The 111797-nt window shown below is 36.3% G+C and overlaps 4 protein-coding genes and 1 pseudogene across 5 annotated transcripts in view; 2 read left to right on the top strand and 3 right to left on the bottom strand.

Moving 5' to 3' along the window:
• Window positions 1-3734: 3734 nt before the first annotated feature.
• LOC132562663 (VWFA and cache domain-containing protein 1-like) lies at window positions 3735-26336 on the bottom strand. The gene is made up of 25 exons (XM_060227418.1): window positions 25815-26336; window positions 22624-22751; window positions 21948-22113; window positions 21563-21689; window positions 20824-20894; window positions 18683-18793; window positions 18251-18358; window positions 17308-17482; window positions 16939-17091; window positions 16463-16620; window positions 15770-15934; window positions 15188-15319; window positions 14791-14911; window positions 12316-12403; window positions 11615-11698; window positions 11254-11364; window positions 11052-11148; window positions 9922-9974; window positions 9627-9726; window positions 9137-9331; window positions 8634-8778; window positions 8049-8142; window positions 7229-7624; window positions 6413-6531; window positions 3735-3844 (listed from the first exon to the last, which is right to left on the bottom strand). Exons 1-25 carry the CDS (start codon window positions 26334-26336, stop codon window positions 3735-3737), a joined length of 3729 nt encoding a protein of 1242 aa, XP_060083401.1.
• Window positions 26337-37007: 10671 nt separating this feature from the next.
• On the bottom strand, window positions 37008-57761 carry LOC132562672 (muskelin-like). Of its 2 annotated transcripts, none has more exons than XM_060227427.1 (21): window positions 57682-57761; window positions 57354-57423; window positions 56025-56167; window positions 54706-54794; window positions 54407-54516; window positions 53623-53760; window positions 52801-52855; window positions 52476-52550; window positions 51330-51401; window positions 50969-51081; window positions 50694-50807; window positions 49756-49913; window positions 49137-49281; window positions 47757-47985; window positions 46078-46148; window positions 45833-45909; window positions 43797-43908; window positions 43161-43238; window positions 42720-42884; window positions 41402-41459; window positions 37008-40853 (listed from the first exon to the last, which is right to left on the bottom strand). In XM_060227427.1, exons 1-21 carry the CDS (start codon window positions 57759-57761, stop codon window positions 40723-40725), a joined length of 2283 nt encoding a protein of 760 aa, XP_060083410.1. In that variant the 3' UTR covers window positions 37008-40722. The 2 variants fall into 2 exon arrangements, with proteins under 2 accessions (XP_060083410.1, XP_060083411.1); XM_060227428.1 differs by having other exon boundaries at window positions 47850-47985.
• Window positions 57762-66701: 8940 nt separating this feature from the next.
• LOC132562662 (uncharacterized) lies at window positions 66702-68320 on the bottom strand (annotated as a pseudogene).
• A 4596-nt stretch (window positions 68321-72916) lies between these two features.
• On the top strand, window positions 72917-98883 carry LOC132562668 (carnitine O-palmitoyltransferase 2, mitochondrial-like). The gene is made up of 15 exons (XM_060227422.1): window positions 72917-73060; window positions 74870-74913; window positions 75488-75693; window positions 84546-84605; window positions 85066-85169; window positions 85530-85663; window positions 86228-86341; window positions 88957-89054; window positions 89174-89320; window positions 89629-89749; window positions 90149-90345; window positions 92119-92288; window positions 93873-94101; window positions 96049-96240; window positions 97521-98883. Exons 1-15 carry the CDS (start codon window positions 72998-73000, stop codon window positions 97667-97669), a joined length of 2028 nt encoding a protein of 675 aa, XP_060083405.1. The 5' UTR covers window positions 72917-72997; the 3' UTR covers window positions 97670-98883.
• Window positions 98884-101397: 2514 nt separating this feature from the next.
• LOC132562669 (proton myo-inositol cotransporter-like) overlaps window positions 101398-111797 on the top strand; it is a 17287-nt gene continuing 6887 nt past the window's right edge. Inside the window, exons 1-4 of the mRNA XM_060227424.1 lie at window positions 101398-101917; window positions 106790-106949; window positions 110928-111139; window positions 111498-111609. Coding sequence (XP_060083407.1) covers window positions 101398-101917; window positions 106790-106949; window positions 110928-111139; window positions 111498-111609 — 1004 coding nt within the window. The remainder of the gene's footprint in view (window positions 101918-106789; window positions 106950-110927; window positions 111140-111497; window positions 111610-111797) is intronic.

Raw genomic sequence — 111797 nt, 5'->3', positions numbered from 1 at the left:
CAATTCATTATCGAAATACTAAGGAAGCTCTTTTGTTATCTACACCAGAAAAAAGACCCTACTTGATGTAAGTGAAGGCGTCTCTATATCTTATGTTGAATTCCTTTACGAAGGCCCTTTTTGTTTTGAGAACTCGTACAAACTGCTCAGGAACATAGCATATATTTAGCTTAGAGGATATCTACAATAATCTTTAACGAAAGGATTGTCTTGAGTGTCCAACATGTCTGTCTAGTACTTGCTGTAATGTTCCGTTAGCTAAGCACAACACACAGAAAATCATAGGTAAGATATCATCCCTGCAGAAAAGAAAAGACTAAAGGGGCCAGGATGGTACGAGACAAGTGAAAAGGACCGAGGTATCAGCAGAGCCATACATGTCTTTCAAGGACTCTCCAATGATCCTGGGATCTAATGAGACTTAAAAGACGCTTCAGAAAAATCGAAGCGAACAATCCATCAAATAGGTACATAAAATTTATCGATGGCGGGTCGATATCGGAATTCGGAATAGGTGACCCTTTTTTCTGACCGACCCAAGAAAAACGAGAGAGAATAATTCTCGGAATAAGTATTGGCTGTTTAACCTCAGTCCCTTAGACGGTTATGATCTCTCTGACACAATTAAAAGGAATCGTGGTGCACCAGAGCAGGATTGAGTAGTTTAGTGGGGTTGTCGCTCCTATTTTTGTCAGAATCAAAGAAAGTTTACTAGTGATTTAGCGGTTGAGTCTGTATTTTAGAAACCCTATGTTAAGGCCATCTTAACCATTTATAGATATTTTCTTTTAAATACATTAATGATGATTTAGATGAGACTCAGTTTTAAACAAAATGTATCCTGTGTTCTGGATGCCTACTCATCAACAAAACTTTCGCTTGTCAAAGTTGACAATACATTTTCCCCAAAATGTAAAAAATAAAAACATTATGCTACCGGAGAATAGAGCTAATGCCATGATTATTAGTAAAAGTGTATTGAGTTCCCGACACCTTCACCGGTATGCAGGGCGAATGAAGGATAGGATCAAACAACGAGATTTATCAGTCACACTATTTATCTAAAACCAGACGGCAGTCTGGGTAGCAGGATATTCTCCCACCAACGCTTTCCGTCACCTACACTATCAGAGTTGTCACCCGAAACATTAAAAAAACAGTATCCAGTACTCACAGGCATTACATATTAAACGTATATGTAGCGATTTTATGTTATTAGGCGAAAAATGATGTAATAATAATCATATTTCGCTGTTTGTGAACAGATATAAAGGAGATGAGAAATCAAGATGTGTACAAGAAACAATAGCTTCAATATAACCAGAGACGTATATATGTCTTGATTTAACTAATCCGTGTCACCGTTTTGGTAACAATTTAGAAGGCTTACTTCTTACCATCTAATTTAAGCGTCTTAGACTATTCTCTGCAATATTTGTCTATGGATTGTGAGACTGATAGGATAATTATATAATACCGATGGTAATACTACCAGCAATCAGGCAAATAAGCCGTTTGTACAAAATTTTCGAGATCAAATCTAATGCACAAGGGGTCTTATTGTGGGAAGAAACCAGAAAACCAGGGAAACAAACTCACGTGGTCAGGAAGGTGATTCCCGGAGAATCGAAGGTCTTTATGAAAGACAATAGCATTATCACCTCGCAAAGTGACCACTCATGTTTGGTTTTTGTTTCTTCTCCTATCTTTGGATGAAATCTATATAGTTCTATAAATTTGGTGCAATTCAATGGTCCAAACATTTACATTCGGTCTGTTTGTTGTGTAGTTATGATGAGTTCTATGAAATCCTTTTTTGGGGGTACATCAATTTTTCCTTTTAATGTTAAGGGTACGGACCTCCTCCGATTAGATTTGATTCCTAAACTTCACAAAAATCTATATAAACAGCATATTTTGCTGGCTCGTCTAGCTGATCACCCAAGCCTTTGTCCATACTTCTTACTACCATTCACGGTGCTATGTAATCTTGGTTACAGTCTCGTTGTAATACCTTTTGCTCAAGAAGTGGAATTAATGTTATGTGGATCTTGAAGGACTCCAAAGTGTTTGTGACCGATCTTCAATGCACTATTCTATAAAATCATTTCTTCTGTAGAAACATTTGAATTTTCGATGCTGTGCACCCCCGTACCATATTCTTCACTGAAAGAAAGCCTTCAGTCTTCTTGTTTTTAGGACTTTCTTTTCCAAGAAAGGTGAACGGCGGTACAAATATATGGTTGTGAATATACTGCAACACGTCCAAATCAAAGAAATATATGGAGTACCACATCATAAAAATTATCAAATTTCTAGTTGACAATCTTCCAAAAGATTATTGGTATACCTATTGGAACTGACTGTACCCCTCATACAAGGCTGAATCTTCTGAAAGGCTTATCAAAACAGGTAATTTCCCTTCAAGTTATATTGCTGACGTCTTGCCTTTAAATGACAAGAAATGTATTGACCACGTCGTATATAACCACCAAATTTTGAAATCAAAGATACGACAGCTGACGGAGGACTCGTTGTAAGGTCATCTGCATTCAGTTGCTGACGCGTTTGTTTGTATTTTAAAAGTTAGGAAGCAAGGGGCTTGAAGTAACTGTAGGTAATTACGGTGGAATGTTAGTTTGAACAAACTTCTGGCGTAAAATATTGCTGATGTTAAGGAATCCAATCCCTTTAGTTGCTGACTCAATTTTCGTAAATTGGCGATATTGCTGGAGGATCATGGCTATCTGTGCGGATAGATTTAAAAATAATAAAAAAAACCCTGATTTGTGCCACATCATCAATAATTTTATGAAGTCGCTTGCTAGCTTCTACATGCCATCAGAATCAATATTAGGAGAATCCATCTGAAGTTTTCGTAAAACAGAGAAGCGAGTATAACGTTGTTCGAATATGGTGGACACTTGGTGGTTCTTATGTAAATTTTCCAGTAGATTTTCAAACGTGACAGTACATCCGCTAGATTTATTTAATGCGTCTGTCCATGTCTATGATTAGTCTAGTTTGAGGCGTGAATAAAACCATAACATAACATAAATCTGCCACAAAGCGGATCAATACAGCCATATTGCGCAGCAGTGCCAAGGAGTCTAATATAGTGTTCCTCACTTTGTCTACGGTAGGGTGGTACAAATATGAAATAAAAGACTCACGATACAATGTAGCATTTTTATTGGTATAAGAAATAACATCGTACTTTTCTTTTAATACTTATGCGTTATACAGAACGTTAAAATAATAAAGCTAGCTATTAACAAATAGATGAACGAGAGCGGATGGCTCGAAATTTTCATAATATCACTGTTGCCAAGCGAATCTTAGCGGGTCAAAATAACACTTCTTTACATTCATATACTTTTACACTTGTAACGATTCATGTCATCAAGCCTTCAATTGATATTTTTATATCTGAATTGTACACATCCTTTTACTCAACTTCTCCATTTTTCATTATCTGTCTCTCTGTCTGGTATTTAGGCAATACCTTGAAAGTTAGTTATGTGCAATTCTATTCTACTTCTACTTATCCTGCGTTTCCGCTTTCCCTCTTTGTTATGTTAATGTATATCCTTCATGGTCTTTGTGTTATTAAATCATAACATTAATAAAACAAAATTACTATATATGTGTACACCATCTTTAATACCTGACAATGTCACTTTTAAATTTCAAAGCTATGATTCTCTCTAATGATATGTAAGAAAGAAAACATTTCACATTATGTGTTGGTAGGGCCGTGACGATTGTGTGAGCTCTGCTCGCTCCGATGTTCTCTTGAAAAAAACTCCGTCAAATATACTTCCCTTTCTGGTGTTATTGGCGTCTAAAACAATGTAGAGCAGAATTTGATATAAAATAATTTTGTTTATTATTACAGCTAGATATTTATCGTGTATAACTACAATAAGGTATTTCCAGTGGTGCCTCAGATATTTAGTTTATATCTAAGAATCAACAATGCCCTTTATTGCGCAAAAACACATCACTGCATATTGCAAAACAAGAGGCCCATGGGCCTTAACGGTCATCTGACAAAAAGCAAGCCAAACCTTTAGGTCAATTTGAACAAACTTGGTATCTCTCTCTTACAGGCCCATATCAGCACTCATGGACTTTTGCTTGTTGAGAAGAAGTCGTTTGTATATTTTAACATATTACCCCTGTGTTGAAAGTGGGTTGAGGTCATTCATTTGAATAAACTTGTGTAGCCTTTCCTCCCAGCATGCTACAGACCCAATATCGGCACTCATAGACTTTTGCTTATTGAGATGAAGTCCTTTGTATATTTTAACATATTTGACCCCTGTGACCTTGAAAGTGGGCCAAGGTCATTCATTTGAACAAACTTTGTAGGGCTCCATGCCAGCATTTATATAAAAGTAATTTCTAGTTTTGATTATTTAAAGATTTTGATATTTATCCTTGAAAGTTGTTCAAGGTCATTCATTTAATAAACTTGGTAGCCTTTCCTCCTAGCATGCTACAGACCCAATATTGGCACTCATAGACTTTTGCTTATTGAGATGAAGTCCTTTGTATATTTTAACATATTTGACCCCTGTGACCTTGAAAGTGGGCCAAGGTCATTCATTTGAACAAACTTTGTAGGGCTCCATGCCAGCATATATGGGCCAAGTATAGCAGGCCTTCTAGTATTTGAGAAGAAGTTATTTAAAGATTTTGACATATTTGACCTCTGTGACCTTGAAAGTTGTTCAAGGTCATTCATTTAAACAAACTTGATAGCCCTTCATCCCAGCATGCCACAGGCACAATATCAGCAATCTGAGCCTTTTGGTTATTGAGAAGAAGTTGTTTAAAGATTTTAACATATTTGACCCCTGTGACCTTTAAAGTGGGTCAAGGTCATTCATTTGAACAAACTTGGTAGTCCTTCATCCCAGCATGTCACAGGCCCAATATCTACACTCTGAGCCTTTTGGTTAATGAGAAGAAGTTGTTTAAAGATTTTAACATATTTGACCCCTGTGACCTTTAAAGTGGGTCAAGGTCATTCATTTGAACAAACTTGGTAGAACAGTATCCTCTGTGCCAAGTATTAGCCCCCTAGACCTTCTAGTATTTGAGAAGAAATCGTTTGAATGAAAAATTTACGGACAGCGCATGGCTACGCACGGCGCACGGCGGACGATATCGAAGCATGATGACTATAGGTCATTTTGGTTATTGAGAAAAATTGATAGGCACCCTTACAAATACATTTACAATATAGCAAAAAGATAATTCAAAATAAGAACAAGAGGCCCATGGGCCTTAACGGTCATCTGACAAAAAGCAAACCAAACTCTAACAACAGTGAGTCTGCCGTTAAAACAGTGGGCTTTATTCATTTGAATAAACTTGGTAGCCCTTCCTCCCAGCATCCTATATGCAAAATATCAGCACTCTGAGCCTTTTGGTTACTGAGAAGAAGTCGTTTACAGATTTTAACATATTTGAACCCTGTGATCTTGAAAGTGGGTCAAGGTCATTCACTTGAACACATTTGGTAACACTTCCTCAAAGCATCCTACAGGCCCAATATCAGCACTCTAATCATTTTGGTTATTGAGAAGTCATTTGCATATTTTAACATATTTAACCCCTGTGACCTTGAAAGTGGGTCAAGGTCATTCATTTGAACAATTTGGTAGCATGTCATTCATGCATCCTATAGGTCCATTATCAGCACTCTTGGACTTTTGCTTATTGAGAAGTCGTTTGTATATTTTAACATATTTGACCCCTGTGACCTTGAAAATGGGTCAAGGTCATTCATTTGAACAAACTTTGTAGGGCTCCATGCCAGCATGCTATGGGCCAAGTATTAGCCCCCTAGGCCTTCTAGTATTTGATAAGTTTTTTTAATGAAAAGTTTACGGACGACGCACGGCGGACGGTGCACGGCGGACGGTGCACGGCGGACAACGACGGACGAAGCACGATGGCTATAGGTCATCTCGACCCTTCGGGTCAGATGACCTAACAAGCTAATATGACCTGCCACAATTAACGTTACATGGTACATTCAAGTTGGGCTATTTCCATTATATATTCATTTTCCAGTATGTTCATCGGTTGATGAGAATTATGGCTCACATCCATGTTCGTTTACCTGACAAATTAAGTTCCTCATATCACAGTCAAGCGAGGATGAGCTATTCAAGTGGGGATGTGACATTACTTTATATTCATTCTCTGGTACGCTCATCCGCTAATGATAAGTGGAATACAATTTAATATCGATCCTCCTGTGTTCCCTGTTATAGGGGAACATACACACATGTGGTTCCCTGGGATTGAAAAGGATTGTCGGTATATCGTGTCATTTGTCATATACTCATGCTAATTTCAGTTGGCATCGGACTTCAATTAAAGTCATATAACTTACCCGATTGATATTTAAATCTCTTTCTTATTTTGTAAATGACAAGTCCAGCTATCAATATCACCACGATAGCGGTTATGATAAGTCCAATAACTAGTCCAGTTCTGTCATCAGTGCTCTCCCTTTGTTAAAAACAAAAGTCACAATTATTCACCAAGTATTGACAATTGTATTTATCAAACATGGAACGGTCTTAAAATTTTTCGAAACTCATTCGTGCAAAGTATATCATCACTGAAATATCAAGATAAAACGATGAATAAAGACACTTCACGTGTATGGTTGTCATGATGATATACCTCCCTTGACATTCGTTATATATTACTACTTGTCAATGACAACTGAATTAGAGTACATTGAAAATGACCACTGGAGTAACCTTTTGTCAACTTTAATGATATACTCACTCCAATGATATATTTAAGCATCACTGATGAGTCTTAAAAGGACGAAACTGCTACATCATGCATATTGGCTCTATGTAAATTACTCTAAATTATCTGAAAACGTGTCTTTTCTTGGTCAAAGCCCGCCAAATTTTGAGGAAAAAAAGAAATGACTTTTACCTATAATCCAGGTAATTACTGTCCCTATTCAGATGCTACGTGTTGTGGAAATTGGTTAAAACTGATTAGATGTACCCACTTTGAATGCCAATGATGTACGTGATAATGTATTTGTGATAAACAGGGATTTTAACTTTGCTTAACAATTTTGCTGGTGAGTGAAGCAGGCTCTTTTGGCCTCTTGTTTTAAATGATGTATTTAATGTTAATGGCATACTCATATTAACAATACATCCATTAATGAAAAACGTACGTCTTGCGATTCCTTTCAGGCATGTTTCCTCTGGACGGTGTGGCTTGGTGTGCTGGATCAATCGTTGATGTGGCTGGAAGTGGTTCGCTGGTGACGATTTCGGAGAGTGTGGAGCTGTGAGAAACAGCGGGGCGTTTGGTTGTTACTGAACCACTGCTTAAAGGATTATATGTTGTTTTCTTCGGCGGAGGAGAATTAACAGGCACAGTTTGTGGACTATTAGGACCTGAAAGAGACGCGGTAGTCTGCTTTGTACCGGGTTTCCGTGGCGGTTCTGGCACTCCTGTCGTAGTCGATGCGGGGAGGACAATGTCGGAATTGTTTTTCCAGATGCAAGTTGGATAGTCTCCTTGCCACTGACAGTGTGGAAATCTTAGGCATTCGTCTTTATCCTCTCTAATACATAAAACAGTGAAATTAACCTTAATGGCTGTTTTTACTAATATAGTTTACACGTTAAATAAATATGATTGGCTGAACAAATTAAAGATGTGAGTGTAAGATTTACACTGTGTTTGCAAGTTTACACTCAGCTGGTTGCATATTGACCGAACAACTTTGTAACTTCTATTTTCGTTGGTTTGACTTGGTAAGTGATATGATTATTATGTTACAGTGTTTAAAACTCATGTGCATGTGCACTGTTTAGTGAACTGAGCAGTGCACTTGACTTAAAAGTTGGCCTTTTACAATCTAAGATTTTACTGAATGTAAGTGATGACAATTCATCAGCAACATATTTTGAATTATTTATACCAGATTTCAGAAAACAAAAAGATTTTAATATCTCTTTCCAAGAAAATACCGCCATGATGCCTACAGAGAAACACAAGGCACTGAACAGTTTTTAACATTATTCCCAGGTGGCGTTGGTAGAAACGATGGTGGCAAATGATCGTCTATAAGGGGGTCATCTGTAAATCAAATCAGTGTCTCCGGTCATTAACATCTCATAAAAAGCATAGCTTTCAACACAACATATATCGAATCAGAAATTAGGAACAAATATACCAGAATCTCAATGTTATCCATAGATACATTGTTAAGTGATCTACAGGACAACTTTAATGAGATAGAGTAATGTAAGAAGAGTCACATGCCTTAACGATAATCTATGACCCAACATTTTTGGAACAGCAACAATACAAAAGGAAAATGCCGACATGTCATCAAACTCTTAATTAAACTGCAGTTCGATACCACAAGAGTAAAATATGAACATCATAAGTATTTACACGTAAACACATGAAAACATATAATGAGACCAAAACCTGGTGTTCAGGAAGGGTAAGCGTCTTCTATTTCTTCGACACCTGCCATGTAAATCTTCTTCAATTCAAGCAATTGATGCCTACTCGAATAAAAAAATATAGGTAACAAACGTAAGAAAATATAGGGTACATACTATAACAGGCTGTGGTATGTAGACCGTGGAGGCTGTAATGATTGGAACATTGGTCAAAGTCCGCCAAACACTGACATGGGCTCTCACAGGCCAGGTCGCTGTTCAAACACTTATTACACAGGATATTTCCTCTTACAACACATGTCTACAAAAGAGAATGTCAAATGGTAGAGTAAAGGCAAAGATATGGACAATGTAAACCTTTAATACTTCCAAACTTCAAAAATAATGAAATTTCCACGATTAAAAGATACCACTCTATTGATCAACATAGCATAAGAAAAATGTCATGTAAAAGGTACTACAAATTACCATATCTTAACATAGTATGACATTCTCCAACGCCTTGCTTTGAATTCCAATCCGACAGTACACCAAGTATAAATACTTATTATCTGTGTTATCTAGAAACATATCGCATTGACGGCTATGCTAGCATAGGTGTGCAATAAAATATTTTATACAAATCTTGTCTAGTATACCAAACACAGGTCAGAACTTACATTTGTATCATTAAAATTTCCCTCACACACAAACTTGGTCCTGTTATAAAGGACTAACAAAAATAAGTTAGTTCCTGTGATCGAGCCAATAACATAACTCTCGCACTTGTTCGGATGTGTCCTCTGGTCAAACGTCAGGGTCACCGAGTATGAGAGCCTGTGCTGGCCCTCCGACAGACTAGTACACCAAAATGGCTAGAAAATCAAAGAATTTAGTGGAATAATCTGATGAACGACGGTTATGTATAGTGTTTGTTTGATTTGTTTTCGATATTACAATGAAGAGAAAAAACATACATGACAGGAAATAATGAAAATAACACCAGTCTTACTTATTTCACTTTCTGAAGGCTAGATCACAACTAATATGAAATCCGAAAAACGATAGATCCCTTAGGTTTATACTGTTATACTTATATTTCCCATAATAATAAAAACAAACATTGTATCTAATTACACTGTTTATGTTCCTTTTCAATGAGCTTATTACCTGCATTTTCCCTGTGTGTATGAGGTGATCGGCAAGCCATGGAAACTGTTGTATTATGTGACGAGATGTCCTGACGCTTCCAGCAGAGGTCATCAAAAACCTGCCGGTAGGTAATTTATTTCAAAATGCCATTTTTTTCAATAAAACAAATGATTCCAAGAATAAACCACCAATGTGTACAGAGAGGATAAATACTCTTTTTCATCATATCATACGTGTAATTGAAGATTAAGTTCAATGGCAAATTATCATTAAAAATATAAAAACACAATTCCATGATATCCCTTATATTTACCCATTATTGTCCAGCAGGTGACATTCCACGTCAGGTCCACCACAGCCTGATGTCTGTCAATCAAAAACCCGCTGAGGCATGAAAATTTTCATACATGATGATGCTAGGAATTGTAATAATACGTGATTACTTGAAATTGACAACATCGAATCACCAGTTCAAAAATTCAATTTCTTGATATCTTGTCAAATTGCAAAATTGATCACGGAGAGTTACTTACATCAGCATTAATTAACCAATTGGACAATTTAACCTGGACACCAAGATGATCATCACAGATTAATATGCTTAAAGTAGTATGATCAAGAACTGTACGAAAATAGCAATAGCAGCCCTGTTTGTTTCTGTACCAACCACAGCCCTGTTTGTTTCTATGCCAGCCACAGCCCTGTTTGGTTCTGTACCAACCACAGCCCTGTTTGTTTCTGTACCAACCACAGCCCTGTTTGGTTCTGTACCAACCACAGCCCTGTTTGTTTCTGTACCAGCCACAGCCCTGTTTGTTTCTATACCAGCCACAGCCCGCCCTATTTGGTTCTGTACCAACCACAACCCTGTTTGTTTCTGTACCAACCACAGTCCTGTTTGTTTCTATACCAGCCACAGCCCGCCCTGTTTGGTTCTGTACCATCCACAACCCTGTTTGTTTCTATACCAGCCACAGCCCGCCCTGTTTGGTTCTGTACCAACCACAACCCTGTTTGTTTCTATACCAGCCACAGCCCGCCCTGTTTGGTTCTGTACCAACCACAGACCTGTTTGGTTCTGTACCAACCACAACCCTGTTTGTTTCTGTACCAACCAGAACCCTGTTTGGTTCTGTACCAACCACAGCCCTGTTTGTTTCTGTACCAACCACAACCCTGTTTGTTTCTGTACCAACCACAACCCTGTTTGTTTCTGTACCAACCACAGCCCTGTTTGTTTCTGTACCAACCACAACCCTGTTTGGTTCTGTACCAACCACAACCCTGTTTGTTTCTGTACCAACCACAGCCCTGTTCTGTTCTGTACCAGCCACAACCCTGTTTGTTTCTGTACCAACCACAGCCCTGTTTGGTTCTGTACCAAACCCACAGCCCTGTTTGGTTCTGTACCAACCACAGCCCTGTTTGTTTTTCAAGACGTACCTGGTATAGCATGGCAGTAAGTTGTCTGTGTGAAATTACCACTCCTGCCACGCCCTGTAACTGCTTGACCAACGGTGACCTCTTGCCATCAGATTCTCTGTGAAGGTAACAGCAAGAATTAGTAAAGTATAAATTTCTCCAAACATGGCGCTTCACTTTTGTATACAAATACAACTATTATATCTTTTATGTTTTTACTCACATATTTTCAGATACCGCCTTAGTAATAAGTACCATCTTGTTTTTACTGAAGTGACTGAACAATCCTGATGTAAACACAAACTGGTGTGAGAGGGCAACACTTCTTCTGAACCTGGGAAACGGATTCAGAACATTGATTACAAATACGTTTGCTATTTCTAAAGCAATGATTAGTTACTAAGAAAACAAATAAACCTGAAAACTATATGTTTTACACGCGAAAAAACCGGATGTCCACAATTTTGTATCATATGTCTATAATAATTTGTTTTATCTTGTATTCGGTGCATGTCTATCATTATGATATTTAAAATACATTTGTGTTACATGTGAAGAACTTAAGAGCATATCTTAAAACCTACCAGAATTGCCGGAGGTGGTCGTATGTATTCGGAAAGGGCATCCCTGGAAATATTCTCAGAACTCCAGTGGGTGTTCCGAAAAATCTTTAGTAGAAACAGGAAAAATATATACCATTGACAGACAATACTGTACCTAGTCTATATATATATATATATATATATATATATATATATATATATATTATAATATATATTATATATTATATATTACAGCCACAGAAAACAATTGAAAGAATTGAGTCAAATTGAAATAAATCCTGACTAAAGATTAAAAGTCCAGTTGTATATACTCAAAAGATGTATTATACATGTAAAACACAATGTATTTTACAACATAATTCTATTTTGGAATGTTAGACATGTATTCACCTAAACATGTCAACACTTTCCTTCCAACACCACTTTAATTGAATATGTAAACACTTATTCATACTAATAATCACCATATATCAGAATATACACATATGTATATAAATAATTATCTTATTTTTATCTTTGGACGAGTCCTTGAAGGACGAATCAATTGTATGATGCAAGTTAATTCATTGTTTGTCTCTATGGATTGATCACAGTTTGATTTATCGCCTTATTGTAGTGTTAGCAGATCTTCACTGTAAATAGGTGCAATATTAATATTCTTCTGTTCCTCGCATCTTAATTAGCAGTAAATGTTTTGATTCTAAATATCTCAATAAAATCACCTTTCTAAGACTTGTTTGGCCGTGGGCCTCCATAAATTGTCTATTTCGTTGGTAGATTTCAAAATGTGCTCAATCTCTTCTTTTATCTCTGAAAGGTGAAGGAGACAAACTATTTATTAGTTTTCGTATATTTTTTTTTTAGTTATGTGTTAAAAGTAAAATTTTGGAGCAATTTGAAATTTGTTCAGATCCGATTTTCAATTAAGACCTATACTGATATAAAAAGTAGTTGTAGTTACTCACAATACCGTCTTTGAAGTTCAATAAACAGTTGAGTGATACAGTTTAATCCATTAATATATATACAATGCTAGATTTGTATTATGTTTCTTGCACTCTCCTTTCAGTCCCAAAACACTGTCTTTGAATGTTTGTATTTCCGAGTAGGAAGTATTTTGTCAAATATCCTTGAAATATCAATCACTATTGGTACTTTCATCCCATTTGAGGACATTAACAATAACTTAATGGATTAACCATGTTATCTGTCTCAGACATGTAAAGAAAATTTGCTGATCAGCAGAATTTGTCAATAATTAAACTTGCATCAGAGATATCCCAATATGCTTCCTTTTTGGCATTCTCATGTTTCCTCATATGTGAAACACGTTGCATAGGATACAAAAATTTAAAAGATCAAGAAAATATAGTAACTTCACGATTTGTTTAAAACAGAAAGCCAAACGTTGTTTTGTATCTTGTGATACCCATAACATATTGATAAGATTTCTATCCATTCGATTTGCATTGTTCCAATAATATTTTAAAATATATAGCTTTTGGTAAACCACAAAGAATTTTGTAGAAAATTATTTCACAATCTTGAAAACTAAACTTTTAGATCAGTTGAATGGGACTCTCACTATCCCTAGATATAACCCATTCCTAGCTGTTACATAGAGACTCTCACTATTCCTAGATATAAGCCATTCCTAGCTGTTACATAGAGACTCTCACTATCCCTAGATATAACCCATTCCTAGCTGTTACATAGAGACTCTCACTATCCCTAGATATAACCACTATCCCTAGATATAACCAATTCCTAGCTGTTACATAGAGACTCTCACTATCCCTAGATATAACCCATTCCTAGCTGTTACATAGAGACTCTCACTATCCCTAGATATAACCCATTCCTAGCTGTTACATAGAAACTCTCAATATCCCTAGATATAACCCATTCCTTAGCTGTTACATAGAGACTCTCACTATCCCTAGATATAAGCCATCCTTAGCTGTTACATAGAGATTCTCACCATCCCTAGATATAACCCATCCTTAGCTGTGACATAGAGACTCTCACTATCCCTAGATATAACCCATTCTTAGCTGTTACATAGAAACTCTCACTATCCCTAGATATAACCCATTCTTAGCTGTTACATAGAGACTCTCAATATCCCTAGATATAACCCATTCCTAGCTGTTACATAGAGACTCTCACTATCCCTAGATATAACCCATTCCTAGCTGTTACATAGAGACTCTCACTATCCCTAGATATAAGCCATTCCTAGCTGTTACATAGAGACTCACTATTCCTAGATATAACCCATTCCTAGCTGTTACATAGAGACTCTCACTATCCCTAGATATAAGCCATCCTTAGCTGTTACATAGAGATTCTCACTATCCCTAGATATAACCCATCTTTAGCTGTTACATAGAGACTCTCAGTATCCCTAGATATAACCCATTCCTAGCTGTTACATAGAGACTCTCACTATCCCTAGATATAACCCATCCTTAGCTGTTACATAGAGACTCTCACTATCCCTAGATATAACCCATTCCTAGCTGTTACATAGAGACTCTCACTATCCCTAGATATAACCCATTCCTAGCTGTTACATAGAGACTCTCACTATCCCTAGATATAACCCATTCCTAGCTCTCACTATTCCTAGATATAACCCATTCCTAGCTGTTACATAGAGACTCTCACTATCCCTAGATATAACCCATCCTTAGCTGTTACATAGAGACTCTCACCATCCCTAGATATATCCCATTCCTAGCTGTTACATAGAGACTCTCAGTATCCCTAGATATAAGCCATTCCTAGCTGTTACAAAGAGACAATCACTAGTTAGACCATATACCTGAACAAGAAAATATATTTTGTATATCAAAATAATCAAAATCAAACTCAATAAAACTATGGACAAAGAAAGATTGACATGGACACTTAAGAAAAAGCAAAAGAAAATAAGATTTAGGAAGAGTGAGTATCTTTGTCTTCTTTGATGTCACCGGTCACGTGGCCAATTGTAAGATGGTCAATCCATGTAAAAATGGTCATGGTTTCAGATAAGAACTAGGTATACAAAAACGGAACAAACAGGCAAACTAATGAGCATTAAATGCATCCAACTTCATATCGCACAAAGAATAAAAAAAATCTCCATGAGATCACAATGAATATGCTACTAAAATCAAAACTTTCATAGACTAGCAAAAGGTATAGCATACCGAGTCTTATCTTTGAAGTATCTTTAGAATGTTCCAAGAAACTGTTCACTTCCAGTATCTGCATCACGTTTTCTTTAGAGTACTTATATTGCTCGGGATTCACAAACACGGCTGGTGATAGCTATATTTTAAAAACAAAAAGACCAGTATTGAATAAATCTAAGGTTTTATACGTAACAAATGCTTTCTACTTTTCAAATATTTTGAATACTTTTGGCAACATAATAATACCAATCAATAATGTAAAACCCTGTGCTCTTCAAATAATGACGAAGAAATGCTTTGCTGACATTTATATGTAAAGTATATTCCTGAAAAGTGATATCATTGGATGATAAAGTGATGCTCTTTTCCTTTCCGTGTTTTCCTGCTCATTGAATAACACATCAGTTCTTACCTTAATGACAGATTCTTGAGTGGCAATGAAACTATCTTCATAAGAACACACATAATCGTCTTGGGGCTTGTTATGAACCGGTGATTGAGCTATCATATCGAGACGATGGTAAGGCGCGTGCAGCTTTAAATCCTTATTAAAGAAATACAATGTAAACCACTAAAACACGGTGTTTGCTTCCAATATGTGATTTTTGTCTGCTAATTTCTTGTTTAGAATACGAGAGAAATTATATAAACACATAATTAGATAATGTGTAAACGTACTTAGTTTGATAATGTTAAATTTTAACCCTTCATATCTTTTTGATAAATCAAAGCATTAATGAATGAGCATATTCATGATAATATACTATGTATTTAACATAAAGAAATACTATGAGCGCAATTAGGTTTTAGCGTAGCAGCTTCAGAATGAAAGGCACCAAGATAAGATTTCCGCTAAAATATGAACATTTACAGTAAGTAGTGTAAGGAGATGAAAACAATGGTACCATATTTGTAATAAAGATGAAATTCAAATTCTATAATGCATCAACTCAAAGACAAGGTGTATTTCATATTAAAAAAAAAAAATACGAACCTGAGCTAGGTGTTGAGGAACAAGGATGTCGCTGTCCAAGTCAAACTTAACAAGGACCAGAACGAACCGTGTTCCATGTATCTTTGAGTATACCAGCGTGACATTCTGTGGTGTTGAATTGTCTTGTAATATCCCAGATTTATACGAGCTTCTTCCCATTGTCACCTGCTCTCAAACACACACACGAACGAGTTTATCTACATGACGGTATTTTACTCCAAAAGATTTACTCAATTTCAAAACAGAAAGGTAAACTGAACTAAAGCTACGACCCCGGTTGCAACAAAACTCTGAAGTAGGACATTAAAAGTGTACTGTGTAAGGCATGTGCTGATTGCATGCACAATTTTTCAAACATAGGTCAAAGGTCTCAGTCAAGGTCTTATATCACCTGAAAGGTATTCTCACAAGGAGAATATAAACGTCCTACCTCTTACGGTGCAATAGTTTTGGACAAAGTTAAAGTTGACAACAGACAGCATGAAACTTCATCAATTAGGGATGGGCAAATACATTAACAATTGACATTGTCTTGAAGATTTTTTCATAAATTGTTTTACAGTAATAAAATAACTATGATTAATATAGTAAGTAATACTGTTAGAAATGCAGATATATGATATAGTGATAGACAAGGAAGGCGACACCTGGCGGTTTATATATCACTATCAAAACTTAATTCTCAACAGATACCTGAGCTCTAAGCTGTCGTTTCTCTTGGGCTGCGTGTGTAAGATTAAATATTTGAACATTATTTAATGTCGGCTCCACCACGGAAAGGTGTGGAAACACTGGGCTTTCCTGCTGTACTTCATCTGGAGGACGGAGTTTTGGATGCAGTAGGACTTGACCTTAATTACAGAACAAAAGCCGATTTTACCTTACTTGACTTATTAGATATCGGAAAGAAAAACATTTTAAATAAGATTTTTATCTCCAATGTTTATTGTTTCCTAACTACATTTTATCATTTATTTTATAATTCAAAACACCCCCTTCATAATTATTTTGATCATAAATTATAACTGATGTATTTTGTCAGGCATTTTTCTGCCTCTAAATTAGAATGATAATAATTATTTGCATGTCCAACTTTTGTGAGCATTAGGTCATTGTAACCTTAATACACGACCTTCCTAATTCAATACGTCTTAAATTGGCATACTTACCATGCTGCTTTTCCATAAGAAATGCATAACTGTGAACGCCAATATCGAAATTAAGAATTTCAGCAAAAATGGTTGATAGGGAAGTATCAACAGCTGCCACACCATAAACTGTGTTATTGTGGAAGACTGGAATTGTTGACGTCATTATCAGACCTACCAATCAAGTGACAAGTCTTACTTAAGTGTGAAAACTACAGAGTTAATGACACGAGACAGTTTAGACAAAGAACTCTATAGAAAAGCTTGATTGTAAAATCAGAAAGTAGATAACGCCAGAAGACTTAAAACTAAAAACGAAAAATAAGTAAACCAATTAAATAACCAGTAACAAATATATTAACGTAACAATGTTTTCAATATTTCGTTTACCAGAATGAGGATCGGGTTTTGGTCCTAATACGGTCACGCTGGATACTGGTTTGGTGACGGGCCGTGACCCTATCTGTCGATAAAAGGTGGCGGCGCCTTGGACAAAACTGGTCGCGTTATACTTATGGTAATCCCCACGTGGGCCAACAGGAGGCATAAAGGTGAGATTATTGATCTGAAAAAAAAGACAATGATGAGATACAACTGGGACATCGTAACAAGGACGACATGGTGAAAAGCCGATTATATTTAATGTAGAAAAATGAACTTGTAATATGAAATGAAAATTGAAAAGTCTAACCATAAACATTTGTTAGTGCAACTTCTCTGATGTAGTTTCACATCAAATCATATTTGTAGCATCTATCGTGCTTTACATATGTGGATGACAGGCTCATCCACGGATTGAACCTGATTTAGTCTTGTTGTAAAATCACCAGTTAACACATGTGTTCCATTACACTCAACAACTTCATTGACTTCCAAATACTGAAGAGTTCAACAATTCATATAGAGAGTTATGTCCCTTTACCAAACTGGTATTCTCAATGACAGATACCACAATATTCTTCAAACTTTCTATCAGAATATGTTCATTGCAGCATCTCAACATGACTTACGATTCAGAACTAGATAGTGAAGTGAAAATAAATAGGTTTTCACATATGTTTAAGAACGATCGGACAATGTTTGGTGTGGAGTATTGCTGACAATTGAAATCATTGTTAAACGAAGATCTGATATTGGATCAAACAAAGATGAAGTTATTCGGGCTGAGAATAGCTGGGAAAACCAGTTATCTAAATAGACATACTTATTATTAACACTTTATTTATTAATAAATGATAAGATATTCTATTAACATAGCATAAAATCTCAAAACAATACCTATTTCAGACATACATAGTAGGACATCAGCGGTTTCTATGATGACTATACAAACCCCTGGCCAGCCTGGTACATCCTGATGTGCTATACTGGACAGGATTTTATTGGCACTATCGTCCAGACTGTCATCAAATGTGTAGACGAAATGAAAAACCTTCCTGTCCTATTAAAGGTATGATGAATTGTACGTGTTGTTAAGTATAAATTTTTATATATTCTGATCGATTGCATTGATCTTTAATTGGCGATTCACAAATGTTTCATACAATATCGGAAGACACTGTACACTTTATTTTTTCTGAGAGGGGTGAGGGAGAGCAATTTTCTATATATTATGCCCTTTTAATATAGATGTTCTCTTCAATTCGGTATACATTAGTTTCAAATTTGGATCTATATAAGTTCTGAATAATCCAGGATTTGTTATGCGTAATTTGGAGGAAGCTTGTCATAGAACTTTGGGAAATGAGAAAACTAACAGACTTACTAGTTCCTTTTGTTTATTAGATATGGTGGTGAACAGCTTCTCAGTGCCGCTGTTGGTCGGTTTTCCTGGAGTAAGTAATATTAGTTGACTCGATCGCTCCTCAAATTTTTCCTACGTTAAACAAACCAATATTTAAGGATGTTCATAAAGACAAATCACGAAATTTTCAGGAGGGTTTACTTGTAATTGATATGGAAATTACAAAAATTGTGAAGCAACTGAGATAAATGATCAAAATTGTAAAGTCAACATTCACATGTAGCTAATACAGATAGTAATCTTCGAAATCAGAAACATTTTTTTTCGGAGATTCCCGCACACCCGTACTAACAGGAGAATAGCGTTTCTCGTACTACCGCACACTTACATGAGAATTCTGTTTCTCGTACTACCGCACACTTACAGGAGAATAGTGTTTCTCGTACTACCACACACTTACAGGAGAATAGTGTTTCTCGTACTACCGCACACTTACAGGAGAATAGTGTTTCTCGTACTACCGCACACTTACAGGAGAATAGTGTTTCTCGTACTACCGCACACTTACAGGAGAATAGTGTTTCTCGTGCTACCACACACTTACAGGAGAATAGTGTTTCTCGTGCTACCACACACTTACAGAAGAATTCTGTTCCTCGTACTACCGCACACTTACAGGAGAATTCTGTTTCTCGTGCTACCACACACTTACAGGAGAATAGTGTTTCTCGTACTACCACACACTTACAGGAGAATAGTGTTTCTCGTACTACCACACACTTACAGGAGAATAGTGTTTCTCGTACTACCACACACTTATAGGAGAATTCTGTTTCTCGTACTACCGCACACTTACAGAAGAATTCTGTTCCTCGTACTTCCACACACTTACAGGAGAACAGTGTTTCTCGTACTACCGCACACTTACAGGAGAACTGTGTTTCTCGTACTACCGCACACTTACAGGAGAATTCTGTTTCTCGCACTACCGCACACTTACAGGAGAATTCTGTTCTTCGTACTACCACACACTTACAGGAGAATTCCGTTTCTCGTACTACCGCACACTTACAGAAGAATTCTGTTCTTCGTACTACCACACACTTACAGGAGAATTCCGTTTCTCGTACTACCACACACTTACAGCACACTTACAGGAGAATTCTGTTCCTCGAGAATTCTGTTCCTCGTACTACCGCACACTTACAGGAGAACTGTGTTACTTGTACTACCACACACTTACAGGAGAATTCTGTTTCTCGTACTACCGCACACTTACAGGAGAATTCTGTTCCTCGTACTACCACATACAGGAGAATTCCGTTTCTCGTACTACCGCACACATACAGGAGAATTCCGTATCTCGTACTACCGCACACTTACAGGAGAATTCTGTTTCTCGTACTACCACACACTTACAGGAGAATTCTGTTTCTCGTACTACCGCACACTTACAGGAGAATTCTGTTCTTCGTACTACCACACACTTACAGGAGAATTCCGTTTCTCGTACTACCACACACTTACAGGAGAATTCTGTTTCTCGTACTACCGCACACTTACAGGAGAATTCTGTTTCTCGTACTACCGCACACTTACAGGAGAATTCCGTTTCTCGTACTACCGCACACTTACAGGAGAATTCCGTTTCTCGTACTACCGCACACTTACAGGAGAACAGTGTTTCTCGTACTACCGCACACTTACAGGAGAATTCTGTTTCTCGTACTACCGCACACTTACAGGAGAATTCTGTTCCTCGTTACAGGAGAATTCTGTTTCTCGTACTACCGCACACTTACAGGAGAATTCTGTTTCTCGTACTACCGCACACTTACAGGGGAATTCCGTTTCTCGTACTACCGCACACTTACAGGAGAATTCTGTTTCTCGTACTACCGCACACTTACAGGAGAAGTCTGTTCCTCGTACTACCGTACACTTACAGGAGAATTCTGTTTCTCGTACTACCGCACACTTACAGGAGAACAGTGTTTCTCGTACTACCGCATACTTACAGGAGAACAGTGTTTCTCGTACTACCACACACTTAAAGGGGAATTCTGTTTCTCGTACTACCGCACACTTACAGGAGAATTCTGTTTCTCGTACTACCGCACACTTACAGGAGAATTCTGTTTCTCGTACTACCGCACACTTACAGGAGAATTCTGTTTCTCGGTTATCAATAATTCGTAAGCCTTTAGAAGTCCACTGGTATAATCGGAACCTCCTGTAACATACAAATTTTAAATCAATTTCATAGTGATTTCTATGTGATTTTTTTTTCGGATTCTGCCTTTTTAGAACATACAAAGAATCATTTTATGTTTTAAGAACACACACACACACACACATATAGATATATTAAGTTTTCCTATGAAGAGCAAATGTGTCATGGTTAATTGTGTGTGTAGATTGTTATTGGGTTATGTGTAATTTAAATATCACAGTAAATCTATTCTACATATTTCATCTAATCAAAACATAAAAAAACAATAGAATATCAAAACTTTCGACAATTACAGTGAAAAGAGGCAATCGTACAACAAAGATCAATCGTTTACACAGATAACATTTCTTCTTTATCTTTTGGGGAAAGGAGGAGTGAAATCGCAAAAGTAAAAATATAATACATTTGCATTGAAAAAGGAAATCACATTTAAAGACAGATTCTTGCCAAAAAGGCACTTTTGTTATTTCAAAGAGAAATATTTGATGGAATGTCGTTTTAAACACAAATACAAAAATGTAGATAGCATTCCGGGTTTCTTTCACATATTGTGAAAACAAGGAAGCTATATTTGCCTGGTAAATATTTCGCATGCCGACATTTAAATAAATATAATCCTGGTAACTTCCCCTTGTTGATAAACAATATCTATTCATTAACACAATTACCTGCGGGAACTTTTGTGGTGCTGAGGAACCGACGTATCTTGTCACAATTGACCTGATTGGCTACGAATAACCTAACGTCACACTGTGCAGGTACGTAAGCTGTGCTATTGAAGGCCACCACATTCACCTTTTTATGGGGATGAAGACATAAAATTAACAGGCGGAATTAAAACATGTACGTTAGTTTCCACCACCGATCAACAGTACTGTAGTTCAATCGATATAGTTCTGTAGTTCGAATCCAAAGGCGGGTAACATTTGCATTGTAATATTGCCGTTGGTTACGTATGAGAAAACTGACCAATCGCCAGGCTCATAGAACGATGCTAGCGAAAGCATGCATATAAGGCACTTACTTTTGATAACTTTTTTAAAATGTACATACATGATCATCCGGTGACAATGTGTCCAGGATACGCAGTACGGCTTCTTGGATATACATATTCAAGGTCATGTTCCCAGGACCAACGATTACGTCAGCACTAGCCCCAACATCATACACAATCACAAGGTTCTTCATTTCCATGAACAGTTTATCCACAAACCATTCCCTTTAAATCAAATATAGATAGATCAGCAATAACGAAATCGTTAGAATTAACAACATATTTACTTCAAATGTTTCTAAAACAGCTAATTTACAAAACAGCAAAGTGTTTCTCAAAATCCAAAAAATATTTTCAACAAAAACACAACATTTACCGAATAATTTTATCCAGAATATTTGCCTCCATAAATAAACTTTTTGAAGGCAATGGATTAGTCATATCGATTGCCTTTAGTGGAAAATAAACATTATGTCATACTTTGGTGTGCTTTCTATGTAAGAGATCAATGAAGTTTGTCTAGACATCACAAGGACAGTCACTGAAGGAAACGTTATGTCATACTTTGATGTGCTTTCTATGTAAGAGATCAATGAATTTTGTCTAGACATCACAGTGACTGTCACTGGAGGAAATTGTGTGTCATACTTTGGTGTACTTACTGTGTGAGAGGGCTGATGAGGTTTGTCTGGACGTCACTGAAGGAAATTGTGTGTCATACTTTGGTGTACTTACTGTGTAAGAGGACTGATCAGGCGTCCCTGATCGTCACAGTGACGATTGCTTGTTGGATACTGTATAAAATTGCCGTTCACGGTAGAGAAATATTGCCAAAGAACTGTAGGCGTGTCCACATAATTGTGCTATAAATTAAAGCAGAATAAATGTTATTTCATTAAATTTATCATCGTGAAAAATTGGTATATGTTGACACCAATATCAACCCGCCGCCACACCCTCCTTCAATTACTGGAGCCAGTCTGTGGTTACGTAATAAACACTAAAATCTTGAATGGAGACGTACATAAGTAAAGATCAGAACAGCATAAACTAAAATGATTTGAATAATACAAAGTATATAAACGGCTGGTCATTGTTTTAAAAGAAACTACAGTGGTAACAGGGAAATGTAGAAAAAAAAAGAGCCAAGGAAATTTTTATCAAAGCAATGAAAACACACATTCACCCATAGTCTACTGTTGCGTAGCATGCAGTTTTCACGTCTGTTGAATCACATTCGATATTTTGCTTTATTCACATCCATGGTCAATCTCGCATTTAGATCAATTGTCACATTCTAACTGACGTTAGGTCAATGACATTTGATGGGTAAAGCAAGACATCTACTTTAAAGTCAGAGTTTAGTCGAGTAGTTACAGAGTTGCCTCCCCTTTATTCTTACTATCATGAAGCGGTGTTATCAATAACAGAAAACATGGAGTGTGTCGCGAATGATTGTACTTCTTTTCAAGTTTTTCCGAGTTTAAGGTTATTTTCTTTTTCATAGGTCAAATTGTCTGTTTCAGGTTGAAAGTCTGTGCTGCCAAGTGTATGGAAAAATCGTTGGTGTGGTGACTTCTTAATCCATCTGCGATGACTTTTTTGTTCAAACTATTTTGAAAAGGTTTTATATCTTTCTGTTCCCATAACGATATTGAATTCAGGTTGTGTCACTCTTTTTTTTTTAATTCTTTTATTTTTTGACAAGTTTTTACACATTGCACAATACACAATATACAAGAGAATTCACACAAAAAAACATACACCCACACTCTCACACTTGTGTGCTCTTACTTGAATATGTCTTACACATATACATGCATTATCATCATCATCAGCAGCATCTTTATCATCATGCACATGTATCTACTACTTACTGCACACAAACTCACTCATCAACATTCACACCCACTTATACTCACATAGTAAAGTTACATGAACTTAACAAAATACTCACACACACACACACACACACACACACACACACACACACACACACACACACACACACACACACAATATCATATCACTTACACTTATCAAAGATATTTTCTCAAAAACACTTACTCACTCATGAATACATTTATATATATATATATATAAAATATCCTAAACAAAAAGAGAGAGAGAGAGAGAGAGAGAGAGAGAGAGAGAGAGAGAGAGAGAGAGAGAGAGAGAGAGAGAGAGAGAGGGGGGGGGAAGAGATAGAGAATTGGGAGGGTTATACTCATTATTAAATAAGAAGTAGCACTAATTTTGTGGAAATTCAATAAATTTAAAGTCAGTTTGGTAAAGTCAAGGCCATGGCCATTGGGAACCGACTTGTTAGCATACATATTGTAGTTCCAAAATAGACATCCATTTTTTCAAAAATTTGTTTTCATAATAGTGTTTTTGCTGGAAATGTTGTACTTTTGAACATGGAAATGATCCTTGATATTATTTATAAGAGCATTTAAATTAAGAGATTTTTGTAGACATCTTGACATATAAACATAGTGTTTAATGAGAATTAAAATTTCGTTATCTACAGTGTTAGCATTAGGATGGATAATTCCAAATAAATATGTTTCTTTGTTTATCCAAAAAGGAACCAGAAGAATATCAAGAAGAGATTCAAATCCCTCCAATAGAGTCTGTACCTCTATACACTCCCATAGACAGTGAACGATTGTTTCTCTTTCCATATTACATAGTGTACTTAAAGGGCTAGGTATTAAATTAATATTGAAAAGAAAGGAGTTCGTAACCAGAAATTGATGTATAATCCTTACTTGATCTGTAGCTTAGAACTTTCTGTAATTGTAAACGCAATTATTAATATGTTTTTCCACTTCTGATCATCAAAGTCAAACTCATCACTCCATTTTCGAATACCAGTAGGGGTTGGTGCTGGTTTAATAATAGCATTGTAGAAGTCTTTGGCACCTTTTTGACTTTTATAAAAAAAATCCCATGGAAGTGGTATAAAGGCTGAAATAGTCCTAATAGATGGAAGTCATGTTTTCTCAAGAAACACTTGACGGCTGTAATCAAGCCATAATACTGTAAATAGTTGGTTTTGATTAAAAATTTATGACGAAACTCATCAAAGGAGAAAAATGTCGAATGATCAGAATTTTTAATTAGGTCATTGATGGTATATATACCAGCATTAAACCATACTGGATAGAAGACATATCTATTGCCCACTTGAATGTCATTATTGTACCATAAAGGGGTTGTGTCACTCTAGTGGCTAAGTCCAACACAGGGTTTCAAGAAATTTCACGTTGATGAAGATTATAGGTGAGATTTACGAAAATCATAATTACCTAAACGAGAAATATATTTCTTTGTGCTTATATGAGGCTGGCAGAAGACGCTTACTCTTCCGGAATACCTGGTTTCATTATCCTTGTACTTTTTTTTCAGGAGTCTCCGCGCAAGTCAATAGAAAAGTGGCCAGTGAGATTATGTGAGCAACCTCCTGTGTTCTAACTCAATCGATATATCTGCCTGCTGTCGACATATTTCACAGAGATACTGAGAACAAACCAATGGAGATCAAAGGCTCTCTAATATACAAACATAGAAAAGGTTGTGAAAGCTGGAAATTGAATTTTTAAAAAATGGAATCTTAATCAACACGTTACAGATTGGTGCAAAGCTGTCCCTAATGGTGTCGTTGTAGGGAAATATCGAGTTCTTCCTATCAGTCCTGGTTAACGAGCAACAGAGATCGAACAGTCCATCTTCCTTACCATTGAAAGATTTGGCACAAGTGAATAGCATCGCACAATACAAACTTATAGTATAGTTCAAACTAAGGTTTGTGAACCGGATGCCTTTTATCAGTATATATATAGCATGGTGTACAGATGAATATCCTACCTGAGAATTTTGCAGAGATGAACAACCACATGTAAAAGTTGTAAATATCATACCTGTAAACGTTGCAGAGAAGCCCAGACATCGGTACGGAAAAGATCCCCTGTCCTTGTACCTACGCAAGGTCGAGTGATATCCACTTTTTGTCGAAGTCTGCCTTCGTACTGTCCTTGATTGATATCACAGCACACAGGCAGAGGGACCAATGCTTTGGACGGCGTTCCGTGTTCCTGATCATCAAGTTCTTTTTCGATCACAGACTTTAGATTTAACACTACACTATGAACGGTGGACAAACGAAGTAAAACTCTGGAATAAATACGATCGAACTCTGCCATTTCGTCTATTAATTTCACCTCATCATTTTTTCTATTGTTGTTTAACTGCTTCTTAATTTCAGTTATATTCAAAACTTTTTCAGCGAAGGTTTCGACTCTCGATTTAAAATCCACAATCCATTTGTTTTTAATTTCATCCGGTTCCATCTTTACAGGGTCGCTTTTAACATTTTGAAATATTGATGGGTCAAACAACAAAATAATCGTCACCAGAGAGCAAACATTCGAACAACGATTCATAGCGATATTATCAGAGTATTAATTACAATCACAAAAAGGTGCACTCCAGCTTATTACGCAGCAGAAAAAAAACACGTATTCTCCAGACCGACACATTACGAAGCTCTGTGTGGCAGAGAAGTGGTAGACTATACACATCGATATTACTTATCGTCTAGATAGCACAAATAATTGCTCAGTGAACGAATACAGCCCGTTGATACTGCTATTGATAAAGTTATATTTCTTGGTAGCGAGATCAAAGCTCCAGAACAGTGATTACACTACTGACAACTCTGGATTTACACACATATTAGTGTTATGTTAGACCGGAAGACGCTTACACTACTGGCAACTCTGGATTTACACACATATTAGTGTTATGTTAGACCGGAAGACGCTTACACTACCGACGACTCTGGATTTACACACAAATTACTGTGATGTTAGACCGGAAGACGCTTACACTACCGACAACTCTGGATTTACACACATATCAGTATTATGTTAGACCGGAAGACACTTACACTACGGACAACTCTGGATTTACACACATATCAGTGTTATGTTAGACCGGAAGACGCTTACACTGCTGACAACTCTGGATTTACACACATATCAGTGTTATGTTAGACCGGAAGACGCTTACACTACTGGCAACTCTGGATTTACACACATATCAGTGTTATGTTAGACCGGAAGACGCTTACACTACTGACAACTCTGGATTTACACACATATCAGTGTTATGTTAGACCGGAAGACGCTTACACTACCGACAACTCTGGGTTTACACACATATCAGTGTTATGTTAGACCGGAAGACGCTTACACTACCGACAACTCTGGATTTACACACATATCAGTGTTATGTTAGACCGGAAGACGTTTACACTACCGACAACTCTGGATTTACACACATATCAGTGTTATGTTAGACCGGAAGACGCTTACACTACCGACAACTCTGGATTTACACACATATCAGTGTTATGTTAGACCGGAAGACGCTTACACTACCGACAACTCTGGATTTACACACATATCAGTGTTATGTTAGACCGGAAGACGCTTACACTACCGACAACTCTGGATTTACACACATATTAGTGTTATGTTAGACCGGAAGACGCTAACACTACTGACTTGTTGGCCGTCGATACCTATTTGCGAGCTAGTGACGATGATGGTGATTTTGATGACATTGAATGTCTAGACTTTCAAGATGAAATGATGAACTTTGAGAGTATTATGACATGTCTAAGGGAATAGGGATCTACTAAAATATGATCTATATCACTACGCAAGTAGAAATGTATCTTTGTATGATTGTGTTGCATGAATAAAGTTAAATATTTTTTTTATTTTTTTTTTAGAGAATATTGGTGTTTCTTTTTTTTCGGTCTGACAGATTTTTTTCCGGTCTGGCAGAAAAATATCTTCACCAGTCCGGATGACTGGCAATTTTTCATCCTTTTCGCGAAGACTGGGTCCCAATTTCGAGACCAATATATATATATATGTCATATTTCCCAAAACGTTTTGAATAATATAAAAAGAAACGGAATAGTACAGTTTAAAACAATGTTGAAAAAAATATTTTTACATTTAAAGAATAATGTAAATGTAAATTGTAGGTCCTACCCTAATTAATCTGATTTCAACCAATGTTTATCTCCCAAATATACAATAAAAACAATTGAATTGGCGTCATGAGTGTACCAATTTCTATGTTTTGGCCTAATTAGATTAAACGAATGCCAAATCTTTTTCATTACAACGGAACAAGCACTAACGGTTCGATATAAGTACTAGTATATCGTTCTACGACTAAATGAACATGGATGAAAAAACAATTTTGCTACCAACAAAGAATACACATGCTGTAATGTAAGATCAGAAACACATATTGTAAGCATTTGTGCATAGTTAATAAATAAGATTCGATTATGTAAAGTATTGGCTAGGTATGATACTGATATGTTTAAATAAAAAGCATTTGCGATAATGTAGAGAATTTTGGCTAATTTTTGATACTGTGATGAAATGGCGGTTTCAGAACTAATCAGTCGAATGTTGTACTGTAGATTGACGTGGACATCATTGTCGAGAGTAAGTGGTGGCCGCCAGATATCTAAGTGGCGGCAGCCGGATAAAATATTTTTCAGTAGTGGCACTCCAGGGCTTCCGTACATTGCGCTCCCTACACGGAATTTTTGCATTATTTTATTACTTCTTCTGCAAAAATGTATCGATTTACAGAAATTATATAGAAGCTTATTTGTGTTAAGAACATCTTTCTTTCATTTATCATTTTCTTTCTTTTATTTTTAGGAAAACTATAAAATATTTTATTTATAAATTTGATTTAATATACCACGTGAGTAAACTTTGACATATGAGATCTTCAATCTTTAAGGCGACCTGCATTCCAGTTCAGACAAACATTATGGCCGACAAAAGACAGTATCAACGGTAACCATGTACCTGTATAGTCGTTATCTGTCCACGACTTGTATTAACTGTCCCTAATCAATCTCGCGTTCAAATCTCACCACACGCCAAGACAGGGTCAGGGTAGAATCAACGCCACTATAAATATATCCAGCGCAGATCCGTTTTATCTGATTTAGAAGAAACAGAGTTGGTCCAACACAATAGAGCTGACCGTCTTGTTGACTTTAAACGGAATTAAATCTTGATGAAATTTCTAAAATAACAAAACATGTTTAAGATATATGTCTGTTATCTTTTCGACGTGTTAAGAAACACATACAACAGAGACGATACTTAAGATAAGTGTTACTCTCAAACCAGTCCCTGATTATTGGAAATGCGTTGTACTTGTTGTCCCAAATACAAGTATTGTATAGGACTTTAACTTTTCCTTCGTCCCTCCCTAATGCCTCACCGACTTTTCGAAATCTACACTTCGGTAAGCGAGGAAAGATATGTTCTGTCCAGTAATTGAGACAGGCTAAATTCTTTTAAAACATGGTACTTCCTGTCCCCTGTTTGGCGTTCAGTTTAACATTAATTTGCAGTAAACGAGGGTTGGTTAGCCTGTTGTCAGTATAATCTTATTGAATTGAGTTTCATCTTGCTGGGTCTAGGTTATAGCATTTCAGTGTGATGGCACTATAAAAACACTTATCAGCATCCCAAACATGCACGCCGACAAAACACCGACTGTCGATGAGACAAAACTAAACAAACGAAAATAGACGAAGGTATATAGGTGAAAAGACATGACCAACCAACCAACCATGAGTGGTGATCTGTTTCGTATGAACACGGCTGTTGTAAAATCGTTAACCTATAAACAACATATCAAAACAATAAACAATAAACAATAAGAAAATACCAACAAGTCAACACAATCATAATTCAAACTCAAATTTAATAAAACAAGGGCAAAATATGAACAAAAGACAGATTTACAGCGAGACTCCTGAAAAAGTACAAGAAGAAGACCAGGGCCCGTGTTCATGAAACCATTCTCATGCTCCAGCATAGATTTTGTGTTCAAGCAAACTTTTTTATATATCATATAAAATTATACAAATATCAAATACAAATATTGAATATAGCTTTGACTTGAAGTCCTTTCAAAATTGGTTTTAAGTCTTCGGCAAAATCAGCCTTATTTATCAAATTTTAACTTAAACAAGACATAAGACTTAAGCACAAAATACATGCTTCAGCATGAGAACGGTTTCATGAATACGGGCCCAGGTGTTCCGTTAGAGTAAACGTCTTTTGCTTCATCGACGATATCTTCTTTTGAAACCCTTTGTTACGAGTTTGTCCGTCAGTTGATGAACGTAGATTCTGAAGAATTTTGAAGAGCTTAAGACCAGTCCTGAAATTCCAGTCCTGACAGATGTCTTTCAGGTTATTGATTTTCATTATCTGTGCCTGACACCATTCTAAACTATGGAATCATCTTTATATTTGTTTAACAACAGATTACTTTTGTAAGGTTATTGACATATCAAAGGGAACAAACTCATCCGTGGCTGACTTTTGCAAAGAGATAGCGACAACTTTATCAACTCCATTTATTTCTCTATTACAGATTTTTTGTAGTGATAAGTAATATTCTTTCTGTCTTCAAATTACAAGACGTTTACAATTTACTCTACTTTTCGCCGGTTACCTAGATCCTACACATATGAAACATCAAAGAAATCACCGGTGTGTTAACAATACTGATGAAACGAGGACAAAATATGAACAAAAGACATATTTAACATGGAAACTTCTGGAAAAATACAAGGAGAAAAAGACCAGGTGTTCCCGAAGTATAAGCGAACTCTACTTCATCGACGACACCCGACATGTAAACCTTGGTCAATCCAAGAAAGTAATGTCACATTCTCAAATTAGAGCTCAGTAAGCAACAACTGAACCACTAAGCACACAAAGCACTAGAGACACTTAACGAAGAAGAGGAATAAACAATATGAGAGTCTACTATCAAGGGTACTAAACAATAGACAGTTTACCACGAATAGCAATTTACAGGGACAGTTAACGAGGAAGAGCACTACACAATAGGGACAGTTAACGAGGAAGAGCACTAAACAATAGGGACAACATACAACAAAGAGCACTAGACAATAGGGACAGTTAACGAGGAAGAGCACTACACAATAGGGACAGTTAACGAGGAAGAGCACTTAACGAGGAAGAGCACTATACAATAGGGACAGTTAACGAGGAAGAGCACTACACAATAGGGACAGTTAACGAGGAAGAGCACTACACAATAGGGACAGTTAACGAGGAAGAGCACTACACAATAGGGACAGTTAACGAGGAAGAGCACTACACAATAGGGACAGTTAACGAGGAAGAGCACTACACAATAGGGACAGTTAACGAGGAAGAGCACTACACAATAGGGACAGATCACAATACAATAGGGACAGTTCATCACGAAGGGACAGTTAACGAGGAAGAGCAATAGACAATAGGGACAGTTAACGAGGAAGAGCACTAGACAATAGGGACAGTTAACGAGGAAGAGCACTACACAATAGGGACAGTTAACGAGGAAGAGCTCTACACAATAGGGACAGATCACAATACAATATGGACAGTTCATCACGAAGGGACAGTTAAAGAGGAAGAGCAATAGACAATAGGGACAGTTAACGAGGAAGAGCACTACACAATAGGGACAGTTAACGAGAAAGCATTACACAATAGGGACAGTTAACGAGGAAGAGCACTAAACAATAAGGACAGTTAACGAGGAAGAGCACTAGACAATAGGGACAGTTAATGAGGAAGAGCACTAGACAATAGGGACAGTTAACGAGGAAGAGCACTACACAATAGGGACAGTTAATGAGGAAGAGCACTAGACAATAGGGACAGTTTACCACGAAGAGCAACAGAAAATAGGCACAGCTTACCACGAAGAGCTATAGACGATAGGGACAGTTTACCATGAAGATCATTACACAATAGGAACAGTTTACCACGAAGAGCAACAGACAATATGAACAGTTTACCACGAAGATCATTACACAATAGGAACAGTTTACCACGAAGAGCAATAGACAATATGAACAGTTTACCACGAAGATCATTACACAATAGGAACAGTTTACCATGAAGATCATTACACAATAGGAACAGTTTACCACGAAGAGCAACAGACAATATGAACAGTTTACCACGAAGATCATTACACAATAGGAACAGTTTACCATGAAGATCATTACACAATAGGAACAGTTTACCACGAAGATTACACAATAGGAACAGTTTACCACGAAGAGCAATAGACAATAGGAACAGTTTACCATGAAGATCATTACACAATAGGAACAGTTTACCGTGAAGATCATTACACAATAGGAACAGTTTACCATGAAGATCATTACACAATAGGAACAGCTTACCACGAAGAGCAACAGACAATATGAACAGTTTCCCACGAAGATCATTACACAATAGGAACAGTTTAACACGAAGAGCAATAGACAATAGGAACAGTTTACCACGAAGATCATTACACAATAGGAACAGTTTACCACGAAGAGCAACAGACAATAGGAACAGTTTACCATGAAGATCATTACACAATAGGAACAGTTTACCATGAAGATCATTACACAATAGGAACAGTTTACCACGAAGAGCAATAGACAACAGGAACAGTTTACCATGAAGATCATTACACAATAGGAACAGTTTACCATGAAGATCATTACACAATAGGAACAGCTTACCACGAAGAGCAACAGACAATATGAACAGTTTACCACGAAGATCATTACACAATAGGAACAGTTTACCACGAAGATCAATAGACAATAGGAACAGTTTACCATGAAGATCATTACACAATAGGAACAGTTTACCATGAAGATCATTACACAATAGGAACAGTTTACCATGAAGATCATTACACAATAGGAACAGTTTACCACGAAGAGCAATAGACAATAGGAACAGTTTACCATGAAGATCATTACACAATAGGAACAGTTTACCATGAAGATCATTACACAATAGGAACAGTTTACCATGAAGATCATTACACAATAGGAACAGTTTACCATGAAGATCATTACACAACAGGAACAGTTTACCATGAAGATCATTACACAATAGGAACAGTTTACCATGAAGATCATTACACAATAGGAACAGTTTACCACGAAGAGCAATAGACAACAGGAACAGTTTACCATGAAGATCATTACACAATAGGAACAGTTTACCATGAAGATCATTACACAATAGGAACAGTTTACCACGAAGAGCAATAGACAATAGGAACAGTTTACCATGAAGATCATTACACAATAGGAACAGTTTACCACGAAGAGCAATAGACAATAGGAACAGTTTACCATGAAGATCATTACACAATAGGAACAGTTTACCATGAAGATCATTACACAATAGAAACAGTTTACCGTGAAGATCATTACACAATAGGAACAGTTTACCGTGAAGATCATTACACAATAGGAACAGTTTACCGTGAAGATCATTACACAATAGGAACAGTTTACCGTGAAGATCATTACACAATAACGACAGTTTACCACGAAGAGCAACAGACAATATGAACAGTTTACCACGAAGATCATTACACAATAGGAACAGTTTACCATGAAGATCATTACACAATAGGAACAGTTTACCACGAAGAGCAATAGACAACAGGAACAGTTTACCATGAAGATCATTACACAATAGAAACAGTTTACTATGAAGATCATTACACAATAGGAACAGTTTACCACGAAGAGCAACAGACAATATGAACAGTTTACCACGAAGATCATTACACAATAGGAACAGTTTACCATGAAGATCATTACACAATAGGAAGTTTACCACGAAGAGCAACAGACAATAGGAACAGTTTACCATGAAGATCATTACACAATAAGTACAGTTTAACACGAAGAGCAACAGACAATAGGAACAGTTTACCATGAAGATCATTACACAATAGGAACAGTTTACCATGAAGATCATTACACAATAATGACAGTTTACCACGAAGATCACTGAACAATAGTGAGTCTATCAGAAGAGCATTAGACAATTGAAACAATTTGCCAATAGATCAATAGAAAATAAGGACAGCTTACAACGAAGAGCACTAGACATTAAGAACAGCTTGCCACAAAGAGTAATAGGTAATAGCAACCACGAAGCAAATTTGAATAACATTATAAGTGATTGTAACATTACATTCCTACCAACCAATGAAGATGCTTAATACTTAATATAACTGTTACGTACAATCCTCTATTTGAAAGCACATTATTTCACAAACCCCATGTTCATATGAAGTGAAACAAAGACATTTCTCATTCTTTATATCATCCTCTAAACCCACCATCAGCAGGACCTACCCCTCTAACTTCTGGGGAAATCATTAAATAAATACCCAAGCTCAATATATCAGATTCACATGACGGTAGAACTCTGGCTCGCATGTATTTAAGTACTTTCAAAGATTATCAAATTTTATCATTGGGTACAGCCGGGAACTCTTCATCTATGACATTTTGTCCCTTTGGGTGTAGAGCGTTCTCATCCCACATCGGCTATCAAGCTTATTGCTATACCACCCCAGTGAAACAAAGGAGATCAGAATGGCCTAGGGATGCTACAAACCAAAATATTTGGTAAAATCCTATCAAAAGTTCCATAGTTATTCGTCTTTCAGTATATGGAGTTTGATTGGCAATGAAAACTAATGTAAGAGTATCACTATACACTGTAGTTTTATAAATAATAATAACACTTGTTTAAAATGGTACATTTATTTCATTCAAAATAACATCACATACTTCCATCAATACACTTTCACATACTATGTATGACCTTAAAAAATTGAAAGTACAACTGGCCTTGTCCACTCATCATTACTGTAGAAATATTGCTGGATTTAATTTAGCCCTATATGTAAACATGGTCTTACAGCACTCATTTCCTTTTAACATCAAATAATAATCAATTTGTGACCTTGTAATCTCCAGTGTATTTCCCCATGAATTTGGATGATAAATGCAGCCAAAATTTTAGATCTTTTGGTCTCTGATGAAACTGTCAGAATGAGCTGACATTTTACCAAATCAAAAGATTTAACAAGCGATGAAGTAAAGTTCATAGAAGCTAACTTTGAAAGAAGCACCAATCTGCCGATTTAATAACATGACTGTGGTATCTGTCTATTAATGATACCAATAAGATAAAGGGACATAACTCGTCCTTACATAGCTGTAATGAAACGTTGAACTCTTCAATGTGAAGGCATTAAAAGTTGTTATCTGTTATGGAACACATGGTGTTGAATTGTGTGTTTAGAGATAGCCATCCATCCACAGAAAGTATGATAGATGTTACGATGACATGAATTTTTATAGGAAAATTCTAACTGATTAAAGGTTCCTTTACAAAACAATGAACATTTCTTAGGAGAATAAGGTAAATATTTACCCTAATTCTTTTCTTAGAATTCTTGACAATTCTAATCTCGGGTGGGAAATCCATTCATAAATGTTTGGAAAGAATCAAGGTTATAATGTTTTATTGACCTCTGAGTGTTTTAACACACATGGTGTGGCCAAATGTACCAATGATATCCCTTGGAGTTCTTATCAGATACTTTCAGTAAGGCACAGCCTCTGGTTAAACTGGTCCAGCTCACTGACCAATCAAATCTTAAGTCTTCTTAAGCTGTACTTGCCAGTAAACAATTCTGTTTGATTTCTGGGGTCTTCAATTTTAAAATGAACAGTTTAAGGATGATTTTGGCGACAGATACCACACCTTACTATGTGGTTACCAACACTTTATACCTGGTAAACAGAAAACTGTCATTACTTTTTGTGGGTTTTTGTTTCCCTTAAATTGATGGTTACTCTTAATCCATGAATTTCAATGTCCACAAATTTAAAAGAGAGAAAACATATACAATTTTATATGACATAACATCACGTGATACAAAGTATTACTGTACTTTGAAGTCCCCAAGGTGACGAAGCATCAAAACTGATTGCCCATCTGCCCAAATCACTGGTGCTGCCTTCTAGGACAACGAAGGGGATTAACTCCAATTACCATAGTCTGATTCACACTGTGCTTTTTCTTATGCAAAATAAAGCTTACTTATTATGTTAAAGTAAAGAATGCTCCGCTGAATGCCTAAAAATATGGAAATTTATTCTATTTTTTATCGATCATGTAGTCACAAGTACATACACACACAACCAATGTGATATCAAAACCAATACCTGAAGAGTTTAAAAATTCTTCTTTAAACATAGATCATATCTACTATCAATGATTGAAGTACATGCAAATATTCACCTCAGAATAAACTCTGAAAACTTGTCAAGACACAGCTTTAACACAGGTGACTAAATATATACCAAAGGTACATCACATCCATTAACCAGTAAATACTACAGACCAATCATCAGACACAATTCTATATAGAACAGCCTATATATTTGGCAATGAGATTTTTCATTTACTTTCCACCTAAATACCGGTCTACATTTCATCATCTTTAGATGTTCCAGTTATTTTAACAACTATTACATCAATCAATGAGAAAAAAAATTATTTTCAGTTATCTTTATTATTCTGGAATTAAATTCTATATTTTGAAATCAATTTTGAATATTTACGCATGGAGGTAAAGCCCGCATCAATAAAAAATATCTCTAAGCTGATTTTCACAAAACAGCAAGGTACAGATTTATAATATCATTTTATCTTAGCTGTACAACAGCTAATCTTACCATGGCATTTAATTTCAATGTATATTACATCTGTGCAAATAATTTTTTCAAAAAATAAAATAAATAACGAAATGAAAATAATTTACTAAACAAATGAGTTATGTTATGAAATAACTTAGTATGTAAAGCTTGTTTTCCATTAAGTGAGCATATGTAACCATAAGCACAGTTGTGGGATTGTAAAATATTATTGCATGATAAGCAATGTGTGCACGATGTATCTGGATGAAATTTGCTATTGCACATCCAAGTGCACTATGTTTGGCTGTATCAAGCAGATGTGCTATTCTATCCTGATTCATATAAATTTAGAAATGACTGATATAGATAAGTGTGGTACAGGGTTTGTTTTTTTTTAAATATGTGTGGTTCTATTGCACAGATAAGCTGGGTTTAGATAAGAGTACAGCAAAGTATATTTCCCAATTAAGCCACATATCAACAACAAGAGGCCCAAGGGGCCTGAACGGTCACCTGAGGAATATTTGTCAATAATCTGGGGATTTTAAAATGTTGCAAAAATGTAACAACACTTGTGCAGGACCATGTGTAAAACATCTATACAAAGTTAGAACATGACCCACCCAATGGTTCTTGAGAGGAAGTCCATAATGTCTTAGCCAAACAGAGGCCAGGGTGGCCATCTTGGATTTTGAATCGCCCCAAAAAGTTAAAACACTTGCCAGGACCTTGTGTAGAACATTCGTATCAAGTTTCCCCTTCCCCCCCTCCTGGGGCCCCCATTGGGGCCACACTCTTTCTCTTCGCAAACTTGAAGAAGCTTTCCATTGGGATGCTTTGTGCCAAGTTTGGTCAAAATCCATCCAATGGTTCTTGAGAAGAAGTCATTTAAAGAAGTTTTTACATATGGCCCCTTTTACACCCCTTATGGGCACCAAATGGGACATTATCACTTTTTTCAACATAATTTCATATGTCCTTCACTAAGGAATGCTTTCTACCACATTTGGTTGAAATTGGTCAAAGTTGACTTTTTGACCCTTTTGAGTGCCCCCTAGTGGGGCCGTTTTAGACCCGATTTTTTTTCATTCGCAAACTTTGTAGACCATGCCATAAGGACCCTAAATATCAAGTAGGAACTTAATCTGACTGTTGGTTCATGAGAAGAAGATTTTTAAAGATTTACCTAATTTTACCCCCTTTTCCCCCCTCCTGGGGCCCCTTTTGGGGCCGTACCCTTTTTCTTCGCAAACTTGAAGCGGCTTCCCATGGGGATGCTTTGTGCCAAGTTTGGTCAAAATCCAAACAGTGGTTCTTGAGAAGAAGTCAAATATGTGAAAAGTTAACGTCGCACGACGACAGACAAATCATGATGGCAATAGGTCACCATGAGCCTTTGGCTCAGGCGACCTAAAAATTATAAGAGCAACTTGTCTGACCTCCACATATACTTTGCAAAAACTGAATAGGTGCTCCATAACCAATAAGAAGCTCCGATCTATTGCTGTGATTTATTTTCTATTTTAGGCCATGCTATTTTTGTCAAAGTTTAAAGGCTTGTGTTGCCGACTGTGAAAAGTAAATTGTATCTCAAGGAAGAAAAAAAAGAAAAATTTGTATCTTGTATCAGCACAACTTCTTCGGTATAAGTGTCAACTTTGTTATTGCTAAGAGAAACCAAAACTAAGGTCAGAAAACATTTTGGTTAAATACTGTAAATTTGTGGGTATAGTGCGCACTCGGGTATAGTGCGCACTCGGGTATAGTGCGCAGGTACTTTTTTGGGGTCAGAACCCCCTCCACAAAACAAAAGATTTTCTACAGAAAGATTAATTGATTACTGGTACCGCGATGAAACAGTTGATGTGGTTTGATCCATTGATAATGAGGAAACCACAGTCATCGTGACCCTAACATATTTAATTACCTTATGTAAACAAATTCACACAGGTACCTGACTTAACAAGCATGAAAGGCTTGGCTAATTGGATAATTAACGGTTCTTAACAGGTAACAAACACGTTGAGTATGAGGAGATTGATGACACCCGGCTTCGGCTGAACGTGTACTATTGCTCAGAAAACGATGTTGTTTTAACTGTCTGAAAAGTTTCAATCATACCTTGTCCCCATATCTGTACCTACCGCGGTATCCGAAGGTACTTAGTTATAGATTGTTTACACCGACTTCGACATGGGGAAACAGCGAACACCATGGACTACACCGAGAGACTTGAGTTTCGTGCCGCCAGTCGCCACTTCGACATTCCAGAGTGAAATATCAAGGCACGAAAGAAAAAAAAAAACGTCTAAAGTCCCAACCACTGACCAGAAGGGCTGACATAGATGCGACAGCAGAACACCCAGAGATGGAGTGAGAGCTGTTCAACTTTGTATGCGATCACAGAGATGCCGGTATCGCTGCCAGTACAACAGAACTGCGCGTGCAGGCCATGTATATCAAAATGAGGCAGAAATTCACTATTCAACGAAACGAAACGAAAAAAAAAATTAGATTCACCGTAATGCTAGCGTGAATGGCCGTTGATTAAAACATTCAAAATTTATTTTATTTTACTTGTTTTGTTGCTGTTGTTTTTATCTCCAAACTATCATATAAGACCGATGACTTTTACATATAACTATGTGAAGGGTGGTAATCCAATATGGCGGACGCAGAACTCGGAAATAATAACCCCAAGAATGGCATGTTCCTGCGTATAATGCGCACACCCTTTTTGACACGACAGTTTTAGCTTGAAAAAGTGTGCACTATACGCGGAAATTTACGGTAACCTTTCTGACATAAAATCTCAAAATATATTTATGCAGTGAACAACGTTTCTTTAACAACCATTTATAATCATTAATGTTTTCTAAAAAAAAAAAAAAAAAAAATCTCACATAACTGTCTTTTCTTTGTAATATATACAAAAACAATCTTCTCATCTGCAGAACACTCAAAAAAAAACTTTTCGCATCTCTACTGAAATGCCTGGCCTTTTTACAGATAATTTCAAACAATGCCTAATTGAAGTTAATTTACTAGTTATTCAGTAAGCAACAGAAATAATGAAATACTACACTCGCACAACATAGACTCTTAATGGAATACTCATTAAACAATAGGCATGAGGTAACACTACTCTCGCATCACATACACCCTTAAATGAAATTTTCAACTCTGTTATAATATTTCAATAATACTGTAGGTTTCAGGAATTAACATCCAGTATGTGATAATAAAACTTTTTGTAGGTGGCATTCATTCTAAACAGTATTTCGTTAACCTACCTTGTACAGATTCTCATATTACATCATTTAGAAAGGTACCAGAATTAAACCTCCTCTTTTTTGATGAGTGAAAATCTTCATTGCTTGCTTCAATATTTGAATGATATGTGTTCAGAGTGAAATAAACATCAACCTTTGAAATCGCTTCAGTGACCGGTTTCGGCTCTGAACTTCTCTCAGCTATTACTGTTAACAATATGCAGCCAACATAGATCATTTGAATAGAAACTTGTCTTATATTCTTACAGATATCATAACAATTTTTGTCATATACCAAAGCAACAAGTATGGATTAGGAATACTGCCAATCTAGATTTTTTATCATTCTAAAAAAATGTTGCTCTCATGAATGCTTGTAAGATTAACAAAATTTTACACTTGTTTGCATTGTCAAAACAATTTTCATCAACAGTTGTTGTCAGCAACAATGTCATAAAAGCTGTCAGCAACAACATCTTAACAGTTGTCATCAACAATGTCTTAACATTTGTCAGCAACAATGTCTTAACAGTTGTCCTCAACAATGTCTTAACATTTGTCAGCAACAATGTCACAATATTTGTTAGCAACAATGTCTTAACAGTTGTCAGCAACAATGTCTTAACATTTGTCAGCAACAATGTCATAACATTTGTCAGCAACAATGTCTTAACATTTGTCAGCAACAATGTCATAATATTTGTTAGCAACAATGTCTTAACAGTTTTCAGGTACACATGGAAAGAGTTAATAAATCACATCATTAAAAGATTTAACCAATCACATTAAGGACGATACTTTTGAAATATCAATGCTTATATCAGATTAACTCTCTTTAACATTTGGCTCAAACTCCACACAAGACGGTAAACAATTCTGTAATCACATCATTGGGATAAGGTCCACAAGGTTGCCTTTGGGTTGGGTCATCTGTTCTGGGAAAAACGACACCAACTTGTCAAAAAGTTCTGTTCTTGATTGATAATGTTCACTGGTGTCCACACCAGCTATCTCTGTGAAATGAAATTAATAAAGAAGTTTCAAAATTAAAACACTCCAAATAGTTTCATAAAATTTGAAAATATTTTACTCAAAATCTTATCTATTTTAATCAAGTACAATACACTTGTTTGTTTAGAATCCTGTTCTAGTAAAATCCTTCAATATCTAGATCTCTATAGGCAATTCAGGTAGATCACAACCACTGACTGAAGCTAATTATCACCAGTATGTAGCCTGTCTGTTTTGTTGTCAGATCCTACAGAACAATGTACAGGTTACAGGAGGACCTGCCTCACCCAAAGGTTTGCTTCTGACATTCTCTTGTTTCCTCCAGTAGCAAGACAACCCATGTGCTGCTTCCAACAGGGCCAACATGAATGTTTACTGGAAGTTTTTCCACACTAGTAGTCAAACAGGTATCAAGTTTACAGTGGAGTTACACCAGTTTTGGAATATGATTGCATTACCCAACTGAATGGAACATTTTCCCAAGATAACAGAAAATAACTACAGATATTCTCATCACAATTCTTCAGAAGATATGAAAAACCTGACTTACCATTGAAAACATCCTCTTCCTCTTCTGTCTTGAACAATGTTGATGCCAGTAATTGAAACTAAGGTGAAAAAGAGAAGACGATTATTAAACTCCATGCACTTCACATAAAATCCCAGCGAGAGCTTGGCACCCACAACTGTTTCATAATAATTTGTTCTTTAAAAGTTGGATATTTTCCCATCTTTTCTCTTCTTTCCACTTATTTCCTATCAACGATATAAAATTTGAAAAATCCTCTGCAGACATAACAATGATAATCTTGATTTGTTACATGGAGACTGTCAGTATTTTGTTTTTTCTAACAGTCACAAAATCAAAAGTGAATAACATGTGACCAAGGGAAATTTTCCTATAAAATTTCAGACAGATTCATCCAGTACTTCCTAAGAAAAAGGGATAACTTTCATTGCCAAAATCCAAGATGGCCACCTGTCAACCATTATATTTTTTCTAGCAAAATCAAAATTGAAAGGGCATGACTAGGTACCAAGTGGATTTTACTTGTAAAATTTCAGAATGATCTAGAGAAAGCATAGTGAAAACAAATTATTACTATCAAAATTGAAGACGGCAACCTGTCGGCCATGATGTTTTTTCAATGGTCCGAAAATGGACTAATGGACAACTAGGGTCAAAATTCAATATGGCCACCTGTCTGCCATTTCGTTTTTTCCAGCAGACTCAAAATTGAAAGGGCACTAATAGGGAATATGAAATTTGAGATAGATCCATCCAGGTCTTCCAATGAAATATAACAAGCATTCATAGTCAATCCAAGATGGCCGGCTGTCACCCATTTTATTTTTCTGATCAGTCCCTAAAGATGGCCGGCTGTCACCCATTTTATTTTTCTGATCAGTCCCTAAAGATGGCCGGCTGTCACCCATTTTATTTTCTGATCAGTCACTAACTCAAAAGGCCACAACTAGGAACCAAGGGAAATCAACCATGAAACTTGAAAATGATCCATGGAGTACTTCTCCAGAAATAATGATAACAAACTATTACCATCAAAATCCATGATGGCTGCCTGTCAGCCTTGTTGTTTTACCAATCAATGCACAACCAGAGACCAAAGAAAGCCTACATATGAATTTGAGAAAGATTCATCAAGTACTTCTTCACAAATGACAATAACAAACTATTACTATTCAATTCCAAGAAGGCATCCTGCCAGCCATATGTTGTTTCTTGTATCAGATTGAAAATTAGATGGGCTACTGGTCTACTGAGAGACACATTAACTCCTACATATAAGACTGCTCTTTTTCTTTCAGATTGAGCATCTCACAGAAATTTTTCTATGCTATAAATCTACCTCACTGCGTTCCTCTGGGTTGTTGTGATCTACGATTTCAGCTAAACTGGCTTGAAGATATAACATTGCAGCTCTGGAATCAGATCCTGACATTTCTTGGAATTTAAACTTCCGGATCAGATATTTGCATCGCCGTAATAAATTTTCAGCAGTAGGTCGGCATAGCTGAAACAAAAAGATATTATATAAAAACACATATCTCAAGAAATTTTAGAATTATTTTGTGGATTAAGCATTATTCAAATTTTAAAATCCTGATTTGCGGTCTCGTTGACCTGTTGGGGGGGGGGGGGGGGGGGGAACATGGGTCACACTTACATGACGCCTTATAAAAACTGCACATTACAGTCTGAAAAAAAGGTTCGGGATATAAAAATTTGAAGGCAGCTACAAAACAGAAAAATACTACAGTGATACAGGTTATCATCAGATAGAACATACCTTTAATGCCCAGAAATCGTCCAATCTCATTTTAGGTAAGCTTTCCTTTCCAGGGTTCCCACCAAACAAGTAGTGTACCTACAACATATAGTAATGTACCTAGATTACATTTTAATTACACAATTCCCTTACTTCTAGTGTAATAACATCCATCACATAACTACCCTGTTGTCAGTGTACTTAACACTAATCATATACCCCATTAATTAAACTCTGCTAGCGTTATAATTCACATATTTGCACCCAGAATTCATTTGCAATTAACAATTTTTTTCATAATCTGAATCACAGGTTGAATTTTCCTTGTCAACTAAAATTGATCCTCATAAAAGCTTTTTTATTGTTGTAAAACAGGTCACACATCTATAAGCTTGTGTTTGAGGTCACTTAACCAAGGGTAGAACATATCGTAGGAAGATAAGATAGGACTTTACCGACATGCAATGGACAAGAGTCAAGTTCTTTGGCTAAAAGCTAGATAAATAAGGTATATAATGATCACAGACTTTACTGTCGAAGAAATCCTTTTAAAAAATCTCTACATCAAACATCCTATCAGAAGGTTCAACAGATCCCTATTAAGACTTGTGATATTTCTGTTTATTGTTATACAGTAGTGATTGTACTGATAACTACCTTGTGAACATGATCATAGACTAACTGGTGAGCAAACCGTGGCACTGGTTCAACGTGCTGCATCTTTGTCCAGTACTGTTGTCCAGAATTCTCATTCTTGTAAACACAGGACCTGCAATTCATAAAAACTTCCATTAATTATCAAACATAAATTTCCTTGAGCAACCAAACCTTAGAAGCATCTGTTTCTTTCACTCTTAAAATCTAGGCCTAGATTTCTTCAGAGCAACTACAGCATAGAAATTTCTGTTTCTTTCTCTTAAAGTCTTCTGACTGACCTAGACTTCTTCAGAGTAACAAAAGCTTAGAAACATCTGGTTCTTTCCTCAAACCAACTACAGTTCAGAAAAAAAAGTTGTTTACTTTTAAAAGCTTCTATTTTGTCTAGTTTAACTCAAAATATAATTCAAGAAGAATATATTGTTTAATGTGGTGATGCCTGACTTAAACCTCATTTTCAGAAACAATGGGAGGCAACAGTTGAAGATAGGCCTATCATTTTCTTTCTAGTTGGCAAAAGGCATATCAATATGTGCATAAAACAGTTCAGAATTCTCACAGATAAAATATGTTATATTTTTTTCTTTTTAATTTGGTGATCTTTTACAGGTGTACATCTATTTCCCACAATAATGACATTAAATAGTTCACAATATAATTTCAAAGTAAATTGAATTCCTTTTGAGGAGGTAGAGGTGTATTGTTGGGATTTTAAGTGAAGATATTTTGTGAGTTTTAGGTTAGTCAAGTGATGAGCATAGATGCTGTTTAATTACACACCTACTGATTACATTTCCGTGATAAATTACACATATTAATTACGATTCCCTGATAAACTAAATCTATTAATTACGATTCCCTGATCAATTACACCTACTGATTACATTTCCGTGATAAATTACACATATTAATTACAATTCCCTGATCAATTACACCTACTAATTACAATTCCCTGATCAATTACACCTACTAATTACATTTCCGTGATAAATTACACATATTAATTACAATTCCCTGATAAACTACATCTATTAATTACGATTCCCTGATCAATTACACCTACTAATTACGATTCCCTGATCAATTACACCTACTAATTACATTTCCGTGATCAATTACACCTACTAATTACGATTCCCTGATCAATTACACCTACTAATTACGATTCCCTGATCAATTACACCTACTAATTACATTTCCCTGATAAATTACACATATTAATTATGATTCCCTGATAAACTACATCTATTAATTACGATTCCCTGATCAATTACACCTACTAATTACGATTCCCTGATCAATTACACCTACTAATTACATTTCCGTGATAAATTACACATATTAATTACAATTCCCTGATAAACTACACCTATTAATTATGATTCCCTGATCAATTACACCTACTAATTACGATTCCCTGATCAATTACACCTATAATTACATTTCCTGATAAATTACACATATTAATTACGATTCCCTGATCAATTACACCTATTAATTACGATTCCCTGATCAATTACACCTATTAATTACGATTCCCTGAAAAATTACACCTACTGATTACATTTCCGTGATCAATTACACCTACTAATTACGATTCCCTGATCAATTACACCTATTAATTACGATTCCCTGATAAATTACACATATTAATTACGATTCCCTGATCAATTACACCTATTAATTACGATTCCCTGATCAATTACACCTACTAATTACGATTCCCTGATAAATTACACATATTAATTACAATTCCATAAACTACATATTAATTACGATTCCCTGATAAATTACACATATTAATTACGATTCCCTGATCAATTACACCTATTAATTACGATTCCCTGATCAATTACACCTACTAATTACGATTCCCTGATAAATTACACCTATTAATTTCATTTTTCTGATAAATTATTCCTATATCATTGTAATAATACCAAACTTTATTCTTAGTGGATTTGCATCCAAGCAACAGCTTCAAGCACATAAAGATAAACTCGTATCTTAATGAATGTTCCACACTAAATCCTTACCATTTATTTTTACCAATATCATACACCCAGAAGGAGTTTTTAACATTGTCTCGTTTGTCCTTGTCTTTACTAAGTCCCTGTAAATAATCAAAACATCAATGTAATTATTGGAGGTAAACAAAGGTACAATTGATATTATAATATTTTTCTCCAAACAATCTCAAGGTTTAGCAGTAAGAACAATTAAATGTAATCTGCAAATGTTGAATAATTTGTGTGACAATCTATCCCTTAACCATACTCACTGAAAGTACATGTATTTCATCTGAGTCTGGGTCAATCGTGGCACGTTGCGTAAATCCAGCCGCTGGTATCGCTGTCAAACCAAAACACAAAAATCACATCATTTCACATAAATAAATGCAGAGGCACTACAAGTGAATGTTCTCCGAGTTCATTACTGTTGTAGAATAACAATTATCGGCCCATTTCACAAGTATAGATGCATACATTAAAACACATGGCCTATATCTCATTACAATGTAATCAAACAAGTTTTGAAAAATGCTTACTTGTAAGGTAATGAGCTGTATTTTATATCAATTAAAAGCGACTATTTACAGGAATACAACATCCTTTTCATCAGAATGGATTTTGAAAACTTTTTAAATGATAATTGATAAAATTTTCCAGTAAAGTCGAACACAAGGAAAACATAACTGACATTTTGAAGCTATAAAGTAACATGTAACTCAACACTGTATATAACAAGTAACATATAGGAATAAAAGAGTGAATTGTCTTTTCAAGGGCAATGCTATTCACTAGTCTGGAGGAAGCATGCAAACATAAGTAAGATATTTCAATATAATCAAAGTGTTAGTGACAGGTCTTAGAGATTTTACAGTGCAACAGATAGCTTTTAGACATGAGGAAATTCTTATTTATGGGTGGAGGAGACCTTGTGTTAAAGAGCAAGAAAACTTTAACATTAACAATTTAACTATTGACATTTAAATTCAACCATGCATATAATCCTAATTCTTTGTTCAAAATATCACAGATCTAACGATATTGCTATCAGCATTCCCAAAAAATTGTTTTATATATATCTAAATCGCAATTCATACTGTGAAAGTGTGTTTGTGTTCACACCTGTACCAGTAAATGTATGTCTTTGACAATTTTAAAAAAAATTTAAATCTATTTTCAATTTGTAACAACCAAAATTGACCTATGAACCAATGAAAACACTGGCAAATGTAAGCAGACACCATCAAACAACTCACAAATTTAATTACGGGTCGGTTGGGGAAATAGGGTACCAGTTTTGTAGAATCAACTCCTCCTAGAGTTTTTGACGTAGAAGCTTGAAACTTTGTAGGATGTTTATATGTTGAAGATGTGCACCTATTATTATGGATTCATTCTGGACATTTTTTTTTTTTTGATTTTCCGAGCTTTGGAACTTAGTGATTTTCTGAAGTTCCACATGTAAATCACCTTGGGGCCCTAGATGTCCATTTTCTACTTTTTGAACATCTCTGCATCAAAAATGGCTGCAACTTCTTTCTTCAAATGCCCTTCTTCTGCACCAATTCATAAGATAAAACCAAACTTTCTCTCTTATAACAAATATTCTACATACTCTACAAATGAAACACCCTTAACTGTCTTATGAATACCATCTAATATTGTACTCATCCCGCAATCCCGCCAATTGTGGCTTTGCCCCATTTTTATTGTCCAACTACTTTTTGTGACACCAAAACAGGAGATATCATGCAAAGCAAGACCGCATCTACAACTGTAGGATGTCTTATAAAAATATAAAGAGTATAAAGATTTTAAACCGATGAAGAATGTTAAAAAATAAATTTGTAACTCCAATTTCAAAGGTGGAGATAAGTCAAAACATTTGTTAAGCAAACAACAACCTCCAAATACCAACTGATCATCAAGCAACAATGTTGCTGCATCTCACCACTTTTTTTGATGAACTCTTTCAGCACAGGATGATAATGAGCAGACATTTCATCCCAGAGATTATTGAGGGGGTTAGGATAAGTAAGCATACCCCCTAAAGAGTTAGCCTCCTTCTTACTTCCATCTGCTATGATCTCAATCTGTCCTGTATCAACATTATATGAGAAAAAGTCATTTAGGTATTCCTTTGCCCTCTGACCAGCGAACACATACAACACTCTCCTTTTCTGGAAATGAAACAAAATAGAACTAAGTTATAGTTACAGTCTTGAATAAACCTGAGTATTACAAGTAAGCAATATTTTCCTAAATTCAACAAAACTTCTACACAAAACAAGAGTATCAGTGAAACTGATGAATGCTCCCCGAAAAAAACTGCATTGGACACAAAATTTAATCAAAGGGCAATAATTCTGTAATTAAGTTGTTGAAGGCACTGAATTTAAGATACTGCACATTCTTTTAATATGATCAATGTATATACCAAGTTTCAAAAACTCCAAAATTATGCAAAAGAGAGTTGTGGTTCTTGTACACTGCACTATTCCTTATCGAGATCTATCTACCTATGAAGTTTCATGTTGATACCACTTACTGTTTTTGTGTTGTACTTCAGACAAAATTATGATGGATAGACAGACAAAGCAGCAAATATATGCTCTTACTTCGGGGAGCATAAAAGTTAATAAAGGGTTGTAACTCTATATATTATACAGTAGGCCTAAATCTGGACAAATTTATCTTTCATAAACACAATTAAAGAAAAAAGTACATTTAGATAGAGTTCAGGTAAATATCTGCAACAGATGCTAATTAATATACTGATGGTCACTAAGTTTAGATCCAGTGACTGACTGAAACAGACACTAATTAATAAACTGATGGTCACTAAGTTTAGATCCAGTGACTGACTGAAACAGACACTAATTAATACACTGATGGTCACTAAGTTTAGATCCAGCGACTGACTGAAACACACAATAATTAATAAACTGATGGTCACTAAGTTTAGATCCAGTGACTGACTGAAACACACACTAATTAATATACTGATGGTCACTAAGTTTAGATCCAGTGACTGACTGAAACAGACACTAATTAATACACTGATAGTCACTAAGTTTAGATCCAGTGACTGACTGAAACAGACACTAATTAATATACTGATGGTCACTAAGTTTAGATCCAGTGACTGACTGAAACAGACACTAATTAATATACTGATGGTCATTAAGTTTAGATCCAGTGACTGACTGAAACAGACCATATAACATGTACAATTTCATTCATAACTAACCAATAGTGATATTTGTTTTATCAATTTGTTTAGGCTCTCAAAATTTACAAATATAACCTTACATGAAAAAAGAAAACTCACAGGATGAAAAAGCATTGAGTGTCCAATACGTGAACGGAGCTCCGTACAATCTGTCATCACTTGTTTCCAGGTGTTAGTGGGAACGTGGTATGCATATAATCCACTAAACTCCGACTCACTACTCCGCTCGCCTCCTTCAGCAACACTGAAAATGTTATCATATCAGGGACAAATTATGGCCCAACATCATGTCAATGAAAAAATCAGTCAAACATGAAAACAGTTATGAAGTTTAGCATCAGGGTTACAAAAATGCTTAAACTAACATGATTTCAACATTGATTAGATATTAAAGTCAGAGTCACAATAATGTTTGAAATAACTAATATTAGTTTAATGCCAGATAGAAATTAACTCAGTCAGATTAGTGCTTAACTGACATTTTTTCAACATAAGAATTGAATCAGAGTCAGAATAATGCATAAACTAACATGAATTAAATATTATTCCAACATGAAATACAAATTAATAAAGGGTCATTTTGAGTATGTATTCAAACTTGAACAAGCACATTTTGAAGTTTGAATATGGGTCATTAAAAAAACTGTAAGACTTCTGACAACCATTTTTACAAATACATCATCATTTGTCTTTACAAAAGTTTAGAAGGAAATTGAACCTTGTGAGCACTCGACCCCCGAACACAAAGAGTGTGCGTCTCTCAATATCCATGACCATCTGGTGATCAAAGATTAATTTGGGTCCTCCCATTGCATGAGTATCCTCTGTAATTATTGTCCATTTGGCTGACCCTATGTCATACATGTAGAAATCACTCTGAAATTAACAAAAAATGTTAACCATACCTACTCAAAAGTACAGGTACCCTTCATTAACCTGGTGATTTTTAATTAAATCACGTTTGTTAAAGTATACTGCTTTCAAGAAGACTGAGCAAAAAGATATGGATATTTGTTTTCTCCAAAAAGCTATATAGTGTTAATTCAACAGCACCATTGAGAAGGAAAAAATCAATACCGATTCCCATGCAGTTCCCAAATACACATAGCAAACAATGATTTTACCTTTAGATTGTCTGACGTGCCCACTGACAAGTCTTGGTAATGCCGAGAATAAATATGCTTTCTGAGATTCACTTATATTGTTTTAGTATCATTAATACTCATATTTCAACCAAAATACTACTCTTCGGTGACAACGGGCTGACAGATGATGACAATTTGTTTATTTTTACATGTGTTCAAAACTTCATTATTAGCTCCAAGAGATTTGAATGAATGCTTTTTTGGCCCAATACACAGTTGTTAAAGTCCTCATATGACTAGACAAAGGCAACTTTCCTTTCTTATTCCTTCAGTATCACCCTTTCATTTTCTCTCCATATTTTCGTCTCTATTCTTTGTTTTTCACATAAACATATACATATTCACTTTCCTACTTGTTGTCATGTAACATTAATTCTTGTGCTTCAGAAATGAAGACAGATCTATATAAGTTGAAGAATTCCAATCCAATTCAGATGTAATTGTTCTTATATAATCATTATATATATGTACATATCAATGACTGAAATAAAATCTATATTAATGATCTTACCTTTAGGTTATCTGACGTGCGCACCGACGAGTCTAGGTAACGCCCAAGAATAAATATCTGTTTTCGTTCATGATCAAGGCACATCTTGTGGCATGACCTTGCTGAGGGACCACCCTATAACATTGCAGAGGACAAGGTTACTAAAGCCTGATTAAAGTTTCACTCTCAGCAGGCTGTCTATGCCAAAGAAAGATTTATAAACTACACTAGGACTTTGAGACAAGTGAGTGTAAAACAAGACATTTGAGGTGAAATTTGGTTTCAGCAGTACCTACCTCCTCCTCTGTACTTTTACAGATGCAAGACCATGTCCTTGCGGGAATATTGTATGCCCACAGATCTGCCAAATCTTGACTTCCATCCCATCCCCCAAACAGATATAGAGTCTCTGTAGCAGATACAAAGCAGAGTAATTCACAAATAAGTTTAGTGAGACATTCTTAGCCGAAACTTTGATGGCTGAGGTTTTAAATGTAGTCAAAATACTTTTAGATAAAAAGGTAGGAGAGATAGATTTTCAAATAGTTTGTCTATTATTTGAGATTATCAATCAAATGTATCTTTCATCACTTGTATTATAATGATTTTACAGTTAAGTTAAATTATCTCCCTTGAATGCCATAGCATTTTGTATACCTGCAAGGATGTCCACACACATCTGGTGTCCACCTCTCATTCCTGGTCGGTTTTCTGTCATCAATTCCCCAACTGTTTCAAAACACAAAACAACAATGACGTTCTATTACAGAATCTGCATAATTAAAAGGATCTATTGCCACATAACGCTAGATCATAATTTCCCCCTCATACCCGTATACAATGATCTATTTCTTCTTTCATCTACTATTGATTAATATTTTACTAAAAAATGCAGATTAACATTTCCTTGTTCAAAATTTTGTTTTTTATTTAATCAGCAAGCTATGCATTAAACAAGCCTTAAGTTTGTTTTCACGTCTCATAAATATTGAACAAAACATTGTTTAAATCAGCCTTAACACCTAACATCAGAATACCAATGACTCCACTGAACAGCACTAGTTGGACATAGTTAACTTTTTTATCTCTCCAATATCAAATCAGATTAACAGTTATTTGTCTATAAAACGAGGAGTCTAGGATTGGTGCTGCTGAGGTAGTTTCTATGAAAATGTAAGGAGACAAGGGTCAATCACATCAAGTTTCACTTTATACACGGCAATGTCTATCGTTTTCTCATAAACTAAGACTGCTATCTTTTCTGAGATCTTTTTGTATATCAGAACATTATCACAGCATTTCAACAAAAAATTTCTTCATAGTATCCAACTGTAACTGTATGCCTTAAAGGCAAAAGAATTTTTTTTCTTCCTCAAATATTAAGTGACTTGTTGACTAATCAAATGTTCAATAACAGATAAAACTAGGAAAAACAAACCACAAAGACTTATTATGATAAAAGACAACTATACAGGCGTATATAATCCTGTAGCCATGTGTCAGGTCAAAATGGAGGATATTTATCTATATTATAGACTTCAAAATGATTGTATATATTTTGGTTCGTTGTTTTATGTTTGACGGGAAATTCAGAAACTGCATTCTGAGCTTTACAAATTATATAAATTCCAATATCCATTACAGATATGTTAATTTATCAGGGAATAGTTCTTCACCACATGGAACCGTTTCTACCAGGTTACACAAAAGTGGCCTTGGAAATACATATGGGGCTGTGAGCCATTAATTTCATTGCGCTGTGAGTATACATGTGATTATATAACCTTGACATCACAGACTTACCCTTCGTCATTGGCTCTATCGGCGTCCATTTTGGTTTATAGTCCAGTAAACCTATGTACTGGTCAAACAGTCTCTCTGTAAAAACAGAAGTCAGATTTCATGAACTGAAATTATGTTTGAATGAAATGTAACTCTCCTTATAGGGAAATAGTTGGACATACTATAATGAATAACTAAATTAAAGCCATGTTTTATGATAAATGAAAGTGTATTTACATTCAACTACTTTTATTTAGTTTAAAAATTTTTATTTGCAAACAATTCGCATGGATTTGGCACAAGACATTGTAACTTACAGCTGCAACAAGAGGTATTCAGTTTTTACCTTGACAGGCTCGCCATACTAAAGACTCACACCCATCAAAGTCTCCCTGTTTCACCTATGGATACAATATATATATCATTTTATTATGTATTCATTTACCATTACAATATCTACTTAACATTTTCGTATATTCATACAATAAGGATCTCAACTCTTTTTTTTATTAATCAATTATCGAGATCCAGACTCTCTCAGACAAGAAATAGTTATGACAATCTTTCACTGTCAAAATTCAAGATGGCCACCTTGCAGCCATTTTATATTTGATCAGTGATTTATGAAATCAGAGAAAAATTCACACAATACTCATTAAAAAACAGAGCTGGGAAATTTTTGTTGTCAAAATCAAAGATTGCCAACTGGCAATTCAAATCACTGTATAAGACAAGATATCACAGAGGGATATTGGTGTGCCCATCATTGAATGATCTTGGGTGATTTATAAGTTGACAGCACTGGGTGAATGAACAGCCCACCATCTGATGACAGTTCATCATTTACTTGGCTAATACAGCTCTATAAATGAAATATCACAATCTTCCACAATCTTAATCACACTACCAAAAACAATCCATTTATCAAAAACACAAGTCCAAATTATTCTGACATTCTATCCACATGTAATATTCATGTGAAAATGAGGTTTTCTTTCCACAATAAATGTTTGAATGCCAACCAAGACATGGGTCACTTATTTCCTTGACTTTTTGTAGGGAGGGAGTTCCGGCATTCATCGCCTCAAGGCCCATATAAAAAAAAAAAAAGTTGACCAAATGTCAGAATGATATGGATCAAAAACTTGTTTTACACATTAAACCTTACCAACTTGTCATGGAGCTCTGTCAGTATAGGATGTTCTAGTTCCACTTTTGTCTTTTTCTGTAAGGCATCGTAAGCTTCAATAAACTGTCGCTGTCGGAAATGTTTCAGACACAAACGAATGGCCTCCTTTTCTCTATACTGAAACATACAAAACGGAAATCACTGACAAGCTACATATGTTCATATCATATGTAATTGTAACTTTAAATGTGAGGTATAAAGCTAAATTTGAACTTTTGTAATCAGATAATTTGTGTTAAATGTATCCCTGGTAAAACTCACCAAAACAATCTCAAGTTCCAAAACAAGAGATTTCTACTAGCAGTGGTATTGGGCCGAGAACAATATAAAACTTTAGAACAGATTACGAAGGGTTTATTTAGTTACAATACAGTGCATGATGACACAAAAGTTCAGGTCAAGGAACTGTAAATTACATTTTTCTTGTTCCTTGTCCCACATTATCTTTTTTTGCTTTAAGTACATGTGATGCATGTGAAATGTATGTTAAAGTTTTAACACCTATGAAATTTTTAGTTTTTGTAGTATAGATTTTTGATATGAATATCAAATTAACAATTTATCGAGTGGATGCCAAGGTATATAGTGTATAATGCATAAAGGAGCAGTGATAAACACTGGAGTAACCAAGGTATGAACTCACAATTAATACAACGCGTTTGGATGCAGCACAATCTCTGTTCCTTTTGTTCATTACAAAGTTTCACTAGAACATAAAACAGCTGATATCAGCAATATCAGTGACAGTTTATGTTGCACTTACTGAATTAAACCAGTTTATACAAGGTTTTACTACATCCCACTTGTCTGTGCCTCGTAACTCTATGTACCAGATACTAAAGTTGAAATTGGGGCCCCATGCTTGTATTGGCACTGTAAAAGAAACAGACATTTCTTTAATAATACAAAATTTGAAACATTTTTATGTTATATTTCATGACACGAAAAAAATTCCAAGTAAGTTATTTATGCTGAAAGTTATCTCCCTTGATGACAAGGTTCGTGAATGATTTATTTCTGTTTGCAGTTACAGTACATGACAAATATGTATGAAATAATTACCAATTTTGATATATCGACAGGGAAAATAATGCTCTTCAATTTCACATTTCAGCACAAACTGCTCCGACAAATGATCATTCTTCAAGCCACTGCAAAGATAAATGTCTTTCTGAATCAAGAGGTTTGATGGGCCTGTCTGGTTCATCGTTCCAGCAGGTCAGAACATCGAAACATTTGTTGAAAGACATAATTCATGCAACTTAATTCCAAACCTTCCTTTCCAGCATTGTACTGGTCATGAACCAGAGCTCCTTGGTTACTGAAATGTTACTGTTGTTGAGATTTTTTACATACATACATGACACTGATCTCTGTAACATAATAATATCAAGTGTTTGCATTTGAACAAATTTGAAACGACATCAGTCAGAATGCAAAATCTATTGACAAACAAGAGATCCCCAACAGACATCTTGGCACCCATCAACTGTCTATCTTCATTTGTTTTTTCTTTCTCTTCTTTCCTCTTATTTGTTCTTAATTTAATGAAATTTGAGAATACTATTAAGAAATTTTCTTTGTGAAAATCCAAGATGGTGACCTGGCCCACAGCTTTAACCATTTTGTATCTTTAAAAGGGAAATATACATGTAAAATATAGGAAAGACCTATCCAGTCTCTTTCAGAGCAGAAATTGTGATAAGCTTTCAGTCAAAACCCAAGATGGCCACCTTGCAGTCATTTTATTTGTGATCAGTCCCAAAATTAAAAGAGCAAAACTAAGGACAAAGGAAAACCTACTGATGAAATTTGAGAAAAATCCATCCAGTCCTTAAGAAACAAGAGAAATTTTCATAGTCCAAATCCAAAATGGCACCTTAATTTTCTGATCAGTCCCAAAATTGTAAAGGCACCACAAGGGACCAAGGGAAACCTATACATCAAATTTGAGTAATACCCATCTAATACTTCTCAAGAACTAGCAAAAGCAAAACTTGTTTAAAGATCAATAATGGCCAACTCACAACACTGACACAGGGCAATTTGAAAATTTCATCATCTGATGTAATGGGATCAAAAGTATGGTAAAGTAAGAGCTTCTTGTTTGTTCTATCACATTTGAAATTTTTTACCTCAAAATTATGTCATTAACTTCAAATAATTTATAACTGATTCATCCAAACATGATACTTAATGTCAAATATTATAACCCTAAAATTTCTTAGTTGTTTTAACATGGGACCCTTTTGACTTTGTAAGTAGGGCAAGATCATCCATCTAAGCATATTACTGGTCAACTTTTTATCTTAATACTTTAAAGTTCAGCTTCACATAATTGATGACTTTGCATATATACACAACTCTCATTTGATACTTACCTTTCTAAAAGCTCCACAACATGATCTTCAGACAGGCCACCAAATACTTTGAATTTCTTCAAATTGCACACATGTGTTTTTTCGTATTTACCAAAGGTTATGGACTTGACAACAGAAGGTCTTTCTAGCTTTAAAAGCAAGAACTAGGAAAATATAAACACAAAGTATTACAAATGTAGCATTAATTGCAAATTTCTGTTTGACTTCAAAATTTTAAATGTAACAAAGATAGTATATTAAAATGATCAAGACCCTGTCAAAATCTGTTTATAATAACCAATCAAAAAGGTAAAAAAACTGAGTGCACTCAATGTCTGATAAAATAACATCTAGCAAAATATTGATTGTCACAACTTTCTTTGTGATGAATTGATTAACCTACTTCAGACTGACTAGGTTGATGCTAATGGAGAACATTTGTTAATTATCTTTCAAAGGTTATCATGGATTATGAGCCTTCTGTAAAAAATACGACTTTTAAATAAATATTTAATTTGAAAAAAGAGAACGAAAAACAAAATGGAAATTGTTTTAAGAAATATATATTGTAGCAACTCAAAGAGGTGCAAATATACAAAATTCCAACAATAGTTGTTTCAAAGTGCACAATCAATCAAACGATACCAAGTTTTACAAAACTGAGACAACCTTGACTTTCCAAGATTGTTCCAAACCAGTAAATTGAGTACATATGGCAATACTTTTCAAGAGACTTGAAAAACATCTCTGAATTTTCCTCAATTTTGTGAAAATAACATTAACACAGTTTTGCTGAGGAAAATAATACTTTTTTAACGTAAAATGGCAAAATATTTAAAACCTTGATTTATTTATATTTCTTAAGTAAGCACACCTGAAAAGTTTGAGATACTTAAACAAATCTATTGTCTAATGGGGCTGTGATAGCTCAAACAGTTGAAACATTGTCCTAAGTAAAATCACGTAAAACCTTGATTTATTTATATTTCTTAAGTAAGCCCTAAATCTATTGTAAAATCACGTGAAGGTCTGAAGTTTTTGGCTTGACGCTCCCTTCCTGTGATGGTTTCTGTTTCTCAGGAAGCTGAGAAATAGACCATTTTGACATTGTTGTGTCCTCAGACAAGACACTTTATTGTAACTGCTCTGGACAGTATGCGACAGGTTTAATGCTAATATGCAATTTCGTAGTCAGATTTAACACTTCCATGCATGACCTGGAGAACTTTAGTAACATTATGGATTTGAGTTTAATATATTTTTTTAACGGGATTGACGTCTGCTTTAGCGGTCTGTCATTCTTCAGCAAAGGAGTTGTTGTGGATTAATGTTTTCATGTTTCAGATTTACCTGAGGAGGGTGGTTAGAATCGGATGACCACCGTGACGACTGATCACTGGGATTGTCTACATACACGTTTCTGAAAATAGCGAAGACAAAATTACTTTCATGGCATGAATAAAAACGATTACTTTCACAGCTATATATAACATTTAAAGAAACGGGCCACTAGTAAATGACAGGTTTGTGTAATGTCAAAATGACGCAGAAAGACTTTTTTTGTGAAAGTTAACATGTATTAAGGAATTTCTTTCAATATGAATATCGTTCAGCCTAGTGTCATTGTGTAGTAGGAAGACAAAATCTCCAACAACAGCTTATTGCATCAAATTCTTACTCTGGTACATAGTTGTATGAGAAACTCGACCATTTGTGTACAGTGTATTTCAAAATTTGTGTTCCCGCACTCGCGGCCATAGTCTTCTTTACTGCGGGACTGCGAACCGGAAATATTCAACTTTAACTTTTATTTTGGCTGTTTTATCATTAACATTTAATTGAAAATTCCTCAACCTGTCAATTAATTTCAACCGCAATAATAATCCCTTATCACAATTTTTAATAACAAGTAAAATTACCCGAAAACAAATTACAAAACGAAAACCGTTAGGTATATCCGGAATTTCCTTTAAAGAGCCTACCGGGATTTGAGAGTAATGAGAGAAAGATAACTCTCCGTCGGCATAGTACTGATCACATTGAGAAATAACGTATGTCTTTGTGTGATATGAAGCTGATACATGATTATATATGCCTATATCTTTGTCTTTCATCATCTGAGAACGCAACATTTCTTACTTAGATTGACCAAGATTTACATGGCAGGTGTCGTCGATGAAGTAGAAGACGCTTACTATTCCGAAACAACTGGTCTTATTATCCTTGTACTTTTTTTCAGGAGTCTCCGTTCCTAGGCAAATTTCAGATATTTAGCCTTACCTGCATCTACATAATATATAGATTTGTTTAAACTTTCAGGTGTAATTTGATTGTCGATTTTATTAGAAAATTGTTTATTTTTATTTTTTTAATCAGAAAGGAACTTAGAAAATACATAATCTAAGTGAGAAGTGTGAATTTATGTAAACTGGCCGATGTTTTGATTCACATGACGAACATTTAGAATATCTATCACTTTTGAGTTCATATTCAAAACTGTCATGTCAATTAAATTACATTCCAGTATCATCCCAAGGTTTACAATTTATCAATAGGATACGAACGTAACAGGGATTTAATATAAACTCGATTCGTGTTGTGTCACACCAGGTACACGTAAACATGTACCAATCCTTACAAACAACTGATAAATAATCTAACATTTAAACCAACATTTAAAAAAATAAGACACTGATTGAAACAGCACTAAATTGCGTTTGTCTTTTACATGGCCAAGCTTTTATTCAGCCTCTGCATCCAGTCAACCCAGTCAGCCTCGCTGTTGTCGTTTTGAGTATAGATTTGCACATATCTAGAAATAATACATACAAGTGTTGGAGTTGTACCAATGGCGATAGAATATTAATTTTTCGCGGGTAAACTCCTCAAAACTGAAGAGATTAGTGTAAGAAAGTAAGACAACATCGTATATCATAACTGCGTTTGTATGTCTAGCAGTTTTCTATTTAAACAAAATTTTTCGAGAGATGAGGTCAATATATGTAAATGCTTTATGAATGCATAAAAGATTTTAATACAAAAGGCTACACCAACAGGTACGACATACGAATTAAATGATACACTACCAAATTAGTTCAAGCAGCCGTTTTCTTTTCAACAAACAAAAGAATAGTTCCTTTTAGTCTTATTACATGACAAATAAGTTTATCCCACTACCGATTGTTGTTTTTTGTCTGAAGAAGAATTACATTAATTTTCTATTCTGACTTATTCTGGGTTAATTTGAAACCCTTAAAATCGGTATATGAAATTTTAGTAAATTTGAGTGAGTTGTCTCTTGGGTCAGGAAGCCGTGTCTTTTTACAATAACCTTATTGAATTTGACATAAAAAGCATGTCTCGTAAATCATATCATTTTCATGATGAAAGAAATAAAAAGCAAAAAAAATAATCCAATGAAACTTTGAATATCACTAAACACTTCATTGATATAAACTGTATTTCAGGGGTGTTAAAAGGGAGTGTACCAAAGTGCTGATATCTCTACGATTTTGCAAAATTTTGATTTTTTTTTTATTTCCGCGTAATTTTTAAGGTTTGTTTATATTTCACGTAACATTTGCTTTTCTGTTATACTTATACTATTATATATTGGTATTATTGTTATTAAAATTGTCATTTTTTAAACAATTGATTACAATTGTTCAAGTACCCCTTTGAAGCCCCAGTTGAATTTAGATTACGTCATGCGCCATAAACTTAATGTCAGGCTGAACAACCAAAGGTGAATGTCAGTATGCTTGTTAGGAACTGCAGGCTATGGGGAGGGGGTAGTGGGGTCATACCTGAATAGATATTTTTTCTTCCAAAAAGGAAATCGAACTGCGATATCGAATTGAATGTATGCTGATATACTGGCATACTTGTACTGTGTTGTAAGTTTTCAGATCACAAAGCACAACAAGGGGATTGTGGGATACAACAAATTACTTTAGAAATAATAATGTTTAATAGTTTATTCATAAGTAAACATATATATTTATTTACAAAGAAACATTTATATAATATAATAACTTAACAGTTCTTACAACAAAATATAAGGTGAGAAGAAAGAAAATGGCGAAGAAAGAGAAATAAAATTTTTGCGAAAAAACTAGAATGTTATGTTGTATGTCAGACAGTTTTATAGTATATAGATTTGTTTACAGAGAAAAAAATCACAAAATTTTCGTGCAGTAAACGGCACAAACTAACAATTCCTGAAAACAATGAACAATTTCTTACTATGTAGCTTTCCAACTCGAAAATTAACAATCTCCGAAAAAGTATCACTATGCATTATAGTATAATATATCGTTCCTGTACACTCCCGACCTATTCAACACCCTTTGGATGATGGATCCTATTTGAAAGGAATAGGAAACAAATCAAGTACATGTTCCTTTAATTTACAGTTAAAGTCTTTCTCTAAAATTTCATTAATATACATATTTGTCGAATTTTATTCTGTGATCGTTGGGGTTCAAAGACTCCGCACGTGTCTTACACGTCTGCAAAGGGGTACATGTATTTGTACTCAGATGTGGATACCCCGCTTTGGTTTCGTGAACTGCAATAAAACGAGAAAAAATATATCAATGTTTATTTTTGAACACCATCCTTCGCGCATCTGTATATAATTATAAAATCGTAACAAGAAATATTAAAATTTTCATTTTTCAACAAGATATATAGGTCTATTTTGAGCATCATTTTACCTGCATTTATCGTCTCCAGGCCTCTGGCATGTTATTTCCAAATCCCCAATATTCGCAGTCGGTATACAACCTAATGTAGGGATTGTCATCCACTTCCTCCTGGTATACCACATCTTCTTCTTCTTCATTCCCTTCATTCTGATCCAAACTGCTGGTCAACATCTGCTGCTTTTTGACATTTGCGTCGTTACGCTTGATCTAAATAATACATGTAAATCACTTATAGAAAATGAAAACATATCTATAGATATACCGATAGCTTGAAGCCTTTAACTTTTACCCACAATATTAGCGGAATTGACATCGGATTGTAGATTTAAAAACATTGGAAACTTATCATGGTAATTTAACAATATACGATTTTCTTAGAATTTCTGAATATACAATAATACCTTGTTCTCCAACAAGAAAGTAACCCACAGGTTCAAGCCACTTGATCGTTTCCCCCTAAGAAATCCATATACATCGTCCGGCCATCCATCTACCCCAATAATCTGATATATAAAACAAAAACGAAGTGAACATTATATAATTCAATGTTGTCATAATCTGCATAATCAGTCAGAAATTTTACAACATGAAAGCGGAAATAAATAAAGAAAAAGTTGTGCTTCAGGCGAATTTTTACGAGACAATTATGTTTTATCATTTACGTCGATTTTGTTTAACTATTAAACTTTATGTAAACATTCATATATATAACGTACACCTTACCTGGTTGTTATTGTTGTTATCCATGTCGTACTTTTTCAGTTGTCGAGTCAAAACTGATTTGTTGTTTTATCCTGCGAAAATTCGTGTCGTTGCTTTAGCTAGCCGCCTCTGTTGTGAAGGAAATGTGGAACAAAGGACGTTACGTCATAGCATTGTAGCGTTGAGTTATCTCCCTTTATAAATATTACTTGCAGTAATCTGACCATTTATGATTCCAACATTATACGTATTGATGTTTTTATCGAATTAAGCCGAGATTACGTCATTTCATTAATAAAGAATGTGCCAACCTTGGATTTTTAGGCCAGATTCCACATTTCTCTTCTTCGTAAATGTTGTACCAATCTTCTTCCTTTCAACAGCTGAAGCGTTTGGACGCTCAACTTCAAACAATTATGAGCTAAACAGCCTGCATTTTATCAGAGCACAAGTCAGAAGTTATTAAGAAATATGATATTAGTATGAGCTTATGAAATATTCAGCCTATCCACTCTTGAGTTTTTCAGGTAAAATAGTAATTTTATTGGGGAATAATGCGACAGGTAAAATTCACATCATGTCAGTCTTAGGTCTCACTCAGAATCTTGGTCCTTTTCTAAGTCAGTCAGGAGGTATATATAGTGGTAAGTACGATGCGGTGAACACCAACATATACACCACTGACAGGTTGAGGCACCATTCACACCAGGAAACGTCTTCTACATATCATTTAATAGCCAGATATCAGTACTAAGAACAGAACGAGTTACGAAGAGGGAAACCCTGTTACATTGTACCAACTAACCCACCAACAAACCAACCAACTAACTAACACTTTAACCTACTTACTCATCAACCGACTGATCCACTAACATACCAACCAACCAACCAACCAACCAACCCACTCACCCACCTACTAACCTACCATCCTACTAAGTTACCAACCAACCCACTCATCCACCCTACCATCCTACTAACCTACCAACCCACTCATCCACCCCACTAACCTACCACCCTACTAACCTACCAACTCACTCATCCACCCTACTAACCAACCAACCAACCCACTCATCCACCCAACAATCCTACTAACCAACCAACCCACTCATCCACCCTACCATCCTACTAACCTACCAACCCACTCATCCACCCTACCATCCTACTAACCAACCAACCCACTCACCCACCTACTAACCTACCATCCTACTAACCTACCACCCTACTAACCTACCATCCTACTAACCTACCAACCAACCCACTCGTCCACCCTATTAACCTACCATCCTACTAACCTACCACCCTACTAACCTACCAACCAACAAACTCATCCACCCTACTAACCTACCATCCTACTAACCTACCAACCCACTCATCCACCTTACTAACCTACCATCCTACTAACCTACCAACCAAACCACTCATCCACCCTACCATCCTACTAACCTACCAACCCACTCATCCACCCCACTAACCTACCACCCTACTAACCAACCAACCAACCAACCAACCCACTCACCCACCTACTAACCTACCATCCTACTAAGCTACCAACCAACCAACCCACTCATCCACCCTACTAAGCTACCACCCTACTAACCAACCAACCCACTCACCCACCTACTAACCTACCTTCCTACTAACCTACCACCCTACTAACCTACCATCCTACTAACCTACAAACCAACCCACTCACCCACCCTATTAACCTACCATCCTACCACCCTACCAACCTACCATCCTACTAACCTACCAACCCACTCATCCACCCTACTAACCTACCACCATACTAACCTACCAACCTACTAACCTCCAAACCCACTCATCCACCCTACTAACCTACCACCCTACTTACCTACCTACCAACCCACTCATCCACTCTACTAACCTACCACCCTACTAACCTACCAACCAACCCACTCACCCATCTATTAACCTACCACCCTACTAACCAACCAACCCACTCATCCACCCTACTAACCTACCAACCAACCATCCCACTCATCCACCCTACTAACCTAACAACCGACCCACTCATCCACCCTACTAACCTACCATCCTACTAACCTACCACCATACTAACCTACCAACTAACCCACTCATCCATCCTACTAACCTACCACCATACTAACCTACCAACTAACCCACTCATCCACCCTACTAACCTACCACCCTACTAACCTACCAACCAACCCACTCACCCACCTACTAACCTACCATCCTACTAAGCTACCAACCAACCAACCCACTCATCCACTCTACTAACCTACCACACTACTAACCAACCAACCGACTCATCAACCCTACTAACCTACCATCCTACTAACCTACCACCCTACTAACCTACCATCCTACTAACCTACAAACCAACCCACTCACCCACCCTATTAACCTACCACCCTACTAACCAACCAACCCACTCACCCACCTACTAACCTACCATCCTACTAAGTTACCAACCACCCACTCACCCACCTACTAACCTACCATCCTACTAACCTACCATCCTATTAACCTACCACCCTACTAACCAACCAACCCACTCACCCACCTACTAACCTACCATCCTACTAAGTTACCAACCAACCCACTCACCCACCTACTAACCTACCATCCTACTAACCTACCATCCTACTAACCTACCATCCTACTAACCTACCATCCTACTAACCTACCATCCTACTAACCTACCATCCTACTAACCTACCATCCTACTAACCTACCAACCCACCTTCCAACAAATCAACCAACCAGTCTACCAACCAATCTGCAAACCAACCAGCCCACCAAAGAGCCCATCAACCAACCAGCCCACCAAAGAGCCCATCAACCAACCAGCCCACCAAAGAGCCCATCAACCAACCAGCCCACCAAAGAGCCCATCAACCAACCAGCCCACCAAAGAGCCCATCAACCAACCAGCCCACCAAAGAGCCCATCAACCAACCAGCCCACCAAAGAGCCCATCAACCAACTAACCCACCAACTAACCTATATATAACAGGTTATCTACAGAAGAAAATATAAGAAATGTTAGCTCACTCAGAAGTTATAGACTCAAATATATAACTCCCTCCCTTCTCCCCCCCCCCCCCCCCCTCTCTCTCTCTCTCTCTCTCTCCACATTAAAATCTACGAGTCTACTACATCACAGTAATATCGCAATGTATCTGTATTCAATACTTTGTAATAGTGTAGAGGATAAAAGCAAAGCATAGCTTCCGCCTTGAAATTTATCTAACTTTGGATTTCTTGAATGTTGGGGAATTCTCGCCCTAGAAAGTTTGCCCTGAGCCCCTAAATGATAAAGCAACGAACTGCTTTTAGAGGCACGCTGCGCCCTTGCAATCCGGGTTCTGCTAATTGGGACGGTGCTATTGAACATAATTTGTATTACCGATCCACAACTATTTCTATGTTTAATAAAAAAAAGTCATGATATTCAATTCCAGTACTACCACACAAGCAAAAGTTTAACTTTATACGGCGAAAGAATTGAGCTCCAAAGAAGAATTATGGGTTATCTCCCTTCCTTACCGACATCAACACGAAAGTTCGCCTGGAACGCCGTCAATAATCACTTCAATATCGGATTGCAACTCAAATACATACTGAGTGTACCAGTTCCCTTCAGGATGACTAAAACAATTATCAAGCTTTATCATAAATCCTTCAAGATGAACAGCTCATTAAAAAAAGTATCGTCGTTTTTCAAGTTTCGAAGCGTGGTCGAAGCATAAAACTATCAAAATACAGCCATTTTCGTATGTCCCTGCGCTTTGAATACCCTCTATTTTTAAAACGAAATCGCCAATCAACTAGTTCGTGTTCAGGAATCACCATGATATATCTAAGAACAGACACTGGGTATTTGCAGTATTGGCCAATTAAATTTAAAGTCGTCATTTAAAGTTCATTTCAACTATGTACACCATCCGGTCACATACAATTTCACACCCCAACAGTATGAAAAACAAGAGCGAAATTTCAACTGTATCTCTTTAATGCTATTGATCATTACGTAAATTATAACAAATACTGGAATTTCAAAATAAGAATAAATTGAAAAAAATAATAGAAACACCATATCTTGGTATATCAGTGAAAATAACAAATGTAAATACAGACTAAAAACATGAAAAAATATAGACAGACATTGCATGTATAACGTCTTATAAAATATAAATAAAATAAAACAAAATTTTAAAAAATGAGTGTGATCCATCCAGTACTTTTTAAAAAATACTTAATGGCAGTAACAAGTTTTGTTTAAAGATAGAAAGACAGGCGATGGACCACAAACAAAGAGCAATTTAAATCTAAATTCAATGAATGTACAATAATAAATATGTCTTTACGAAAAGCTGACTTGGCGAAAAACTTTGAACAAAAATTTTTATAGAAGATAATTGAAATTATAGAATGTAAGTGGCATAACCATTTTAAGTCTTCAAGACACTCAAATGATATGTAGTCATCATTTTATAAACATCATCACATGGGACCAACGCACAATTTATCGCAAAAACATTCTTTGTTAAAATAAATTCAGAATGCTGGACAATGTTTCCTCAAACTCTACTTTTAGATCAGGATTACTGTAAATGTGGGAGGAAGGAGAGAAGAAATATGTCACAAACCTGGTCCATGTCAAATGTTGATCAAGGAGCTAGACTTGGTTACTTTGAAAGTCTGATGAAGGGAAAACCAAACAAGAAAACTATATTCTCAATGATAAGGAAACCTTTGTTTGAAGATATACCTCTGACAGACATTGTTGTTGACAATCTACATGTTTTTTTTCCAGAAATGACAAACCACTTCTACAGTTTTCTACTTCTGTTTTACGTAAATTAGACTGATGAAATTTACTGCAGTCTTCAAATGACTTTCTTTTTCCTCTTGTAGAACTTGTACATCTATTGGCATTGTTATTAATCAGTTTAGTTTTGTCACACAAAAGCACCTTATTTTTCTCTACTTTATCACTTAGCCTCCATCTCTTTTTTTTGCATACTGTGACGCTCTATTCCTACTTTCCAGTTGTAAGATGATTTTTTCAAATTTTCTACAAACTCATTATACTGTCTTCTGAAGCAGTTTTCAAATTGTGAATTTGTTGAGTGTCAGCATTAAATGAAACATTAAGTTGATATTTGAGAATCTGAATAAACTGTAAAATTTGATCAGTTATAGACCGACTCCAAAAATAGATTTAAGAATATGAAAAAGACTGTATCTGCTGATATACATCTGGATACAGCTGACCTGTTGAAAATGTCAGGTATGATCACAATACATCTGCATTTTGTAGAACTGATAGTCTTGAAGCATATTCAGCACACACAACAAATGTTAAAGTTAAACAAACTCCCCTGTCTACTTCTGATTCTTGTTTGTGACCAGGGTATAATATATGTATTCCTTTAATGGCTTTCTTCTGTAAAGCCAAAATTTGACAGTCGCTGTTTTCACAAAATAACTGTCACCCAGTTCATTTATAATTCTGTAATCCCATCCAACTCCCAAAAGTTTCTCCATGTCCTGTCGATTTTTGATATTATAAACAACCCTGTGCTTGGTGACCTTGTATATTCTTGCATTATTTTGCATAGGCTTAAAATCTTCCATTTCCATAACAGGAATCCTAATTGTGATTCTTGGAATCTTTTAGGCTCGGTGATAAGTGTTCTTTTATCTGGACCTGCAATACAAAGTGTATCACATATAAACAATAAGCATTATACGAATTGATCACATATCACATCGCAGACAAGAGATCCAACAGGGACCTTGACCCCACCATTGTAAATGACCTTCATTGATTACACCCCAGCTAAACCTTTTTCTGAACTTCTTGACTCTTTCCTCTTGATGTTCTGTTCCATTGACAAAATATGCACCATATAAGTGTAGATAAGATATAGCAATAACCAAATTCAACTGTTATAATCCCAGATGGGCAAATGTTGGTAATTTTACTTTCCCAATCATCTTCAAATTGAACAGGCAATGCTGGGGTTGATAAACCTACATATGAATTTGAGAAATATCCTTCTGGTATTTTTCGAGAAGTAGCTATAATACACATTGTTTCTGGACAGACAACTTACTGCAGAATGAGATGAAGGTTGCCAAAAACTTGAAACCATCCACTGATGATGGTTGGAAAAAAATAGAATTGATACCAGTCAGATTTGGACTCTGCAATACAGAATAGTTTGAAAGCCATTAAACTGTCAGAACTCATGTCACTGGCCTGCTGCCTTTAATGTGTAAAAAGTTTCGAAAAGAGGTCTGACAGATGTCAGAACAGAAAATGTAATCATGGGACATCTATGTTATGACATCATTATTCAAGGAAATCAACAACGCAACATACAATATTTCAAATCTGAAATTTAATAAATATGAAGCAGTTGTGTAAAAAAATTCAATTAATTTATCACAACACTGTAACACATTTTCATCAGAGTAATATAAATGGATTGTAACACTTGGCTAGTGAAGATATATAAAACAGATGAAGAACTTTTACCACTAGTGGCCTACCAATAACAGGGTTCAATCTAAATGATTTTACTTCTGTAACAATAAATTTGAAATTTGTAATGTTATCAAGAATCAAAATTTCAGAAGATGTCTACTGTTCTACATGTACCTGACTGTTCATTTTCTTTTTTGAATTTTTTTATCATGGTCAATTCCTGTTAACCCGCAGCAATGTAAAATGATTTAACAAAAGTAAATCATTTTTAGTATACACTTATACAGTTGTTTGCAAAGAGAATTTTCAATTGTAAAAGCTATTGATACCGTATCCTCCTTCCTTCTCCACTCATCATAGTATTTAGGTCAGCCGACAATAACATATTTCACAAGTTTATACATGTAACTTGGAGCAATCATAACATTGGAATGGAACAAAACATATTGGAATGGGCATCTTGTTATAACCATAAACATCAAAGGGACAAATTCACAATGTGTTTTTGTGGTGACCTTTACTAATATTGTTATATATTTGTTTATATTAACATTATAATAATGAGCCTTACAATAACTGCAATCTCTGATCATGAGAATAAAATTAATGTCCATATACATATAATTATTTCCTATTTTTCTTTTTAATATCAATTTTCTAAACCATAATGATACAAAAAAATTGATACGTGTATCCATCTTAATTTGGTGACTGAATAGAACAAACTTAATGATTTCACAATTGTTTATCTCTGAAAATATTAAATTGAATTCTTAGGATTTTTGTTTACATGATTGACGCCTGTGACCTTGAAAGTAGGTCAAGGTCATTCGTATTTACAAATTTGATAGACAATTATCTTAGCATCGAACCTCTGGACCTTTCCAAACTTGAGAAGAATTTATGTATATTTTTATACCCTGCATTGAAGTTTTGAACTTTGATCCCTAAGGAAAACCGGAAGTTGGTCTTTTGTGGAAGTTTTGCTTAAACTAATTAGAAAGAAATCTCTACAGAAGGTTGTTAATCGAAACACGTAACTGTTTTCCTCTTAAAATGAAAGAAAATGTCATTTAATGATATCAATATAATTGATCAACATGACCTAGAAAGTGGGTCAATGTCATTCATATTAGCAAACTCAATAGACAATTATCTTAGCAATATATGTGCGAACGATCGAACCTCTAGGCCTTTCCAAACTTGAGAAGAAGTTTCTGGAACTTTGGTACCTTAAATTGCACTTTTGAACTTTGACCCCAGTTGTGTGGAACTACGTCATGCGCCAGCAACTTAATGACTAAGTAAGGGGTTACACTACTAATTGACTCCCAACCCTGGGTGCTAGTTAGTATGCTTGTTAGGAACATCAGGCTAGAAGCCCGGGAGGTGGAAGGAGGAGACAAACCTGAATAGATTTTTTTTTTCGTTCAAGAAGCAAATCGAACTGCAATATTTGAATTTATGGTGATATACCGATATTCTTGTACTGCGTTGTAAGTTTTCAGATCATATATATATATATATATAAGTAAATACCGAACTATTTTGTGATACCAACAATTTAATATTTTGACTTTTGAAACTATATCATTAATCTAATACAATCAAATAATCGAATTTTCGAAAACCAATCAAAGAGAATGATCCGGAAGTAGTCATACATGTATGTGATTAAAACAAACGTGCAATCGATATCGCTAATCGATAATATCATTAAGTTATAGTATTTGACGGATTTAGTCGAGGCATTGCGAGGAAAACCGAAGCAATACCAGAAAACGATGATCAACGACAAGGGGATTGTGGGATACAAAAAATGACTTCAGGAATAATAATGTTTAATAGTTTATTCATAAGTAAACATATATATTTATTTACAAAGTAACATTTATGTAATGTAATAACTTAATATTTCTTACAACAAAATAGAAGGTGAGAAGCAAGAAATTGGCGAAGAAAGAGAAATAATATTTTTGCGAAAAAAATAGGATTTTTGGTTGTATGTCAGACAGTTTTATAAGTATATAGATATTTTACAAACTTTTTGTTTACTGAGAAAAAAAATCACAAAATTTACGTGCAGTAAACGGCACAAACTAACAATTCCTGAAAACAATGAACAATTTATCACTATGTAGCTTTCCAACTCGAAAATTAACAATCTCCGAAAAAGTATCACTATGCATTATAGTATAATATATCGTTCCTGTACACTCCCGACCTATTCAACACCCTTTGGATGATGGATCCTATTTGAAAGGAATAGGAAACAAATCAAGTACATGTTCCTTTAATTAACAGTTAAAGTCTTTCTCTAAAATTTCATTAATATACATATTTGTCGAATTTTATTCTGTGATCGTTGGGGTTCAAAGTCTCCGTACGTGTTTTACACGTCTGCAAGGCGACATATACAGTGCTGTGTAATGGGGTGCATGTATATGTACTCAGATGTGGATACCCCGCTTTGGTTTCTTGAACTGCAATAAAACGAGAAAAAATATATCAATGTTTATTTTTGAACACCATCCTTCGCGCATCTGTATATAATTATAAAATCGTAACAAGAAATATTAAAATTTTCATTTTTCAACAAGATATATAGGTCTATTTTGAGCATCATTTTACCTGTATTTATCGTCTCCAGGCCTCTGGCATGTTATTTCCAAATCCCCAATCTTCGCAGTCGGTATACAACCTAATGTAGGGATTGTCATCCACTTCCTCCTGGTATACCACATCTTCTTCTTCATTCCCTTCATTCTGATCCAAACTGCTGGTAAACATCTGCTGCTTTTTGGCATTTGTGTCGTTACGCTTGATCTAAATAATACATGTAAATCACTTATAGAAAATGAAAACATATCTATAGATATACCGATAGCTTGAAGCCTTTAACTTTTACCCACAATATTAACGGAATTGACATCGGATTGTAGATTTAAAAACATTGGAAACTTATCATGGAAATGTTTATTTAATATTATGAGCAATTTAACAACATACGATTTTCTTAAAATTTCTGGCAGCTGTATATACAATAATACCTTGTTCTCCAACAAGAAAGTAACCCACAGGTTCAAGCCACTTGATCGTTTCCCCCTAAGAAATCCATATACATCGTCCGGCCATCCATCTACCCCAATAATCTGATATATAAAACAAAAACGAAGTGAACATTATATAATTCAATGTTGTCATAATCTGCATAATCAGTCAGAAATTTTACAACATGAAAGCGGAAATAAATAGATAAAAAAAAAGTTGTGCTTCAGGCGATTTTTTTACGAGACAATTATATTTTATCATTTACGTCGATTTTATTTAACTATTAAACTTTATGTAAACATTATATATAACGTACACCTTACCTGGTTGTTATTGTTGTTATCCATGTCGTACTTTTTCAATTGTCGAGTCAAAACTGATTTGTTGTTTTATCCTGCGCAAATTCGTGTCGTTGCTTTAGCTAGCCGCCTCTGTTGTGAAGGAAATGTGGAACAAAGGACGTTACGTCATAGCATTGTAGCGTTGAGTTATCTCCCTTTATAAATATTACTTGCAGTAATCTGACCATTTATAATTCCAACATTATAAGTATTGATGTTTTTATCGAATTAAGCCGAGATTACGTCATTTCATTAATAAAGAATGTGCCAACCTTGGATTTTTAGGCCAGATTCCACATTTCTCTTCTTCTTCGTAAATGTTGTACCAATCTTCTTCCTTTCAACATCTGAAGCGTTTGGACACACAGCTTCAAACCGCCTGCATTTTATCAGAGCACAAATCAGAAGTTATTAAGAAATATGATATTAGTATGAGCTTATAAAATATTCAGCCTATCCACTCTTGAGTTTTTCAGGTAAAATAGTAATTTTATTGGGGAATAAGGCGACAGCTAAAATTCACATCATGTCAGTCTTAGGTCTCACTCAGAATCTTGGTCCTTTTCTAAGTCAGTCAGGAGGTATATATATAGTGGTAAGTACGATTGTAAATCAAGGATGTTAAAAGCTGGATGAGTTTCCATTTGACGCTAACAAATTTTATGATAAATCATCTGCATTTATTCGCATAGATTTTGTAACAAAAATAAACTTTACTTTTCACTGATCACAAAATGACGCAAGTAGTCACGTTCGGAAATCCTTTAGATATATCATGGTACATATGGGTACACATACAACGTTGTAAGAATAGTTACATCCGGTCACGTGTGACCAATGGTAAGCTCAAGAAGCAGTTTCTTATCTCTGTCTTGTATATGGCTCTGGTCTGACAGGTCACTGAGTGCTAAATCGACACCAGTTAGACAAAAAGTTTGATTGAGTGTGCGTCTTTGGATCACTTGATAGAGCCAGAGATTATCGCGCAGGTGACCCGGGTTCGAATCCTGCCGTCAGGGAACACCGTAGGGATATGCTTTTCTCTGTTCCATATAGAGTTTGGGGTTAAGATTTAGGAAACCTCCCCCACCTCTCGTCATCAAATATTAGGTCAGTTACAGGCCTACAAAATCTATAGTATATTTTTCATACCTGAATATATCAAGACGATATTCTGACAAATTCTTGGCGTACATATAGTGTTTGTTGACATGTTTTCCGTCTCCGTTACTCCTCACATATCCGGGTATCGTCTCACCGATGAACGTCAGTGTTCTTGCGATGTGTCCTCTGTCGCTCACACAGCTGATGTTTCTTTGGTACAGTTGGAAGCCGCGTTCCATTCATGTAAGGAATGTGTTTTTCCTTGTTCTTACACACATAGATGAGTCTTTTTTTCGAAACCCCCTGGACCAAAAGAACAAATCATCGGCAGTTTGTAGGATTTTTGTTTAAAGACAGTATAATTTAAAACCAGATTTTGAAACATGGTCATCTGACAATCCGAACAATCCGGATTAGGGAAAACCCGCTTTCCGTTTCATAAAATAGTCCTTACTGATAACTTCCGGCTCGAGATGCCGGCTGAGTTGTAAATAACGATCTTCCTAGTAACTACAGTTTTGGAAAGTTCAAAGTCCATCAATTATCTATTGATATATATTTTTTTAAAAATAAGCTGTAGCCAATTATTCAGGAGGGAAAAGGATGTTCAGGGTACATGTGAAAACACTTGCAACCAAATGCACTCGTCTACACCAAGTGAAACAGGTAACATTCAACCGACATTCCCTATTCATTTATTACATTTCCATGCTTATTCGACCGTAACGTTGAAAATTCCAACATTTACCAGCACATTTACTTGAAAGGGTTATATTAACATTAAGTATATTTTTATAAGTTGTTCGTTTAAGCTGTAACATGAATACCGTTTTTACCTTTACCAGTCGGTAGTATTTTGTACAATCCTTGGCGCATTAGTTTCGGACCTCTTAAAAACCGTATCTCGCTAGCTATGCTATGTTGATGAATTGCACCAAACAAATACATAAATCAGTCGAATTGTTTTCGTACTCTTAAATCTAATTTTTAAAACCTTACCAGTGAAACATCAGTGTTTTTCTTTAAAATAATCCAGTCTGATACGACCTCGAATTCGCGCAACTGAAATGACCGACAAAATTTGATGACACCATGACATCTAAGAGACAATTGAGTTAGCTTGCAGTGGCTCAGAAGTACACATCAATCAAATGAAATGAATTGAATGGGAATGACATTTTGATAAAAAAAAGAGGGTAAAAACTTAAATCATGGTACAAAATGGTGGATATTTGCGTTTCTGCAGGGACGTATAATGGTTTCTGTATGCATCTTTTCCAAAGGGTTAGATTCAAGATTTCATTTTTTTGTTGATTAATAATAAACTCATTTGTTAATTCAATCAGAAATTAGTCACATGTGCATGTTTGGACTTTCTTAGTCAACGAATTGTCAGGAGTTATGGCCTATCATTCATGGTTGATTTGATGTAGTTGACAAACAATAACAAGACCCTGACATTTGTGGACATATTGATGGGATATTTTATCATAACAGGGAGAATGTTTGATAAGTAAAAAAGTTGTATAAAGAAAAATACCCCAATTTGCCAATGAAATATATACTCTTCATGTTTTATGGTGCATGAATTTTTCACTTCTGAATACATGACATGTTACAGCAAACAAAACCGTATGGGCGTGAGGTCACGCAAGTTAATAGTTCATGTGATACAGTCCATTTAGTCCAAAATACATAACATTCCGCAGGGTGTTATATTGCATGTATATTACAGTGTCATCAACCTCTAATGTAAGTCATCAAACATCTGGTCTCAGCCCGACAGGGTGTTTTAAAGGGTCATCTATGGAAAAGACCCAATCATCAATTCTATTTCATATAGTTTTCACATCGGTATATTAAGATGTTCTGTGTTATGCTTGAACACAATTTTTACTATGATAGACTCCAAGATTGTTCTTTGAAATTTGTAAGTACTGTTCAATATAATATGATTTCCAGTGATTCTAGCGCGATTTAAGCAGGTGAGAATATGACAAACGTCAGGTTGACCTGACAAAATTAGACAAGTGTGGGACACTGATATTGTATCATAAAGCATTTAAGATTGTGTAGCATTTGCTAACTTGCAAATGTATAATTAAAGAATAGGCTGAAACAAGACATAAATAAACTTCTCAATACCTTCGTTCTAGTTTATGTTACCTCCCTAAATTACTGTCTCTCAACAACAACATACAACTGAAAACTACAGCTTAAATTTCAGGTCATCAAGTTGTATCTTAACGAACCAAAACTATGTCTTAACACAGTAACTTGGCTATTTTTCATAGAGTACTATGTCTGGTTTTCAGAACATCAAAAACTAAAAGCAACATGTTTGGGAAGCGGGGTATTTATGTCTCTGATTTTAATTCCATTATTCTAGTTTGTAAAGAGCTGCGCTTTAATTAGTCATTGTATCAAAAATGTTTTGTGATTTCACATTGTAATGGTATGAACTCTATTTTAAAGGTGGCAAACCAGACCTTTAGAAATGGACCTCGGGCTGTTTACAGGTAAAAAGATCCCTTACAGTTATATGCAGCATATGTGATATTTCTAATTCTATGGTAATTCTTATACTCAGGTTTTATTTCTGGTTTGGAATGGGGCCCTTTTGTCTTATTCTAGAAAAAAATTCTGAACTATGAAGGAAAATTTCAGGCGTAAATTGCAAGTTTTGAAACTCAGCTTAGATATTTCACTTGAGAATGGGGCCCATTATTGGCTCTAAAAAAGCTCCTGAGAAAAACCCTGACATTGTATAAGTAAAGTGTTTTTAGTTAAATTTAATGTCATACAATATTTTTCATACTGTGGAGCTAATTGGCATGGATATTAAATTTTGTGCAATGAAATCTTCAGCACTCTCCAATATTGGTGTCCACGCAGCACACATGCATATGATTTTCATTTTCTGATCAATTTTTCTTATTCACAATAAAATAGTTGAAGTGTATTAAATTTGGTGCAATCCTCAGTGACAAGAAATATATCTAGATTAAATCCCCCATGTATATAACCAACGATATATAAAATGTATGTGTTTTATTAGCCAAAAATATGACTTTTTTGATATTATATTTAAAGTACAAGCCCTGGGTCAGACTGGGAGTATCTACAACGGAGTGTTATACCAACTGACTACTTTCAAGATAGTCTACCTCGGTTAGCCGTTCCCAAACTAGAGGCAAGTTGTGATAATTATCTGGAGTCTCAGCAGGTCATTCTTACACAGAAAGAATGGGAAGATACACAAGATCGTACCATCAAATTCATGGCAGAAGATGGAAAGTGTAAGTCTGTATTTGTACTACTCAATTTGGTAATCATTTATTCCATGTAGGTTTTTTTAATTCAACGTGGGAGATCCAGTTATTGGGTATGCAAAGGGAAAAGTGACTGCTACAGATTAGACAGTGTAGTTATAGACAGAGAGAGAGAGAGATAGGAGGATTCAGAGGGAACAGTGACTGCTACAGATTAGACAGTGTAGTTATAGACAGAGAGAGAGAGAGATAGGAGGATTCAGAGGGAACAGTGACTGCTACAGATTAGACAGTGTAGTTATAGACAGACAGAGAGAGATAGGAGGATTCAGAGGGAACAGTGACTGCTACAGATTAGACAGTGTAGTGGTGGACAGAGAGATAGGAGGATTCAGAGGGAACAGTGACTGCTACAGATTAGACAGTGTAGTTATAGACAGAGAGATAGGAGGATTCAGAGGGAACAGTGACTGCTACAGATTAGACAGTGTAGTTATAGACAGAGAGAGAGATAGATAGGAGGATTCAGAGGGAACAGTGACTGCTACAGATTAGACAGTGTAGTGGTGGACAGAGAGATAGGAGGATTCAGAGAGAGAGATTAGACAGTGTAGTTATAGACAGAGAGATAGGAGGATTCAGAGGGAACAGTGACTGCTACAGATTAGACAGTGTAGTTATAGACAGAGAGAGAGATAGATAGGAGGATTCAGAGGGAACAGTGACTGCTACAGATTAGACAGTGTAATGGTGGACAGAGAGAGAGATAGGAGGATTCAGAGGGAAAAGTGACTGCTACAGATTAGACAGTGTAGTTATAGACAGAGAGAGAGATAGGAGGATTCAGAGGGAACAGTGACTGCTACAGATTAGACAGTGTAGTGATAGACAGAGAGAGAGAGATAGGAGGATTCAGAGGGAAAAGTGACTGCTACAGATTAGACAGTGTAGTTATAGACAGAGAGAGAGATAGGAGGATTCAGAGGGAACAGTGACTGCTACAGATTAGACAGTGTAGTGGTGGACAGAGAGAGAGATAGGAGGATTCAGAGGGAACAGTGACTGCTACAGATTAGACAGTGTAGTTATAGACAGACAAAGAGAGAGATAGGAGGATTCAGAGGGAACAGTGACTGCTACAGATTAGACAGTGTAGTGGTGGACAGAGAGAGAGAGATAGGAGGATTCAGAGGGAACAGTGACTGCTACAGATTAGACAGTGTAGTTATAGACAGAGAGAGAGATAGGAGGATTCAGAGGGAACAGTGACTGCTACAGATTAGACAGTGTAGTTATAGACAGAGAGAGAGAGATAGGAGGATTCAGAGGGAACAGTGACTGCTACAGATTAGACAGTGTAGTTATAGACAGAGAGAGAGAGAGATAGGAGGATTCAGAGGGAACAGTGACTGCTACAGATTAGACAGTGTAGTTATAGACAGAGAGAGAGATAGGAGGATTCAGAGGGAATAGTGACTGCTACAGATTAGACAGTGTAGTTATAGACAGAGAGAGAGATAGGAGGATTCAGAGGGAACAGTGACTGCTACAGATTAGACAGTGTAGTTATAGACAGAGAGAGAGAGAGATAGGAGGATTCAGAGGGAACAGTGACTGCTACAGATTAGACAGTGTAGTTATAGACAGAGAGAGAGAGATAGGAGGATTCAGAGGGAACAGTGACTGCTACAGATTAGACAGTGTAGTTATAGACAGAGAGAGAGAGATAGGAGGATTCAGAGGGAAAAGTGACTGCTACAGATTAGACAGTGTAGTGGTGGACAGAGAGAGAGAGAGATAGGAGGATTCAGAGGGAACAGTGACTGCTACAGATTAGACAGTGTAGTTATAGACAGAGAGAGAGAGATAGGAGGATTCAGAGGGAACAGAGACAGCTACAGATTAGACAGAGAGAGAGAGACAGGAGGATTCAGAGGGAACAGTGACTGCTACAGATTAGACAGAGAGAGAGAGAGATAGTTATGCTAGACAGAGAGAGAGAGAGATAGGAGGATTCAGAGGGAAGAGAGAGATAGGAGGATTCAGTGACTGCTACAGATTAGACAGTGTAGTTATAGACAGAGAGAGAGAGATAGGAGGATTCAGAGGGAACAGTGACTGCTACAGATTAGACAGTGTAGTTATAGACAGAGAGAGAGAGATAGGAGGATTCAGAGGGAACAGTGACTGCTACAGATTAGACAGTGTAGTTATAGACAGAGAGAGAGAGAGATAGGAGGATTCAGAGGGAACAGTGACTGCTACAGATTAGACAGTGTAGTTATAGACAGAGAGAGAGATAGATAGGAGGATTCAGAGGGAACAGTGACTGCTACAGATTAGACAGTGTAGTTATAGACAGAGAGACAGGAGGATTCAGAGGGAACAGTGACTGCTACAGATTAGACAGTGTAATGGTGGACAGAGAGAGAGATAGGAGGATTCAGAGGGAACAGTGACTGCTACAGATTAGACAGTGTAGTTATAGACAGACAGAGAGAGATAGGAGGATTCAGAGGGAACAGTGACTGCTACAGATTAGACAGTGTAGTTATAGACAGAGAGAGAGAGAGAGATAGGAGGATTCAGAGGGAACAGTGACTGCTACAGATTAGACAGTGTAGTTATAGACAGAGAGAGAGAGAGAGAGATAGGAGGATTCAGAGGGAACAGTGACTGCTACAGATTAGACAGTGTAGTTATAGACAGACAGAGAGACAGGAGGATTCAGAGGGAACAGTGACTGCTACAGATTAGACAGTGTAGTGGTGGACAGAGAGAGAGAGATAGGAGGATTCAGAGGGAACAGTGACTGCTACAGATTAGACAGTGTAGTTATAGACAGAGAGAGAGAGAGAGATAGGAGGATTCAGAGGGAACAGTGACTGCTACAGATTAGACAGTGTAGTTATAGACAGAGAGAGAGATAGGAGGATTCAGAGGGAACAGTGACTGCTACAGATTAGACAGTGTAGTTATAGACAGAGAGAGAGAGAGAGATAGGAGGATTCAGAGGGAACAGTGACTGCTACAGATTAGACAGTGTAGTTATAGACAGAGAGAGAGAGAGAGAGAGGAGGATTCAGAGGGAACAGTGACTGCTACAGATTAGACAGTGTAGTTATAGACAGACAGAGAGAGATAGGAGGATTCAGAGGGAACAGTGACTGCTACAGATTAGACAGTGTAGTTATAGACAGAGAGAGAGAGAGATAGGAGGATTCAGAGTGAACACAGACTGCTACAGATTAGACAGTGTAGTTATAGACAGAGAGAGAGAGATAGGAGGATTCAGAGGGAACAGTGACTGCTACAGATTAGACAGTGTAGTTATAGACAGACAGAGAGAGATAGGAGGATTCAGAGGGAACAGTGACTGCTACAGATTAGACAGTGTAGTTATAGACAGAGAGAGCGATAGATAGGAGGATTCAGAGGGAACAGTGACTGCTACAGATTAGACAGTGTAGTTATAGACAGAGAGAGAGAGATAGGAGGATTCAGAGGGAACAGTGACTGCTACAGATTAGACAGTGTAGTTATAGACAGAGAGAGAGAGAGAGATAGGAGGATTCAGAGGGAACAGTGACTGCTACAGATTAGACAGTGTAGTTATAGACAGAGAGAGAGATAGATAGGAGGATTCAGAGGGAACAGTGACTGCTACAGATTAGACAGTGTAGTTATAGACAGACAGAGAGAGATAGAGGATTCAGAGGGAACAGTGACTGCTACAGATTAGACAGTGTAGATATAGACAGAGAGAGAGTCTGAAATCCAGTGTAGTTATAGAGAGAGAGAGAGAGATAGGAGGATTCAGAGGGAACAGTGACTGCTACAGATTAGACAGTGTAGTTATAGACAGAGAGAGAGAGAGAGATAGGAGGATTCAGAGGGAACAGTGACTGCTACAGATTAGACAGTGTAGTTATAGACAGAGAGAGAGATAGGAGGATTCAGAGGGAACAGTGACTGCTACAGATTAGACAGTGTAGTTATAGACAGACAGAGAGAGAGATAGGAGGATTCAGAGGGAACAGTGACTGCTACAGATTAGACAGTGTAGTGGTGGACAGAGAGAGAGAGATAGGAGGATTCAGAGGGAACAGTGACTGCTACAGATTAGACAGTGTAGTTATAGACAGAGAGAGAGAGAGAGATAGGAGGATTCAGAGGGAACAGTGACTGCTACAGATTAGACAGTGTAGTTATAGACAGAGAGAGAGATAGATAGGAGGATTCAGAGGGAACAGTGACTGCTACAGATTAGACAGTGTAGTTATAGACAGAGAGAGAGAGAGAGATAGGAGGATTCAGAGGGAACAGTGACTGCTACAGATTAGACAGTGTAGTTATAGACAGAGAGAGAGAGAGAGATAGGAGGATTCAGAGGGAACAGTGACTGCTACAGATTAGACAGTGTAGTTATAGACAGACAAAGAGAGAGATAGGAGGATTCAGAGGGAACAGTGACTGCTACAGATTAGACAGTGTAGTTATAGACAGAGAGAGAGAGAGAGATAGGAGGATTCAGAGGGAACAGTGACTGCTACAGATTAGACAGTGTAGTTATAGACAGAGAGAGAGAGAGAGATAGGAGGATTCAGAGGGAACAGTGACTGCTACAGATTAGACAGTGTAGTTATAGACAGAGAGAGAGAGAGTGACTGCTACAGATTAGACAGTGTAGTGGTGGACAGAGAGAGAGATAGAGTGACTGCTACAGATTAGACAGTGTAGTTATAGACAGAGAGAGAGAGAGAGATCGGAGGATTCAGAGGGAACAGTGACTGCTACAGATTAGACAGTGTAGTTATAGACAGAGAGAGAGATAGATAGGAGGATTCAGTGACTGCTACAGATTAGACAGTGTAGTTATAGACAGAGAGAGAGAGAGATAGGAGGATTCAGAGGGAACAGTGACTGCTACAGATTAGACAGAGTAGTTAAAGACAGAGTGAGAGATAGACAGGAGGATTGAGAGGGAACAGTGACTGCTACAGATTAGACAGTGTAGTTATAGACAGAGAGATAGGAGGATTCAGTGACTGCTACAGATTAGACAGTGTAGTTATAGACAGAGAGAGAGATAGATAGGAGGATTCAGAGGGAACAGTGACTGCTACAGATTAGACAGTGTAGTTATAGACAGAGAGAGAGATAGGAGGATTCAGAGGGAACAGTGACTGCTACAGATTAGACAGTGTAGTTATAGACAGAGAGAGAGAGATAGGAGGATTCAGAGGGAACAGATACAGATTAGACAGTGTAGTTATAGACAGACAAAGAGAGAGATAGGAGGATTCAGAGGGAACAGTGACTGCTACAGATTAGACAGTGTAGTTATAGACAGACAGAGAGACAGGAGGATTCAGAGGGAACAGTGACTGCTACAGATTAGACAGTGTAGTTATAGACAGAGAGAGAGAGATAGGAGGATTCAGAGGGAACAGTGACTGCTACAGATTAGACAGTGTAGTTATAGACAGACAAAGAGAGAGATAGGAGGATTCAGAGGGAACAGTGACTGCTACAGATTAGACAGTGTAGTTATAGACAGAGAGAGAGAGAGAGATAGGAGGATTCAGAGGGAACAGTGACTGCTACAGATTAGACAGTGTAGTTATAGACAGAGAGAGAGAGAGATAGGAGGATTCAGAGGGAACAGTGACTGCTACAGATTAGACAGTGTAGTTATAGACAGACAGAGAGACAGGAGGATTCAGAGGGAACAGTGACTGCTACAGATTAGACAGTGTAGTGGTGGACAGAGAGAGAGATAGATAGGAGGATTCAGAGGGAACAGTGACTGCTACAGATTAGACAGTGTAGTTATAGACAGAGAGAGAGAGAGAGATAGGAGGATTCAGAGGGAACAGTGACTGCTACAGATTAGACAGTGTAGTTATAGACAGAGAGAGAGATAGATAGGAGGATTCAGAGGGAACAGTGACTGCTACAGATTAGACAGTGTAGTTATAGACAGAGAGAGAGAGAGAGATAGGAGGATTCAGAGGGAACAGTGACTGCTACAGATTAGACAGTGTAGTTATAGACAGAGAGAGAGAGAGAGATAGGAGGATTCAGAGGGAACAGTGACTGCTACAGATTAGACAGTGTAGTTATAGACAGACAAAGAGAGAGATAGGAGGATTCAGAGGGAACAGTGACTGCTACAGATTAGACAGTGTAGTTATAGACAGAGAGAGAGAGAGAGATAGGAGGATTCAGAGGGAACAGTGACTGCTACAGATTAGACAGTGTAGTTATAGACAGAGAGAGAGAGAGAGATAGGAGGATTCAGAGGGAACAGTGACTGCTACAGATTAGACAGTGTAGTTATAGACAGACAGAGAGAGATAGGAGGATTCAGAGGGAACAGTGACTGCTACAGATTAGACAGTGTAGTTATAGACAGAGAGATAGGAGTATTCAGAGGGAACAGTGACTGCTACAGATTAGACAGTGTAGTTATAGACAGAGAGAGAGAGATAGGAGGATTCAGAGGGAACAGTGACTGCTACAGATTAGACAGTGTAGTTATAGACAGAGAGAGAGAGAGAGATAGGAGGATTCAGAGGGAACAGTGACTGCTACAGATTAGACAGTGTAGTTATAGACAGAGAGAGAGATAGGAGGATTCAGAGGGAACAGTGACTGCTACAGATTAGACAGTGTAGTTATAGACAGACAGAGAGACAGGAGGATTCAGAGGGAACAGTGACTGCTACAGATTAGACAGTGTAGTTATAGACAGAGAGAGAGAGATAGGAGGATTCAGAGGGAACAGTGACTGCTACAGATTAGACAGTGTAGTTATAGACAGACAAAGAGAGAGATAGGAGGATTCAGAGGGAACAGTGACTGCTACAGATTAGACAGTGTAGTTATAGACAGAGAGAGAGAGAGAGATAGGAGGATTCAGAGGGAACAGTGACTGCTACAGATTAGACAGTGTAGTTATAGACAGAGAGAGAGAGAGATAGGAGGATTCAGAGGGAACAGTGACTGCTACAGATTAGACAGTGTAGTTATAGACAGACAGAGAGAGAGAGAGTGGTGGACAGAGAGAGAGATAGATAGGCGGATTCAGAGGGAACAGTGACTGCTACAGATTAGACAGTGTAGTTATAGACAGAGAGAGAGAGAGAGATAGGAGGATTCAGAGGGAACAGTGACTGCTACAGATTAGACAGTGTAGTTATAGACAGAGAGAGAGATAGATAGGAGGATTCAGAGGGAACAGTGACTGCTACAGATTAGACAGTGTAGTTATAGACAGAGAGAGAGAGAGAGATAGGAGGATTCAGAGGGAACAGTGACTGCTACAGATTAGACAGTGTAGTTATAGACAGAGAGAGAGAGAGAGATAGGAGGATTCAGAGGGAACAGTGACTGCTACAGATTAGACAGTGTAGTTATAGACAGACAAAGAGAGAGATAGGAGGATTCAGAGGGAACAGTGACTGCTACAGATTAGACAGTGTAGTTATAGACAGAGAGAGAGAGAGAGATAGGAGGATTCAGAGGGAACAGTGACTGCTACAGATTAGACAGTGTAGTTATAGACAGAGAGAGAGAGAGAGATAGGAGGATTCAGAGGGAACAGTGACTGCTACAGATTAGACAGTGTAGTTATAGACAGACAGAGAGACAGGAGGATTCAGAGGGAACAGTGACTGCTACAGATTAGACAGTGTAGTGGTGGACAGAGAGAGAGAGAGATAGGAGGATTCAGAGGGAACAGTGACTGCTACAGATTAGACAGTGTAGTTATAGACAGAGAGAGAGAGAGAGATAGGAGGATTCAGAGGGAACAGTGACTGCTACAGATTAGACAGTGTAGTTATAGACAGAGAGAGAGAGAGATAGGAGGATTCAGAGGGAACAGTGACTGCTACAGATTAGACAGTGTAGTTATAGACAGAGAGAGAGAGAGAGAGGAGGATTCAGAGGGAACAGTGACTGCTACAGATTAGACAGTGTAGTGGTGGACAGAGAGAGAGAGATAGGAGGATTCAGAGGGAACAGTGACTGCTAGAGAGAGAGAGAGATAGGAGGATTCAGAGGGAACAGTGACTGCTACAGATTAGACAGTGTAGTTATAGACAGAGAGAGAGAGAGAGATAGGAGGATTCAGAGGGAACAGTGACTGCTACAGATTAGACAGTGTAGTTATAGACAGACAGAGAGACAGGAGGATTCAGAGGGAACAGTGACTGCTACAGATTAGACAGTGTAGTTATAGACAGAGAGAGAGATAGGAGGATTCAGAGGGAACAGTGACTGCTACTGATTAGACAGTGTAGTTATAGACAGAGAGAGAGATAGGAGGATTCAGAGGGAACAGTGACTGCTACAGATTAGACAGTGTAGTTATAGACAGAGAGATAGGAGGATTCAGAGGGAACAGTGACTGCTACAGATTAGACAGTGTAGTTATAGACAGAGAGAGAGAGAGATAGGAGGATTCAGAGGGAACAGTGACTGCTACAGATTAGACAGTGTAGTTATAGACAGAGAGATAGGAGGATTCAGAGGGAACAGTGACTGCTACTGATTAGACAGTGTAGTTATAGACAGAGAGAGAGAGATAGGAGGATTCAGAGGGAACAGTGACTGCTACAGATTAGACAGTGTAGTTATAGACAGAGAGAGAGAGAGAGATAGGAGGATTCAGAGGGAACAGTGACTGCTACAGATTAGACAGTGTAATGGTGGACAAAGAGAGAGATAGGAGGATTAAGAGGGAACAATGACTGCTGCAGATTAGACAGTGTAGTTATAGACAGATAGAGAGATAGATAGGATTATTACTATGACCAATTTCATATACATTTCTTCTGGTATTAACCATTGACTGTCTTGTTTGATTTCAGATTTGCAACAACAGCTACGGAAATTGGACCAGAGAAACAAACATACGAGCTATGTTTCCAGTAAGTTTTAATACCTTTACAAAGTTGAAATTGCACCAATTAATAAATTCAAATTACAGGGATTTCTGATTGGTCAGGGTGATGTCTAAATTATGTAAATGTAATGACTGCCTCTTAAAAGGTACAATCTAGACTTACTTAACCAGTGTTAGGTTGTGTATGCTTTAAATCCATAATTTTGGCATATCTTCTATTACATAGTGAATGTATTCGCTGGGACAAATGTCAAATATTTAATTTTGTTTTTGTGTGTAGTTATGAGTGTTTTCTTTCAAATTGAAATATTTCTTTTCTCAAATCATTTGTATGGGATATCTTTAATCTATGTAGTTGTGCTCAAACATAGACATTCAACAAGTTCCGAAAAATCTAGGCCTTTTTTTTTTTTTGTTTTACTGTCTTGATTGTATTTTGATTAATGAAATCCTGATTATTAAACAGATTTTTTTTTATCTTTCAGAACCATGGTTTGACATGTACCTTAAATCTCGTCTTCCTATTGTATTGAACTTCAATCCGTTCATGTCCTTTGTTGATGATCCTAAGCCCGAATATCGTACCCAGGTAGGTAGCATTTTCTTATCTATGAAAACATATTTGTACTGGACAGAAACAAAATAGAAGACATTATTTCAACAACTTGTTTTAAAACATCCAATTTAGATATCATTTAGACATCTGAGATAATTTCAACCTTTTTTCATCTTTTTTTTTCTGTCTTTACTAAAAGTAAGAGATTTTTTTTCTGAGCATTTTGATTGGTGTAATTTTATTCTGTTTTAACTGTTATTTTTAGAAATTGGACGTATTTGAATAGAATAAAGCAGTCATAATTAATAACTTGAAAACTGACGATAAATAATTCTACATATTTGCATGACATTTATGCTTTTTTAACTGTTCTGGAATATGTTTTGATTTCAGTTATTAAGATCAACAAACATGATCATATCTTCTTTACGATTTCTTAAATCGTTGAGCGAGAATATTTTGGAACCTGACGTTTACCATCTGAAACCTGAACAAACCAAAAATGAAAAATTTGATAACTTTTGCAGGTAATTATTTAATGAAATATATGACATTTAGGCTGCCACAGGTTAATTCAGTTTTGTCTTTTTTTTTTTTTTTTCATTTTTATTTTCAAGGAATAAGAGAATCAAAATTTTCTCAAATCAGGCTGTCTTTTCATTCTACATGTCATCTTGTCTGTCCACCGTAATGCTGCTAATTGTCTCAATCAACTAGGAAATGTTTGTTATTGATAGAACATACATGGGTTTTTGTGAGAGGCAGTAACAGGCAGTTTTCACTCAATCACCTGAAATCTGTTTACATTGTATATTGCATGGAAATTTATTATATTTAAGATACATACTTTAAATAACATAAAAATAAGGTTTGTTTGTTTTCATTTGATGTTCATAATCATCTGGTTATTATTAAAAATCATGTGATTGCATTAAATGTGTTATTTTTGCTGTGAGAGTTTAAATCTGGTGATTAATGTTTTAATAAGGGCTTGCATAGAGATATGATAAATCCTATTGAAATGCCAGGTTTTATATCCCTGGTAATACAAACAAGAAATAGTAATGGAAAGTAATCTATATCTGTTTTAGAAAAATGCCAAAAAGATTTGCCTGGCATGGAGCATTGTTGCACAGTAGAAAAAGTGCATTTCCATTGGATATGAGTCAATATGGACGCCTTTTCAACTCAACGCGAATTCCCAAGTAAGTTTCATAAGTTTTATCAATCAATGGTGAATAAATTCCACATATATCAGTACTCTTCCCTTCCCCCTCCAGAAAAAAGGCTCTAAAACTCGTATCTTGTGAATTTCACATTTAAGATAAAAAATTTAACATATTTTCCTTTAATTGATATGGCAGGTACACATAACCACATTGTTTATCTGAGGAGTTTGTGTCTGACTGTAATGTCTATAATTTTGTACAGATAACCACATTGATTATCTGAGGAGTTTGTGTCTGACTGTAATGTCTATAATTTTGTACACATAACCACATTGTTTATATGAGGAGTTTATGTTTGACTGTAAATGTCTATAATTTTGGACACATAACCACATTGTTTATATGAGGAGTTTGTGTCTGACTGTAATGTCTATAATTTTGTACAGATAACCACATTGTTTATATGAGGAGTTTGTGTCTGACTGTAATGTCTATAATTTTGTACAGATAACCACATTGTTTATATGAGGAGTTTGTGTCTGACTGTAATGTCTATAATTTTGTACACATAACCACATTGTTTATATGAGGAGTTTGTGTCTGACTGTAATGTCTATAATTTTGTACAGATAACCACATTGTTTATATGAGGAGTTTGTGTCTGACTGTAATGTCTATAATTTTGTACACATAACCACATTGTTTATATGAGGAGTTTGTGTCTGACTGTAATGTCTATAATTTTGTACAGATAACCACATTGTTTATATGAGGAGTTTATGTCTGACTGTAATGTCTATAATTTTGTACAGATAACCACATTGATTATCTGAGGAGTTTATGTCTGACTGTAATGTCTATAATTTTGTACAGATAACCACATTGATTATCTGAGGAGTCTGACTGTAATGTCTATAATTTTGTACAGATAACCACATTGATTATCTGAGGAGTTTGTGTCTGACTGTAATGTCTATAATTTTGTACAGATAACCACATTGATTATCTGAGGAGTTTGTGTCTGACTGTAATGTCTATAATTTTGTACAGATAACCACATTGATTATCTGAGGAGTTTGTGTCTGACTGTAATGTCTATAATTTTGTACAGATAACCACACTGATTATCTGAGGAGTCTGACTGTAATGTCTATAATTTTGTACAGATAACCACACTGATTATCTGAGGAGTTTATGTCTGACTGTTGTCTATAATTTTGTACAGATAACCACATTGATTATCTGAGGAGTCTGACTGTTGTCTATAATTTTGTACAGATAACCACACTGATTATCTGAGGAGTTTATGTCTGACTGTTGTCTATAATTTTGTACAGATAACCACATTGATTATCTGAGGAGTCTGACTGTTGTCTATAATTTTGTACAGATAACCACATTGATTATCTGAGGAGTTTATGTCTGACTGTAAATGTCTATAATTTTGTACAGATAACCACATTGATTATCTGAGGAGTTTATGTCTGACTGTTGTCTATAATTTTGTACAGATAACCACACTGATTATCTGAGGAGTTTATGTCTGACTGTTGTCTATAATTTTGTACAGATAACCACATTGATTATCTGAGGAGTCTGACTGTTGTCTATAATTTTGTACAGATAACCACATTGATTATCTGAGGAGTCTGACTGTTGTCTATAATTTTGTACAGATAACCACACTGATTATCTGAGGAGTTTATGTCTGACTGTTGTCTATAATTTTGTACAGATAACCACATTGATTATCTGAGGAGTCTGACTGTTGTCTATAATTTTGTACAGATAACCACATTGATTATCTGAGGAGTCTGACTGTAATGTCTATAATTTTGTACAGATAACCACATTGATTATCTGAGGAGTCTGACTGTTGTCTATAATTTTGTACAGATAACCACACTGATTATCTGAGGAGTTTATGTCTGACTGTAATGTTTAGTTGTATGATTTGGGGGGTTGATGTTAAGTGGTTGTCCCAGTTCCGGCTTATTCAAAGTAATTTCGTTCTTGTCAATACATTGCTAGCCATGTACGAAGGCATGTAACACACATTTCTTTATATATTAATTCTCTGTTCAGTGATGTTAGGGTAGATAATGTTTCATTGTCACTGATAACCAGAAATATAGTGAAATTAGATCCCCCACCAATATTACCAACTATACAGTAAGGAATGTTAACCTGAAATATATTTATAGAGTGTACAAAATTGTTAACCTTAAATATATTTATAGAGTGTACAAAATTGTTAACCTGAAATATATTTATAGAGTGTACAAAATTGTTAACCTTAAATATATTTATAGAGTGTACAAAATTGTTAACCTTAAATATATTTATAGAGTGTACAAAATTGTTAGCCTTAAATATATTTATAGAGTGCACAAAATTGTTAACCTTAAATATATTTATAGAGTGTCCAAAATTGTTAACCTTAAATATATTTATAGAGTGTACAAAATTGTTAACCTTAAATATATTTATAGAGTGTACAAAATTGTTAACCTTAAATATATTTATAGAGTGTACAAAATTGTTAACCTGAAATATATTTATAGAGTGTACAAAATTGTTAACCTTAAATATATTTATAGAGCATACAGACGTATTAAAGTTTAAAAGAAACTATTTTATAAACATTGCAGAGAGGGTAAAGATGAGTTCCTAACAGTTCCAGATGCCAGACACATGTTGGTGATAAGAAATGGTCACTTTTATGTGTTTGATGTATTGAATGATGAAGGTGAGTGTGTTGGTTATTATATTGAAGTAAGTGTAAATTTCTAGAATGAGCCTATTAGGTCTATTTCATCAATCTGACATTACTTCCAGTATTAAGATATATTTATCTTGTGTTTCTAGATCATATCAAGAGCCCGGATAAGATAATGGCTCACATCCAATATATTCTTCAAGATAATCGTCCTCCTCCCGAGTTCCCTATTGGCTACTTCACAGCCGAGAACCGTGACAAATGGGCAGCTTACCGTGAACAACTACTAGCCACTGGTCAGTTGTGTTCATAAGGAATCAAATAAACATCAGTCATTTTGAAATTATTATTGAATTTTTTAGAAAATCCTATTTGTTTTACAATACAGCTGTTGTCTAATTAAAGTTTAACGAGAATATTTTCTTACAATATTTAATTTAGAAATTTTCTACGATATTTGATTTAGAAATTTTTTATGATAATATTTATAACTAGTAATCCTCTTTACTCCATTGTTTTCCTTTCATATTTTCATATTGGAATTTTTGTTTTATTAATGAATTTTTTGTTTGTTTTGAAAATTACTTTTTCACTCTGTGTCAAGGTAATGGTGCTGCCCTGAACAAAATTGACACTGCCTTATTTGCCTTATGTTTGGATGACGAGAACTCGGTCGAACCTAACGATGTCACAAGACGGTTCCTTCATGGCGATGGCATGAACAGGTTATACACGTTTTACTGAAGTAGCCTTGAATCGGCATGGCCATGATATCCTCTTATGTTCATTCCATCATTGAAAAAATCCCAGAAAACTATAGATGTCACTGTGATTAATGTAGAATATTGATTAATAGTCCTTTTGTCATTTCTGAAAGAGAATGTTTGAAATCAGTGAAAATTAATCCCTCACAAAAATGAATGATTTTAAAGTATGTGATAAATTCCAAACACACTGGTTATAGAATTTGGATGATATTGAAAGTTTTGTATCTGTTTTGGATAGACAGACATCTGTGTCAACATCAGAAATCCTTGGAGATGGTGTATTTTACTCATTTTTGACACGATCTAATGTGCAAATTTGATCCAACATTAATTTTTGATATTAATTCTTTTGATAAGGTGGTTTGACAAGAGCTTCAGTTTGATTATGACCCCAGACTCTAGGGCTTGTGTAAATTTTGAGCATGCCTGGGGAGATGGTGTCGCAGTGATGCGATATTTTAATGAAGTCTTCAAGGATTCTACAGAAAACCCATTCGTACATCCTTCAACTCCGATCCCAGATGCTGGTTCTGATGGTGCTGTACAGAGACTTGGTAAGAAGTCTGTGATTGTATCTGTGTTTGTGACTGTTATCGATTACATCACTTCTATAATTGATATATTATAGCATATCGATAAGGAAATAAACAGTGCCCATAAAAGGTAATAATTCCATGATTTTTAGTTATAGTTTCATTATAAATACTTACAAATGTTGTATAGCAGTATCTTACAGTCAGCCCATGCTTTTCTTTGAGACAAGAGAATATTGCTCTGTGTTAAAGCCTAAGTATTTGTCCCGAAAATTATAGCTTTGAATCAGCCCCACAGGAGTCAGAGGCTCCCTACCCCATGGTGGTTTGTGTTTTTTGGGGAGCTGAGAAACAGGCTGGTCTGTGCTGCAATGGTTGTCCTCAGGCAAGGCGCTTTACCCAAACTGCTGAGGATGACAGGCAGTAGGCCTCCTGTGTGTTGTACAGTGACGGAGCCACCAGAAATTATAAGGAAATCCCACATCTGGATGATCCTGGCAGTTCTCAGGACAGTAAACCCAATACACTTGTGGTTTTGTCACTGTATTAACTTGAGTCAGATCTTTAGAAGTGTTTGTCCTCTGACTTATTGCTTTAAGTCATAATTATTTGTTCATGGACTTCAAATGATTATAATTGGAGTACTTGTCCCTGGCCTTATTGTATTGAATCATAACGGGAGTACTTGTCCCTGGCCTTATTGTGTTGAATCATAACGGGAGTACTTGTCCCTGGCCTTATTGTGTTGAATCATAATGGAAGTACTTGTCCCTGGCCTTATTGTGTTGAATCATAACGGGAGTACTTGTCCCTGGCCTTATTGTGTTGAATCATAATGGGAGTACTTGTCCCTGGCCTTATTGTTTTGAATCATAATGGGAGTACTTGTTTCTGACCTTGTTGTGTTGAATCATAATGGGAGTACTTGTTTCTGGCCTTATTGTGTTGAATCATAATGGGAGTACTTGTCCCTGGCCTTATTGTGTTGAATCATAATGGGAGTACTTGTCCCTGGCCTTATTGTGTTGAATCATAATGGGAGTACTTGTCACTGGCCTTATTGTGTTGAATCATGATGGGAGTACTTGTCACTGGCCTTATTGTGTTGAATCATAATGGGTGTACTTGTCCCTGGCCTTATTGTGTTGAATCATAATGGGAGTACTTGTCCCTGGCCTTATTGTGTTGAGTCAGCACTGAAATGTTCGTCCGTGGAGTTATTTGGTTGAATCAGAATTTAAGCACTTATCTCTGAGCTTATAGCGTTTGATCAGAATTTAAGTTGTCTGTGCACCAAGAGGAATCAATGTGCCTGTACATATAAATGTAACCTGTATTCATAGTAGGGAAAATGGCCGATAACAGGGCAATCACACTGACACATTTTAGATATCTATATCATATTATCATAATTTGTGATAATAAATTGTCTGTTGGGAAATCTATTGTTGTTAGGTCATTAAATCAGCACAGTTTATGTTGTAAACATTTATTGTGACTTAATCCAAATAAAGCTCCCTTACTGTAAAATCAAATTTTATTGGTTTCCCGAATTTATCCATTTTCGTTGGCACTTGGTGAAATTTTGCCCACCAAACCTGCTAGTGTTATAATCTACATTGATCTGTTTATTATTTCATGGATCTGTAAATTAGGGCATTTATCCACAAATTCAATAACAATAAATCCACAAAAATATTTACAGTAACCACATTATAACATTACATCAATATACTCATATCCTAAATTATTATTTATTTATTAAAAAAATGTCTGTGTCCCACTGTGTTTAAGAGTTTGAGCTTGACACAACACTTAAGGAAGGGGTCCAGAATGCCAAGGCTAACTTTGATGCTCTTATTGGATCACTTGACCTACACCATCTGGAGTATGACACCTACACCAAGGACTTTGTCAAAGCTAAGAAGATTAGTCCAGACTCCCTCATGCAGCTTGCCATACAGGTAGGGGTTTGTTTTGATGGAGGATTAGTCCAGACTCTCATAAAGAGCTTGACATACAGGTAGGGGTTTGTTTTGATGGAAGATTAGTCCAGACTCTCATAAAGAGCTTGACATACAGGTAGGGGTTTGTTTTGATGGAAGATTAATTGAGATTCTCTTACAGAGCTTGACATACAGGCAAGGGCTTGTTTTGATGGAAGATTAATTGAGATTCTCTTACAGAGCTTGACATACAGGCAGGGGTTTGTTTTGATGGAGGATTAGTCCAGACTCTCATAAAGAGCTTGACATACAGGTAGGGGTTTGTTTTGATGGAAGATTAGTCCAGACTCTCATAAAGAGCTTGACATACAGGTAGGGGTTTGTTTTGATGGAAGATTAGTCCAGACTCTCATAAAGAGCTTGACATACAGGTAGGGGTTTGTTTTGATGGAAGATTAATTGAGATTCTCTTACAGAGCTTGACATACAGGTAGGGGTTTGTTTTGATGGAAGATTAATTGAGATTCTCTTACAGAGCTTGACATACAGGCAGGGGCTTGTTTTGAAAGATTTTATTGAGATTCTCTTACAGAGCTTGACATACAGGCAGGGGCTTGTTTTGATGGAAGATTAATTGAGATTCTCTTACAGAGCTTGACATACAGGCAGGGGCTTGTTTTGATGGAAGATTAATTGATCTTCTCTTACAGAGCTTGACATACAGGCAGGGGCTTGTTTTGATGGAAGATTAATTGAGATTCTCTTACAGAGCTTGACATACAGGCAGGGGCTTGTTTTGATGGAAGATTAATTGAGAATTCTCTTATCCTTGAATTATTAGGGGCTTGTTTTGATTAAGATTAAAATGTCTCTTACAGAGTACAGGCAGGGGCTTGTTTTGATGGAAGATTAATTGAGATTCTCTTACAGAGCTTGACATACAGGCAGGGGCTTGTTTTGATGGAAGATTAATTGAGATTCTCTTACAGAGCTTGACATACAGGCAGGGGCTTGTTTTGATGGAAGATTAATTGAGATTCTCTTACAGAGCTTGACATACAGGCAGGGGCTTGTTTTGATGGAAGATTAGTTGAGATTCTCTTACAGAGCTTGACATACAGGCAGGGGCTTGTTTTGATGGAAGATTAATTGAGATTCTCTTACAGAGCTTGACATACAGGCAGGGGCTTGTTTTGATGGAAGATTAATTGAGATTCTCTTACAGAGCTTGACATACAGGCAGGGGCTTGTTTTGATGGAAGATTAGTTGAGATTCTCTTACAGAGCTTGACATACAGGCAGGGGCTTGTTTTGATGGAAGATTAATTGAGATTCTCTTACAGAGCTTGACATACAGGCAGGGGCTTGTTTTGATGGAAGATTAATTGAGATTCTCTTACAGAGCTTGACATACAGGTAGGGGCTTGTTTTGATGGAGGATTAGTCAGTATTCTCTTACAGAGCTTGACATACAGGCAGGGGTTTGTCTTCATTAAAAAAGAATTGATTTTCAACTACCTAAAGGCAACAAATTACATTGCATGTTTGTTATCAAAATCTTGACCTAGTGCATAAGTAACAGAAGTCTTGTCTTTCATTTAGATGGCATATTACAGGCAAAACAGGAAGTTTGTTGCCACATATGAGTCCTGCAGCACAGCTGCCTACAAACATGGCCGCACAGAGACTTTGCGATCAGCTACAATGGCTACCAAGAAAGCTACAGAGATGATTGTTGATCGAGGCAACAAGGAGAGCCCTATGGACCTCTACAAAGCTTTAGTTGATTGTTCTTGGACACATGGGGATCTCACAAAGAAGGCTGCTATGGGTAAATTATCCCTTAATATCATTTTGTTTCTTTTATAGCTGTAAAGCAATAGGAAATAGATTCTTCCTCAAAATCTTTGTAATGGATTAGTTCCAATATCCAATCTCATTAACCTGTATATGGGTGTTCCTCTTATTGTTCTTTCTCTTTTTTTCTTGTATGCTTCCACCTGTTCCTTCTCCTTGTCTTGATCCTTCACTTTTTGATGCCATCCTCTTCCTCGGAGTTCTCCACCTTTTTCTTTTACCTCCTGCATCTCCTCTTGTATGTCCTCCTCCTCCTCCTCCTGCTTCTCTTGCTGCTCCTCAACATTCTCTTCTTGCTCCTCAACCTCCTCCTCTTGCTCCTCAACCTCCTCCTCTTGCTCCTCCTCCTCCTCTTGTTCCTTCCCCTCCTCCTCTTGCTCCTTCACCTCTTCCTCTTGCTCCTCCTCCTCCTCTTGTTCCTTCCCCTCCTCCTCTTGCTCCTTCACCTCCTCCTCTTGCTCCTCCACCTCCTCCTCTTGCTCCTCCACCTCCTCTTGTTCCTTCACCTCCTCCTCTTGCTCCTCCACCTCCTCTTGTTCCTTCCCCTCCTCCTCTTGCTCCTTCACCTCTTCCTCTTGCTCCTCCTCCACCTCCTCTTGCTCCTTCACCTCCTCCTCTTGCTTCTCCTCCTCCTCCTCCTCTTGCTCCTCCACCTCATCTTGTTCCTTCACCTCCTCTTGCTCCTCCACCTCCTCTTGCTCCTCCTCCTCCTGCTCCTTCACCTCCTCCTCTTGCTCCTCCACCTCCTCTTGCTCCTCCACCTCCTCCTCCACCTCCTCTTGCTCCTCCTCCTGCTCCTTCGCCTCCTCCTCTTGCTCCTCCACCTCCTCCTCCACCTCCTCTTGCTCCTCCTCCTGCTCCTTCACCTCCTCCTCTTGCTCCTTCTCCACCTCCTCTTGCTCCTTCACCTCCTCCTCTTGCTCCTCCACCTCCTCCTCTTGCTCCTCCACCTCATCTTGTTCCTTCACCTCCTCTTGCTCCTCCACCTCCTCCTGCTCCTCCACCTCCTCCACCTCCTCTTGCTCCTCCACCTCCTCTTGCTCCTTCACCTCCTCCTCTTGCTCCTCCTCTTGCTCCTTCACCTCCCCCTCTTGCTCCTCCACCTCCTCCTGCTCCTCCACCTCCTCCTGCTCCTCCACCTCCTCTTGCTCCTCCACCTCCTCTTGCTCCTTCACCTCCTCCTCTTGCTCCTCCTCTTGCTCCTTCACCTCCTCCTCTTGCTCCTTCACCTCCTCCTCTTGCTCCTTCACCTCCTCTTGCTCCTTCACCTCCTCCTCTTGCTCCTCCTCTTGCTCCTTCACCTCCTCCTCTTGCTCCTCCTGCTCCTCCACCTCCTCTTGCTCCTTTACCTCCTCCTCTTGCTCCTCCACCTCCTCTTGCTCCTTCACCTCCTCCTCTTGCTCCTCCTCTTGCTCCTTCACCTCCTCCTCTTGCTCCTCCACCTCCTCCTCTTTCTCCTCCACCTGCTAATCCTGTTCATGATCCTCTTCCCAAAGAACTTAGTTCTCAATGTTGTACAATTTTTTTTTTGTCATGTACATTTTTCTTGTCTTTGTCTTTCTCCTCTTAGTCCTTGTCATTCTCTTTTCCTTCTGATAGTTGTCATCCTCCCCTGTCTGATCTCTGTCTTTATCCTTGTAATCATCCTACATCTTCTCCTGATTGCTCTGCTAGTCCTCCTCCTGGTTCCCATTCCATCATCAGAAATCTCCTGATTTCCTTTTCCTTCTTGCCCTATCCTCCTCCTCCTGGTATCCTGGTCATCTTGGTCCTTCTTGTCCTCTTCCTTGTCCTGATCCTCCTCTTCTCCTCTCTCTGGGTCCTTATCCTCATAGCCCTTTCCCTCCTAATCCTCCTCCTTATGGTCGTCTTCATCGAATGGATAATCATTCATTTTGCATAACCTTATTATATTACACAGGGCAGGGATTTGACCGTCACCTTTTTGCACTAAGGACACTTGCTGAGGAAGAGAATTTTTTCCCTCATAAGATATTTACAGACCCAAACTATCAGAAGATCAATCACATCATCCTTTCTACCTCTACTCTCTCCAGTCCAGCAGTCGTTATCGGAGGATTCGCCCCAGTCACCCCAGATGGATTTGGTATAGGTATGTGTTATCTGCTGTCTGTGAGTATGGCCATCAATGTTCCTCCCTTTTCTCAGATGTTGAGATTTGAAAACACGTTCATGACAATAAATATATTACAATATATGATATATAATTTTTAATACTTAAAGGTTCTGTAGGTTGTATGATTTAACGCAAACTTTAGTGTAGTAGATATAGGTCAAGGTCATTTCTTTTTGCAAACTTTGTTGGGCTTCACCCTAGGGGCATACCAGCCAAATATCAAAAGTTGTTTAAAGAAAAAAGTTGATGACGGACATCGGATGCCACACCATGGCATAAACTCACTGGAGGCAGGAGAGCCTAAACTGTTATCCTGTATGAAACTTCTGATTTTTTGTTATTAAAAAAAAAATGTATTCGTGTATAACTTGTCATTCATAAGACTTGGGTCATTTTCTGGTCGAAATGGTTAAAGCAGAACAGGACTTAACTAAAATAAACATGCACCTATTCCCAGTGTTGGAAATGTTCTTCATTTACTAGGTAGCTCACAGTTATAACATTTCCTGAAATATGTCTGTACAATAGACCTTGTATCATGCCGAAACTGTACATGCCAAATTTCCGCAATCCAGTGTCCTAATCATGTTTTGCTTGTAGTTACAGTGGGTCAAATTATTTTAACCACTTTTTGAAAGCAGCCTTGTATAATGTGTTGGGTTTTTTTCACTCAAAATTGAAAAAATAAGTAATTACTTAGATGTTGTTTCTGTTAATGGATTCAAATTCTTTTGAACATGGTGTTGGGAAACCAGTCACCAGAAACAAAGATACAGAAAAGAATATATTGTCAATACTTAAAGAGGAGATCACTTTGATATACTTATTCCTGTGATGTTGACGGCACACATGTACATACAGCTCATAAAGCTACAACTCTCCAATGAAATTTTCTACTTAACAAATCCTAAATCTGTTGCATTGCGGCACTCACCATCTAAATGTCCCATAGCACTTTTCAGGTAATTCTTTTACCTGAATACTAAAACCGAAATGTAAGATATGTATATATAATATGTACCTTCATACAGTTCAATAAGTATTGGTTTTTTTTTTTTGGTAACACATTTTATCATCCGTTTTTTGGTCTCTCAAGATGATTGTAACATTCAGAAGTACTGGAAGTGATATATTAATTTAGAAATATTTAGTTGTGTAATTCCCAAATTTATGAAAGAAGAAAAAAACTTGTTGGAGGAATAATATTTGATTTTTTTTATATAAACTTTTTGATGACATCGTCTTTATATTTACAGGATATTCCATTGAGAGTAATAGAATTGGATTTAACGTCACCAGTTACCCACCAGCAACAAATGTACGAGAATTCATTGACTGTTTACGAGTAAGTCTTGATGACTTACACGATGTAATGATGAAGACCAGTCCGAGAAGTTCCTCATGAATATAACTTTTAACATAGATGTCCTGCTGAGTGTTGATGATTTTGTGTTGAAATTATTCAGAAAATTCATACAGAACAGAAGTGTTGCTACAGATGTCTTGTGATCGTTCATGATGATCTTCATGGATATAACTGTTACCATTGATATCCTGTTAAATATTCATTACCATATTTGGATGGCTGATGAATATTGATATCTTTAATGAATATTCATATCTTTTTAAATATTCATGATCATGGTGGGATGACTGATGAATATTAATATTTCCAGTGAATATTCATGTTAATTTAAGTTTAAATAAATGTGGTTAGAAGTATATTCTTAATAGTGTTGGACTTGACTTGTGGGATAAAGCAGTCAGATATACTTTATAAGGTGTGCTTGAAAGAAAAAAAATGTGGTTTTTTTTTTATAGAAAAAAATGAAGGTAGGAAACTGAAAAACCTTTTTTTAATTTAATTTCAACAATTGATTTAAAAAAAAACCAAGTGATTGTTGATGCATTCGTCTTGATTTGAAAAGTGATTTCTTGGCCACAGATGGTTGAATCCTGAACTCATACTTGTGGTTTGAATATGTTCTGCTGAACTCACCTAAAAAAGTTTTTTTTGTGTTTTTTGTTTTTGTTTTGTCATTGATAATGTATTGTGCAATTGAAGTGTTAGCGATACAATTTGAACATAAACGCTGGAATTCTGTTACGACGAGTCAAAATTAGGTATGCCTTTATGAAACATTTTCATGACTTCATAGCAATTGATTGCAGTGTGCCATATCTGGTTATCTTAGTTTTCAAAATGGGTCAGACTTTCAATCACAACCATATTTCAAACTTCTTGAAAAATTCTGGCAAATATTTCTAATATATACTATTTTGATACGGCATATCCTCATAATGAAGCGATTGAAATGAATATTTGTGTAAGTAATCTGTAATGCTGTTCTCTTTTCTTATTCCATTTTGACAACTTTCAGTATGACTGTTTTGTACATGTATGTTAGTGTATATAGAAAGACCTATGTACCAGAATAGAAATTTAAACTGTGATATTACCTGTAATTCTACATACTGTTGAGAAACAAATAGGAACATTTATTCGTTGTGAAGATATTTTTTGTCTTCTTATCAACGTTTAAAAAAATGACTTTGAATGTTCTTACAAATGGGGAAATTGCGGTACATATACCTATTAATAAAGTGCTCTGTTGAATAGTTCTATATTTTGAGTCTTTTGTTGCCCTCTGTATGAGCTGTTTTATTAAACTGTTTTTAGATTTTTCTATCATCATGAAGACACCCTTCCAGGTTTGAAAAGGATTTTAAGAAAATGGTTTCAAGATGGCCGTCTTGAATTCAGATAGTTAAATACATAACTGTATTTTGCTGTTGTTACTTTTGAGAAATGCTTGGTACAATTTTCTGAAATGTTACAAGATTGATACCATTATGGTATATCTCTTGACCCTATGTTTAATTTTGTAACCAATATCAAGAGAATGATAACTTCCAACTAGCCCTTTTGATTTTTAGATACAAAATTTATTAATATTACTGTAATTTGTCTGCAACAGACCCAGGGTGCCATTATTTTTGTTTTGTTATTAAGGAAGCAGATTGGCTACTATTAGGCTAATTACTTAATGATTTGTGAAATAGCAAAATATATACACGAGTAGACTTATTATCAGGCATAGACTTCAATAGCTGGATAAAACATTACATGGAGATTTCTCAGTGAGGACTTGCTGAAATTTCATGATTTGGTGCTATTGGTTTTTAGTTATCCTTGCCAAAATTACTTTAACCTGTCTTTTCCTTGTGTCTCTTATCTAGTTTTCCTATTATTTTGTATGACTTGTTTGATTGATACTTATTCAGCTGCCAGATACTTAAAATCATTCATTTGATTTGTGTCATTGTTGAAACACCTATAGAAAAAGAAAAAATAAACAGAAATAAAGTTTACACAATAGTAAACAAACAAAAAACAAAAAAACCAAAGCAATTTGATTTGTGTCATTGTTGAAACACCTATAGAAAAAGAAAAAACCAGAAATAAAGTTTACATAATAGTAAACAAAAAAAAAAAAAAAAACAAAGCAAAAAAAATAACCCTCCCCCACCCACACACACCCAAAAACAAGAAAAACTTGTTTACATTTGCGTATTTTTTTCTTTTTCCTCTTTCCTTTTTTTTCTATCCTACTGAGTAAAAAAAATAATACCAGGTACGTTGTAAACACTGATAGTATTGACCGACAACTGATTGCAAAACAGCTGATTGTTGAACTATCTGATAGTTTCTGTAGATGTTAAATAGTAAATACTAAATAAAAAATAATGAGAAATAACATATTAATTAAGGATTACAACACATACCAAGATTATATCAATAAAAAAAGTCCTAGACATTATGACACATTGGCCATTAAAACTAAATATGTTGTTGACAGAACCTGATGCCCATGTTGTAAGCCAGTCATCAGCTACATCAAAAGCCATAGGGCCTTTATTTTTGAAAAATATATTCACAAGCTTTTTTTCAAACAAATCAATTACTTAACAATAACAATAATAGATCATTGGGAATGTTTGTCAACTACTTGAAGTAAACAGAAAGTAGTTCCACAATAATATAATTTTTTCACTACATTTTTCAATTTACAAATTTAAAGTTTTTTGAAAATAAATTCACAAAATGAAAAAATTAAAATACACACTATAGCTGATTCACACATATATTTACCACAAGTATATAGCTGTCCAGGAACTCTTATCCACCAGACTTGTGTAGAAGTTGAGAGAACAAGTTGCCTTACCAGTCTTGACTAGTGAGAATTTCTCTAGTCGACTATCAGTGTTCACCTAGAGACCATAATTCTAATGACAAATCACAAAAGTGACATGAGTCTATTGGAAATTACTCATAATTTTAAATGCTGTCTATCTAAAGATGATTTTCTTAACATTTTGGACTGAAAGTGCTGTACATTGTAGGGTGGTTTTGGGCTGAAAGTGGTGTACAGTGTAGGGTGGTATCTCAGTTGTAAATAGCTTAACATGCATATTGTCTTGTAAATATCAAAAGTTGAAAGAAATCATTTGTCTCAAAAGTGAATAAAATCAATTTGAAAATTATTACACCGTCTACAACTCTTTATTTTGAAAAGATTACTTATCTACATTTTGAGATCAGTCGAAAAAACAACGCTACCACCCTAATTCTTAGCAAACGTCTATGCAATGAGGTAACTGAATTTTGAACTTAATTTTTTTCTCATGATATAGTCGGCAGACTTCTCCCCCTTCGGTGTTAAATATGTTTGGGAACCATATGATTATAGCTGATTTTAAATCTGATGTAGAATTTGTCATGCGTGCAGACATCTCCAATTACGAACTCCAAATTCCTTGTCCCTTACTCCAGCCTCTCTACTTTCGCTTTCACTTTGAAAATATCTGTTTGAACACTTCAAACGATGACACTCGTGTTTTTTTCACGGTATGCTTATGGTTAAATTAATCAGAATTATCATATGACTGTGAACAATTAAATATAAACTACGAATTCATTAAAAAAAAATATATGAACCTACTTTCATTTTATCAGTTAATCATAGTTACCTCCCCTCTTAGCTTGAACATAACTACGATACATAAACCGGAAGTTGATAAATAGGGCACCTTACGTTCGCCAACTTGTAATGTAAACACTTAAATTGGGTCATGAGCTTAACTGATAACGGCGATATAGACTCTGAGGACTTCGAGATGTCCGACAGTCGAGAAACGTCGCTACTGTTGGACAGTGCGTCAGGTATGGCAGACCGAAGCGTTAAATACTTGGATAGTGAAAATGAAGTTGTGTTCGAGGGAACGTCAACAAACGCAGATGTCCGCGAACCAGAGGAGACGAAGACATCGGGTTTTCTCTACGTACTGTCATTTTTCGCCGCTATTGGTGGCTTTTTATTTGGATATGATACCGGTGTGGTCTCGGGTGCGATGTTACTGCTGAAAGAAAGGTTCAATTTGACTTCTCTTTATGAAGAAATCATTGTGAGTGCTACTATCCTCTTCGCTGCCATTTTTGCTTTAGTCGGTGGATTCATGAATGACTTTCTTGGAAGAAAATTTACGACTATATGTGCCAGTGCTGTATTCACAGGAGGAGCAGTCATTTTAGGATTTGCTAAAAACATTGCCATGCTTGTCATTGGAAGAAGTATACTGGGTATAGGAATAGGTAAAAACATAATTTATTGATATTTTTCCCAAAAGCATATTAGTTCTACGTAAATAGTTGATTTTTGTATGACTGTTAAGTATAAGGTGCGCAGTACACACACAGACAGGCAGAGTTTGAAAAATTCCTGTAGCTGCCTTTCCCCAAACATCTGTCCTACAATTACCCAGCTAGATTTTATATCACTGATGAACATTTTCATAATATTCTGTATTCAAATATTCAACAGATGAAGACAGTCAGTATATAGACAACATTTTTGTCTTTTCTGCCATATTGTGTTCTGTCTCCCTGGCAGAGACTTAAAGCCGTGATACACATAACTGTCACTAAAAAACAAGAGAAAAGAATTTTGTTTGTTTATGTCAATATGCAGATTGTATATTGATCACAGATTTTTTTTTGTTTTTTTGGGTGAACTTTGGAACTTTGTGCAACATCGATTTGTATTTTTAGAGGGACCCACTTTTATTATTTTGATATTTGTTTTGATTTTGCCACCAAGCTTTTCTTTATAGATATCACTGCACTAATATATTTTGTAGCGTTATTTTTGCATAATAACCAGTGGAATTTTTCCCATCATTTTTCTGAATTACAAAAAATTTCCAAATGATGATTATATTAGGGGTTTTTGTATTTGATTCCTGCTTTATGTTCAGCATTTTGCTAGCTGTAACTACTGGTTAGCCTGTATAATGAGACTGGGTGGGGTATTCTGCTGGGTGCCTTAATTCTGCGGCATACTTCAGTGTGATAACACTATAAAGTTGCCATTACTTCTGCATCATCACACAAACAAATTGAAGCCTCCCAAAGACACACCCACTCAACACACATGTACTCACCTTACGTACAAGGCTGTTTGAAGGATATTAAACAGTTTGAAACCAAGCCATCCTCATCAGATAAATATGTTTGAGTCATCAATGCTAGCCTAAGGTGTCGGGGCAATATTTGAAATAAATGTGAGGCCTTTAGCACATCTTTAGATATAAATCCAGTCCCTTGATAGCGTGAGTTCTGACATCACATGCCTAGTTGCATATCTGTTGCAATGTTTTTTTCCTTGGAGTGAGAGGAAACTGATTGTGTGCTTTACATAGCTTTCCAGCTGCTGACTTTTTCATTGTGTTATATCAACTTTAAAACTAATCTGAACATTAGTGAAACAAAGAAGCTCATTTCATGTAGGTATATTTCAGCCATAGTACAACCTAAATTATATTTTAAGAGACACTAAACACTGTCTGATTGTTTGGCTCCTTGATTTCTGTTTATTAAGCATTGATGTAATTCAACTTTAAGACGGTATGAAGCAGATAAAGGATGGAGCATCAACACCAGGGATACCGTAACTTAGATTTTTTTCGTTGACATGTTCTGAAGACGGTTAGCCTAGCCAACCAAAACATGTCAACCTTTTGTCTGTGGAGTTCTAGTAGAATACTCCAGTATCCACCTAGGATTCCTCTACTGACACATCAACCAACCAGTACCACCCACAGGGCATTGGGCTTCTTCACCTCTTTGTTTTTTTTAAAAAAAGTATGGTTAAAAAGGCATTTATAACTTTCTGAGACTTTTTACTTCTGTTAAAAAGTTTGTATTTTTGTATCCAGAAGCTTACTAACTAAACTAAACCACACGACTTTGAAAATCTAATACTTACTATTATATGATTTGACAACAAGGTGGCTCGATTTTTGTGGTTTTAAAATAAATTTACTTCAGGGGCACTTGATTTTGTGGTGAATAATATCACTCAGTGAATCAACCGTATTTTGATTTTAACAAATTGTGGACATAGAAATTCATAGACCAACAGAATCAATTTTACAGTAATGTATGCTTGAAATATCGTTCATTTGACTATTGAAACCTCTACATTTTGTATCTCTTTAACCTTTTTTTTCTATAAGAGATTTGGAAAACTGCAGCAGAAAAAATAACTAATAAATATCTTGTATGGCACAATCTTTCTGGTCATCAGAAGTTTTTTAAGCATTTTTGCATCTGATCCACAGGACTGGTAAGTTTATCCAGTGTGATTTGTTTGTCCTTCAGTTTAATCATGTGATTTAGTCACCTGACCATAAGTCATGGTGTCCTGTAGCCATCATGCTTTGGCCGTCACCTTGCATTGTGCATTTACTTTTTCATGTGAACACAATAACTTCAGTAAACATAAACCGATTTTGATGACACTTGCTAAGCAGCCTTATATCAGTAAGATCTCAAAGTTGTTTGACAATGGAACTCAGATTCGATTGTAGGGAGTTATGACCCTTAAATTGTAATTACCAGTGGACTTTGTGATACCAATGACTGAAGTAAACTTGATTATGATGAAAACTTAATTTTGATTGTAAGTAATAGAGTTATTGCCCATTGCAGTTTTATTCCTATCGAACCTTGTGAATATAATAACTTGAGTAAATATGAACAGATTTTGATGAAATGTGGTATGCAGCAACATAGTATCAAGATCTTAGATTAGGATTTATTTGAATGTAATTTACAGAGTTATAGCCCTTTGCACTTTTATTACCATGGAATTTATATACACAATAACTTGAGTAAATGTAAGCTGGTTTTAATGGAACTTTGTATGCAGCCATTTGGGGCCTTATAGAATTAATATCTAAGATGATTTCATCACTGGGTTTTATTCACTTTGAATTTGCAGAGTTATCAATCATCACATCAGATGAGGTAAAACATTAATGAATTATCTACATCCGATCATCGGCCTTTCTCTCGTGTCTGTGTACCAAAGTTAAGCAATATCCAGTGTGGTCAACGCTTCACCAGGTAGTGCCCAGTAGGTGGAATAAAGTCAAATTTACAAAACTCCTTCTTCTTGTCAGAAATGTGTCGGCTGCAGCAACAAACAGATAGACAAATTATGTTTTCTATGTACATTGTAAAAAGACAGCCTTAGATATGTTCAATGGATCTCTAAAAATATCCAAATGTGACCAGATATATTGAGAGCATTATTTATTGAAAGGGATTTCATATTCATCAAATTTACATGGGTTCTAAAGTGACATAAATGGTGGGAAGCTTTGTTACAGTACTCTGAGGTAATAATTTTTTGTCGAGTTTTAGATGTGTAAGTTTAGTAGGTACATGTAATAAAAGTTTTTACAACGTCCAGGTATAAATACGGTGATTACAAGAATGGGTAAAGTATTTACATTGTATGGGTAAATGTTGATTTATTTTAATGTCATTTATTTAGATAAAGCTGGCTTAAAATTACCAATATGTTTTCAAAGTTTAGCTGTAGAAAGACTGAAGGAAATGTTTATTGATAGTTTGATCCCGTTTCTAGATGTCACTGATGCGACCCCTCTCACCAATATGTTGGAGGTTTGTTTCTTAGTAACCTTATAATGTAATATTATCAAGCCTGATATATCAGAGGATTTGTGTACGTTAAAGGAAATAGATTATTTACTAGCTGTTAGATATAAGTTTGAATACACTGTATCTAGGTAGCCAAGAATTGTGTATCTTATCTGATAGCTTTCAGGCAGATTGTACTTAATATCAGGCCAGAGGCTGGAGCTGCAATCTCTGGCTTCCACCAAATAACCATACATTTTCGCAAAATTTTATTTAAAAAAAAAACCAAAAAAAACATCGTTATTAAAGTTATCTTGATGTTCATTCAATCTACTCCAACTCCCAAAATAACACACAGTGATAGATACATATGTACTGGTATGAAAATGTCAACTTGACCCCAAGTGTACAACAAAGATTTTTTTAATGATGATAATGATGACAACAAAGAAATACTGACATGTCTTAACAGAATCTTAAGTTTGAATTAAATCTGATAAATATGAACAAAACAATGATTGACAAAGAGACTTCTGAAACTAAACAATAGAGTAAGACCAGGTGTTCTGGAAGTGTAAGCATCTTCATCTTCATCAACGACATCCACTATGTATCATATCTAATAATGTTGATGATTGTTTAAATATTTTCGAAAGTCTGTGCACTGAGATTTTGTAAATAAAGAAAAGCATAAACAGCTCAACACACTATTAGAATAAAAGTTCTTATAACACAACCAGTAGAAGATTAGAGTGTGACGATGACTACATGGTCGCCTTCATCTTATAACACAACCAGTAGAAGATTAGAGTGTGACGTTCCTATGTCTACATGGTCGCCTTCATCTTATAACACAACCAGTAGAAGATTAGAGTGTGACAATGACTACATGGTCGCCTTCATCTTATAACACAACCAGTAGAAGATTAGAGTGTGATGATGACTACATGGTCGCCTTCATCTTATAACACAACCAGTAGAAGATTAGAGTGTGACGATGACTACATGGTCGCCTTCATCTTATAACACAACCAGTAGAAGATTAGTGTGACAATGACTACACAGTCGCCTACATCTGATAACACAACCAGTAGAAGATTGAGAGTGACGTTTCAATGACTACACTGTCACCTTCATCAGACAAATGACTAGTGTGGTGCCTAATATCAGTGACATACGTAGTGTACAAGAGCAGAATTGACCAATTTTCTACTGGTTTTGTTATAAGAACTTCTATTGACATTACCAACCTGAAGATATACCAACACACCATTATTCTGTTATTATTCATAACTGGAATATAAAAGAAAACATGGAGCAAGTGAAATTAACAACAAATTGTACAGTCTCTAGTAATTGACCTGTTTGTTAAAATAAAAGACTTCATTCACATAGAAGGCCAAATATATATTATTGTATGAGATTTATTTCTCAGTAATATGCAAATGTTCAAGAAAATCAATAAGTAAAATTAGTATTTCTTTATTTCCATTTTTTTTTCTTTTTTCAAATTTGCAGGTTTAGCCTCCATGACTGTACCGATTTATATCGCAGAATGCGCTCCACCTCAGATGAGGGGACGGTTGGTAACATTGAACAATCTATTTATTACTGGCGGCCAGTTCATAGCTAGTGTTGTTGATGGTGGATTCAGTTATGACAAGACCAATGGCTGGAGGTAGGAAAACGCTCATAAGACTTGTTTTTATGATAATTCCTGGTAGCAGAATGTTTTATGCTTGAGCAGTATTTTATCATAAAGTCACTGGGATATTTTACATTTAATTGTTGAGTAACATGTGTTTGTTTGAAAAAATAAAAGGTTGGAAGAATGTTAATGTTGATGTGGATTATCACTGTCAAGATTAATGTGGATTATCACTGTCAAGAATAAGGTGGATCATCAAACTTCATTTAAATGTACATTATCAAAGTCCAGATTGATGTGGATTATCACTGTCAAGAATAAGGTGGATCATCAAACTTCATTTAAATGTACATTATCAAAGTCCAGATTGATGTGGATTATGGAAGTCCAGATTGATGTGGATTATCACTGTCAAGAATAAGGTGGATCATCAAACTTCATTTAAATGTACATTATCAAAGTCCAGATTGATGTGGATTATCACTGTCAAGAATAAGGTGGATCATCAAACTTCATTTAAATGTACATTATCAAAGTCCAGATTGATGTGGATTATCACTGTCAAGAATAAGGTGGATCATCAAACTTCATTTAAATGTACATTATCAAAGTCCAGATAGATGTGGATTATCACTGTCAAGAATAAGGTGGATCATCAAACTTCATTTAAATGTACATTATCAAAGTCCAGATAGATGTGGATTATGGAAGTCCAGATTGATGTGGATTATCACTGTCAAGAATAAGGTGGATCATCAAACTTCATTTAAATGTACATTATCAAAGTCCAGATTGATGTGGATTATCACTGTCAAGAATAAGGTGGATCATCAAACTTCATTTAAATGTACATTATCAAAGTCCAGATTGATGTGGATTATCACTGTCAAGAATAAGGTGGATCATCAAACTTCATTTAAATGTACATTATCAAAGTCCAGATAGATGTGGATTATCACTGTCAAGAATAAGGTGGATCATCAAACTTCATTTAAATGTACATTATCAAAGTCCAGATAGATGTGGATTATGGAAGTCCAGATTGATGTGGATTATCGAAGTCCAGATTGATGTGGATTATCGAAGTTCAGATTGATGTGGTTCACCATAGTCTATATTAATGAGGAAAAGGGCAGCTGAGAGTCGATTGTACTTTTCTTTCCAACAAACCTCCCCATCCATCACACCACACTGTCTCACCTCAGCCAACCTCTCTGACCATCACACCACACTGTCTCACCTCAGCCAACCTCCCTGACCATCACACCACCCTAAACTAGCCAACCTCCCCATCCATCACACCACACTGTCTCACCTCAGCCAACCTCCCTGACCATCACACCACACTGTCTCACCTCAGCCAACCTCCCTGACCATCACACCACACTGTCTCACCTCAGCCAACCTCCCCATCCATCACACCACCCCACCCCAGTCAACCTCCCTGTCATCACACCACCCCACCCTAGCCAAGCTACCCATCCATCACACCACCCCACCCCAGCCAGTCTCCTCATCCATCACACCAACCCACCCCAGTCAACCTCCCCATCACACCACACCACCCTATCCAATCTCCCCATCCATTACACCACCCCACCTTAGCCAACCTCCCCATCCATCACACCACCCACCCCAGCCAACCTCCCCATCCATCACACCACCCCACCCCAGTCAACCTCCCCATCCATCACACCACCCCAGCCAACATCCCCATCCATCACACCACCCACCCCAGTCAACCTCCCCATTCATCACACCACCCCACCCTAGTCAACCTCCCCATCCATCACACCACCCCACCCCAGCCAACCTCCCCATCCATCACACCACCCCACCCCAGTCAAACTCCCCATCACACCACACCACCCTATCCAACCTCCCCATCCATTACACCACCCCACCTTAGCCAACCTCCCCATCCATCACACCACCCACCCCAGAAAAACCTCCCCATCCATCACACCACCCCACCCCAGTCAACCTCCCCATCCATCACACCACCCCAGCCAACATCCCCATCCATCACACCACCCCACCCCAGTCAACCTCCCCATCACACCACACCACCCTATCCAACCTCCCCATCCATTACACCACCCCACCCTAGTCAACCTCCCCATCCATCACACCACCCCACCCTATCCAATCTCCCCATCCATCACACTACCCCATCCCAGCCAACCTCCTCATCCATCACACCAACCCACCCTAGCCAACCTCCCTATCCATCACACCATCCCACCCTAGGAAACCTCCCCATCCATCACACCACCCCACCCTACCCAACCTCCCCAGTCATCACCACCCTACCCTATCCAACCTCCCTTGCCATCAGAACCCAGGACTCTAGCATCCCAGCACCAGATATATGCCAGAGTGTTTTAATTTTTGAAATCTTCCTATCTAGTTAGGATGTTTTGCTGATTTCTTCTGAAATAATTCTATATATAGAATCAGATATTAAATCAGACTGATAGCTACAGACAACACTTGGACTTATGGCCAGTGCACTTTTACATAGAAAACTCCTACAGTGGTCTCTTGTTTTACTTGTGTGTCACTGTATATATGACTGTTAGGTCATCAGTAGAAACATGATCATGTGACATATATTCACGTGACAACATTATACTATTAATAGCCGTTGTTGTTAATCATACATATATCATGTCATGTCCATTTCATAGACCACATCTGGGAAATAAAAAAATAAAAATAAAAAAGTTGATTAAACCAGTGGCATAATTCTTATGGAATTGAGAACACCATTCATGTTCAAATAAATTAATGTCCTTGACCTTCTTTGAAGGTCACACAGGTCAATTGTATTAAAATATTGTTTAAGAAATTCTACAATTGGAAAGTTGAACAGTCCTGAAAACTAGATATTTGTTTAGTACTAGAAAATTTATCGAATATAGATCACAGTGACCTCTTTTTTCTGCTCCATTGACATTGGTGTTCCGTTACCTTTCCATTCAAATGGCTTCACGTAATGATATTTAGAATTTACAGGATCTTCCATGGGTGTCCATGTGATATGTTGATTGATGAAGTGAGTCTACAATTTTTTATTATTTTAACAAGACTTTCATGAGCTGGAATGAAAAATTTGTGATGAGTTTTATCAGTCATCTGTCAGATGGAAATATTTCTCAAGGTCCTGTTATCATGTGATCAGTTTTTACGTTAAACTTGAAGCCATGTTTTCTCTGTGTCTATGGTTTCCATTATATTGCCACATTGTCAGCTGTTTATGTGTGACTTTATCTAAAGCAATGTCTCAGTAAGGTATATGACACGTGTATTATATGTGAAATGTGACCTGGGTGTATCTACTGAATAACTAGGTCTTTTATTGTGGAGGATGCTTCATTAGATCAGACAATGAAATATTGAGCTTAAAGTTAAGATGAGGCACTTAAATACCATATTTCACCGCAAATAAGCCCCTTCCTGCAAATAAGCCCCCCACCACTTTTCCAATTTGCCAGGAATAGAGGGGTATTGGCAATTAAGCCCCCCCCCACTCCTTTTAAAAAAAAAACAACATGTGTGACAGTAAAGCAGTACTTACAAGGTAGGTTAAAAATAGATGAAAAATAAGTGCTATAAATAGAACAATAGAAGAAGTGAATTTTAAGGTCTGCTATAAGCTTTAAGCTGAACAGCTCACTGTATAAACGGTTCTGATGAAGCATCACCCACGTTACCAAACTGGTCAACAGCCATAATGTAACAAATTAAATACAAGAAACCTGCTGGGATGTATTGGGGACTTTCTTTTATACACTGCCTTGCATACCACAAGGTTCTCAGCATCCTGTCATTGGTTCCAAACTCTGAATGACAAAGAAATCATGTGATAATTCTTTATATGGCAATGTGCATACCCAGTCACAAAACAAAAGAGTGAAGCCATGTCCGGTTAAGCTCTCAAGTTATCAATAAGTTTAGGTTTTTAAGTAACTACATTTATCAAAAATCTCCCGTTATATTTTGTAGATGGATGCTTGGATTGGCAGGGATTCCATCTGCGATACAGTTTATCGGATTCCTGTTTCTCCCTGAGAGTCCGAGATGGCTTGTCAAGAAAAAGAGAATACAGGATGCCACAAAAGTTCTCCAGTTTATCCGGGGAAGTCAAAATGTGGAACGGGAGATTAAGTCTATTCAGCAAAGCTGTGAACAGGATGAGGAAGTTGGTCGTGTTCATGGTAATATGATTTCTATATTGTAAGGAATTAACAGGTCAGAAAGTTGTCTTTATTGTTGTGTTTGGTTGCATTACTCATGCATGTTGCTAATTAAATAAAATAATTAAATATGTTTTTATCATATTCAAATGTTTTTTTGTTTCTTGTTTTTTGTTTTTGTTTTTTCATGTTTTTTTTTCTTTTTTTTTAGGGTTTTCTTTTTCCTCTTTTTGGCATTTTTTTTCATTTTTTATCGTAGTGACTTTGACTTATAGCCTGCTTATTTACTGATAAAATCTCTGTTGAATGATTCGTTTTTGTTATTGTAAATGATTTTGTTTTATGAAATGAAACACACGCAGAGCCTATTCTCTTACAGGAGATCAGTTTGTTTTGGTGAAGATATTCAAGAATCGTGCTGTACGTAAGGCTGTCATAGTTGGCTGTGGTTTACAGTTGTTTCAGCAACTAAGTGGAATCAACACTGTTATGTAGGTGTAAACAGAGACACCCTAAGATTTTATCCTGTTTTTATTGTTTGTTCATGACCGATACAACCTTATGTGAAGATCTGCAGCTTGTTTTTATGCCCCCGGCAATAATGGCGGGGGGCATATAGCGTTGCCCATGTCCGTCCCGTCCCGTCCCGTCCCGTCTCGTCCCGTCGCGTCCCGTCCCA

Source organism: Ylistrum balloti, unplaced genomic scaffold (assembly GCF_031769215.1).
Source record: "Ylistrum balloti isolate Yb309-2 unplaced genomic scaffold, AGI_CSIRO_Ybal_v1 Utg371478, whole genome shotgun sequence".
NCBI classification, from domain to species: Eukaryota; Metazoa; Mollusca; class Bivalvia; order Pectinida; family Pectinidae; genus Ylistrum; species Ylistrum balloti.
The sequence above is the reverse complement of the archived record's forward strand: the minus strand, read 5'-3'. Positions and strand labels throughout refer to the sequence as shown.

Coding starts and splice junctions, on each gene's coding strand:
- LOC132562663 (XM_060227418.1), bottom strand. CDS start 26,336: ATGAATCGTTGTTCGAATGTTTGCTCTCTGGTGACGATTATTTTGTTG. Junction 9,975..11,051: donor TTACTGCCATGCTATACCAG/GTACGTCTTGAA, acceptor TTTGATTGACAG/ACATCAGGCTGTGGTGGACC. Junction 9,332..9,626: donor TACACACAGGGAAAATGCAG/GTAATAAGCTCA, acceptor TTGATTTTCTAG/CCATTTTGGTGTACTAGTCT.
- LOC132562672 (XM_060227427.1), bottom strand. CDS start 57,761: ATGGCCGCGAGTGCGGGAACACAAATTTTGAAATACACTGTACACAAA. Junction 57,424..57,681: donor TCATACAACTATGTACCAGA/GTAAGAATTTGA, acceptor CGCTATTTTCAG/AAACGTGTATGTAGACAATC. Junction 52,551..52,800: donor AGTATGGCGAGCCTGTCAAG/GTAAAAACTGAA, acceptor CTGTTTTTACAG/AGAGACTGTTTGACCAGTAC.
- LOC132562668 (XM_060227422.1), top strand. CDS start 72,998: ATGTTCAGGGTACATGTGAAAACACTTGCAACCAAATGCACTCGTCTA. Junction 84,606..85,065: donor ACATACGAGCTATGTTTCCA/GTAAGTTTTAAT, acceptor TTTATCTTTCAG/AACCATGGTTTGACATGTAC. Junction 85,170..85,529: donor AGCCCGAATATCGTACCCAG/GTAGGTAGCATT, acceptor TTTTGATTTCAG/TTATTAAGATCAACAAACAT.